This window comes from Phoenix dactylifera, unplaced genomic scaffold (genome assembly GCF_009389715.1).
Source record: "Phoenix dactylifera cultivar Barhee BC4 unplaced genomic scaffold, palm_55x_up_171113_PBpolish2nd_filt_p 000139F, whole genome shotgun sequence".
NCBI lineage: Eukaryota > Viridiplantae > Streptophyta > Magnoliopsida > Arecales > Arecaceae > Phoenix > Phoenix dactylifera.
In genome coordinates this window covers 894,499-1,033,082 of record NW_024067695.1, presented here as the reverse complement: position 1 = coordinate 1,033,082, position 138,584 = coordinate 894,499, and the positions used below count along the sequence as shown (strand labels likewise).

The 138,584-nt window shown below is 41.0% G+C and overlaps 4 protein-coding genes, 1 non-coding gene and 1 pseudogene across 5 annotated transcripts; 1 reads left to right on the top strand and 5 right to left on the bottom strand.

Annotated features, from left to right (window-relative positions):
- Positions 1–31,222: 31,222 nt before the first annotated feature.
- On the bottom strand, positions 31,223–34,894 carry LOC113460999 (annotated as a pseudogene).
- Positions 34,895–58,446: 23,552 nt separating this feature from the next.
- On the top strand, positions 58,447–58,556 carry LOC120104892. The gene has a single exon (XR_005507251.1). It is a non-coding gene; the product is annotated as a small nucleolar RNA R71 (small nucleolar RNA).
- Positions 58,557–91,471: 32,915 nt separating this feature from the next.
- Positions 91,472–100,936, bottom strand: LOC103697605 (GDSL esterase/lipase At1g28570-like). The gene is made up of 6 exons (XM_039116780.1): positions 100,641–100,936; positions 100,454–100,500; positions 93,483–93,798; positions 92,990–93,138; positions 92,544–92,820; positions 91,472–91,820 (listed from the first exon to the last, which is right to left on the bottom strand). The coding sequence occupies exons 1-6, from the start codon at positions 100,891–100,893 to the stop codon at positions 91,528–91,530; spliced, it is 1,335 nt and encodes a 444-aa protein (XP_038972708.1). The 5' UTR covers positions 100,894–100,936; the 3' UTR covers positions 91,472–91,527.
- A 5,128-nt stretch (positions 100,937–106,064) lies between these two features.
- On the bottom strand, positions 106,065–109,690 carry LOC103697606 (GDSL esterase/lipase At1g28600-like). The gene is made up of 5 exons (XM_008779511.4): positions 109,370–109,690; positions 108,939–109,157; positions 107,605–107,753; positions 107,199–107,475; positions 106,065–106,500 (listed from the first exon to the last, which is right to left on the bottom strand). The coding sequence occupies exons 1-5, from the start codon at positions 109,626–109,628 to the stop codon at positions 106,274–106,276; spliced, it is 1,131 nt and encodes a 376-aa protein (XP_008777733.2). The 5' UTR covers positions 109,629–109,690; the 3' UTR covers positions 106,065–106,273.
- A 6,976-nt stretch (positions 109,691–116,666) lies between these two features.
- LOC103697604 (GDSL esterase/lipase At1g31550-like) lies at positions 116,667–120,667 on the bottom strand. The gene is made up of 5 exons (XM_008779509.4): positions 120,272–120,667; positions 119,968–120,186; positions 118,463–118,611; positions 118,067–118,343; positions 116,667–117,194 (listed from the first exon to the last, which is right to left on the bottom strand). The coding sequence occupies exons 1-5, from the start codon at positions 120,555–120,557 to the stop codon at positions 116,935–116,937; spliced, it is 1,191 nt and encodes a 396-aa protein (XP_008777731.2). The 5' UTR covers positions 120,558–120,667; the 3' UTR covers positions 116,667–116,934.
- Positions 120,668–124,167: 3,500 nt separating this feature from the next.
- On the bottom strand, positions 124,168–126,256 carry LOC103697607 (GDSL esterase/lipase At1g28570-like). Its single transcript, XM_008779512.4, has 5 exons — positions 125,935–126,256; positions 125,598–125,816; positions 125,266–125,414; positions 124,877–125,153; positions 124,168–124,673 (listed from the first exon to the last, which is right to left on the bottom strand). Exons 1-5 carry the CDS (start codon positions 126,230–126,232, stop codon positions 124,453–124,455), a joined length of 1,164 nt encoding a protein of 387 aa, XP_008777734.2. The 5' UTR covers positions 126,233–126,256; the 3' UTR covers positions 124,168–124,452.
- Between the last annotated feature and the right edge of the window lie 12,328 nt (positions 126,257–138,584).

The window sequence follows — 138,584 nt, the reverse complement described above, 5'->3', positions numbered from 1 at the left end:
GAGACGTCCCCCCAGGGGAGACGTCTCGCCTTAGTCGCGGAGACGTCTCGGGGACCGAATGAGGGCTTTTTAAATAGGTCGAAATCGCTCGAGCCGACTCGAGCTTTCTCCTTCATTCCCGACCAAAACGAAAAACCCTAGCCTCCATTTGCTCTCCACCTCAAATCCTAGCCTCCATTTGCTCTACATCACAAACCCTAGCATCCATGGCACCAAAGAAGGCTAGGACGACCCGTGGAAGGCGACCTAGGGTAGCGGCCGACGGTGAGGAACGACGGGAAGAACCCTCCGCGCCGTCTCCTCCGGTTGCTCCGCCAACCACGATTATTTCCTGTGCAAATCGCACAGTCACGACAGGAAGGTACATAGATTTCTCCTTTTTAGATCATGAGGGGTTCTCTATTGGAGAGAGACTCCGAGCCCAAGGGTGGGAGCACCTTTGTACCCTAAATACCTTGACCTACCCCGGCCTAGTTAGAGAACTTTTTAGCAATATGGCCTTAGGGGACCTAGGGTACACTGGATATGTCCAAGGGACATTAGTAGAAGTCAATGAAGATGTCCTATCCACTGTCCTACAAATTCCTAGGGACGGTGAGGCTCCAACCTCACATCCCCAAAGGGAGTCAGCCCTAAATTTACTTTTAGGAAGAGAGGACTGCGGCCCTCTTGATGTTGTCAATTCCCAGGACCTAAATGCAGAGATGAGACTTCTCTTAAGTATTGTCAACCGGGTCCTATTTCCTAAAACCGGTCGCTTCGATTTTGTTTCGGAGCGAGACTTAGTTATAATGCACCACATCCTACTAGGGATCCCTCTAAACCTCCCTAGACTCATGCTAAATTACATTGCCCTATGTCATAGGTATTCTAGGTTTAGTATACCCTATGGCATGATCTTTACCTTAATCTTTAAACACTTCAAGGTTCCCATTCCAACAAATGAACCTGCAAAGCCCTTGAGAAACACCGACTATTACAATGAGGGCACAATGAGAAGAATGGAATTTCATAAGATAGATGGATCGTGGGTCAAGGTACCAAAGAGAAAAACCCAAATCCTAGAGCCTGAGATCCCACATCATGAGTCTGACCATCACTCTCCTCCACCTAGCCACATGGATATCCCTGATATTCCCTCCAGCTCAGCTGGACCTTCCACATCCATGCCACCACCTCCTCCAGTTAGTGGGCCCTCCTTTCTGTCAGAGGATCAGATGCGCACCTTAGCATCTGCCATTTGCCAGCAGATGAGGGAGGAGATGAGATCCATGATCTCCACAGAGTTGGCCCCCATCAGAGCTTCACATGAAGGGCTTCTACAAGAGATGAAGGATATTAGAAGTCAAATTGAAGCTACAACACAAGAAATAATTGGTGTGGGTGCCACCCAAACCATGAGATCATTAGAGCTCAAGGACAGCTTGAAGAGCATTTCCAACAGTCTTAAAGAGCTAACAAAACCAGATGGCAATGTGAGCACCTTAGTTGCCCAACTCAGAGGAAGAATTGAAATGGCAACTATAGAGTTTGAGGCACTTGTGGCAGGTTTCCACAAGTCACAGGAAGATCAATTTAAGACCCTCATGGATTCCATCAACACATTCATAGATGCAGCTTGTAAAGTTTATGAACAAAATACAGCTGGTAGGGGCCATGAGCAACGTCGCCGATGATGGATATCTTGTAGGATCTTCTTTTTGTAAATCCTAGGCTATTTTGAAACACTTTTGTATTAGAAATCAATACTTGTAATGATTTCTTCTTTTTGACTATGTACTGACTTCAAAGGTTCACAATGATACATGAATACAATCCCTTTTGAAAACTGTGTACATTGCCAACTCTATGTATGTGTTTCTATGAATGTGAATGTGCCTCTTGATGTGTCATAAGAATCTCATAACATACATTAAGTATTCAGATTTGGCACAACGTATCAAAGCATCTGAAACAGGGGGAGCACAACCTGAATATCAAAGGGGGAGTAAAATGAACACTGAATATATTGAATATAGAGATAATTTGTCCCCTTCATTGTTGATGACAAAAAGGGGGAGTAGATATTGAATGTAGAGATATTGAAAGGGGGGAGCAGTTATATATATGGATATTGAATATGGAATGCAAAATTTATAATCATACTCCAAAGTTGATTTAGAAAAGATAAAATTGAAGAATATTGACCTTAAGATAATTGCCCTTCTGGAAAAGAAAGGGAGAGTCAAAAAGAATCTAGCTTTCAATTACCCTCAGCATCAATACTTCATTTTAACTTGATTCAAATTCAGTTGATATGCTAAAATCATTTAAGAACTATAAAGATCAATCTTATGCACAAGGAAAGAACTGAAAATTGAATACCTTGAGTGATGCACATTGTATCTAGTTCTAATCAAAACATTATACTTGTACATCTGATCAAATACTGTGTATATGTTTAAATCTCAAATTTTGCATATACTCAGTATTTTGTCATCATCAAAAAGGGGGAGATTGTTGACCCCCTAATAGATTTTGATGAATACAAAACACTAGAGTAAAATTCCATTATATCTTAACAATTTAATTGAGGAATTCATGTGTTTTATTAAGAATATTGTTATGAAATGTCTAGGCAAGTTCCCATAATTTTTATGAATTTATTGAAGAATATTTTGAGTTAAAGAAAACAGATCAGGGACAGCCGAGACGTCTCCGGATAGTTTCAGAGACGTCTCTGGCACAAACAGGAAGAACCAGCACACTTGGAGACGTCCCCGACACCTGCCGAGTCGTCCCCGCGTTAGCGGAGTCGACTCTCTCAGTAGCGGAGTCGACTCTCTCAGTGGCGGCAGAAAGGCAGTTTTCAAGAGATATGCGCGAGACGTCCCCACAGTAAGCCGAGTCGTCCCCGCAAGTAAAAAGGAGACTTCCCGAGTCGTCCCCAAGATAGCGGAGACGGCTCTCTCAGGGTTTTCCAGAGAATAGTTTGTTGCCCAGATAGACAACCCAAGAGGGGGGGGTGAATTGGGTTTTTAAATTAACTTAGCTAATTAAAACTTTGTGGATGATTAACTAAATACTATAGCCAGTTATTTAATTAAAGCTAAGTGCTGTGAGTAATGTGTGGGGAAGAAGATGAGAGACAATGCACTACAAACACAAAGTTTTATAGTGGTTCGGAGCTAACCCTTGCTCCTACGTCCACTCCCCAAGTCTCACTTGGGAATTTCACTATAACCCCCTTGGATTACAGCCGGTTGTTTTGCAAGCTTACAACCGAACTTGTTGTTTTACGAGCTCACAACGAACTCGGTCGGTTTTCCCAGGCTCACCGACTAGAACCAACCCCGATTGTTTTCCCGGGCTCACAATCAAACCCTTACACTCGTTGGTTTTAAACCGGCTCACCAACCAACCTTAATCCCCTTGATTCAATCCCCCGATTGAATCAAGTAAATACACGAGATAGAAGAAAATAGAAAATAGCTTCTCAAAAAGCAGATTTAAAACAATATAATCGTAAAGGAGTTAGAAGCCCTCAAACGCTTTTAAGATGGTGAAGAGGTGTGGCTTCTGGAACTCCGGTCTCCTCTTGAAAGAGTGATCGACTTGAAAGCAGGAGGAGGAAGCTTTGAATGCTGGGAAGATGTTGGTGGAGCAGTAAATGCAGATCTTCCCTTTTTCTCGTTGAAGAGCACTTAGAGAGCTTGAAGACTTGAATGCTAGGAGTGGAATGTGTGTTCTCTACCTTGCTACAGTCTTCTGTGGCTATTTAAGCCAACCCCCACGAAAACTAGCCGTTACTCTGTTTTTTCTGGCCGTTCTGCACACTCTGCGCAGCCTGACAATGTGACCGTTGGTGGGTTGGAGTCGACTCGCGCGATCAGGAGTCGACTCGGCTGTAGCAGGAGTCGACTCGAGCTTTTCCGGAGTCGACTCGGCAACTGTTCCCAGTTTGAATTAAAGTTGCCGTCTTGACTGGGAGTCGACTCGTCTTGACCCGGAGTCGACTCGCCAACTTCTGGCGCTGACCTGGCAATTTTGGAGTCGGCTCATCCTCTGTAGTCCGTGGATCCAAATTTGAATTTTGTCCACTCGAGTCGACTCGACTGTCCTGGGAGTCGACTCGAATCTCAGAGCCCGAACTCCCGATTCTCTGTCTTTTGGCTCATCCAGTCTTGGAGTCGACTCGAACTTCCTTGGAGTCGACTCGGCTCTCAGTTTCCGAAAGTTGGTCTTCTGCCTTTTGACGTGAAGCTTGTCTTGGAGTCGACTCGAGCTGTCTGGGAGTCGACTCGAATCTCAGAGGCAGTAACATGGTCTTCTGTCTGTCGATGGTCGCACAGTCTCGGAGTCGACTCGCGTACTGCGGGAGTCGACTCGAATCTCAGAGTCCATAAAACGCTCTCTGACTTTTTCTTTGTGTACCGCTGGGAGTCGACTCGCGTTCCACTGGAGTCGACTCGAATCTCAGAGTCCATAAAACGCTCTCTGACTTTTTCTGTGTGTACCGCTGGGAGTCGACTCGCATTCCACTGGAGTCGACTCGAATCTCAGACCTGAAAAACTGCTCTTCTGTCCTTCTGTCTGTTTTCAGTCGGAGTCGACTCGTACTGATCAGGAGTCGACTCGAGCTCGTGCCAGTGACCTTGATACGCTTGGAGTCGACTCGTGAAACTCGGGAGTCGACTCGTATCTCAGACATTGGTTCATGCAGACTTCTTAACTTATCCAAAATGCTATGAACCAAGTCTAGAGACACTTGGACAGGATTTTCACTGAAACACTCAATTGAATTCATTAGTAATCACAAGATATACTCAAATGCTTTGAGCTCATCAAAATCAAACGGGGTTTTAATCGATCACTCCACAATCTCCCTCTTTTTGATGATGACAAAACTTTGAGTATATGTAAAATGAGTTGCTCAGTAAATAATGAAATAAACTCTATAAATGAATTCAAATGTCTGATAATTTAATTTATCCAAGTTGAAAGGAGTGAAACATTAAATTTCAGAGTTAAAGTTCCCCCTTTCATTTGGAATTATATAAGCCTTCATATTCTGCAATCAATTGTTTGGCTTATATGACATTAATGATTTAGCTTGATTAAAATTCAGATTCTCCCCCTCAACATATGCATTCAACTATGTTTTGATTTTCTGAATTTCCTTTTAATGCTTTGAAATTTTTGAACTAAAATTTTTGTTTTTAGAGGGAAAATCTGTCAATTTGTTCTTGAGTAGGATTCAGCTAATCTCCGAATATCCCTTGAATAGATTCTGGAGATTACTCCATTAGGAGCCCCAAAAGAGAGATAATGAGCCTCGAGGTACCGAATCCACTTAGAACAAATTTATGTGTGTTTTTAAGAGTTTATCGTTTTATTTATTTCCATTGATTTCTTTTACATATTTTTTAATATTTCTCCCCTTTTACATATTTTATACTTACACATTTCTCCCCCTTTTTGTCATCATACCAAAAAGGAGGTAATCACACACAATCAATGGCACAAATGGCACAGTCAATCATCAAATGGCACAGAAATGAAGATAAGATGTCTACTCATTGTATTGATATGAAGGTGAATACATTTGAGCATACAATAGGTAAAGCAAGAACAATACAAAAGAAGACAAAACACAACTCAAAATCATCTATGACCTCCTCGAGGATGTGGCTCCCCCTCTCGAGGATACATCTCCTCCTCTGGAGGATGTGGCTCCCCCTCTCGAGGATACATCTCCTCCTCTGGAGGATGTAGCTCCCCCTCTCGAGGATACATCTCCTCTGCTGGAGGATGTAGCTCCTCCTCTCAATCGGCTCTGCTCCATGAGGAGGGCGACTGCCTCTGTAACATGGCCCAGCTGCGTGATAATAGACGTGGTGGCTCTGCTATGTGTAGTGGAGAGCTCAGTCACCGACGTCTGAAGCCCAGTCACCGAGGTCTGAAGTGCGTCCAGCTTGTCGATGAGCACATTCGACAAGCGCTCGGCCCCCTCGGTGGTGGTGTGCATGTCACGGCGGATGTCATCCCGCATCCTCCTCGTGGTGCTCGTGACCTCGCTCATGCTGTGGAACTGGGCCTGCACCAGGGTCCTAATGTTGTAGATCTCCTGCCGCACCTCAGCCGTCATGTCTGTCACGGCTATCAAGGATGGGACCAATGCTGAGGATGGAGTGGGTGCAGGAGTGGGAGCTGGCACGGAACCTCGGAGCTCCCGGAGCAGCTCGTCCCTCAAATCTCGGACGATCTCCTGCCGCAGCTCCCGGAGCTGCTCTGGATCAATACGGACCTCCATAGATGGTGGAGCTGAGGAGGAAGGTCCGGCAGAGGTGGTAGGAGCAGGAGGAGTGGATGGAAGGTCTGGATGGTCTGGAAACTCTGGGTAGTCAGAATCTGGCTCAGGACTGGGTGATGGTCTGGTGGTCTGAGCGGTGAGAGTGGACTTCCTAACCCAGATCCCTTCTCTCTTCCGAAATCCCATCCTGTGCATGGTCCCCGTACCCAAGCGATCAGTCCATCGCAAGGCACGAGAGGGTTCCTTCTCAGGAATGGAAATTTCGTACTGCCTAAAGAGAAGAGTGAATATCATTCCGTATGGGAGGGAGAGCCTAGGTCTATCCAGGGGCTCACACATATACCTATAAATGAGCTTGGGGAAGTTGACCGGGGTGTCCTGAAGAATGTAAGACATAATAGCTAGGTCCCTCTCATTCACAAAATCAAATCTCCCTGTCTTAGGGAAGATGGACCTGGACAAAATGCTCAAAAGGATTCTCACTTCAATAGGAAGTGAGCTAGCAGATACCTCATCTAGGGGAGACTGAGGTGGATGCCCTAAGACAATCGTAAGAGCCTCAAATCTATCCTCAGGATGTGCAGGAGCCACCCCTACTAATGGAAGGTGGAGGATATGGGCAATGAGGTCCTCTGTGACACGCAATGGGACACCTAATACCGTGCCCTCAATTACTCCATCTCCCCGATGGACGGTACTGTAGAACTCTTGAACTAGGCCAGGATAGGTGGGAAGGTCCAGGGTGAGGAAGTACTCTAGACCCTGGGCTCTAAGCCTATCGCCTATGGTGAATCCTTTCCGGGAGAGATAGTCGAAAGTGACATACCTCCCGGAGGTGACGGCCTTCCCGGCCAACGGCCTAACATGAACCACCCTAGGCGGGGAACGATCCGGAGGAGGTTGCCTCGCGGGATCGTGCCGCGCCTTGGAGCGCCGCTCGGGACCGGCCACGGGACGGGACCTCTTTCTAACAACTCCCTTGCGAGGCATCTTGACCTAAACGAGATGAAAACCTAGAGAACGAAGAAGGATCGATAGAGGAAGCTCGGGACTGACCTGAAAAGACCTAGGAACGGACGGAAACTCAATGTCCGGCGAAGAATCGACGGGAAAAGGGCTTGGAGACGATCGAGGATGACCTAGGAGTCGGCTCTAGGGCTTTGTGAACAGTGGCGGCTTGAGAAAAAGTGTTTGCGAAACGACAAACCTAGGGTTAAAAAGTCGGATCCCGACTGCGAGTCGACTCCCCTGAGTCGCGAGTTGACTCGACCTCGAGTCGACTCCAGAAAATGCGCGAGTCGACTCTCCTTATGCGCCTGTAGACTTCGAGTCGACTCCCGACAATGTGCGAGTCGACTCCCCCTCAGCTGCCAATTTTGCGAGTCGACTCCCCCAAATGCGCGAGTCGACTCCCCCTTAGGAGCCGGCTCTGAAACTTACTCGAGTCGTCTCTAACCTTGGCACGCACTTAAAAATCATGCTATAACCGTGCCAAATGAGGGAAAATCACCTAGTTGGGATCTGATTTGATGATAATTGAATAGAAACTCTATTTTAACCTCATTTTAATCATCAAAATCAATTAATCTAGTGGAAACTCCCACTAGGATGGGTCAATCACTCCTAATCCCCTCCTAAGTACACTGAACCTCTCTTCACTTAGGAGTTTTGTGAAAATATCTGCTAATTGATTATCAGTACAAACAAATTGGAGAGTCACATCACCATTCAATACATGATCTCTTATGAAGTGATGTCTTATCTCAATGTGTTTAGTTCTTGAGTGTTGAATTGGATTTTTAGTTAGGTTTATGGCACTTGTATTATCACAATTAATGGGGATTTTATCTTGTTTAATGCCATAATCTTCTAATTGTTGTTTAATCCACAAGATTTGAGCACAACAACTCCCGGCTGCAACATATTCAGCGTCTGCAGTGGATAATGCAACCGAGTTTTGTTTCTTGCTAAACCATGAGATTAGGTTTTCTCCTAGAAATTGACAAGACCCGCTGGTACTTTTTCTATCAAGCTTACATCCAGCGAAGTCTGAATCTGTGTACCCTATTAAGTTTAGGCTAGATTCTTTAGAGTACCACAGCCCTATGTTCTTAGTTCCTATTAAGTATTTAAAGATTCTCTTAACTGCAGCTAGGTGTGATTCTTTAGGATTAGCCTGATATCTAGCACACATGCACACACTAAACATAATATCAGGCCTACTTGCAGTAAGATACAGTAAAGAACCTATCATACCTCTATAAAGTTTTTGATCTACAGATTTACCTGATTCATCTTGGTCTAACTTACATGATGAGCTCATGGGGGTGCTGATTGACTTGTTTCCCTCCATATCAAACTTCTTGAGCATCTCCTTGATATATTTGGCTTGATTGATGAAGATGCCTCCTTCAGATTGTTTGATTTGAAGCCCGAGGAAGTAGTTCAGCTCTCCCATCATGCTCATCTCAAACTCACTCTGCATCAAATCAGCAAATTCCTCGCAGAGGCGATTGTTAGTAGCACCGAAAATGATATCATCAACATAAATCTGTACTAATAACATATCCTTATTTTTCTTTTTCAGAAATAATGTTGTATCTACATTTCCCCTAGAGAATTCATGTTCTAATAGAAATTTACTAAGTCTCTCATACCATGCTCTAGGTGCTTGTTTTAGTCCATAAAGTGCTTTGTTCAGTTTATACACATGATTGGGGTATTGATGATTTTCAAAACCAGGAGGTTGTTCCACATATACCTCCTCATTAATAAACCCATTTAGAAAAGCACTTTTTACATCCATTTGATATAGCTTGAAGTTCTTAGAGCATGCATATGCTAATAATAGTCTAATAGCCTCAAGTCTAGCTACGGGAGCAAAGGTTTCATCAAAGTCTATACCTTCTTCTTGATTATAACCCTTTGCTACTAGTCTAGCCTTATTCCTTATAACAATTCTATTTTCATCTAGCTTATTTTTATATATCCATTTTGTACCTATAATTGGATATTCAGAAGGTCTCTCTACTAGATCCCACACTTTGTTTCTAGTAAATTGGTTTAGTTCTTCTTGCATTGCATTTATCCAATTTACATCATTTTCGGCTTCTTCTATATGTTTGGGCTCAAGGTGTGAAACAAAAGCTAGATGGTTATTCAAATTTCTAAGGGATGCTCTAGTCCTAACGGGTTGGGATGGATCATCTAGAATTAGTTCCTTAGGATGCCCATGAGCATACCTCCAAGCTTTAGTTAGCCCATGATCCACTATAGGCTCTTGGTTTGATGATTCTCCTTCAATCAACTTTTGATTATCATCTTGTAATCCCATCTCATCTATCTTTTCTTCAAGTATTTCAATATCATCATCAAAATTAACCTTCTTACTAGATGAGATGTCACTAGAGTCATCAAAAACAACATGTATAGATTCTTCTATAACTAGGGTTCTTTTATTAAAGATTCTATAGGCTTTACTAGTTGTAGAATAACCTAGGAATATTCCTTCATCAGATTTTGGATCAAATTTTCCTAGATTATCTTTCCCATTATTATGTACAAAACACCTACATCCGAAAACATGAAAATAGTTAACCTTTGGTTTTCTGTTTTTCCACAGTTCATATGGTGTTTTCTTTATGATGGGTCTTAATAGAACTCTATTTAATACATGGCAAGAAGTATTAATGGCTTCTCCCCAAAAGTACTTAGGGAGGTTACTTTCACATAACATCGTTCTAGCCATTTCCTCTAGGGTTCTATTTTTCCTTTCCACAACTCCATTTTGTTGTGGTGTCCTAGGTGCTGAGAAATTATGGGTTATCCCCTTTTTACTACAAAATTCATCAAATAATTGATTTTCGAATTCGGTACCATGGTCACTTCTAATAGCTATAACTGAGGACTCTCTAGCATTTGTTACTTCCTTATGGAACTTCTTAAACATAGAAAATGCTTGATCCTTATGCGCTAGAAACATGACCCATGTGTACCTAGAGTAATCATCTACTATAACTAGACCATATTTATTTCCACCTAGGCTTGTTGTTCTAGTTGGACCAAATAGGTCCATGTGTAGTAATTCTAGAGGCCTAGAAGTAGAGACACATTTTATGGATTTAAAAGAGTTTCTAGATTGTTTGCCAAATTGACATGCTTCACATATTTTGTTCTTTTCAAATTTTAATTTTGGCAAACCTATCACGGAGTCTCTTTTAACTAGTTTAGTTATTGTGTCCATGCTTGCATGACCTAACTTACGGTGCCATAACCAACTAGCATCATTTTCTTTAGTTTCATTAACAACTAAACATTGGTTATGTTTTGTAAGGTCTTCTAGATCTACCACATATACATTTCCACGTCTCATCCCTTTAAAAACTAAACTATTATCATTAGGATTTGTTATAATACATAGTGATGGTTTAAACATAACATCATATCCTTTATCACATAATTGACTAATGCTTAACAAGTTATGCTTAAGACCATCAACATATCTAACGTTATCTATAAAGGTAGAAGGGGTGATTTGAACTTTACCAATACCAATGATGTGACCTTGGTTGTTGTCTCCAAAAGTCACAGCACCTCCCTTCTTAGCTTCAAGGGTGAAAAATTGATCTTTATCACCCGTCATGTGCCTTGAACAGCCACTATCCAAATACCAGCAGTTTTTGTTGACCTTGGCTGCAAGACACTCCTACACAAGCAAATCATGTCATCTTAGGTACCCAAGTTTTCTTGGGTCCTTCATGGTTAGTCAAGTTGGTTCCTTTTGGAACCCATACCCTTTTATTTTTTCTTTTAGTTTTACTTTTCCTAAAATTACATGCATTTGCTTTATGTCCTACTATTCCACAACAAAAGCAGGTTATTTTCTTAATTTTAGTTTCTCCAGCTTTAACAAAGAAGTTACTAAGAAGTTTTTGCTTATTCCTTGGTTTATACCCTAAACCCGCTTTATTAAATACGGCTCGTTGATTATTACGTATCATGTTTAACTTTTCAGAACTATATGTGAATTTTTCAACTAAGGGTTTGTATTTGTTTAGTTCTTTAGTTAATGTCTGATTTTCGGTTTTTAGATCATTTAGCTCTTTAGTTAGATCCTTGTTTAAGACTTGTTTATGGTTTTTGAGATCTGAAAATTCCTTTGTTAGTTTCTCAATATCTTTCGTTAAGGTGTTAGTCTTCTTAATTAGGAGTTGGTTGCTTGTCTTAAGTTCTAGATTTTCTTTGGTGAGATTATCTTTATCCTTAATTAATGAATCATGCTTATGAATATAACTTTGGTTAGTTACTTTTAGTTCTCTGTTTTTAACATTTATATTCTTATACTCAATCATTAATTCATTGAACGCATCATAAAGTTCATCAAATGTAAAATCAAAATGCGTATCGAAAATTACCTCATTTTCGTTGGCCATGAAACAGAAATTGGCCTTCTCTTCTTGTTCTTCATCCGATGATGAAGATGATGCGTCGGAGTCCGATAGGGTGGTGACAAGTGCCTTCTTCTTCTTGTACTTACTCCCCTTCTTCAGTAAGGGGCACTCTGCTCTTATGTGTCCCGGCTTCTTGCACTCGTAACACCCAATCCCCTCATTTTCCCTTTCCTTACCTTTGTCTCTGCGGTAGGAATTTGAGGGACCTCTCCTTTGATGATACGTCTTCTTGTGGTTGATAAACTTCTTGAACTTGCGCACAAGAAGTGCCTCACCACCATCTTCCTCATCTTCTTCCTCTTCACTGCTGCTGCTGCAAGACAGGTCCTTGTTAGAAGAAGTAGATTTTAAAGCTATTACCTTTTTCTTATGGGAGGACTCTTCCTCGTTGTGTTGTTTCATGGTAAGCTCATGCGTCATCAGGGATCCAAGGAGCTCTTCAAGTTGAAGCTTGTTCAAGTCTTTAGCTTCTTGGATCGCCGTCACCTTGGCTTCCCACGACCTTGGTAGACACCGAAGGATTTTCCTGACAAGTTCACTGTTAGTATAGTTCTTGCCAAGGCTTTTTAGGCCATTGACAATATCAGTAAACCTAGTGAACATGCTTGTGATTGTTTCATTTGAATCCATTTTAAATAGTTCGTATTTATGAACCAAGATGTTTATTTTGGATTCCTTGACTTGATTCGTGCCCTCATGGGTCACTTCAAGTCTGTCCCAAATTTCTTTTGCAGAATTACAAGTTGAAACTCTATTGAATTCATTACGGTCTAAGGCACAATAAAACACATTCATTGCTTTAGAGTTTAGTTGTGCCTTCCTCATGTCATGTTCATCCCAATCCGTTTCTAGTTTGGGTACCTTAACACCCTCTACATATGTGGATGGGATGTATGGGCCATTCACTACAATGGTCCACATCTCATAGTCTTGGGCTTGGATGAATATTCTCATCCTAGCCTTCCAGTATGAGTAGTCGGATCCATTGAAGAAAGGAGGTCTTTGGGTGGACTGACCCTCAATGTGAGAAGATCCAAATGGGGTTGTCATTTTGATCTTTTAACTCTTGAGTGGAAGAGTTTTTGGCTCTGATACCACTTGTTGCCCAGATAGACAACCCAAGAGGGGGGGGTGAATTGGGTTTTTAAATTAACTTAGCTAATTAAAACTTTGTGGATGATTAACTAAATACTATAGCCAGTTATTTAATTAAAGCTAAGTGCTGTGAGTAATGTGTGGGGAAGAAGATGAGAGACAATGCACTACAAACACAAAGTTTTATAGTGGTTCGGAGCTAACCCTTGCTCCTACGTCCACTCCCCAAGTCTCACTTGGGAATTTCACTATAACCCCCTTGGATTACAGCCGGTTGTTTTGCAAGCTCACAACCGAACTTGTTGTTTTACGAGCTCACAACGAACTCGGTCGGTTTTCCCAGGCTCACCGACTAGAACCAACCCCGATTGTTTTCCCGGGCTCACAATCAAACCCTTACACTCGTTGGTTTTAAACCGGCTCACCAACCAACCTTAATCCCCTTGATTCAATCTCCCGATTGAATCAAGTAAATACACGAGATAGAAGAAAACAGAAAATAGCTTCTCAAAAAGCAGATTTAAAACAATATAATCGTAAAGGAGTTAGAAGCCCTCAAACGCTTTTAAGATGGTGAAGAGGTGTGGCTTCTGGAACTCCGGTCTCCTCTTGAAAGAGTGATCGACTTGAAAGCAGGAGGAGGAAGCTTTGAATGCTGGGAAGATGTTGGTGGAGCAGTAAATGCAGATCTTCCCTTTTTCTCGTTGAAGAGCACTTAGAGAGCTTGAAGACTTGAATGCTAGGAGTGGAATGTGTGTTCTCTACCTTGCTACAGTCTTCTGTGGCTATTTAAGCCAACCCCCACGGAAACTAGCCGTTACTCTATTTTTTCTGGCCGTTCTGCACACTCTGCGCAGCCTGACAATGTGACCGTTGGTGGGTTGGAGTCGACTCGCGCGATCAGGAGTCGACTCGGCTGTAGCAGGAGTCGACTCGAGCTTTTCCGGAGTCGACTCGGCAACTGTTCCCAGTTTGAATTAAAGTTGCCGTCTTGACTGGGAGTCGACTCGTCTTGACCCGGAGTCGACTCGCCAACTTCTGGCGCTGACCTGGCAATTTTGGAGTCGGCTCATCCTCTGTAGTCCGTGGATCCAAATTTGAATTTTGTCCACTCGAGTCGACTCGACTGTCCTGGGAGTCGACTCGAATCTCAGAGCCCGAACTCCCGATTCTCTGTCTTTTGGCTCATCCAGTCTTGGAGTCGACTCGAACTTCCTTGGAGTCGACTCGGCTCTCAGTTTTCGAAAGTTGGTCTTCTGCCTTTTGACGTGAAGCTTGTCTTGGAGTCGACTCGAGCTGTCTGGGAGTCGACTCGAATCTCAGAGGCAGTAACATGGTCTTCTGTCTGTCGATGGTCGCACAGTCTCGGAGTCGACTCGCGTACTGCGGGAGTCGACTCGAATCTCAGAGTCCATAAAACGCTCTCTGACTTTTTCTTTGTGTACCGCTGGGAGTCGACTCGCGTTCCACTGGAGTCGACTCGAATCTCAGAGTCCATAAAACGCTCTCTGACTTTTTCTGTGTGTACCGCTGGGAGTCGACTCGCATTCCACTGGAGTCGACTCGAATCTCAGACCTGAAAAACTGCTCTTCTGTCCTTCTGTCTGTTTTCAGTCGGAGTCGACTCGTACTGATCAGGAGTCGACTCGAGCTCGTGCCAGTGACCTTGATACGCTTGGAGTCGACTCGTGAAACTCGGGAGTCGACTCGTATCTCAGACATTGGTTCATGCAGACTTCTTAACTTATCCAAAATGCTATGAACCAAGTCTAGAGACACTTGGACAGGATTTTCACTGAAACACTCAATTGAATTCATTAGTAATCACAAGATATACTCAAATGCTTTGAGCTCATCAAAATCAAACGGGGTTTTAATCGATCACTCCACATAGTTTTTTGGTAATAAGGAAGCGGAGTCGACCCTGAGACAGCGGAGTCGTCCCCATGCATAAAGTGCAGACAACCCGAGACGTCCCCTGAAGGAGCGGAGTCGACTCTCTCAGAAAATTCCAGAGGACATGTTCTTCGGAGATAAAGAAGCGGAGTCGTCCCCAGATCAGCGGAGTCGTCCCCATTCAAAAAGTGCAAACAAGCCGAGACGTCCCCTGAAAGTGCCGAGTCGACCCCAGACAATGGAAAAAGTAAAATCTTGTAGCCGAGACGTCTCCCGTTGAAGCGGAGACGTCCCCGGAGCGACTGGAACGCGACTGACAGCTTTTCAGGTTTGGTTTGAATTTCAAATCCTTCTTTCTTTGTCTCTAACGGCTATATTTGCTTTTTGGGCTATAAAAGGGACCTCTTAAGTGCTTCTCAACAACTCTTCACCAACCCAAAGCTAGATCATTCAAGAGAGAAGTAAGAAAGAAAAATTCAAGGGAGTGAGTGCATTCAAGTGAAGAAATCAAGTGTTTTCAAGCTTCCCAAGTGATTTCAAGCTCAACCACTCTCGTGCACTTGGGATTCAAAGCTCACACTCAATCCTACGCGCTCCACATCGGAAGAATCAATATCTCCCACGCTTCCAACGGCAAAACGATTCTTCCGGGTTCAATTGTTCATAATTGTTATATTTGCTTTTTAGAGCTTTTATTTTCTTTTGTAAACTCTTTCATTGTGGTGCTTGTTCCAGTCAAGGAACTTGGAACAAGGGAAAGGCGTCCCAAGCCTAAGTGAAATTGGGGGTTTTGGGTTTGTTGTGAGCCCGGTGTAAAACAACGAGTTGGGTAGTGAACTCGCAAAACTACCGTACTGTAATCGTGGATTATAGTGGAAATTCCCAAAGGTGATTTGGAGAGTGGATGTAGGAGCAGTGGAAGCTCCGAACCACTATAAAACCTTGTGTTTGCGATTGACCCTTCTCATTCTTCCTTCTTTACGTTAGTGCATATATTCGTGTGTTTTATTTTTTAATTAGTCAAAAGTTTTTAAAACACCCAATTCACCCCCCCTCTTGGGTGACCATCTCTGGGCAACAGCTGGGTTGCCACCTCATACTGCTAGGTGTCATAGTGGATTGTGGGACTCAAAGGTATTCACTTAGTGATCAGTGAACCCTAAGAGTAGAATTGAAATTATTTCAGTCCACTGAAAGGAGTTTCAGTGATATTGAGATGGAGATCTCAATATGTCTCACTATCAAAGAGAATAGAACCTATGAGGTCACACACATAGGGGATGTAATTAGTCAGACTATCATAATTGTAATTTAGTATCACAATAGATGTCAATTATCAATATGATTGATGATTGAATTAACCCACTAAGTGTTAGTGAGTTAATGGAAGAAGAATTAAGTGAAATTGATTGCAATTGGGCTGATTTGATGAGCTAAATCAAATTGGGTTCAATCCAAATTAAGTTGGGTTCATAATTGGGTCAAACCTAATTAGATCAGGGTATATGTCTTAAGTCGTGTTCACACTATGCGGATTTTAAATTCCACATGTCATCGTAGGATGAAAATGCATTAAGTCGTGTTCATACCATGCAGACTCTAAAGTCCCCATGGCGTCGTAGGATGCATGGCGCCCTATCTTATTCTCCTAATGTGATTAGGAGTTAGCCTAATTAAGGGACAGGTCCTAATGTGATTAGGACCCAACCTAGACGTTATGAAAGAGGTCCAAGCCCAATATGATTAGGCTCCAATCTCTAGATCTAAGGACACATGTCATGCATTGATTTGAGGCGCCACCTAAGAGGATTTTAATTCTCTCATCATGGCGCCATGGACACTTGGCATTGATCCAAGGGTGGGCGGTTATGAAAAGTTAATCTCCTGACATGATAAGCCTTGGAAAAACCCTAGGCCAACCATTATAAAAGGGGCACTGGAGGCATGTAAGAGGATGAATTGGAGAATTCTTCTCCATGCCTCCTCTCTCCCTCTCCTTCTCTTCTCTCACAGCAGCAAGATGAAGACCTTCTTCCTCTTTTTCCAAGGCATTGGAAAGGGAGAAGAACCAAAGGGAGAGAGCCCACATGCCAAGGAAAGGAGAGTCCTTTCCTCCCATGCTATAAGCCCATCTTCTTCCTCCTCCATGGCAGCAAGAGGGGCTTCTCCATCCTCTTCTTCCACGGTTGCAAGGAAAGGAAGATCCACGGTGAAAGCTTCAACCTTTCTCTTCCTCCATTGCGAGCAAGGTTGAAGAAGAAAGAGTTCTTCTTCAAGAAAGTATGTTGCCGATCTTCTTCTATTATCTTTGATAGTCATGAGAGGTCTCTGGAAGGAGCTAACACTCCGGTGAGATCTGATCTCAGATAGTCAAGTCCTCATGTGGATACCTACAGAGGCCGGACAGGTATGCGGCTCAAACAGGAACCTACAAAGATCATCAGGCTGTAGTGTCTTTCCATCCGCACAAAGTTTGAAGATGGGATCTTCAAATCTTTGTTTCTGATTTTTATTTCAGTTTATATGATATTTAATCAACTTTCTTCAGATCTTAATCTCCCTTCTCTAATGAGTTCAAAGGTCTTCTGGATTTGGATCCAGAAAATTTTTTAAACTATACAATTCGTGGCATGTTCATACAATGAACGACATTCCGTGCGAGATTCTGATGCGATCGTTGCATCGCACGAGGCCTAACTCAACACATATTTTATAAATTTATCCATGAAAAGATGTATTCTCCTTTACCATTGAATTTCAATAAATTATCAAAAGTGATTCGAGTTTGATTGATTTTTTTGTCATATTGATCGAGTCTAATGTATTGAGGTCGAGTCGAACCCATTCCATCTTAGGCTATGACCAAGTACAAGGTGAAAGGAGGACCAAGTCTAATACTCCCTTGTCATCATGGGCTCTTGGAGGCATGCATGATCAAATTAAGAAAGGGTGGAGGTGAGATCCCATCTCTAAAAATGTAACAGCCAGATTTGGAAATTATCAGCCTATACAAGTATTAGTATTCTTCCTGTAACTTTTGACATACATCTCTGATTAAGCAGAAATTAGATCCATTGGAAAGTTAACTTAAAAATGAACAAAAGTAAATCCATGAGGATTTCAAAATTTGGATGTTTACTAGGTCAAAAGTAGATCACAATCAGAGACATGAATTCAAGGGTGGATTCTGGGGTGATTCTATACCAAATTAAACTTTGCTTCGTGGATACATTGTATTAATTATTCTCTTTTTGTGGAGGACGAGGGAGCCACCCCCCGCAGCTTTCCTCAAAGCCCTAGCAACCAAATTAGGCGTGGACTCTTCTAATTTTTGTTCAAATCAAGCCATGATCTCCAAAAGATGCTGTACTGATTTTTCTCTTGAGAAATCAATTAATTTCTTTCCACACTGGGCCAACCCCCTCCTTATAAATTGAGGGGCGCAGAAGCAAGAAGGGGACGTTAGAGAGAGGAGAAAGAAAGGAGGAGAAGCCAGTCTTGATGGAAGAATCCCTCTACGTTGCTGTTGTCCACATCTATATGGAGGGCTGATCTCTTCACTAGAGCAGGATGAAGCCCTAACAAAGACAACAACGGTTTTGTATTTTTAATTTCTATTCTTGGAGTTGTATGAACTTCTTTGGTCTTAATGAATATTTTTTATCTCATATTTAAATTCTGTGATTTCAAGTATGATGTTTATACAACTGTTCTTCATGATCATTAAGTAAATATAAGATAGTCTATGCTTAAGAAAGATGCGTGTGTTGCCATGTTAGATTAGCATAGACATCTCATGCCAACTGAAGATGGATTATTTCTAAATTACTTTTGTGAATTTCTATTTGAATGCTTATTAATCCAAAAACGAAGTAAAATACAATTAATCATTATTGCTATATCAGTGGTGAATTCCTTACCCTAGGTCCTTCTATTCATATCATCTTCAATTGCACTTCTTATTAGATTATCGTAGTTTAATCTTTTTCACAAGCTCTTTTTTACATATTTTTAAGAAAATAATTGTACCCCAATCCTGTGGATCGGTACCCGTAATCACTATTCTACAAGATACGTGCTATTGCGTGGTCTTTAAAGTTGTCTATCACCAGACAGCTTTCCTCCGGTGTTCTTCTGGAGGTATTGGACGATTATGAGATAGGATGTGACGACGGTCATACAACAATTTTTCAGTATAGCTATGATGTCTACTGACTGGCAGAGAACCTTCATCACACTGATACCAAAGCAGCAGGATGCTACTGAGCTGGGCCATTTCCATCCGATTAGCCTGTGCACAACGTTGTATAAGGCTAGGACGAAGATACAGATAATGTACTTATTGCCCAGAAGTTTATGTTTGACCTTCATAGGGCCCTGATGAAGAGGAGCTTGATGGAGATAAAGCTTGATATGGAGAAGGCCTACGACAAGATGAGATAAAATTTTGTGCAGCAATCCTTGCAGGGGTTTGGCTTTCTTGGGATATGGATCAGTTGGATTATGGGTTGTGTTCGGGGTTCCTTTTTTGCCATTTTGGTGAATGGTACTTTATCCCGATTCTTTGAGTCTACTAGAGGGCTGCACCAGGGATGTCCCCTCTCCTCTTTGCTCTTCATTATCTATGCGAACGTGCTTTCTAGAGCTCTTAGACATGCTGTGTCTATGCAAGATTTAGAGGTTTATAGGCTAGTGGAGGGGGCTGCCGATTTTCCACATGTTTTTTGCTGATGATTGTTTATTGCTAGCCCGATCGACTCGGCAGGCCGCGCGGGTTATTTGCAGGATCCTCCGAGACTACTGTGCAATGTCGGGTCAGTGTGTCAATTTGTCTAAATCAGCATTATGTTTCAACTTGAAGACTAGGTTGGCAGCGAAGAATTCTATTTTAGAGATTTTGGGGGTGAGCGAGCAGGAAGGCACATTGAGATACCTGGGGATCCCGATCTCTGGTCAGCGGCTGCGCAGTAGGGACTGCTCCTATCTGGAACTTAGTATCATGCATAGACTGGAGGGATGGCAGATGCACACACTATCGATGATGAAGAGGATCACCCTGATTTGGTTAGTTCTTACGTCGATCCCTACTTATTTTCTCTCCAACTCTCTCATTACAGTGGCATTTCTGAGGATCATTGAGCAGCTTTGTAGGAACTTTATCTGGGAGAGGAGTAGTGGTAGAGGCGGTATCTACTTATTAGCATAGAAGATTATGTGTTAGCCGACCAGGTACGAAGGTTTGGGGGTGCAGTCTTTGGTGGTGAGACAGGAGGCTCTAGCGGCGCGTCATGTAGCTAGATTCATACTAGAGCCTGACAGTATGTGGTCCTCACTAATGAGGGCCAAGTATGGTGCTTTGTTGCCGGGGACACGGGCTGGCCGTCACCACTCATCGGTCTGGAGGGAGATGTGTGTCAGAGCCATGTTAGTGCTTCCAGAGATTAGATAGGCCATTGGGGACGGTCGATCGTTCGATGTTCTGGAGGATAGTTGGGTGATTGAGCAGCCGATCAACCGTCTGCCGACCATGGTGAACTCGGCGAGGTTGGCTGGATACAGAGTTTGTGATTTGCTGGACCCTGCTGGGGGTCAATGGAGGGATGGGCTGATTCGGGAGGTTTTTGGAGAGTAGTTGGCAGAATTGGTCCTGGCTCTACTAACACCAGACCGGAAGGAGTCCGACAGGCTAGTGTGGATGCCATCAGGCCGGACACAGGTACGAGCTAGGGATCTTCTCACTCTGATCAGTAGGGAGCCAGCTCGGTAGATTGAGAAAGGATGGATTTGGAGGATGCGAGTTCACCCGCGTGTGGCGCTTTTCATCTGGAAGGTGGCATCGACCAGAAGTTTGCTAGCTCGGCGAGGAGTGCGGGTTACCCAGTGTTGTGAGGTATGTGTGGAGATTGAGGAGACCATCGATCATGTCCTTTTGCAGTGCCCTAGGGTGAGGGAGATATGGAGTAGATCACCAGCACCCTTGCCCCAGTCGGTGGAGTCGGTAAGGACCTGATCCATCTGTTGAGAGTTTTTATGCGGAGTTCCAGATTCTGAGAGGAGGGGATTTTTAGAGCATACTTAGCTTATCATATTTAGTTGGATAGAAATGCTGGCCTATTTGAGGGTAGGAAGTCATCTCCGAGGATGGTAGTGGATAGAGCTACATTGCAGGCGGAGGATGTTACCGCAGCTACTATGTTGTTTTCTACTGAGATGGTCAGGGACATCTGGGGCACTCTCTCCGCTGTCATAGCGCCCAAGTTCGCCCTTGTGTCTTGGATGCCCCCACCCCTTGGTCATCTCAAAGTAAACTTGGACGATAATATTGATGAGAATACAAAAGTACGATCTACATACTACTTAAATTAGTATTATTGCCAACAGATAATGATATTATCACTAATTTAATATTATATTTTTGTTGGGTGCAGGTGATCGTAAATCAAAGTTACAATGCGCATTTAGTATAAATTGGGCCTAGACAAATGCATAACTTAGACCACATACGCCCAACCTCGTCATGGTCTGATCGAACCCACCATTCATCAAGCATTCTTGCACTCGAGGGATATATGGCAGCCATCCTAAGGCAACGCGCAATGGGACATCCGAGGGCTTAGATTTATCAAGCCGAGAAGATCCAAAAGGAAGAAAGTGGCCACATCAGCGATCATCCCGTGAACCATTCCGCATCCCGCTTCCATCCATCAGTGCGTCCACCTCTCCCGTGATCAACGTCCGCTCCTCCCGTAGGTCCCGCTTCCATCCTTCCGTTACCATCTTCAGCCTTCCCCAGCCGTCCACAATCCTCTCGCAACAATCTCCCAGCTTCCTCCATCTCCGTTCTTCAGTGTGCGACCCCGTATCCCATGCGTCCGCCCACCTCATCCGCCCGCGTCCGTGATTCACTTCCCGGATTTCAGCCGTCCACAAGCAATCTTCTGTGTTCACAGCAGTTTTCCAGCATCCCACGCATCCCGTTCTTCCTTTCAGAGGATTAGTGCATAGAAAGGATCTTGATCCCTCTCAATCGGGCCATATTCTCAGCACTCTTCCGCGTTCACAGCAGCACCCGCGTCCGAGAATCACGGAACCCGCGTCCGGGCATCCTGCGGCCAACCGGGATGCGCATCCCGGACGACCTCCTCCTCCCAGCAAAATTCCAGCATCCTTAGTTTGGAAATTTTGGTTTTGATTTGTGAGAAAATCTTGTTTTTGGGAGAGGTTTTCATTGTATAAAAAAAGGAGGGAGTCAGCGAGCCGGGAGGAGAGCGGGGAGGGGTCGGCTCTCACATTGTTCTTGTTCCCACACAAAAATAGGGGAGGCTCTGCTTCCAAAAAGAAAAAAAAAAGTGAACAGGGGAGATATTCATGTCAATGGCTAGTATATTCATGTCAATGGCTAGCTAACTCCATTGGTCAAGGGAGATGGAAGAACCCTTGACTTTTTGCTCTCATAAAGTAAACTCTAAACTCTGGTTTTAATTGATTTACATCTTCTTATATGTTCTGATTCTCTCATATTTATTTATTAGATAGATTTGTTATGGTTTATATTTATTGATGCACGAATTGCTCCGATATTTGATTTGTCATAGACATAACCGACACGATGAATGTTTAGAAGTTGAGTTCATGTATTCAATCGATATATTCCATGATCAGAACTATTTTATTTATTTGATCCTTAATCGAGAATCGTCGAGTTTATTTGTTGAAAGTAATATTGTCAAGGAAAATTCCGGATCCCTAGCCATCTCCATATTATTGAACTTAATTTATTAATTAGTTTTCTAAACTTCTAAAAACCATCTTAAATTATACTGATAATTTATAGACCGCTCTCTGAGGAATCGACCTCGGACTTTCGAGAATTTACTACTTGTACGATTCTTCTATACTTGGGAGATTAGTTTCGCGAAAGCATTTTTGCGAACACATCAAGTATGTCGGTGGACGGCATATATAGGGGTGTTGGATTTATGATCAGAGATTCTCTTAGCAGGCTGGTAGCAGCCTGGAGTCGGCGTACGCCTGGTCTTACTGTTGTAGGGGCAGAGCTTCGGGCTGCATGGGAGGGGCTATCATATGCGAGGAGGTTTCTCGGTGCCGAGCGGGTGCATCTCGAGGAAGATTCTTCTATGGTGATTGATTGGATTCGAGGTGTCACTACAAAAAAAATAGTTTTTTCCGGTATTTTTTATAGCCTTTATCGACGCTTATTAGCGTCGGTTAAAATTTAGCCGACGCTAAAGAAAGCGTCGCAAAAGCGTCGGCGATACCTGAGTGGGAAAAGTTTTTGCCGACACTAAGAGAAAACGTCGGAAAAACTCTAGATTTATCGATGCTTACTAAAGCGTCGGCGTATGTCGTTTTTCCAATGCAATAACGCGTCGACATAAACTAGAACTTGGGCATGGCGAATAGTGGTAGGATTTATTCTGATGCTTATAGGCGTCGGAATAAGGGATTTTACCGACGCTTTGTGGCATCGACTAAACATTTTTACCGATGCTTTCCAAGCGTCGGCGAAAGCGTGCCATACCATGCCAGAGGAGTTTTTAATGACGCTTTAAAGCATCGAAAGTGGATTTTTTTAATAAAAAAATTAGAAAAACAAATGTATATTAAGAAACATATTATAGCAATATGAACCTGCATTACATTTACATCAAAACAAACATTCAAATCATTCAAAACATTCATATTGTCATATATGATGAAATTTACATAATAAGTTTAGAATTACAATGTATTTTGAAAAATATAAGAAAGATACATATAAAACTCCTTAGATAACAGTCTCAAAAATATCAGGGACCGGATTCCGCACCATCATCATCTCTACGAGCTGTTGAAGTATCAGAAATCTACAAAAAAAAAGAGAAACTTTAGAAGTTAGGAATATGAAAATCATTAACTCATGAAAATAAGTGATAATTATGTAAAGTAATAAAATATATATAGTTATTTACCTGAGGAGGGAGAAATCGCTGTAACATAGATGAAATATGCTCAAGCTGAAACTGCAAAGTTTGTTGGTTCTGCTTCAGCTCCGCCAACTCTGCCTGATGGCGATCCTTCATATCTTCAATTATTGCCCGAAGTCTACTAACTTCTGTATTGCTACTATCTTCTCCAGCATTTTTTGTATATATGCCCGCTGTAGACAATTGAGTGGGGGTAACTCCAATGCCATAACCCCTCACTCGACCATAACACTCTGGGCCCAATAATTCAGCGAGTACCTGAGCTTCGACGTGACTGGTCGTGTTGGATGATGATGACTCCCCGACATTGTCTGAAATAAGAGTTGTTGCCCTATCCTATATCTCTCAAAAGAAAAAGTCATATTAATGTATGGCAATAATAGAACTAATAATAATATCGTTGAAAGATTCAAAGATGAATACATACAACTATATCTCTTGCCTTCTTCCGAACAAAACTGTCATTTCGGTGGGTGTGAGTCATCTTATAAAACTCCACCTTACTAGGCTCCCTCTCATTATCATCCATCTACAACAAAAAGTATATTAACAAGCTAGTTACCATGATATATGCTGTATGATAGAATAGTTTAAAATAGTTTCAAAGAGTTTCAAAAAAACTTACGAATTCAGCTCTATGCCTAGCATAACTCATCGAGCCTGAAGTATGAGGAATAATCTGAGAGGCTCGTACAGCTCTACCAATATTGAAATATGTCTTCCCAAAAAAAGAATAAACAATATAATATATTTAATGTATAAATTTGTAATCTATATTATTAGTAAATACAATCTAAGGTATTAAAAAAATATACACAACCTGAGCTTTCTCTGAAAACCAGTAGTGGACAAGCTCCCTCCATTGATGAGGAATTACATCAGGAGGACAAACATGGGCCACCTCCTCTTCAGTCATGCCCATGTGCTTCCAGTCCATCTTTAGCTTCGTCTTATATTCTTTCCATTTGCGGTTGATGGACTTCAGCACCCAATCATGGCTATTTGCAGGAAGGACAAACTTTTTCTACACCAAAGTCAAGAATGTTATAACAATGATAAATCAAAAAATAAAATTTTGATAGTAAGGAAATTGAATTCTTTACCTTAATAACTTTAAAAAGCTCAACCTTATATGAAGGAAGCATTTCATTCCATTTCGTATAGTTGAGCGGATACAACTGACCCTTCCGCGCAACCGATCCTAGAAAAGTCGATAAAATGCTTGCAGTCCTCTTGATAGGCTGCCCCTGTTGCCCAGATAGACAACCTAAGAGGGGGGGTGAATTGGGTTTTAAAATAATTTAGCTATTTAAAACGTTTGTGGATGACTAATTAATGCTTTAGCGTGATGATTAATTCGTTACTATGTGCTGTGAATGAAATGAGAGAAATAGAAAGAGACAACCAATCACAAACACAAAGTTTTATAGTGGTTCGGAGCTAACCCTTGCTCCTACGTCCACTCCCCAAGTCTTACTTGGAAATTCACTATAACCCCTTGGATTACAGCCGGTTGTTTTACAAGCTCACAACCTAACTTGTTGTTTTACGAGCTCACAACGAACTCGGTCGGTTTTCCCAGGCTCACCGACTAGAACCACCCCGATTGTTTTTCCGGGATCACAATCGAACCCTTACACGTTGGTTTTAACCTAGGCTCACCAACTAACCTCTACACCCTTGATTCAATCCCTCGATTGAACCAAGCAAAGATAAGATGTAAAGAAAAAGGACAAACAGAAAAACAAAGCTTCTCTAAAGCAGATAAATAACAATATAAACTGAAGAGAGGTTAGAAGCCCTCAAACACGTTTGAGTTGGAGTTGAGTAGGGCTTCTTGAACTTCGGGTCTCCTCTTGAATGTCTGGTCGACTTGAATGCAGGAGGAGTCTTCTTTAAATGCTGGAAAGAGGAAGTTGGATGGAGTTAATGCCGCTCTTCCCTCTTTTCGTTGAAAACCAACTTGCAGAGAATGAAAGCTTGATCTCTTTGAATGGAATGGTGCTTCTCTGCCTTGCTACAGTCCTCTGTGGCTATTTAAGCCATCCCCCACGGAAAGTAGCCATTAGAGACCTTTTTCTGCCCGTTCTGCACACTCTGCACAACCTGACAATATGTCCGTTGGGGGGTCGGAGTCGACTCGCGCGATCAGGAGTCGACTCGGCTGTAGCGGGAGTCGACTCATGCTTTTCTGGAGTCGACTCGGCAACTGTTCGGGATTTGAATTAAAGTCGCCTCTTCGACTGGAAGTCGACTCGACTCGACCCGAAGTCGACTCGCCAACTTCTGGAGCTGACTTGGCATTTTCGGAGTCGGCTCATCCTTTGAAGTCCATGGAGCCAATTTTCAACTTGGTCCACTCGAGTCGACTCGATAATCCTGGGAGTCGACTCGGCGCTCAGAGCCCGAACTCCCGATCTTCTGTCTTTTGGCTCGTCCAGTCTTGGAGTCGACTCGAACTTCTCTGGAGTCGACTCGGCTCTCAGTTTCCGAAACTTGGCCTTCTGTCTTTTTGGTGGAGCGCTGCCTTGGAGTCGACTCGAGCTGTCTGGGAGTCGACTCGCCTCTCAGTTTCCGAAATATGGCCTTCTGCCTTTTTGGTGTCGCGCTGTCTCGGAGTCGACTCGTGTATTGCGGAAGTCGACTCGAATCTCAGACTTCGAAAACTCCTCTCTGACTTTTTCTTTGTGTACCACTGAGAGTCGACTCTCGCTTTCTTTGGAGTCGACCTGCCAACCATTGGAGTCGACTCGCGTTCCACAGGAGTCGACTCGAATCTCAGGGTCGAAATAACGCTCTCTGACTTTTCTGTCTGTAACTCCTTGGAGTCGACTCATACTACTCCGGAGTCGACTCGGTAAACATCGGAGTCGACTCGCGCACTTCAGGAGTCGACTCGTTGACAGGTTTTGAGTTGATGCTTTCTGTTTGTCTGTCTGTTCTCAGTTGGAGTCGACTCGTAATGGTCAGGAGTCGACTCGAGCCCGTGCCAGTGATCCTGATACGCTTGGAGTCGACTCGTAATACTCTGGAGTCGACTCGAGTCTCAGACTTCGGTTCAAACTGACTTCTTAACTTATCCAAAATATTATGAACCAAGTCTAGAACCACTTAGACAAGATTTTCACTGAAACACTCAATTGAATTCATTAGTAAACAAAAGATATACTCAAATGCTTTGATCTCATCAAAATCAAATAGGGTTATGATCAATCACTCCACAGCCCCAGTTCATTGCATTGGACGACAATCTTCTCATCCTCATATAGGCTCCACACGTCCCGTGCTCGAGTGGGTCCTCGTGTCCTCCTCACTCTCCCCAGTCCATCTATAAAAATAAAATAAAATATCCATGGATTGTAAGAAAAATTAATATATAAAATGTAAATCAAATTACCCTGGATGTGCACGTCATCCATGTTTGGACAATCAGCAGGTGGCATGTGCTCAGACTGAGACTCGTGCTGCTGGGGCTCGTTTGGCTGCTGGGACTATAGAGACTGATCGGAAGAAGATACTACGGATGTATGCTGAAACTCAATATCTCTAAATCATTTTTCTCATGGCATGTTGTTACCTAGTATGCATAAAAAGAAGCAAAATTAGTTAAATAATAAATAAAATCTAAATGAATTGCTGATTAATTCAATGTATAGAAGTAATTTCTGTGCTTCTGAAATCCTTGGTGTAACTTTCCGTCTAATAATGATGAACTTCTTTGTGCAAAATAGGACATATATCCTTGCTTCTAAAATCCTTGTTTTTTACGTTTGTGTCGTGTCGCGGATGAAGTGTTGACAGAATAATAAACACTCAGCTTCTTTGTGCAATAAGATATGTCTGTTTCACCAGGTTGTTTCTTGTGTTTTAAACATTGTAAGACCACAAGATTCATTTCAAACATTTATGAATAGTTGAACCAAGTCAATGCTCTTTTCTTGCTTCTAATCATGATGTAAATCCACTTCAGGCATTTTTTTTCTGTTGCCTTATTAGTTTCGAAAACTTTTATTAACTTCCCCTCTCACTGAACTTTCTCAAGTAAATGCCATTAATCTTGTTTTGAAGTTATGCATATAAATGGCAGCATGGAGCATTTTTGTCACTAAAATGCTTGTAAATCACAATTTCAGATGTTTACTGTGGCATCCCCCCTAAAATATGCATTTAGATAATATGGCTTTTCTATCTGTCCTCAGATCCCATTCGATCTCTGGCCACATAATCCTCTGAACCGCTAACTGAGGACTCCATAAAAATTAGCAACATCTGCTATTTAGATAAAACATAGCAAAAAAGAAAAGCGCATATACAATGCCACTGGGCATGTTAGCATGGTAATAGAATCACAATTTGTCATTCAAAATATTCAGCAACTGATTTAGGAATTATATATCAGAAACACATATACCAAAGTCTTGCAAAACAGGTTCAACAGAGATACTCCTATATAGTTAGCATTCGAACTTCAAACCAAGTAATTAAAAACCTGGTAAGCTAACATGCAAAGAAAGCAAAAAATACGATCATCAAACAAGTGTAGCATTTTTCTTAAAGCATCACACATTTGCAATTCTGCATTTATACCCTTTTCCAACAGACGACATACTACCGGACATAAAAGAATAAAGCAGGCGAATAAGAACAAGAAAATTGGGAAGAACACTAAGGATGTTACTGTCACAGCTTCCATCATGTAATTTGATTATCAAAATATTGCTCAATGCTCCCAACCACGACCGAAAAATCTAATTTACTTGCTTCTACCAGGCAATAAAATATTTTTTTATCAATGTAAAGTACAAAGAATGTATAACTACAACACAAAAGTATTCGGATTACACACATCCACCAATAAATTATCAAGAAATTTTCTATTCGGTGGGGTTATCAAATGATACCTCTTTCTCGAGCGGAGGAGGATGGGATCTGCCGGTCGGCGTCGCAGAGGAGGGAGGAGGAGAAGAGGTTGTGGATGCGTGGTAGCTCAGCGCTGGAGAGGAGGGAGAAAGAGAGGAGCTTGGCGTCGGACGTTGCTCGAAGCCGGCCGGAGAGCATACGGGTCGGTCGCTGGTCGTCAGAGAGGAGGGAGGAGGAGAGGAACTAGGGCTTGATCGGGATGCAGAATGAAGAGGAGGGGTCGGCCACTGGTTTTGTTGGGAATTGGACTTAGGACGACGCTTATAAGCGTCATCGTAAGCACTCCCAGTACGACGACCCTAATAAGCATCGTCTATTACCAACCCTTTTTAAAAAGCGTCGGTTTTTTCTGTAGGATTACAACGACGCTTTTAAGCGTCATCTATTTCTGAGAATTACCGATGCTTAATTGAAGCGTTGTCAAAGTCAGAAAAAAAGAGTCGGAAAAGGCCTATTTTCCTGTAGTGTGTGAATAGGTATTGTGATGACCATTCTCTCATTAGAGAGTCCCATAGACTGGTTCAGGAGATGGGCGGTCTTCAGGCAGCATATGTTTTTTGGAAGGCGAACCAGGCAGCAGACTGGGTCACCTCCTTCGTCGCCTGGCATTTCAGGAAGTTCCTCTTGACATCTACAGGAGACATTCCCTATCCCTTGTACTTTTTACTTTCTATTGATTTGGCAGGATATACTCACGTTAGAGCTATATAAATTGCCGTTTTTATCCAAAAAAAAAAAAGGTCTAGTTAATCGGGCTGGGTTGAGTGTGTACGTAGAACATGAAAGATGAAACTGCACTATGCCCAGGATCAACTTATAGTATCATGGGCCAAATTTGGGCATGATCAATATGGGCACGGTTTGGGCTGTCATAAGATCACGTCAGTTTAGGACTCGTTGGATGAGGATTCGTTTTGACGACATGGACGTGGGTTGAGCACTGGACCACTTCTACGGTAGCCTAACGGGCCCAAGACGCAGCCCTGGACCCTTGTGAACAATTCACAGATCATGCAACTGTGAGGACCGAACACGAACAAAACATGACAAGCCCCAGTGGTTGTGGGATCTAACGATGCCGGTTTGACCGCTAAGATCGATGCAAGGTCACCAAATTGGCATGGGAAGAAGATCAAGCTTGCGGCAGCACTGCAACAAATGGCATAGATTATAGGGACGCAAAAAATCCATTTTTTGGACTCAGTTTAATTCGAACTGAACTCGACTTTTGCAGTACATGGAAGTCTTTAAAACAATCGATGCAGTCGATTCAGTGATAATTTTTGATTGTGCTAACGTAAAAAGGTTGGTAGATAGGAGGCATTAAATCGGGAAATTAAGCTAGGTCGAAATTAAGCTTGAAATGATGAGCAAATCTGGGTTTTCCAAAATAATTGCAAACCACCACTACACTCCTATCTACAACCTACTAGATATACAAAAATGCTCCAGTAACTCATTTATCATTCAAGCAGTCTCTTGACTAGTGTGGCGTATTCTCGTTACTCCCTTTGAAGTGGTACTGTGAAGCGTGCCATTTAGTGAAACAAAGTGATCCATGCAAGAAACCTAGGCACCTTTAAGCAAAAAAAAAAAAAAAGAAAAGAAACCTAGGCACCTAAATGGGTTTTCTAAGTGCTTTTCATGGAGTTAGCATAGCATTGCTCTAGGAAACTCCTGTATGTCTCTGAAGACATCGTACTTGCTTTATTAGGATGTTGCAAATCAGATCAACGAACATTTGTTTGGATAGCATCAACCATTGTTATGGGGCAAAAGGTTTGATGCCTAGGATTGTCATCCCTTCCTCTCGAGCTTGTGTTTCTCAGCACTTTTCTTTCATCAACATTAAAGCTTGATCTATCTGAAGACCTAAGTTTCAATCAATGTTTTAAAAATCGGACGAGAAGTTGAACAATTTTATTGGCTGGTTCCAAGTAAAATCAGTTCAACCAGTTCACAGAATATTGACATCAACTTGATATCATAATTTAAAATTTTATTATTTAAATTTTATAAAAGACAAAAAAATGAAAAAAATAAAAAAAATAACCATCGTCCCCACTAGTGATAAGCGTTTTCTTTGTTGCTGTTTTCAAGTTCTATTTGTTTATTAGCGTAGGGCTTTGGGCCTTTAGGCCTTTAGATTTAGGGCAGTAAATTAGTAATTCAAGCTTTTAGATTGAAGTATTTAAGCCTAAATTTCATCCCAGATACCAAATATTTATGATTTGTCCAATTCAAACAGGTCATTCAGTTCAACCGGTTCAGACAATTCACCTGATTTTGACCTGTTTTTTACTAAACTAGTTTAATTGGTAATACCCAACCGGTTAGCTAATCGGTTCTCGGTTCAACTGGTCAGTCTGATCCGATTCCGACAACATTGGTTGCAATCTAAATAGGGAAGAATAAGGTTGGATATCCCTCGCGGTCCTCCCCATTCTTAAAAATTCAAAAAAAAGCCTCTGCAAATAGCATTTATCTTTTTATGTACTTTCCTGCGCTAGAATTTCAGATCAAGGCATGTAGAAGATTGGGTGACGGCTAGACATCGCACCCAATTAACTTGCTGGCTTTTCTTTCCATCGTCTAAATTCTGAAATCTCGCATTAAGAGATTTAGCAGGCTGTCTAGTAGTATAATGCATTGCAGCTATAAACATCTCTCGGTATAAGATTTCTGTCATTGCGAGCGAGCAAAACATATCATTCATAAGCCATTGCCTTCTCCATGTTTGCTTTGAATTATTTAGATCATTTTCCCTTTTCTATCATCCCAAGCACGCTCGAGCTATGGGAGGAGTTGCATATGGTCCTTCTAATAAGCCACGAGCAATGTTTCCATAAGCCGCCTCCGTTAGGTGCACCCCATCCCACGAAATATACTTTGAAGGGTCGCTGCAGACCGTAGCCGCTGGATCTCCACAAAGAACAGGGGATGTGACATTAACGGGTCCACTAGGACCACAGCATGCGGCCTCAGTTACCTCAATTCCTGCAGATTTGTCGACTCCATTAAAGTAGCAATCAACAAGTTTGCAGCACACGTAAGTGATGCTATTATTGTAAGGGGAACATGGTCATGCAAAACATAAAGGCTTTCAACGTACTAAGCTCGAGGAAAAGCATATAATAAAAGGAAAAAGACTTCAAGTTAAAGATAATGGAAACAGCATGGAATTGAGTTGGGGCAATCATCTTCCAACTTGATTAGTTTTGGATCAGATAGTTTTGAACTTGAGTTGTATTTCTATTACCCAATAACCTAATTGGCACCTCTAGTAAACAAGATTCCATGTAGCCACCACATTTACCATATCTACCACTATTATCATTATCTCCACCATCATCATTCAAAAATATTTATATTTTAATTTTTTTTATAAAATGGAATATTTTTATGTTTGAAATGATGTCTAAATTACCTACTAACCTAATTGGCACCTCAGGTAAACAAGAATCTATTGTAGCCACTGCTTACTACCGCCTACGCCGCCGCCGCCACTTTTACCGTATCTACCATCATTATCATCATCTCCATCATCATAATTCGAATATATTTGTATTTTAATTTTTAAAAATAGAATTTTTTTTATGTTTGAAATGATGTCGAAATTGTGTGGTTACGAGCAACTAAAAGAAAATCATGTTCAAAAAGTTTTGGTAGGCATTAAAAGAAAGGCTCACCATATTGGCCAGGAGAACGGACGATGCTCAATAATGCTTCATAGTAATTGGCGTAGATAATAGTGGCGTCGGGGTGAAGTTGCCGAAGTTTATTTAGCTCATCCATAAGTAGGCGATTGTGGTATTCGGAAAACTTATTCAGCCAGTTGATACAGCCTGTTTGTGGATCATAGTTTCCTTTACTTGAGTTTTGGAAAAGAGCCAGATACAATGGAACACATCCAATCGGGAAGTTACCCGGTACTACCAATGTCTTCGCCCCAAGATCGATCAAGACCTAGCAATTAAATAGAGAGCATTGTAAAAAAGGGTTTAAGAAGCTCCCACACTCTGCAAATAGAATAATGCAATATTGAGAATGAAATGGGCTTTCGGCAGCGAATGGAGTGAGTGAAATGGCCTCACTTTGATTGACGAGCTAATGGCAGAGATGACGCTGGGAACATAGGTAGTAATCTCTTCCACGGTTCTTCCTTGGATGAACGGATGATTATAGTCGTTGCCTCCTATCTCTCCCATAAGGAAAAGCGTGTTGTTCAAAAAATCATGGCACCCTGCAAACGTGAACAAAAAAGAGTTAAGACTTGCAATGGTCCTTGTCAGATTTATCCAACTTTTTGTCCATGAAGGCGAGTACGTGGAACTAGAGAAAAAAAAAGGGCAAGAACAAGGACTGAATTTGCTAGCAACCAACTTTTATACTCCTAGAAGATGATTGACTTGCACCGAAAGTTGTGGGCAGATTTATCTTCACTTCTGCCCATGAGGCCGCTTTGATGTTTGTATTGATGTTTGTTGTTCTTCAGTCTCTGATCCCCTGCCTTATTTTGATGTTTATCTCTCTTTTACTTTCTTATACATAATACTCTTTTCTGAATAAAATTTGGAGGAAGTATCTTACTTCCTCCAATTCAGAGAGAGAGAGAGAGAGAGAGAGTTTGCTAGAGAGCATGAAAGGAGAAATACCCTACACCACTTGTATCATGCGGTTGTGCACTACGCCAATTATCTCGTCTCGCTCCTATAGACTATAGAAAGTCACAAGCACATGATAATTGAGATTTACAAGAACAAGACTAGGAGATCGGCGTGGTGCACCATCGTGTGGTGCACATAGTGTAGAGTACAATTTCTTCCATGAAAGTAATGGATCGTGTTGGTGGTTTTCATCCATTAGTCAGTTATTAAAATCTCCTAGTTTAAATCCCAAATAGGAAGTCTGAAACTGTTTCACTTCTTTCGAGACTCTATCTCAACTTAGCTCCTTTGTAACCTTGCTAGAGAGTCCTTCAGTCATGCGTTCATCATTATTTGACATTTCAAAAGGCCCTAGCACCACCTGCTACCTTGTACCACTATCTCTGTTTGGGTTGAAGCCCAGACCCTAACCAGACTAGGCCTAGCTTTTGAAAGTTCCAACTGAGGAAGGACACTACTGCCTATTATCCAAAGGGGCAAGGATCACACTACCTAGGGATGAAATTAGATTGAATACAGATTGGATACTAATACATTCATATCCATATTTATTTTTTTTTAAAAAAATACAAATACATATATGAATATTAGTTAGACACAAAAATAAAATTTATATCCACATTTGTTTTAAACAAATGTGGATACAAATCAGATACTTAAAGAATAGATACATGCCTGCATGCACGTATAAAACAAGTTGATTTCATCCTGTTTATGAATTTGATCCAATAAAACTAGAAAGGCTTTACCTGAATCCGAGGAACAAAGCGAAGGCAGCAGTTGCTTGAACTGCTCGATCTGAATGCCTAACGAATACTTGGTCCACGTAACGTTGAGCCCCTTGGCACTGAAGAAGTCATTGGCCAGCGCCGTCGCTCCTCCCACGGCGAAGTTTGCCCCTTGCCCGAAACCGTGCTCTCCGGGCCCCGCTTGATACGGCGGCAGGAGAGGCAGTCCCAGGCGTTGTGCTGCACCCACCACCGTCACCCAGAATCACCCGATAAACTCATCATAAGAACATTTAAAGTTTTCTTCCTTTAATTTGGAAAAAAAGGAAAAGAAAAGTTATATTATTTTACTTGTTTAGTACAAAATTAATCTTAAAATTTATTTTATTTTATATATATATATATATATATATATATATATATATATATATATATATATATATATATATATATATATATATATATACATATATTCATTTCTCAACTTTCCAGATTCCGAACAACTTTGGAATTTCAATTTTCCTGATAACATTAATTGGTTCTCTAGAGCGTTATTCCATTAATAGCAACGGGGAGAAGAGATGAGGACTGCACACCAATGAAGTCAAGGATGATTCGCCCATCGGAGAACCGGCCAGTGGGACGGTGGAAGTAGGTCTCGCCGTAAGGAAGGCGGCCGACGTTGCTTGCATTGGCGCCGGCGTAGCTGAGAAAGTTTCCGGGTGTCGGCGAGGGAGTCACCAAAGCTAAAGATAGAGTTGAAGCAGCTGACGGCTGGGTTGGCGTAGAGAATGAGGAGGAGAGCGAGGAGGTGGGGAGGTGGAAGCAAGAGAGAGAAGGTGGAGGAGGACGAGGCCATGGGAGAGTTAGCGTGGATCACTAGGGAAGAGAGGATACAATCAATGACGCATGCCCGCGGGATCTTATAACGGGTATAGGATCGAACGCCTCTCTATTCTATGGTAACGAAAGGGGTGCGCGAATCGCGATGCCAATCTGGACATGAATGACCTTTACATTTTAACCACTATGATACCCTATATATCCAAACTTTAGGGAATGTCAATTAACTCTTCCTATATATATAATGATATGCTTGTATTTGGAATCACAGACAAGGATTCGGGCACAATATTGTAGCGAAAAAAAAGAGTCCAAGAGGTAATTAACAGTGATTCAACCTGACATTTGTTTGGGTTGGGTATGGATAAGGGGCAAGATTTTCATCTTGCTAAGATCTCAAGTAAGGTATGGGTTTATATCATTGTCCAGGCTATCCAAAAAGGATACATGAAAAAAAAATCTTGACACCAGTATTTGGCCAATAAAAAATAATTCCAAGATATCAACTGCCAGTAAATCTAGATAACATTTTACTTAAATAGATTTTTATAAATTAATCTTCAAATCAGTGCCTAAATTTAGTTGGTAATTTGGATTCACGGCATTGGTATAGATTTTGGTATTTGGTCCAATGAGACCCAGAAAAATTTTGATTCTTTTCCAAACTTAGCGGCCTACCGTGTAGGTCAAGATAAACCCAAGATCTAGGTTCATTGTCCATCACCACCTAGATTACTTATATCTCATCGTTTAAAAATAATATGTTCGAGGTTTGTCTATCTGCACTAATTTTGAGTGAGTAGAATATGTATTAGAGCTTTAACCCAAATCAATCTGTGGTTTGGAATTTTTTTAATGTGCCATCCTCAATCCTAACTTTGATCCAATTGGGAAAGAAATAACTTTTTTCAATCTGCTCAATTTGGATCTCTTGAGAAAAAAAAATAGCAAAAAATAAAAAATAGCAACACTAGGGCTTTTGGAAGTTAGCGAAGAAGGGCAACCTTCGGACATCAATACCAGCAAGTTATGGCTTCCAAAATTTGACATGTACCGGTTTTTCCCATAAGATGCATCTGTTTTTAGATCCTGTTCAATCCTCTATGTAGCGGCAAAAATGATCTAAATCTTGTTGGCTTCAGTCTGTACCGCCGGTTTGTTAATTTGGTATCAGTTGCTAAGTTCAATCGGAGCTGGAAAAGGATCTAAAAGTTACATTCATTAGCCTAATTTTATCCCATCAAGGTATTCCATGTCATCTATTTTCATAGCATGTGTTAGTTTCAGATGATTGGTTTCTATTCTCTTCCTTTTAACTTTCTGAAATTTAACTTTGACCAGTTAAAGGTAGGTCTAATGAGCCCTGGTTGGATTAAGATGGGTTAAGTCAGGATGGTTTGGTTTGGGATGCGTGAAGCAAACAGCAGGTTAGTTCAGTCATGTTTGCGAATCCCACACTTGTGGGGCAGGGAGTGTCTTTTTTGTTTTGTTTTTGGGAGAAATCCTGAATAGTGACAAGTCAAGGTTTGGTGCGTTCTTAGCGATATAATCCGATCCATAGCTGCCCTGGTAAATAAATGTTAAGGACCTCTTAGCACATATAGAATGTGGAATCACATATGCTATCACTTATGCTTTCTTTTTTGGTCTGCTTTTTTGAGCTATCTTTTCCTTAATTGAATAGATTCTTAACTTAACGTATACATCATGTATGGCTGTATTTAGTCAAAAAACATTTCACATATATAAATATATGCTGTGCTACAAATTCGAAGCAGATAATTTCCATAGTGGGTTAGACTGGTCTAACAATTATTTGTTCCACGCCCGGTCTAGTTATTTCATGCTCTCATGGAATGGAGCGCAAGATAGAAAAGGAGAAAAGAAATGAATTATTATATGATTGTAGACATCTCTCTTCTTCTATGGTTGATATATGAGATTATAGTATCTTCATTTTATAATTGATATATATGATTGTGGATATTTATATCTTATGAATAATATTATTATGCTCAGTGGATGATGATATTTTCTCATTAATTGTGGATTTTTACATTGTATGGATATTGATTTGATATGATAATATTGAGGTGAATGATGCTTTTTTAAAATTTTTTTTGGAATATATGCAGAATCATTTATTTTTTGATACTAGATAAAGAAAGATATCCATATATTTGATTAAACCTATTTCGGAGCATAGAGGCCACACCCCTCAAGAAAGAGTATTGTTTGGCACACTGGATTCGTTTGTAGTTTCTTTTGTTTAGGAATCCTCTCAAGATTTCACGGGCGCTTCTTCATCATAAGAGAATGATGCCTTCCATTACTGTTTGGTATGGTCCCTCCATATATGGAACTATATCATTTGAAATTTAAAAAAAAATTAAGAAGACAGTTTCAAACCACTAGCTTGGGGTGAGGTAACTGTGGAAAACCAAGAGTTTATGGGTATGTAAAAAAAACGACAAAAAAATAGTGAAAAAAAGATGCTACTCTGTCGCACTACAGGAATAGTACTTTTACCGGCATTTTCTATAGTCTTACTGATGTTATTAGTGTCAGTAAAATTCCAACCAACGCTAGAGAAAGCATCGCAAAAGCATCGGCGATACCTAAGTGGAAAAAGTTTTGCCGACGCTAAAAGAAAGCGTCGGCAAAACCAAGGATTTACCGATGCTCATTAAAGCGTCGCGTACGTCGTTTTGCCGATGGAAAAATGCATCGGCATAAACTACTACTTGGCATGCCGGCATAGTGCATGGTTTTTTTCGACGCTTATAAGCATCGCAGGACGGTTCCAACTGAGGGTTTTACCGACGCTTTAGAGCGTCGGCAAAAAGTTCCAGCTGAGGGTTTTACCGACGCTTTTAGAGCGTCGGCAAAAAAGTTCCAGCTGAGGCTTTTACTGATGCATGAAAGCATCGGCGAAAGCATGTCAGCCCATGCCAAAGTTATTTTTAACGACGCTTTAAAGCATCGGAAGTGGATTTTTTTTAAAAAAAAATATTAGAAAAACAAATGCATATCATAAATCACATTATAGCAATATGAACATGCATTACATTTACATCAATACAAACATTTAGATCATTCGAAACATTCATATTGTCATATATGATTAAATTTATATAATAAGTTTAGAATTACAATATACTCTGAAAAATATAAAAAGATACATATAAAACTCCTTAAATAACAGTCTAAACAGTATCAGGGATTGGATTCAGCACCATCATCATCTCTACGAGCTGTTGAAGTATCAGGAATCTACAAAAAAAAAAGAAGAAAAACTTAGAAGTTAGGAATATAAATATTACTAACTCATGCAAAATAAGTGATAATTATGTAAAGTCATCAAATATATATAGTTATTTACCTGAGGAGGAAGAAATCGCTGTAACATAGATAAAATATGCTCAAGTTGAGACTACAAAGTTTGTTGGTTCTGCTTCAGCTCTGCTAACTCTACCTGATGGCGATCCTTCATATCTTTAATTTTATCCGAAGTCTACTAACTTCTGCATTGCTACTACCTTCTCCAGCATTTCTTGTATACATGCCCACTGCAGACAATTAAGTAGGAGTAACTCTAAAGCTATAACCCCTCACTCGACCATAACGTTCTGGGCCCAATAATTCAGCAAGCACCTGAGCTTCGATATGACTGGTCGTGTCGGATGATGATGACTCCCCAATGCGCTCTAAAATAAGAGTTGTTGCCCTGTCCTATATCTCTCAAAAGAAAAAAAATCATATAATGTATGCCAATAATAGAACTAATAAAAATATTGTTGAAAGATTCCAAAGATGAATACATACAACTATATTTTTGACTACTTCTGATCAAAACTGCCATCTCAGTAGGTGTGAGTCATCTTATAAAACTCCATCTACCAGGCTTCCTTTCATTATCATCTATCTGCAACAAAAAGTATATAAGCAACTGTTATCATATACATGCTATATGATAGAACAGTTTAAAATAGTTTCAAAAAGTTTCAAAAAACTTACGAATTCAGCTCTCTGCGAGCATAACTCATCGAGCCTGTAATATGAGGAACAGTCTGAGAGGCTCGTGCAGCTCTACCAATGTGGAATATGCATTCTCAAAAAAAGAGTAAACAATATAATATATTTAATGTATAAATTTGTAATCTGTATATTAGTAAATACAATCTAAGGTATTGAAAAAATATATACATCTAAGTTTTCTCGAAAAATCAGTAGTTTACAAGCTCCTCCACTGATGAGGATTACATCAGGAGGACAAACACAGACAACCTCCTCTTTTATCATACCATCATGCTTCCAGTCCGCCTTTAACTTGCCCTATATTCTTTCCACTTGTGGTTGATGGACTTCAACACCCAATTATGGCTTCTTTAGGGAGCAAAAACTTACGCTACACCAAGTAATTAAAAAATGTTATAACAATTGTTAAATCAAAAAAATGAAATTGTGATAGTAAGCAAATTCAATTCTTTACCTCAATAACTCTAAGAAGCTCAACCTTATACGATGAAGCATTTCATTCCCATTTCGTATAGTTGAGCAGACACAACTGATCCTCCGCGCAACCAATCTTAGAAAAGTCGATAAAATGCTTGCAACCCTCTTAATGGGCTGCCCTAGTTCATTGCAATGGACCACGATCTCTCATCCTCACATAGGCGTGCTAAAGTGGGTCCTCGTGTCCTCCTCACTCTCCCCAGTCCATCTATAAAATAAAATAAAATATCTATTAATTAAAACATTAAAGGCAAATGATTTAATATAATTAGATTGTAAGAAAAAAATATATATAAAATGTAAATCAAAAATTTTCTAGATATGCCACATCATCCATGTTTGGACAATCAACAGGTTGCACGTGCTCAAACTGAGGCTGTGCTGCGAGTATGGAACTCGTGCTGACGAATGGAACACGTGCCTGCTGGAGCCGTCGGGCTTGTGGGACCACAGGACTGATCGGAAGAAGATCCACGGATGTATGCTGAAACTCAATATCTCTGAATTGTTTTCCTCGCAGCATGTGTTATCTAGTATGCACAAAAAGAAGCAATATTAGTTAAATAATAAATAAATCTAATGAATTGCTAATTAATTTAATGTATAGAAGTATTTTTTTTTACCATTAAGAAACTTAAGTGGCTCATTCAACATCCTTCCTAACTAAACTCGTAGTATTCAGTTCATCAATTGGCAGAACATTAAAAGGCATACACTAAGTATAAGTGTCATCATCCATCTCTTCTAATCCTTTTCCATATCATACAAGTCCTAGGTTAGTCTATAAACAGACCAATATATCTTTGAAGTCTTGCACGAAAAACACTTGTTGAGCTTGGATGAAAAAACGAATGGATATCTTTTAATAGAACACCAGTATGTACCAATCTTGAAAAATTACTAGTGTAAAGCCATTTATATCTTGTCTCAAACCTCTAGATGAGTTTATATCCATCCAATCACAATCGAAATAATACTATTTAAAAATTTCTATAATAATCAGCTCATAAATATTGTTAGGGCACCATAATAGTTTTTCCGTCCGCCTCAACCATAACCCGACTGTTTTGGATTTTTAAATATCTCAATTTTAGTATAAATTAATCATTATAACGAACCCATTAACTATTGACAATATGTTCGGACTCGAGCAAAGACTATTAATTCATTGAACAATTCCTCTCCATCATCATTGGTACCTAAAAAAATTATACTAGTATAATTATTTGTCAAAGTCTGATTATAGAGTATAATAAAAGACCTAACATATTCAACGTCTAACCTGTTTAAATAGCCATTCAGGAAAAAACTCAACCAACCATCTTTGCTCAATCCTTGGGGTATGATATTATTGTTGATGCTTCGTTGAGCTACTAAAAATTCTCTGCACGAGCAGAATTCATCTGTTTAGAATATTATATATGATGTGACAATAAAATATGATTTCTTATAACCATACTGACCTGTGATACTCGGATATTAAGTCACTGTGAAGTAAGACAAAGCGATGTGCCTATGCCAATGATTTGTGATGAACAACAATACTTTCAACTTTTCTCAAAAATCTCCACCAGATAAGAACTTGTACACTTCTGCATTCTGTACAATATCATAATTTCTTTGTGGTTGATTAAAAAAATTTCAACATCTTTAAGATATCTCGAGCAAAATATCAAACACTCATCAGCAATATATTCTTCAGCAATCGATCCCTCGGGATAGGCTCGATTGCGTACATATTCCTTTAAACGTATAAGATACCTTCAAGATTTAATTTTAATGCTCAATATTAACATCAAAAAGATAATAGAATACATCCATATTAATAATAAATATGGACTTTCGAGTTTAGAAAAAATACCTCTTAATAGAATACATTCATTGTAGTAAACCAGTCCACCAAGTTTAGCTTCCGCAACCAAGTGAATGAGTAGATTAACCATAATAGTAAAAAACCCAGGAGGAAAGATCTTCTCCATATGGCATAGTATAAGTGCAACATTAGACTCCAATTGATCAAGCTCCTTAGGATCAAGAACTTTGGAACATAATGCCTTAAAAAAGAATAATAATTGAGACACAATTGGAAGAACTTGTTTCTGAGATGACGATCTTAAAGCCAATGGAAAGATGTCTTGCATCAAAATGTGACCATCGTGACTTTTAAGATTTGAAAGTTTTTGCTCTTTAAGTTTAACGCATCTTGAAATATTCGATGCATACCTATCAGGAACCTTCATATTTTTCAAAACCGTTAGGAAAAGATCTTTTTCTTGAGTAGACATTGTGTAACACGCAGGAGGTATAAAATATTTATCATTGGAAGGTTCTTTCGGATAAAGCTTTGTCTTATGCCCATGTCTTTCAAATCAAGATGTTTTCAAGTTGTCTTTGATTTTCCTTCAAGACTAACAATGTTCCAACAAGTAACATAAACATCTTTTTATATGCAATAACATCAAGATTAATGTCGAAGAAGATTATACTCTCAATAAGGTAAAACAAAAAAAATGCTCCTTTTTTTCCCATTAATCAGCTTCTGTGTGGATACCGGGTTTTTGCCATCGTCATTTTTCCTGTCCCATAAACGTCTGTCATCATTCTCGAGTTGTTAGCGTCCTCAAAAACCTGTGCTATCTTTCTATCGCCAACATGGCATATAGCAAATGAACAAAGAGAGATTGGCACAATTCATAGTGTTAACTAAGAATTCAGCGCTACTTGATCATTTTATTATATTTTTTTTCTTTTCTGATATTACTGGCAATGAATGATTAATTTGCTAGGTGTTGTTTGATGGCATGGATATGAGTTTAGTCTATTAGTTTATTTACTGGTTTCTATTCTTTGTGGGGAATTTGCAGTCTGAAGTGAATTGTCTTGGGAGGGCTTTCACATCCCACCTCGTCAGACTCTTGGGTTATTGCTGGGAGGATACGGAACTTCTCTTGTCTTTTTTGTAGGCATAAACATGGACAAAATGATCAGCAAGGATTGTCATCCTTGCACGTAATTTTATAAGCAAGCTCGCACAGGATAAGGAAAGGGAAGTGAGCGCTGCACCCATCCAATGAGAGAAACATTAATGTCCAGCAACCTTGGTTTCAGAAGAAGACTAGAGGAGACAAAAAGGAGGGGGAAGAGAAGAGTTAGTAAGGACCCTTTTGCTTAGTTATGTAACAGAAATGGGTAAAATAAATGGCTGCTCCCAAAGAATGACTAGATGGAATGATGATTATGATGAACCAAAGAACCTTAATTCAGTTAGTTCCTTTTCTCCTTGCATTCTCCACCATGACAGAGCATAACTCCACCAGATGGCTTGCACCAAAAAAAATCAAACTGGCATCATCTAGGACAGGATAAAAAGCTCAACTGCATGAATAAAACTTCCAAATGACCTACAAACACTTCTCACACTAAATTGTAGTGCACAATAAAGTTCATCTCGAGACAAAATGCAATCAGTAAGCACATTAACTTGGTCCCAGCAAAGAATCAACTACTACTGACAGATACTTTCCAAATGAACTTTACCTATCCAACCAATAAAAGAGAAACAAAAGCAATGCTGGGGATAGATTAGCTATCCAAATGGATACCCCGTCAGAGCATCCCCCAAAAAAGCAAGCACAATACCCTTTTGTGAGATTTGATTGTCTTTGCAAGTATACTTCCATTAGCATTACTCAAATTCAAGAATGCAGTAATACCGGTAGAAACAAATAGAAAACTGTCGCCAAAATCATTAATTTCATAAGCACACTACAAATTTCTTCTAAAATAAGCATTCAACATATGAATCATTAAGATGTAAGGCTTCATTGTTGTAACTATCTTTGCCTCAAAAATCTTTCGAATTACCTCTTTCTCAGGCGGAGGGAGATGGTGTTGGCTGGTCGGCAACCGCAGAGGAGGGAGAGGAGAGGAGGATGCGGACGGTCACTCGCGCCAAAAGAGGAGGGAGGAGGAGAGGAGCTTGGCGTCAGAACGTCGCTCGGCGCGGAGAAGGACAAGGGTCGTTGCTCGTCATCGGAGAGAAGGGTGGAGGAGAGGAGCTAGGGCTTGATTGATTGAGATGCAAAATGAGGAGGAGAGGGGCGGCACTGGTTTTTGTTGTGAATTTGACTTTTGACGACATTTATATACGCGTCGTCTTAGGCTAGTGAGTACAATGCTTATACGCGTGTATTACCGATGCTTTTAAAAGCGTTGGTTTTTTCTGTAGGGAATACGACAATGCTATTACGCGGCGTCTATTCTTGCAAATTACTGATGCTTAATTGAAGCGTCGGCAAATTTGGCGCGGTACCCTTTTTTCCCAACGCTTCTTCCATAGCATCCGAAAAAAAAGCATCGGAAAAGGCCGATTTTTCTATATGTCAGATGATCGAATGGTTGATTTTGTTTAGATTTGGCTGAAATTTCAGTATATTGCTCCCAACATTAACAATTACAGATCGAACGGTTTGGATTTTGAAATTTCAACACTTGGTGACATCTAACCTCTATTTTACTGTTCATTGTTGAAATTCACCTGGTGATGAATGTTTTTGTTGTGGAAGTCAAAGATTAAATATTGTTGATATTTGTGCAAGCCTCTTTGTTGAAATAGAGACAATTTATTGAAATTTCAATTATTCTAAATAGTAGAAATTTTTTGGCTGGACTAGGTTTCCGTGGGTTTTTCCCTTCACATCGAAAATTTTCCACATTAAAAACTTTGCTGTTGCACTTATGTGTGGAATGCTTGATTATTTTGCTTTTTATTACTTGAGTAGATTATAGAGATTATTGTTGTTTGGTAAGTGATATCTCATTTAATTACACAAAAAAGAAAAAAATTATGGCGTCATTATTTTTTTGATTGCATTTTTTTCCAACAGTCACCCTAAAGCAAGCTCCACTCCCTCAACTCACAGGTCCTGAAAGTGGGGACAATAGAGTTTATATACATCGCTCGACCCTATCTATCAGCTCTAGTATGGTCTGAAACCTAACGATGGTTTGCACGGCCCTAGCTTCACCTTTGGTGTTAATGTTGTAGCATGTTGAATTGCTCGAATTATGATAGCTTGTAACTCTGGTAGGGTTTCTTCACTAAACGTTATTAATAAATAATTAATATCATTTTACTAGAGAAATATCATTTTAATTGATGATCAACAACTGTTTTGCATTTCTCTAATTCAACATGGTAGAGGTGCACTTTCAATTTAGATGCTGAAAGATCATGTTGAATCCTTATGACTTGAAGCTAGTTTAATGAATCCAATAAAAACTACAGATTTTGGAAAAGATGGGTGCTCTCGTATTTCAGAAATGATGGATAGCTTGATGAGAAAATGATAAATATCTGATGCTAAGACTTATTAAGTAGTTGGCAATGTGTCAACCCTGAAGGATGAATTTTGATGATTACAAACACTTAAGATTATGTTATGTACTAATGATATTGGATTAATTGTGAAGTTTTATAAGTCAAGAAAAATCAGAAGAATTGAAGCACTGCAAAATCTTAAGTTCTTCACAAATATCTCATTGGACATGTTCTAAAGGAATTGATCTTAATCTAGTCCATGGAGATCAGAGAAGAAGTCTAAAGTTTTCTGTTTGAAAGACTTGAGTCAATTTTTAAGCAAAAAGGACAAGTTTAAGCTGATTCTAATAAGTTTTATTCAAGGAACACAGTCAAAGAGTCGACCTCCGCAAAACATGAGTCGACCCTTGTGTAGTTTAAAGTAAACAGAAAGTTTTTATCGCCTGAGAAAAGCTTGAAGAGTCGATCCTTGTTCAAAATGAGTTGACCCTGAAATTGAAGAGTCGACCCTTGCGTTTGAAGAGTCGACTCTTGCTTAAACAGCGCCGGCCGAAAAACTACAGCATGAGCCGACCCTTGTGTTTAAAGAAACGACTCCTGATGAAGATAAGTTGACCCTTGTGTTTAAAGAAGCGACTTCTGATGAAGATGAGTCGACCCTTGTGTTTAAAGAGGCGACTCCTGATGAAGATGAGCCAACCCTTAAGAATTAAGAGTCGACCCTTTGAGGATGACACAATAAAAACTCTCTCCACGATTTGAAGTGCTGATCCAGAAAGAACATGAGTCGACCCCTGAGATACATGAGTCGATCCTTGTACTGCTGGGACCACACGGGAAGCTGTGAATGATTTTGTCTTCTTCTGTAACGAAAAAAGATTCTCATCAGAACGGAAAGAAAGGAATTCAAATCCCGCCGAAGAATTTGTCTATAAATACGAGGAAACCTCAGAATGGAAACAACAAGAAAAGAAAAAAGATTCCATTGAAAACAAAAAGTTTCCACTGAGAAAAAAGAAGAAGGAAAGCTTAACAATTCATCTTCCTCACCAGCACTGTAATCAGAACTTTCTCTTGTGAAGAAATCAGTCGAAGTTTCTCACTGCATCATGAAGAGCTGCTGTTGCAGACATTGGAACATCTTCCACAGCAAACTACTTCAATCGGCTTCAGCTTTTGCTTTCATTGATTTATTTTTTATATGCTCTGAGCTTTAAGTTTTCAGTTACAGTATTCTTTTAGTGGGATTAATTGCTGCTGTAATAGTTTCATTGGTTTGAAACTTGTAAAGGCTCTTCCAAGTCTTAATTGGAAGTTGCCGAATCAGGTGTATTCAGCAAGGGTGATAGTTTTGGTTGGTTCATCTGAAAACCAATTGGATTGTTTGTGAGCCCGGAAAAACAACGGTGTAAAACTTTTGGTTGGTTTGTCTGAAAACCAACTGGGTGTTTATGATCCCCGAAAAAAAAAAGATTTTTGGTTGGTTGCCTGAAAAAACTAACTGGGGTTTTTGATTGTGAGCCCGGAAAACAATCAGGCTATAATCTGCTGGGTTATAGTGAAAATCTCAAGCTAGGCTTGAGGAGTGGACGTAGGTGCTGGGAGTGCACCGAACCACTATAAACCTTGGTGTTTGTGATTGTAGTTCTTGTTCTTCCTTTCCTCTGCATGTTCCTTACTGCATTCCTAACTTTTACTTACTATCATATTGTGCAATCTCATTTCCGCTACTCTGAATCTATAAGATATTAGTAACTCATACTCTCCATACATTTTAAACGTTAATAATTTTTAAAGAGACCCATTCACCCCCCCTCTTGGGCCTGCACCTCTGGCAACAAGTGTATCAGAGCCTGGTTTTCCAAAAACGTTTTGAACTAATAATCAAGAATTAAAGGTCATGGCAGCCACTATGGGATCCTTTGTTGCCGAAGGGCAATCTACCAATAGACCACCTCTTTTCAAATAGCACAAATTTTACTTATTGAAAAGCTCATATGAGAATTTTTATTCAAGCACTTGACTATGACTTAATGGACTGTTATTATTAATGGACCGTCACACACCAACTAAAATTGTTGATGGCATCATCTTATTCAAACCCGAAATTGAATGGGATGATCATGATAAAAGAATGGCTCAGTTGAATGCAAAAACCATGAATGTTCTTTACTGTTTTTTAGATGCAAATGAGTTTAATCGTATAATCTATTTGCATGACTGCTAAAGAAATCTGGGATAGGCTGGAAGTTACACATGTAGGTACTAACCAGGTCAAAGAATCTAAAATCAGTATGCTAGTGCATAAGTATGAATTATTTAGAATGGAAAACAGTGAATCTATAACTGAAATGTTTACTAGATTCACTGATATCAATAAACGGCCTGAAAAGTCTTGGTAAATCTTACTCTAACAGTGATCTTGTTCGGAAATTCTTAGGTCTCTTCCTAGAGCATGGAAAGCAAAGGTCACTGCCATTCAAGAAGCCAAAAGATCTCAACTCACTCCCACTGGAAGAACTGCTGGGTTTCTTAATGACTCATGAGCTCTCAATGAAACAGAATCATGAGGAGGATGAACCTAAGAAGTGCAGAACCGTCGCTCTTAAATCTACTCTGCATGAGGATGAAAGTAAGGATTCTGAACCTGATAACGGTGAGGAAATGGCCCTGATTACAAGAAAGTTCAGAAAATTCTTTAGAAGAAATAGAGAAAACTTTAAGAAAGGCCTGTGATCAAGGGGGAGCAAAGCAAAGAAAATAAGAAGCAATATGTTTGTTATGAATGCAAAAAGCCTGAACACTTCTGAACAGAGTGTCCTCTATTGAAGAAGGCTCCGAAGAGGTTAAGAAAGAAAAGCTATGATGGCTACTTGGAGTGACAGTGATGAATCCAGCTCTGGAGAAGAAGAACAGCAACAAGAAGCTGCAAATCTGTGTATAATGGGACACGAAAAATAAGGTATATCTGAATACTGATTACGATTTCACTTTCGATGAGCTTCAAGATACTTTTTCTAAGCTTATGATTGAATATAAAAAGCTTAGCTTAAAGAAATAAGAAACTGAAGACTGAGAACCAATCATTAGAAAAAGAAAATACACTGCTTCTGGATAACAAGAAGAAACTGCATGAAGAAAATCAAAAGTTAGCTAATAAAGTTGAAAAACTAAAACCTATAGTTGATAAATTCACCCTAAGCTATGAGAAATTGAATTTAATTCTAGAAAGTTAGAAAGCTGTTTATGATAAAACTGATTTAGGATATAATCCTTGGAAGAAATAGAAATCATTGAAAAATATTTTTGTGAAACCCGCTTATGTTAAACCGAAATCTGTACCATTCAAATTAGACAAACTGAAACAGAGATATGCCACTTACAATCCTAAGTCAGAATCATATGAACCATGTTTCAATTAAAAAGATATGGGTTTTCAAAGGGAACCATCATTGCTAACATTCAAGGACCCAAGAAAGCTTGGGTACCAAAGATAAAGAATTGAATTTCTATTTGCAGGTGTGTCTAGCATCCAAGCATCAAACAGAAAATGGTACTTGGATAGTGGGTGCTCTAGACACATGATAGGGGATGAATCCCAATTCATATTGGTGCAAGTATACAAACTGTTCTTCCAAGTGGCAGGAGAATCGCACAAGTAGTATAACTCGGAAGTCCGAGGTCGATTCCTCAAGGAACGATCTATGGATTATTAGCGTAATTTTTCGATGTAATTTTTTTAGTTGATCTTTAGAAATTAAAAGCAGAGAATAATATGTGATAAACAACATTCAAGAATATAGAGAAGGCTAGGGATCCGGAATCCTCCTTGACAATGTTACTTTCAACAAATAAACTCGGCGATTCTTGATTTAGGATTAATATGATAGGGTAGTTCTAATCATGGAGTATACAATCGGAAAACATGAATTAAACATCCAAGTATTTATCGTGCCAGTTACGTCTATGACAAATCAAGCATCGAAAATAATCCATGCATCAATATATATAAACCATGCAAGATCTATCTAATAATAAATATGCAAGAACCCAAAACATACCAATGGATATAAAACAATTAGAATTAAAGTTTAGAGTGTACTTGATGAAAGCAACATGACAAGGGTTCATCCATCACCCTTTGCCAAAGGAATTAGCAAGCCATTACAAACATCAGCATTTCTCCCTTTTTCACTCTCTTTTTTTATTTCTTTTTTCTTTCAGAAACAGGGGATGCCCTATTTCTTCTTTTCAATGACAGGGCTCGGCTCCCCTCTTCCTCCTTTCGATGTCCTTCCCTCCCCCCTTTCTCCTCCTCTTATAGATCCCACCAGAGATCAACCAGCGATGGATCTGATTTTGCGTGGAGAGGAGGAAGAACGCCTGCGTGATGGTTGGGGTGGAATGCACGGGATCGGCTGGATCGATGGAGCTGGCCGCGGGATTGCTTTGAAGAAGATGTGAATCCGGCGTGGAGGATGGCTTGAATCATGGGCTAGAGTGGATCCTTGATTGCAGACGCTGGTGAATGCGGATGGAAGAGGATGCTTGCAGTCGGAAGGAGTGGATCACGGATGGTGGGGATCGTTGCCCTCCCTGTTTTCGCACGGGATGGATGCGGATTCGACTTGGGAAGGAAGCTAGGATCCGCTGCTTGGATCATGGCTGGAGCTGGGGCCACGGACTTGGGACGACGCCGGTGATGAAGTGGAAGAAGAATACGGATGGGATCTTGGGGATGCGCTGGAAGTCCGTGCAAATGGCTGGATCTTGGGCGCGTGAGGCTGTGGATGAAATCGCGGATGCTGGAAGTCCGCTGCTGAGGGATCCCGGCTGGCCGTGGGATGCTCGGACGCGAGTTCCGGGTGTGAATCGGCTGGGAGATGAAGCGGGATCGGAGGAGGCTCAGATACAGGTGCTCCGCGGACGCTTGGGAGGTGATCGCGGTCAAGACGGGAAGGGAGAAGAGGACCGGACGCCGTGGATGAAGCGGACGCTGGGAAGCTGATAAGTGCTCAATAATTTATAATTTAGTTACCTTTCCATGGCACTTATCAATATTTTTAAACTGATAAATACATATTTTACCATGAAATTGAACAAACATTGAAGTAAGTTTAAAATATGGTAATTATTTTCTTAAAACTAGATTCTGAACTTTTCTTTCTCTTGGTTGCAATCTTTCATGAAAACTACAGAAAAACATATAAGAAGATTGTGTTGACCCGACTAAGATTATAATTAAATGGGCTTTGGTCCTGGTTAGATTGAAAGTTATAATTGTATGGAAAAATATTTGATTAACCCTTTTATTAAGTCACGGTTTTATTTATCTGGTCGAGTTCAGTCTGAAGCGGTTTAGTAAGAATTAAATAACATTGGACTCGAGGATAAATCAACAACCATCCAAAGCCAACTCCCCTATCCTTCTCAGATCAACAGCCATCCAACATATATATATATATATATATATATATATATATATATATTCACAATGCTGAAACAGGAAAGTCACGCCGATTTTTCCCCCATCAAAGCAACCGTCCTCCATCCTCAACGGGACCTCGTATCAGCCGCGTGCCAAATCCATCTAAGAGGGAAATCAACCGCGTGACCACCGCATCCAGCTCCTCTGTCTTCATCCCCGGGTGTTTCCGCCAGCGACCAATTTCCTCCACAATCCCAGTCCGCGGCAATCAATGAGCCGTTCCAACCGTCGAGACTCATTTCCTCCGATCAGCTCGTTCCAGCCACGAGACCCACGGAATCCTCCACGCAGCCATCAACCGAGTAAAAGACCAATCTCCTCCGTGATCCATGCAGTGCACCAGCGCCATCAGCCGGTAACCCAGCTCGCATCCATCTCCAGCTCCATTCCCGTCTTCTCCGAGATCCCAAGACTTCCGTGATCAGCATCCTAGCCGCATCGAAATCCAAGGATTCCAGCTTCCGTCCGCGTCGCTCCCAGCATCCGTTTCTCCTTCCTCCCATGATTCAGCCACCCAACCAGCTCGTTTCCGGATCAGCGCCTCCATCCCCGCGGTCAGCTCCATCAATCAGCCGATTCCATGGATTTCGCCCCAACGATCATGCATGCGTTCTTCCTCCTCTCCACGCGAAATCATGGATCCTCCGCTGGCTAATCTTTGGTGGGATCTATAAAAGGGAGGGTGGCCATCGGAAGGGGGGGAGCTCGGTTCGAAAGAAAACAGGGGGGCTCGGTTGAGAAGAAAGAAAATAGGGGAGAACCCCTGTTTCGGTGAAGAAGAAGAAGCCACCAGCCGAGAGAAAGAAATAAAAAAAAAAAAAGAAGAGAGAGAGGAGGAAAGAGAAGAGTTTGTGTTATTCTGGGAAGAATGAGAGGTGAAGGCTTTCATTTGAAGATGGAAGGACATCCGGCCACCATGCGCGGCTGAACACCTAGTCTAGGGCTGGATGAAGCCCTAGCAATGTAACAGGGCATTGTAGTTCTTACTCTTTTAATCTTTTTGGAGTTTGTTTAAATTCTCATTCTCAATGAAAAATTATTTTATGATGTTTAAACCTTGAGCATGCCATTTACTATTCATGTTGCTAAAGTAGTCTAAGATGATCCATGCCTAGGAAGATGAGATGTGCTACACCCTAGATTAGCATACTTAGGTAGACACTTCATGCTATACCGAAGATGGATCTTCCTAAAACTCTTTATGCTTTTATTTTATAAGGCTTGTAGCCAAAATTGCATGCCTCTCCAAAAGATAAGATTAAGAACACAATCCTTGATGCAATGCTATGTGGTGGATTCCAAACCCTAGATCTATTTACTTTGATAAAATTTCAATCCGTACTCATAGTTTGATTTAGTTAAATCAAGTTAGCAAATCCTTCTTGTTGATTTATTTTTAAAAGAAAAATAACTTATTCTTCAATCCCTGTGGACCGACACCCGTAATCACTATCCTACAGGATACGTGCTATTGCGTGGTTTATTTTTGAAATTGAAATAACCGATCAGAAGCGCATGAGACGGGTGGAAGAAGAGGAAGCACAAAAACATCACGGACGGCTGGGAAAGGGGTTGCCCAATTTGGGAAGTTTCTGATTTGGAATCAAAAAATTGCCTATGGATGGCTGGATTGGGGGCTTGTACAACTGAAGATGAAGCGTGGGATAGCCAGCCAATACTTGGAATACTTCCCCAACTACACGTGATCTTTCTTTATTTTAATCCCCAATGTGCTCTAGAAGCTGTGGCATGTAGACATGTGTAGCTCTGGTGTAAGTGTGCTTGACCAGGTCAATTATGCTCCTAACATCATCAGGCTTGGAGCCATACTTTATCCCAAACTATACAAAATGCGCATTTAAACTCTTGATTTACAATAACCTGTGCACCATAAAAGATAATATTAATGCAACACTTTTATCATTATTTATTAGCAATAATATTAATTTAAGTGATGTGTAAATCGCACTTTTTTGCTCTCGTCACACCCCCCAACTAGCTTATTGCTAGTCTCTTAGCAATTAACGGACAAATGAAAAAAATGAGAGTGCAAAAGGTGTGGTTTAAACTATGACTTTTTATTGAAGCTAAAGATACAAAACTAAGATACGTACCTACTTTCGTAGGACATCACGATTGCACTTAGCACGTGCAACAAGCCGTTAAACCCCTAGGTTACCCTAGTGGACGAGTGTTGTCTCGTGAGGGTTTGTAGAGATGTTACCCACAAACATCATTCATAAAATAATATACAATAAAATCTAAGTCAATACACATGTGATATATATTTTTCTCAAGCTTGGCAACTATCAAAGCAAAGGGAATACTAAAGTGTAGTATGCATAAACAGAATGACTTTCTTAGAGCACTAATACCTCCACCACAACATGGTACCGCTTGAATTTTAGGTGCACTATTCAAGTTCGCAAGTGTTTACTACAGTTTATTAGAACCTGATCTATCAAATTTTCAGAATATCACATGTTGTCTACATTCGTCAAGAATGGTTCGTATGTAAAGAAAGAGCTATCAATCCCAACTAAACAACCCGGGTACACAGAGGTCCAATACAATGGAGTCAAATCAGCCATTATCACATGTCACTGGGTTCAGCCTGACCAACTCATTCTTGCTTATTTTTATTTCATCATTATTCATTATATATATATATATATATATATGACGACTACAGTTGTCCAACCCCATTAGGCTCTAGTAAGGTCCATGTAACGAGTTTTCGGCCAATGACTCCTGATCCAGTTGGCTCAAGGCATTAGGTGAAACACCCCTCGGGCTTAATTACTCGAACCATACTACGCCACGAGGTCAGACTTGTCATCTCTTTTTTTTTGTTCAATAAAAAGAGGAGGTAAACTGAACCATATAACGTGACTGCATCGTGACTATAGGTCAACCAAGATCGGAACCTAAGGCACTTAGGTGATCTAGCCAGGGTATTCAACTTTTATCTTTATGTGAAAACCAAATCATGAACCTTATAGTACGGACAATGATACTCGTACTTCTTTTACAGATATGGCTTAATAAAAATGCATTAAACAAATGTGAACTCCTGAGGCCTTCCTATAATCATTAAGTACATGTGCGGGGATCTAATAATAGATCTCTGATCAGTCATAGTATGCATGTGTTCCTTGCCTTAATAGTTGCACAAACTCAATATGAAAATACATGTGCATTTGCTTAGAAAAGAATGCAAAAACATTTTTGTTTTTTTTTTTTTTGCAAATTACTTCCCTCCCCCCAACTTAAACATTGCATTGTCCTCAATGGAATAGATACAAGAAAACTATAATGAAAGACAATAGAGAAAATAATATTGGAGAGAAGAGAAATACCTTGAGCTGTTGATATTCAGAAAAATAAAACCTACAAAACTAGAAAAATAATCCTAACTAATTGACACATACCTTTGCCTTCATATTCAGTCATAAGAAGGCTCCCCCAAGGAAAAGGAGTCCTCTTCATCTGCAAAATTCTCAAGAAAAGGTTTTAACTTGTGTCCATTTACCTTAAAAATTTTACCATCTCGTGGATTCTCAATCTCAACCGCTCCATGTGGAAAAATAGTTTTTATAATATAAGGACCTGTCCATCTCGATCGCAACTTGCCAGAAAACAGATGTAAGCGAGAGTCATAACAAAGAACTTTTTGTGAAGGTTTAAAAGATTTTCTTAAAATTGATCTATCGTGCCTAATTTTCATTCGTTCTTTATAAAGTCTAGCATTGTCATAAGCATCTCTGCGAATCTCATTAAGCTTGTTCAATTGTAATTTTCTAGCTAGACCGGCATCTTGTAAATCAAAATTTAATTTTCTAATTGCCCAATACGATTTATGTTCTATTTCTACAGGCAGATGACACGCTTTTCCGTAGACTAGCCGGTAGGGAGACATGCCAAGAATGGTTTTGTATGCAGTATGATAGGCCCATAATGCATCTGATAGTTTCAAGGACCAATCTTTTCGTGATGGATTTACCATTTTTTTTAAAATACGCTTGATCTCTCTATTAGCTAGCTCTACCTGGCCACTAGTTTGCGGATGATATGGAGTAGCAACTCTATGGGTGACACCATACTTTTTCAATAAGGTCTCGAAAGGCTTATTACAAAAGTGTTTTCCACCGTCACTAATTATAACCTTAGGCATCCCAAATCGTGAAAAAATATTTTCTTTTAAAAACTTCAGGACAGGTTTGTGATAATTGGTCCTACAAGCGACAGCTTCTACCCATTTGGACACATACTCGACACCAACTAAAATATATTCATATCCAAAAGATGGTGGGAATGGGCCCATAAAATTGATGCCCCAACAATCGAAAATTTCGATAATAGTAATGGGTTGAAGAGGCATCATCTGCTTACGAGTTAGACTTCCAATACGTTGATATGGATCACATGTCCTGCAGAACGCGTGGGCGTCTTTGAACATAGTAGGCCAGTAGAAACCACATTGCAAGATCTTTGCAGTGGTTTTCTTAGAAGCAAAGTGTCCACCACAAGCATCAGTATGGCAGAAAGAGAGTACGCTTTGTATATCATGATCCGGTATGCATCGTCTAAAGATTTGATCGTTACAATATTTAAATAAATAGGGTTCGTCATAGTAATAATTCTTTACTTCGCGCAAGAAAATTTTTCTATCTGTCGACCCCCAATGTTCTGGCATCCGGTTTGTAACAAGAAATTTACAATGTCAGCGTACCATGGCACAATAGAGAGTGCAAACAACTGCTCTTCAGGGAATGAGTCCTTGATGGAAAACTGTGGCACCGAATCATTAAAAACTAATCGTGATAAATGGTCAGCAACCACATTCTCTACTCCTTTTTTATCTTTGATAGTGATGTCAAATTCTTGGAGTAGAAGTATCCATCGTATTAAGCGTGGTTTGGCCTCTTTCTTATCCAACAAATATTTTAGTGCCGCATGGTCCGTGAAGATAACAATAGGAGCTCCAAGGATATAAGAGCGAAATTTATCTAAGGCAAATACTACTGCAAGCAATTCCTTCTTGGTGGTAGTGTAATTCATTTGAGCATCGTTTAAGGTTTTGCTTGCATAGTAAATGACATATGGCTTATTATCCTTGCGTTGTCCTAGGACAGCTCCTATAGCATAGTCGCTAACGTCGCACATAATCTCAAAAGGTAATGACCAATCAGGTGGTCGCACGATGGGTGCAGTGCTAAGCATAGACTTCAACTTTTCGAATGCCTCCTGACAGGTTTCAGTCCAATTGAACGGTGTATCAAGGGATAGGAGGTTACATAATGGTCGAGCTATGACACTAAAGTCCTTGATAAACCTCCTATAAAATCTGGCGTGACCCAAAAATGATCTAACATCTTTAACCGTCTTGGGTGCAGGTAGCTTAGCAATTAAATCAATCTTAGCTCTATCTACTTCCATGCCCTTCGATGAAATAATATGTCCTAAGACAATTCCTTTTGGTACCATGAAGTGGCATTTCTCCCAATTCAGTATGAAATTCTTCTCCATACATCGAGCTAAGACTGCTTGTAAATGTGAAAGGCAATTATCAAATGAGTCGCCAAAAACGGAGAAGTCGTCCATGAACACTTCTAAAAATTTTTCGTTCATGTCTTCAAAAATGCTGAGCATGCATCTTTGGAATGTTGCAGGTGCATTACACAACCCAAATGGCATTCGTCGGAAAGCAAATATGCCAAAAGGATAAGTGAAGGTAGTATTCTCTTGATCTTCTGGTGAAATTTCAATTTGATAATATCCCGAATAGCCATTGAGAAAACAATAGAAATCATGGCCTGCAACTCTCTCCAACACTTGGTCTAGGAAGGGTAGAGGAAAGTGATCCTTTCGTGTGACCAAATTTAACTTTCGGTAGTCAACACACATACGCCAACTCATCGGGACACGAGTTGGAACTAGTTCACCTCGTTCATTTTCTACTACCGTCAAACCCGACTTCTTAGGAACGACTTGAGTAAGGCTTACCCACTTGCTGTCGGAAATTGGATAAATAATACCCACGTCAAGCAACTTGAGGACTTCTGCCTTAACCACATCTCTCATCGTAGGATTTAACCTTCGTTGCATTTGCCTTGTGGTTTTGGCATTGTCCTCCAAATATATCCGATGCGTACAGATTAAGGGGCTAATTCCTTTCAAGTCCGCAATAGACCACCCTAAGGCTCCCTTATGATTTTTTAGAACACCAAGTAATTTTCTTTCTTGGATATGATCAAGTCCAGACGAGATGATTACAGAAAAAGTATCTTCGGGTCCAAGAAAAGCATACTTAAGTTCCTTTGGCAAGGATTTCAATTCGAGCTTGGGTGCTTGCTCACGGGATGGTACTATTTTCACCTCTCGAGGCGACAACTTCTCAAATTCCCCTACTTTCGGTCTCCACCCATTGATCATCTTGATATCCAAACTATCCACAATAGGTGTGACTGACAAATCATCATCATTGGTGTCATTAGGACACCAATCAATTAAGCTATCACCAGATGGGTCGTTAATTGCTTTAGCTAACAAATATTCCTCCGCGATGGTTTCAACCCAGTCAACCTCCTTATTCTCTTCGTGATCATTGGGTTGCTTGCAAACATTAAAAATGTTAAGTTGCAGGGTCATGTTACCAAAAGAAAGCTTCATGACGCCATTCCTACAATTAATCAATGCATTAGAAGTTACAAAGAATGGACGTCCTAAAATAACTGAAATCTGAGATTGTGAGTTCGAAGCCGGATGTGTGTCCAGTACGATAAAATCGACAGAAAAATAGAACTAGTCTACTTGGACCAATACATCCTCGATAATCCCCCTTGGAATTTTAACTGACCTGTCAGCTAATTGCAAAGTGACGGAGGTTGGCTTCAACTCACCTAAACCAAGTTGCTCATATACAGAATATGGCAACATATTCACACTCGCCCCTAAATCTAACAATGCTCGCTCTATCCTAAAGTTGCCTATGATGCATGAGATGGTTGGGCAACCTGGATCTTTATATTTAGGAAGAACATTGTGCTGTAAAATAGCACTCACATTTTCAGTTAAAAATGCCTTCTTCTTAACATTTAATTGGTGCTCGACAGTACACAAGTCCTTCAAAAATTTGGCATATGAGGGTACTTGTTTGATTGCATCAACAAGAGGTATGTTGATCTTTACTTGCTTAAAAAGCTCAAAAATTTCAGAATTAGGTTCGAGCTTTTGCAACGGCTTTAACCGTTGTGGAAAAGATGGAGGAAAAGGACATTCAACTTTCTCAGTAGAAGTTGGGACCTCAACTTTTTTTTTGTTCTTTTCATCGGTTTTGGGAGCATCAGAATTAGAAGTGACTTGCGGTCTCAATGGGACGGTCTGATCAATGACTTTTCCATTACGCAAAGTCATGATGCTCTTTGCATGTTCTGTATGCGAACTAGAAGGAGCCGTATTATTACTACCGTGCACTTGTGGGTTAGGTTGGGATTGAGCTGGAAGCTTACCCTTCTCTTGGGTACTTAGGACGGTAGTCAACATTGACAATTGGTTCCTTATGTCTTCAAAATTTCAAGTATTTTGAGCATTGATATTAGCTTGACCTTATAGAAAAGTTTGTATGGATTGCAAGGTATCCTCGATATTTGGCTTTTGAGAGGGTGGTGATGCAAAAGTAGGATGTGCAGGTGGAGGAGCTGAATGGTGTGACTGTTGAGAATGATCATTTCTCCACCTAAAATTTGGATGATTCTTCCAACCAGGGTTATAGGTATTCGAGTATGGATCGTTATAAGGCTTTTGGTAGGAGTTCATAGCATTTGCTTGATCGTGCAAGACTTCTTTGAATGCCGGTATGGTGGGGCAATCTGTAGTGGTATGACCCGACATATCGCAGATACCACAACACTCGTTTCTAAGCTCTATAGTTTTGACAGGCTCAACCTTCCTAAGCTTAATTTCTTCTACCTTCCTAGTGAGGGCTGCCATTTTAGCATGAAGATCATCCTCAGTTCTGAGGTTGTAAAGGCCTCCCTGTACAGAGCTAGTAGGCTTAGGCAAAGACTTGTTATTTCTATCCCCGTTATCCCAAAGTTGGGCAGTCTCCGCAAGGGAATCCAAATACTCCCACGCTTCATCAGGGTGTTTTTCTAAAAATCTACCATTGCACATGGTCTCTACAAACTGTTTCAACTGTGGAGATAAATCTTCATAAAAGAAGCTAATGGTTCTCCAGGTTTCGAACCCGTGATGAGGGCATGAGAGAAGAAGGTCTTTAAATCTTTCCCAACATTCATAAAATGTTTCATTATCTTTTTGTTGGAAATTGCTAATATGTCTTTTTAAAAAGTTGGTCCTTTGTGTGGGAAAGAACTTCTTCAAAAATTCTCTCTGCATATCTTGCCAAGTTCTTATTGATCTAGGTCGCAACGAGTTTAGCCATGTTTTGGCCTTATCTTTTAGAGAGAAAGGAAACAATGTCAGCTTGAGGACATCCTCGGTGACGTTCGGCACTCTAAATGTAATGCTCAATTCTTCAAAATTCTTTAAATGAAGATACGGACTCTCGGATTCTAACCCGTGAAACTTGGGCAGCAATTGAATTACTCCGGGTTTGATGTCAAAATGTCCTACATTATCAGGAAAAATTATGCATGAAGGCTGACTAGTCCTAGCCGGTTGTAGGTATTGTCTTAGGGTCATAACATGGGGTTCACGTTCTCGATCGTGGTGACTCCCCGCATCTTCATTTAAATCAGCCATCTCACAAGGTGTGAGATATTGCGAAGGAATTTCAGGGGTATGTCCTAAGGGATGATCTAAAGTTGTACGACTTAATCGACCGGTGTCGTCCCTATTCCACTTTAGCATGCAAAATATTTCCCTCTTTTTTTTTAAATATAAGTACCAACTAAAGATACCCTAAAACGACACCCTAAAACAAAAATCTATTCACAATCAAAAATGCAACAACACATTGCACCTCAATTTCTAATATTTTTCTTAAATTTCTAGACAGCTCCTAACTGGTTTGAAGAGGACACCTAAGCCTCCAATCCGGTCTAATGAACTGAGTTGACCAGGTAAGCTCCCAGGTAAGTGGAGGGGTCACGATGTATTTGCAAAGGTCCCACTTAAAACCCACTTGCCTCGAACAGATGAACTGTCTCCCTTATAGGGACAAAGCTTGCCTATACATCAACTAAGCCACAAAGCGAAATTGGTGCAACTTTCGGTGGTCTTCGTCCTATTGAGCTCGAATGTCCTTAGGGGCCAACGTCTAGTTGATTTTAGTTAAGCTTAGGATATTTATACACTGGGGTGATTTTTGGGCTAAGGACGAGTGATAAAATCCCAACCTTATCTTTTTAAATAAGTTTAGCCCTTAGAATATTTTATGCTGATGCCTTATACTATAGGCAACAATCAAGAGATTTTTTTTTTAATGTTTTATGACATGACATTAAATTTCATTGAATAGGTGATCAAGCAAATTATTTTTTTTTTAAAATTATATGAGTTGAAGTTTGAAATTTGAATTCTAAAATTTGAAATTTGAAATTTGAATTTTTTTTTAATTTTTGAATAATCACCCTTGATCTTTTCTTAAAGTTTTTTTTTTTAATTTTCAATTAGCAACAAGGGTTAATGAGATATAATAACAATAAAATTCTGATTCTAAAAAAAATTAAATACAGAAAATTCAAAACAGAAAGCAGCAAGATTTCGTATTAATCTAATGGTCTTAAAATTCTCAGAATGTCAATCAGACCATTTAGATTATTGAACAATGTGTCTTGCACTAAATAACCAAATTTGAGTCCAATCAGACGGCTAATTATTATGATATAAGAGTTTGATGCAAACTGTGTAGGGAATTAAAAATAGTAGTAAAGATTTAATTTTTTTTTCAAAAGAAAAATACTAACTACTAAGGTAAAAATGAAATCTAAAATTATACTAATAACTCAGCCATTCCCCGGCGACGGCGCCAAAAACTTGGTGCAAGTATAAAACTGTTCTCCCAAGTGCAGGAGAATCGCACAAGTAGTATAACTCGGAAGTCCGAGGTCGATTCCTCAGGGAACGATCTATGGATTATTAGCGTAATTTTTCGATGTAATTTTTTTAGTTGATCTTTAGAAATTAAAAGCAGAGAATAATATGTGATTAAACAACGTTCAAGAATATAGAGAAGGCTAGGGATCCGGAATCCTCCTTGACAATGTTACTTTCAACAAATAAACTCGGCGATTCTTGATTTAGGATTAATATAATAGGGTAGTTCTAATCATGGAGTATACAATCGGAAAACATGAATTAAACATCCAAGTATTTATCGTGCCGGTTACGTCTACGACAAATCAAGCATCGAAATAATCCATGCATCAATTTATATAAACCATGCAAGATCTATCTAATAAATAAATATACAAGAACCCAAAACATACCAATGGATATAAAACAATTAGAATTAATGTTTAGAGTGTACTTGATGAAAGCAACATGACAAGGGTTCATCCATCACCCTTTGCCAAAGGAATTAGCAAGCCATTACAAACATCAGCATCTCTCCCTTTTTCACTCTCTTTTATTTATTTATTTTTTTCTTTTCAGAAACAGGGGATGCCCTGTTTCTTCTTTTCAATGACAGGGCTCGGCTCCCCTCCTCCTCCTTCCGATGTCCTTCCCTCCCCCCTTTCTCCTCCTCTTATATATCCCACCAGAGATCAGCCAGCGATGGATCTGATTTTGCGTGGAGAGGAGGAAGAACGCCTGCGTGATGGTTGGGGCGGAATGCACGGGATCGGCTGGATCGATGGAGCTGGCTGCGGGATTGCTTTGAAGAAGATGTGAATCCGGCGCGCAGGATGGCTTGAATCATGGGCTAGAGTGGATCCTTGATTGCAGACGCTGGTGAATGCGGACGGAAGAGGATGCTTGCAGTCGGAAGGAGTGGATCACGGGATGGTGGGGATCGTTGCCCTCCCTGTTTTCGCACGGGATGGACGCGGATTCGACTTGGGAAGGAAGCTGGGATCCGCTGCTTGGATCATGGCTGGAGCTGGGGCCACGGACTTGGGACGACGCCGGTGATGAAGTGGAAGAAGAATACGGATGGGATCTTGGGGATGTGCTGGAAGTCCGTGCAAATGGTTGGATCTTGGGCACGTGAGGCTATGGATGAAATCGTGGATGCTGGAAGTCCGCTGCTGAGGATCCCGGCTGGGCGTGGGATGCTCGGACGCGAGTTCTGGGTGTGAATCGGCTGGGAGATGAAGCGGGATCGGAGGAGGCTCTGATACGGGTGCTCCGCGGATGCTTGGGAGGTGATCGCGGTCAAGACGGGAAGGGAGAAGAGGACCGGATGCCGTGGATGAAGCGGACGCTGGGAAGTGTATGAGACGGGTGGAAGAAGAGGAAGCACAAAAACTTCACGGACGGCTGGAAAAGGGGTTGCCCAATTTGGGAAGTTTCTAATTTGGAATCAGAAAATTGACTATGGATGGCTGGATTGGGGGCTTGTACAACTGAAGATGAAGCGTGGGATAGCCAGCCAATACTTGGAATACTTCCCCAACTACACGTGATCTTTCTTTATTTTAATCCCCAATGTGCTCTAGAAGCTGTGGCATGTAGACATGTGCAGCTCCGGTGTAAGTGTGCTTGACTAGGTCAATTATGCTCCTAACATCATCAGGCTTGGAGCCATGCCTTATCCCAAACTATACAAAATGCGCATTTAAACTCTTGATTTACAATAACCTGTGCACCACAAAAGATAATATTAATGCAACACTTTTATCATTATTTATTAGCAATAATATTAATTTAAGTGATGTGTAAATCGCACTTTTGTGCTCTCATCACATATCCCTCAAAAAGAATGATGGAGGAATGGTTACCTTTGGTGATAATGGAAAAGGCAAAATTATTGGTATTGATAACATTCGGATTTCACCAACTACTTTTATTGAAAATATTTTATTGGTAGATGGATTGAAACATAATTTGCTAAGCATTAGTTAATTCTGTGATAAAGGATATGTTGTAACTTTTGAATCATCATTATGCTTAGTTTCTAGTAGTAATGACAGTGGTATAATATTTACTGGACATAAATATGGAAATGTATATTTAGTTGATTTAGATCAAATATTTATGAAAAAATATGGACTGTTTAGTAGCAATGAAAACCAAAAACAGGGAAACCAGCTGGTTATGGCATCGAAAATTAGCTCATGCAAGCATGGACTTAATTTCAAAACTTATCCAAAAAGAACTTGTTTTCGGCTTGCCTAAATTGTCATTTGAAAAAGATAAAATCTGCTCTGCATGTCAACTAGGAAAACAGACCAGAACCTCCTTCAAGTCTAAAAATGATGTTTCCACTAATAGGCCTTTAGAGCTTCTGCATATGAACTTATTTGGACCAACTAGAACTGCAAGTCTAGAAGAAAAACTTTATGAATTTGTTATTGTGGATGATTTTTCTAGATATACATGGGTTTTATTCTTAGCACACAAAAGTGAAGCATTTTCAGCTTTCACTAAACTGTATAAAAAGATTTCAAATGAATATAGACTGAAAACTATTAAGATTAGAAGTAATCATGGAACTGGATTTGAAAATCATGATTTTGAAAATTTCTGCACTGAAAATGGTATTGAACATAATTTTTCTGTACCAAGAACACCGCAACAAAATGGTGTTGTAGAGAGAAAGAATAGAACACTTACTGAAATGGCTAGGACAATGTTATGTGAGAGTAACTTACCTAAGTATTTTTGGGCTGAAGCCATAAATACAGCTTGTCATGTTCTTAATAGAGTCACTATTAGGTCAATTTTAAAGAAAACTCCTTATGAACTTTTGAAAAATAAGAAACCGAATCTTTCATACTTTCATATTTTTGGTTGCATCTGTTTGTTCTAAATAATGGTAAGGACAACTTGGGAAAATTTAATTCAAAATCAGATAAAGCTATTTTTCTTGGGTATTCTTCATCAAGCAAAGCATATAGAATATTTAACAAGAGAACTCTAGTTGCAGAAGAGTCAATACATGTTATCTTTGATGAATCTAAAGATCCCTCATCAAGGAAGAATTTAGATCTCGATGATAATGCATAAGAACTCAATAAGAAAGCCAAAGAATTGACCCTAAAGGATGTGTCTGAATCTGAAAATTCAGAACATAATGAAAATCAGAAAGAAGAAGATCAAATGCTTAATGATAAAAATAGTCTACCAAATAGTCATCCTAGAGAACTAATAATAGGTGATCCTTCACAAGGAATTAGGACTAGATTCTCCATTAGAGATGTTTGTAATTATCTTACATTCGTTTCTCAAATAGAATCAAAATCTTTTGAAGAAGCCGAAAAAGATAACAATTGGTTAATGGCAATGCAAGAAGAATTGAATCAATTCGAAAGAAACAATGTTTGGAATTTAGTTAGAAGACCTGAAAATATTTCTGTAATTGAAACAAAATGGATTTTCAGAAATAAATTAAATGAGGATGGAATTGTAATTAGAAATATGGCTAGATTAGTTGCTAAAGGATATAATCAAGAAGAAGGAATTGATTTTGATGAAATTTTTGCACATGTAGCTAGACTTGAAGCTATCAGATCATTACTTGCATTTGCATGCTTCATGGATTTTAAATTATTTCAAATGGATGTCAAAAGTGCATTTCTAAATAGTTTCATAACTGAAAAAGTTTATGTAGAACAGACACCTGGATTTGAAAATCATAAACTTCCAGATCATATTTTTAAATTGAACAAAGCACTTTATGGCTTGAAGTAAGCTCCTAGAGCTTGGTATGATAGACTAAGCAACTTTTTAATAAAGAGCAATTTTTCAAGAGAAAATGTTGATAAAACTCTATTTATCAAAAAGAAAAATTCTAATATACTGATTATTCAAATATATGTTGATGATATTATATTTGGAGCTACTAATGAAAGTTTATGTAAAGAATTTGCTAAGCTCATGCAAGATGAGTTCGAGATGAGTTTGATGGGTGAACTCAACTTCTTTCTTGGACTCCAAATCAAGCAAACAAGAGATGGAATCTTTATCTACCAAAGTAAATACACAAAAAAAAATCTTAAAGAAGTTTGGTATGGAAGATTCAAAATCAATAGGTACTCCTATAAGCATCTCTTGTAAATTAGAAAAAGATGAGCATGGTAAATCCTTTGATTCAAAGCTGTATAGAGGAATGATTGGATCTTTACTTTATCTTACAGCAAGTAGACCTGATATAATGCATAGTGTTTGTATGTGTGCAAGATATCAAGTAAATCCTAAAGAATCACACTTAATTGCTGTTAAAAGTACATTAAGATACTTAAAAGGAACACAACACCTAGGTTTATGGTATTCTAAGACATCTACAATTGATTTGATTGGATACTCAGATGCTGATTTTGCTGGTTGTAGATTAGACAGAAAAAGTACAAGTGAAACTTGTCAATTTTTTTGGAACAAAATTAATTTCTTGGTTTAGTTAGAAACAAAATTCCGTAGCACTATCTACAGCTGAGGCTGAATATATTGCTGCAGGAAGTTGCTGTGCCCAAATCCTATAGATTAAGCAATAGCTTGAGGATTATGGCATAAAACAAAATAAAATTTCTATAAGGTGTGACAACACTAGTGTCATAAATTTGACTAAAAATCTCATACAACAATCAAGATCTAAACATATAGAAATCAGACATCATTTCATAAGAGATCATGCTCAAAATGGAGATATAAAAATAGAATTTATCAATACTGATAAACAAATTGCAGATATTTTTACTAAACTTCTTAATGAAGAAATATTTTGTAAATTTAGAGGTGAATTATGCATTTGTGATCCATTTTGACGACTGATTATGACTGATAATTTGTATATTTTGATTGACTATCAATGGTTGAATTTTAGTTGATTTGATCCGTGGTTTGCAATTAAGTTTTAAATGTTATTCAAAAAGATTTTGTCTCTTGAACAGTCTGATGAGATGACTCATGTAAATGAGGAGTCGACTCATGAAGTAAGGAACGACTCTTAAGTTAAAAGAGTCGACCCCTAACTCACAAGAGACGACTCTTAAGTTAAAAGAGACGACTCTTAGTTCATCGGAGATGACTCATGAGTTAGATGAGTCGACTAAAGAGGAAACTATTCGAAACGTATTCTAAAAGGCTTTCTCTCTCTCTCTAAAATGTTGAACCTGAAACGTTTCATAACCCTTAGAGCGTCTTTTTGTCTTCAAACTCTTCTTCAAACCAGAAACTCCCAAAAACCCTAGAAAATCTTTTCGAGGTTCTGATTGATATTCCAATGGTGAGAATCAAGCAAGTGACATTTGAGCTAAAGAGGAAGAATACCTCCCCACACACAAAGAGGAGAACGAAGGCAAGGGTAGAGAATCCACAGAAGGAAGTAACTCCACCGCCTCAACCCGTTACGACTCCTCTGTCACCTCCGTCCTCAGTATCCAGACAAGGACCTCTCTCTATAAGAAATGTATCGACAGGAAGGAGAGTGGATTTCGAATTTTTGGAGAAAGAAATTTTTTTCTTAGGGCAGAATCTTAAGGATATGGGTTGGGAATACCTATGCTCTCTGAATGTGCCAACCTATCCAGACCTGGTACGAGAATTCTACAACAATGGCAGATATGGAGAAGGACAGATCTCGTCCAAGGTAAAAGATGTACCTATTTTAATTTCTGAAGAGATTCTTAGAGATACCCTTCGGATTCCAAATGATGGAGAAAATAGAGATCATCTAGAAAATAGGAATGAAGGTATTAGTATCATTCTGAATAGAGAAGTCACAATAGATTGGACTGAGATCAGTGCCAATCAACTGAATGCAGAGATGCGCCTGCTACATCATATGATCAACAAGATATTCTTTCCGAAGACAGGAAAATTTGATCATGTTTCAGAAAGGGATGTACTAGTAATGCACCATATCATATAAGGACTCCCACTGAACCTACCATGCCTGATGCTTAGATACATAGAAGCTCAAGGTCAAAGAAAAGGAGCTTCACTTCCCTATGGTATGGTCTTAACTCAAGTCCTCTGTAACTTCAATGCAAATCTAGAAGGGGAAACCAAGAAAGACTTATCATCTTCTGATGTTTACAATGACAAATCACTGAAGAGGATGGGATTTATCCAATCTGAGGGAAAATGGACTCATAAAGGGAAAGGATCTCAAGATGAAAGTGGTCAAGACACTACTACACCACTAAAAGGCAAAAGAATCCCTACACAAGCACCTCCAACAGAACCATCAGTCAGTCAGCCTCCTCCAATCAAAGGCCATCAGATCCTCCACTCAGACTTGAGAAATGATAGTTGAAATTTATTGGAGACAATATTATAAAAGCAATGTTCAATTCTGGAGTCTGCTGGAATTCGGTTGTTGACCTCATTGACTTGGTTAAAGAAGTCAAATCTGAACTATAAGGATTGAGGCAATTAGCAGCTAACCAGCAAAGAAGAATTACTGAGATTGAAAAATAGCAGCAAGCACAAGAAAATTCTGTTCAAGGCACTGTACAAGAATTGAAAGAAGAATACAGTCAGCTCACTAGCTCCATCACTACACTAAACAGTAAAATTGACAAGCTGATGGAAGAGCCAAAGGAAGATCAGTCTGGACCTTCATCTTCAAAACCTTGAACCTAGATTGACCCTAGACTGAAACTACCCTTAGCTTAGACTGACACCCATGTTTTTCAAAACATAACCTTGTACTAAGCTAAGTTTCATGATTTTTTGTAGCACACTTGTATACTGTCTGATACAAATTGATCTCAATTGTAATCTTTTCGATTTATCAAGTGTACTTCATTTATCAAATGTAATGAATGCTTACCTTTCTTGAAATGCAGTGAATGTCTTTATTGGTTTGTATGCTGCTCTGATACATATTGAATCAACTCTTAATCCTTAATGTTAGTATCAAAAATTATGTTTAATTTCCTTCCTTTTGTTGATGACAAAAAGGGGGAGAAATATATATAAAAGAATTCTAAAGAGATAAGAAATGTGAAAAGAATTCAGAATACAGATCGGGAGAATTATATGACAAAAAATTCTAGTCTGAGCAATCTCTACATTAAAAATAATATATAGGGGAAGATTTAAATTATGATGGTAAACAAAACTTAAGAAAAGATGAAGAACAAGAGCTCTGCATAATTCAAATGGTTATAATTGATAGGGAAAGATTTTTCTCCTTAATTTGGTGAAATTATGCATATATCTCTGAATGTCATATTTGCTCTGAACTTCATTAAAAAATTCTGATAATTGCTGTGAAATTTATTGCAAAATTCTTTTTAACTCAATGGTTTTGTCATAATCAAAAAGGGGGAGATTATCAACCTTAAAGGATGAATTTTGATGATTACAAAATACTTGAGATTATGTTATGTACTAATGACATTGGCTTAATTGTGAAGTTTTATAAGTCAAGAAAAATCAGAAGAATTGAAGCACTGTAAAATCTTAAGTTCTTCGCAAATATCTCATTGGACATGTTCTAAAAGGAATTGATCTTAATCTAGTCCATGGAGATCAGAGAAGAAGTCTAAAGTTTTTTGTTTGAAAGACTTGAGTCAACTTCTAAGCAAAAAGGACAAGTTTAAGTTGATTCTGATAAATTTTATTTAAGGAACACAGTCAAAAAGTCGACCCCCGCAAAACATGAGTCGACCCTTGTGTAGTTTAAAGTAAACAGAAAGTTTTTATCGCCTGAGAAAAGCTTGAACAGTCGACCCTTGTTCAAAATGAGTCGACCTCCGAAATTGAAGAGTCGATCCTTGCATTTGAAGAGTCGATTCCTGCTCAATCTCAGCGCCGGCCGAAAAACTAAAACGTGAGCCGACCCTTGTGTTTAAAGAAGCGACTCCTGATGAAGATGACTCGACCCTTGTGTTCAAGAGGCCACTTCTGATGAAGATGAGCCGATCCTTAAGAATTAAGAGTTGACCCTTTGAGGATGACACAGCAAAAGCTCTCTCCACGATTTGAAGTGCCGATCCAGAAAGAACATGGGTCGACCCCTGAGATACATGAGTCGACCCTTGTACTGCTGGGACCATAACGGGAAGCTGTGAATGATTTTTATCTTCTTCTGTAATAGAAAAAAATTCTCATCAGAACAAATAGAAACGAATTCAAGTCCCGCCGAAGAATTTGTCTATAAATACGAGGAAACCTCAGAATGGAAACAACAAGCAAATGAAAAAGATTCCATTGAAAATAAAAAGTTTCCACTGAGAAAAAAAAAGAAGAAAAGCTTAACAGTTCATCTTCCTCCCCAGCACTGTAATCAGAAATTTTTTCTTGTGAGGAGATCAGTCGAAGTTTCTCACTGCATCGTGAAGAACTGCTGTTCAGATATTGGAACATCCTTCCACAGCAAACTACTTCATCGGCTTCAGCTTTTGCTTTCATCGATTTATTTTTTATATGTTTTGAAGCTTTAAGTTTTCAGTTACAGCATTCTTTTAGTTGGATTAATTGCTGCTGTAACAGTCTCATTGGTTTGAAACTTGTAAAGGCTCTTCCAAGCCTTGATTGGAAGTTGTTAAATCAGGTGTATTCAGCAAGAGTGATAGTTTTGGTTGGTTCATCTGAAAACCAACTAGGTTGTTTGTGAGCCCGAAAAAACAAACGGTATAAAGTTTTTGGTTGGTTTGTCTGAAAACCAACTGGGTTGTTTGTGATCCCGGAAAACAAAAAGTTTTCGGTTGGTTGCCTGAAAAAACCAACCGGATTTTTGATTGTGAGCCCGAAAAACAATCAGGCTATAATCTGCTGGGTTATAATGAAAATCTCAAGCTAGGCTTGAGGAGTGGACGTAGGTGCTGGGAGTGCACCGAACTACTATAAACCTTGGTGTTTGTGATTGTGGTTCTTTTCTTTCTTTCCTCTGCATGTTCTTTACTGCATTCCTAACTTTTACTTACTATCATATTTGTGCAATCTCATTTTTGCTGCTGAATCTATAAGATATTAGTAACTCATACTCTCCATACGTTTTAACGTTAATAATTTTTAAAGAGACTTAATTCACCCCCCCTCTTGGGTTGCACCTCTGGGCAACACAATGACCAAAGATTGTTCTACTATGATAATTTTGAAAGTGCGACCGATTTTTATATGCATGTAATTTTTTTTTACTTGCAGCGGAAAGATAGAATTAAACTATTTAATTCTAAGCATGCAAGAGATCATATCTCGAAATAAACAAGTTCAGGAACTTTAAACAACATTATGTAAAACAACTTGTGCATGATTAATTACATGATCCGAAAATTCTACCCTAGTCAAGTTTTAAACCTTACTAAGAATGAAGAAGAGATCGGATCTCTTACCTTTCAAATGTGAAAACTCTATAGATCTGTTTCTCGCAGCCGCACACATGTCCAGCCTCTATGAATCGTCCACGCGAAGCTCCGGGTTGATCTAATTCTGCGAAAGTGCTAGTTTGCGCAAAACTCTACTATGGCTGAAATTTTTCTTTCTTTCTTGGATTGATCAACCTTTGATCGGACCAAGACAAGAGGTGAATGGAGGATGAAGAGGAGGAGAAGAGGTTTCAGATTTTTCACAAAAATCTCAGATCTCTTTGGACGCCCTAAAGGAATAACTATTAAACCCTAAGCGTGAGAAATAAAAAGGAATGAAGAGAGGCGTGTGAGCTGATTTCAATCTCATTGAAATCTCATCAAGATACCCCTATTTATTCATGCCATATTCTGTTGTTCTTTTATGCTTGGGCGTATGAGAGGATGAAGCAAAGTGATGAGATCAAATCCCAAAAGATTGATCATATTCTTTGATCAAATCTCAATCTACCAAATTTTCTTCTTACCACCTGATTTGGTTAGTTCACAATTTAGTAAATTTTGCTCACAATAACTTTTGAATAATTCCTTCATATGGCGCCCCATCTTTGATGCTTGCCATGTGTCACCATGTGCCATCAGCATTTGAATTTTAAATCCTAACTAAATTAGGATCAAATCAATCCATGGCGCCATGCAAGGAGAAAATGACATGTGTCATCCAATTCTTGATTCAAGGGATCCACTCTAATCTGATTAGAACCCTTCTTATGGCGCATGAAAGGATGCATCACATGCTTCCTTTTTATCCTAATCACATCAGGAAACTTTCCAATTAATTTCGAATTAATCAGGGATTAATTTTGATCAAATCAGAATTAGTTATGGCGCCAAGACAAAGTGGTGACATGTGTTCTTTGTGATTCACATAATGTGATCACAACTTAAAGGAATATTCTCTAAGTTAATTCCTTAATCTAATCAAGGTATGAACCAATCATAAGCCCAAATTAACTTAGGTTGAACCTAATCTAATTAGGTCAAACCATGATTGAAGCCCAAATTGATTTAGGTTGAGCCTAATCCAATTAGGTCAATCCCTGATGAAATCTAAATTGAATCTCATTTAATTTGGCTCATCCCAAGCTCAATCACTCAATCATATTGAGTCAATTAGCAATCTAATTATCAATTAATCCTCCAATAATTCTTTAATTATTTTTTAGCAACCTTTACTTATGATAATTTGTCAATCAAATTGACCAAATTATTCTTGGATGATTCTTAATCGTCCATCAGCCTTTATGATCAACCTAGAAAACTTCTATGCATGTGATCCCATAGGTTCGAACCTAAACCGGTAGCCCAGGAATGACTTTCTGCACTAATCGATGTGACCATCTAGCAACGGTACCCGACGTCCGGATAGGCCGAATATATGCGAAGCAAATATTCTGAAATCCTGGATCATGGTTACTGTATAATTCATCTCTTTGACTCCAAATGCTAGGATGACCTCAGAGTTCTGTCAACTCTCTTAATCAGTACATCCACTATATGATCAATTTTAGAAATTCTGTGACTCATCACAAGGATTACCCTGGCCAAGGTTTTACTAAATTGAACACAAAGCATTATCTCCTATTTTCAGAAGGGGTCAATTTTATCTTGACTCACGCACCGATTTTGCAAGTACTTGACTGCACCCAGTAACCTTCCATCCCAGAATTAAAAATTCTGCTAGTTCAGTACTAAAGTACACTAAGTTGCTTGCTAATCACTATAGTGATCTCAGGTCTGAGGAATACTTATACCCATATCCACTCGAAACATCTCTCGACAGCAGAAAATTCCGGAATTAGTCACGTTCAGTGAAATGTACTCCTACACTTCACCTGTGTGACATATTAGTGTCTCCACACTCCTTGGTTAAGAATACAACCAACGTATATGTCACACAACGATCTAAACTCGATAATGCTATCGTCCTATTAACAGCATATTATTTGGTTGTGAACTGGTTTAAGGACACAGATAAATCCTCCTTTATCATAAAAGAATCCTATAGACTTCATCATATATAAGAGTTCATTTGAAGATGTAAAATGATGAATAATGCCAAATAACACTTTATTAATTTGTCCGTCTTGATTCACTCAAACGGCATCTTACTTATGAAGGCACCCATGAAAAAATTCCTAAAGAGGTTCCCTCTCACCTCTGCTGTCCAGGCCTCCTTAACAACCTCCAGGAACCTGGGATGTTCAGTCCACATATTGCTGAACCTGAAAGGCTTCATCCCGACTACCATTCAAGAATAAGAGCTTTTTCTCTTTGATTTCGCTGGATCCGACTCCATGGATCATTTGGGACCCATAAATAGTCAAGTGCCAGCCATCCGACGAGGAAAAATAAGCTTCGTCCAACAGTTAGTTCTAGCTATGGGGAATTTGAATGAAAAGTGGTGCACCCGGCCTTGAGCACTCCCGTTCGAAGCCAACAGGAGCTGAAAGATTTCATTGACAGTGTAGTGGTGATAGTCTCACCTTGGGCTATGCTTTCAACTGAACTGGCCATAAGGACGAATAGCCGCTGACTTCCACTTTCTTAGTTGGAATCCAATCCTTACTGCACTTTAGACTTAACGAGCCTACTACACTATTGCTTTCATTTACAAAATTCAATCATTAACATGCTGACGATTGACATTTAGGATACAATTTCCAACAACTCCCACTTAGCCTAAAGCCAATCGGCACAGTATTTAATACCCATCTTCGACTTGTGTCCGTGTGCCGTACCTGCACTCCTAACTCCAAAGAAAGATGGCACGTGGAGGATGTGTGTCGACAGTCGAGCCATCAACCGAATCACGGTCAAGTACCGTTTTTCCATCCCTCGGCTCGATGATTTGTTGGATATGATGGTAGGCGCCACGATCTTCTCCAAAATCGATTTAAAAAGTGGATACTATCAAATCCGGATCCGTTCAGGTGATGAATGGAAAACGGCTTTTAAAACAAAAGATGGCCCGTATGAGTAGTTGGTCATGCCTTTTGGCCTTTCGAATGCTCCTAGTACTTTTATACGAGTGATGACACAAATACTACAACTTTTCATGGGCAAATTTTTAGTCATATATTTTAATGACATCCTTATCTACAGCCAATCAAAGGAGCAACACTTCGATCATTTACGACTGGTATGCACAACCCTGCGGGATGCGAAACTGTATGCTAACCTTAAGAAGTGTTCGTTCTTTATTTTTCATGTCAGCTTCTTAGGTTACATTGTCTTCTCAGAGGATTTATCTGCTGACCCTGATAAGGTCATTGTGATAGTCGAGTGGCCCGAACCTAAAACCCTCACTGAGGTTCGCAGTTTTCATGTGCTCACTACTTTTTACCCTCGTTTCATTAAGGGGTTTAGCACACTTATGTCCCCAATCACTGATTGCTTAAAAAGGGATGACTTCCATTGGACTAGCGCTGCTGCTAACACGTTCCACATTGTCAACAAGATGATGATGGACGCACCAGTTATGCACTTATCCGACTTCAGTAAGGCATTTGAAATGGAGTGTGATGCATCAGGCCTTGGCATTAGTGGGGTGCTTAGTCAAGAATGTTATCTTATAGCATACTTTAGTGAAAAGTTAAACGAGGCTAAGCAAAAATACTCTACCTATGATAAGAAATTTTATGCTGTAGTCCTGGCTCCCCAGTATTGGCGCCATTATCTGCTACCCAATGAATTCATACTTTACTCCGATCATGAAGCTCTTTGCTACCTTAACTCCCAAAAGACATTGAATTCTAGGCATGCCAATTGGGTTGAGTTTCTTCAGGAATACACTTTTGTTCTTAAACACACATCGGGTGCCTCCAACACTACTGCTGATGCACTCAGCCATCGAGTGACCCTACTCTCGACCATGTCTGTACATGTTACGAGTTTCGACAAACTCAGAAATGACTATTTATTTTGCCCCGATTTCGGAGAACTCTACAAAATCCTTGTTGATGGACAAGGTGTTGGAAATTGTATCCTAAATGTCAATCGTCAGCATGTTGATGATTGAATTTTGTAAATGAATTGACAAATCAATAAAGTCTTTTTTTTGGCATTATTCATCATTTTACATCTTCAAATGAACTCTTATATGATAAAGTCCTTAGGACTTATTAATGATAAAGGAGGATTTATCTTCGAGTTCTTAAACTAGTTCGCGACCAAATGATATGTTGTTACAAGGACGACAGCATTATCGAGATTAGATTGTTGTGTGACATATACGTTGGTTGTCCTCTTAACCAAGGAGTGTGGAGACACTGGTATGCCACACAGATGAAGTGTAGGAGTACATTTCACTGAACGTGACAAATTCCGGAACGCTCTACTGTCAAAAGATGTTCCGAGTGGATATGGGTATAAGTTTGGCCCTCTGACCTGAGACCGCAACATGTGACTAGCAAGCAACTCATTGTACTTTGGTACCGGACTACCTAAATTTCTAATTCAGTGACGGAAGGTCACTGGGTGCAGTCAAGTACTTGCATAGTCAGTTGTGAGTCGAGATGGAATTGACCCCTTTTAAAAATAGGAGATAATGTCTTGTGATTAATTTAGCAAAATCTTGACCAGGGTAATCCCAGTGAGGAGTCACAGGATATCTAAAGTTAATCACATAATGGATGTACTAATTATAGGGTTGACAGTGAGCTCTAAGTCATCCTGGCATTAGGAGTCAAAGGGATTGAATTATACAGTAACCATAGTTCAGGGTTCCAGAATATTTGCTTCGCATATATTCGGCCTATCCGGACCTCGGGTACCATTGCTAGATGGTCACATCGATTAGTATAGGAAGTCGTTCCTATACTACCGGCTTAGGTTCGAACCTATGAGGTCACACGCATAGAAGATTCCTGATTGATCAAGAAGGTTGATGAATGATTAAGAATCATTCGGGGGTAATTTGGTTAATTCGATTGGCAAATTATCTTATAAAATAATTAAAGTAATTATCGAAGGATTAATTAGTAATTAGATTGCTAATGAACTCAATTAGATTGAGTAATTAGACTAAGGATGAGCCAAATTGAATTAGATTCAATTCTGGGCTCAATCAAGATTTTTGACCTGATTGGATTAGGTCTGAATCAAGAGGACTTAGGTTGTCCAAATTAAATTAGATTAAATTTGTGCTTAATTAGGGATTGACCTAATTGGATTAAGTTCGACCCATGGTAATTGGATCATTCTAATTGTTAGGATTTAATTAAATTAAATGGGTTTGATCTGAAGCTGTTCGGATCTTGAAATCCACTTGTCACATATCCATGCATGGCGCCATAAATTGATTTTTAATATGATTAAAAATTAATTTATTTATTTAATGGTGCCATGGGACACTTGGCAACATCAGAGACCTCTTTCATCATTAGATGGGTCGAAATGGAGAGATAAATTCATGAAAAGAATTGGATAAGATCAAATTCTCTCTCTTCATGGCATATGTCATCCTTATCTTTATCTCACTTCTAATTAAGGTTGAATTTTGAATTTAATCACCACAAAATCACCATGTGACCCTCTAATCTGATTGGGGGCATGGGAATTTCGAAATTGAAAGAGGGAAGTGGCAACATAATGAATGGTTTAGATTAGATCAAGCTTCATCATATAATGGCACATGAACTTAAATTTTGAATTTTAAATTCAAAATCCCACAAAATCCTCCACAAATATGGGATGGTTGGCATGAAGTTAGAGGGGATAGCAACATTAAAAGGACCTCCATCAACTGGTGGTCGAATTCAAGAAAAAAAGAGAGAAAAAGAAGAAAAAAAGGAAAAAGAAAAGAGAGGAACCCTAGTTCATGCATGGAAAAATTCTGCATTCAATCTAGCCGACTTCTTCCACCTCTAAGTCCATTGCACCATTAGTGTTAAGGGTCCCTGATAAGAGTCTTTAGATCAGATCTAAGTCCTCTTAAATCCCTCCAAACCTTTCCTCCAAGTTCTTCCAAGAAGGCGGTTCAAAAGTTGATAGCGTCGGAAAGATCAAATTTCAGCCTCAAGAAATTCTGCGCAAGCTAGCACTTCCGCAGGATTAGATCTCTTCAGGAACTTCGCGTGTACTTCTCGTAGAGGCCATTCGTGTCCGTGGCTGCGAAGTCACGGATCAGATCCACAACTTTCATCCATCATAAAAATTATTAATCTAGTATTAATCTTTTATTATGGTGTCAAGATCTAGGTCCGATTCTCTGAGGTTTTACCCTCTTTTGGGGCTCCTCACGGAGATATCTCCAGAATCCATTCGATGGATATTCAAAAATTAATTGGAATAGAGTTCTTAAGTTTCAGATCTGATAGTTAATCATGCATGAAAGTTTTAGCATAATTGTTTAAATGATTCCGGCATAATCCTATGTGTTCTTAAGGTGCTGATTTTTAGATTTGATCTTGTAAGCATGCATGAATTAAATTATTTGATTCGATTTTTCCGCTGCATTTTTGACCTTATGAAGGGGTATGTAGGCAACCCGATCAGGTTCAGCCATGGTTTTTTTTAAAAAAAATCAGCATGCTTAACACCGAAGAACCTAAGATTCACTTTCATAAGGACCCTCAATCAATGGGTTTTATCTTTAGGATGGTTATTTGTTTAAGGTAGCGAAGCTCTGTATCCCATGGACATCAGTAAGAGATTTTTTAGTGTGGAAAGTACATGCCGGTGGCCTTTTCGGGCACTTCGGACGAGATATGACCATCGAAGATGTGGAATGTCAATTCTTCTGGCCTAGCCTAAAATAGGACGTTGCTAAAATCACTGGCCAATGTCGAACATGCCAATTAGCCAAACACCAAAAATAGAACACTGGTCTCTATACCCCTTTACTAATATCTAATCATCCTTGGCATGATATTAGTTTGGACTTTGTGCTTGGACTTTTCCATACCATCCAAAACACGATTTCATTCTTGTCGTCGTGGACCGTTTTTCCAAAATGACCCTGTCAACCCTAAAGGATGAATTTTGATAATTATAAAATACTTGAGATGATGTTGTGTACTAATGATGTTGGCTAAATTGTGAAGTTTTATAAGTCAAAAAAAATCAGAAGAAATGAAGTACTGCAAAATCATAAGTTCTTCACAAACACTTCATTGGATATGTTCTAAAAGAAAAATGATTCTAATCTAATCCATGGAGATCAAAGATGAAGTCTAAAATTTTCTGTTTGAAAAATTTAAGTCAACCCCTAAGCAAAAAGGACAAGTTTGAGTTGACTCTGGCATGTTTTCTTCAAGTGGCATAGTCAATGAGTCGACCCCCGCAAAACATAAGCCGACCCTTGTGTAGTTCAAATTAAACAGAGAGCTTTTACCGTCAGAGACAAAGTTTGAAGAGTCGACCCTTGTTCCAAATGAGTCGACCCCCGAAATTGAATAGTCGGTCCTTGTTCCAAATGAGTCGACCCCCAAAATTGAAGAGTCGACCCTTGCGTTTGAAGAGTCGACCCTAGTTCAGTCTCAATGTCAGTCAAAAAAATTACTACATGAGTCAACCCTTTTATTTAAAGAGGCGACTCCTGAAGAAGATGAGTCGAACCTTAAGGCTAAAGAGTCGGCCCTTTGAAGTTATCACAGCAAGAGCCGTTTCAATATCTTGAAGTGCCGACCCAGGATAAACATGAGTCAACCCCTGAGTTACATCAGTCGACCCCTGTACTGTTGGGACCACAACGGAAAGCTTGCAACAACTTTTGTCTTCTTCTGTAACAGAAAAGATTTCCATCAGAACAAAAAAAAAGGAATTCAAATCCCTCTGAAGAACTCGTCTATAAATTCAAGGGAACCTTAGAAGGAAAACAACAAGAAAAGTGAAAAAGATTCTATTAAGAAAGCAAAGTTTCCACTAAGAAAAAGAGAAGAAAAAGCTAAACAGTTCATCATCCTCACCGGCATTCTTCTGAAACTTACTCCTGTGAGAAAATCAGTCGAAGCTTCTCATTGCATCGAGAAAAGCTGCTGTTCAAATATTCGGACATTCTTCCACAGCCAACTTCTTCATCGGCTTCAGCTTTTATTTTTATTGATTCATTCTATATACTCTGAAGCTTTAAGTTTTCTGGTTACAGCATTCATTTATTTGGATTAACTGTTGCTATAACAGTTTCATTCATTTGAAACTTGTAAAGGCTCTTCCAAGTCTTGATTGGAAGTTGCCAAATCAGAAATATTCAGCAAGGAAAAAAGTTTTTGGTTAGTTTGTCTGAAAACCAACTGGGTTGTTTGTAAGCTCGGAAAAAGAAACGGTGTAAAGTTTTTGGTTGGTTTGTCTACAAACCAACTGGATTGTTTGTGAGCCCGAAAAACAAACGGTGATAGATTTTCGGTTGGTTGCCAGAAAAAACCAACTAGGTTTTTGATTATGAGCCCGAAAAATAATCAGGCTATAATCTGCTGGGTTATAGTAAAATCTCAAGCTAGGCTTGGGGAGTGGATATAGGTGCTGGGAGTGCACTGAACTACTATAAATTCTAGTATTTGTGTGTATGGTTTATTTCTCTTCGTCTACTACTTTATTTGTGCAACTTTAATTCTGCTGCTAAATCTATAAGTTATTGAAAGATAACAGTAACTCACATTCTTCACACTATTAATATTAAAAGACCCAATTCACCCCCCTCTTGGGCTACACTTCTGGGCAACAAATGGTATCAGAGCCTAGTACTCACAGTAACTTATTGATCTAACAATCAAGAGTTAAAAGTCATGGCAGCCTATATGGAAACTTCTATTGCCGAAGGACAATCTACCAACAGACCACCTCTTTTCAATGGCACATACTTTACTTATTGGAAAGCACGTATGCGTATTTTTATTCAAGCACTTGACTATGATTTATGGACTGTTATTGTCAATGGACCTCACACACTAACTAAGATTATTGATGGCATCAACTTATTCAAACCTGAAATTGAATGGGATGATCATGATAAAAGAATGGCTCAGCTGAATGCAAAAGCCATGAATGTTCTTTACTGTCCTTTAGATACAAATGAGTTTATCTATTTGCATGACTGCTAAAAAAATCTGGGATAGGCTGGAAATTACACATAAAGGTACTAACCAGGTAAAAGAATCTAAAATCAGTATGCTAGTGCATAAATATGAACTATTTAAAAAGAAAAACAGTAAGTCTATAACTGAAATATTTACTAGATTCACTGATATTATAAACGACTTGAAAAGCCTTGGTAGATCTTACTCTAATAGTGATCTTCTTCGAAAAATACTTAGGTCTCTTCTTAGAATATGGAAAGCAAAGGTCACTGCCATCCAAGAAGCTAAAGATCTCAACTCTCTCCCATTGGAAGAACTGCTGGGTTCCTTAATGACTCATGAGCTTTCAATGAAATAGAACTTTGAGGAGGACGAACACAAGAAGCGCAGAACCATTGCTCTTTAATCCACTCTATATGAATATAAGAACGAGGATTCTGAATCTGATACCAGTAAGGAAATGGCCCTGATTACAAGAAGATTCAGAAAGTTTTTCAGAAGAAATAGAGAAAACTTCAAGAAAAGGCCTGTAATCAACTGGGAGCAAAGCAAGAAAAATAATCATAAGGAGCAATATGTTTGCTACGAGTGCAAAAAATCAGGACACTTCAGAACTGACTGTCCTATATTGAAAAAGGCTCCAAAAAGGTTAAGGAAGAAAGCTATGCTGGCTACTTGGAGTGACAGTGATGAATCCAGCTCTAGAGAAGAAGAACAGCAACAAGAAGCTGCAAATCTATGTCTAATGTCACACGAAAATGAGGTATATTTGAATACTGAATATGATTTTACTTTTGATGAACTTCAAGATGCTTTTTCTGAACTAATGACTGAATATAAAAAAACTTAGCTTAAAAAATAAGAAACTGAAAAATAAGAACCAATCATTGGGAAAAGAAAATGTTCTGCTTCTGAAAAATGAAAAGAAACTGCATGAAGAAAATTCGAAGTTAGCTAAAGAAGTTGGAAAACTGAAACCTATAGTATCTTGAAATTAAATCTAATTCTTGAAAGTCAGAAAGCTGTCTATGATAAAGCTGGTTTAGGATATAATTCTTGGAGAAAACAGAAATCGTTGAAAAACATATTTGTGAAGCCACCTTATGTTCAACCAAAATATGCACTATTCAAATTAGACAAACTGAAATAGAAATACACTACATGCAATCCTATAAGCCAAAATCTTATGAGCAATGTTTCAATTAAGAAGATATGGGTTCCAAAGGGAACCATTATTGCTAACATTCAAGGACCCAAGAAAGCTTGGGTACCAAATATAAAAAATTAAATTTCTATTTTGCAAGAGTATCTAGCATTCCAAGCATCAAACAGAAAATGGTATTTGCACAGTGGGTGCTCTAGACATATGATAGGGGATGAATCTCAATTCATGTCCCTCAATAAGAAAGATGGAGAAATGGTTACCTTTGGTGATAGTGGAAAAGGCAAAATCATTGGCATTGGTAACATTCGGATTACTCCAACAACTTTTATTGAAAATATTTTATTGGTAGATGGATTAAAACATAATTTACTAAGCATTAATCAATTCTTTGATAAAGGATATGTTGTGAATTTTGAATCATCTATGTACTTAGTTTCTAATACTAATGACAGTGGTGTAATATTTACTGGACATAGACATGGAAATGTGTATTTGGTTGATTTAGATCAAATACTCATGAAAAACAGGGATTGTTTGGTAGCTATGAAAACCAAAAATAGTGAAGCTAGCTGGTTATGGCATCGAAAATTAGCTCATGCAAGCGTGATTTAATTTCAAAACTTATCCGAAAAGAACTTGTTTTCGGCTTGCCTAAATTATCATTTGAAAAAGATAAAATTTGCTCTGCATGCCAACTAGAAAAACAAACCAGAGCTTCTTTCAAATCTAAAAATGTTGTCTCCAGAACTAGACCCTTAGAGCTTCTGCACATGGACTTATTTGGACCAACTAGGACTGCAAGCCTAGGTGGAAAACTTTATGGCTTTATTATTGTGGATGATTTTTCTAAATATATATGGATTTTATTTTTAGCACACAAAAGTGAAGCATTTTCAGCTTTCACTAAACTGTATAAAAAGATTTCAAATTATCATGGACTGCAAACTATCAAAATTAGAAGTGATCATGGAATTGAATTTGAAAATCATGACTTTGAAAATTTCTGCACTGAAAATGGTATTGATCATAACTTTTCTGCACCAAGAACACCACAACAAAATGGTGTTGTAGAGAGAAAGAATAGAACTCTTACTGAAATGGCTAAAACTATGTTATGTGAAAGTAACTTACCTAAGTATCTTTGGGTTGAAGCTATAAACACAGCCTGTCATGTTCTTAGCAGAGTTACTATTAGGTCAATTCTAAAAAAAACTCCTTATGAACTTTTGAAAAATAAGAAACCAAATCTTTCATACTTTCATGTTTTTGGTTGCAATTATTTTGTTCTAAATAATGACAAAGACAACTTGGAAAAGTTTGATTCTAAATCAGATGAAGCCATTTTTCTTGGATATTCTTCATCAAGCAAAGCATATAGAATATTCAATTAGAGAACTCTAGTCGTAAAAGAGTCAATACATGTTATTTTTGATGAATCTGATGATCCTTCTTCAAGAAAAAATGTAGATCTCGATGATGATGCAGAAGAACTCAACAAGCAAATCAAAGAGTTAACCCTAAAAGATGTTTCTGCATCTAAAAATTCAGAACATGATGAAAATCAAGGAGAAGAAGATCAAATGCTTAAAGGTAAAACTAGTCTACCAAAAGAACGGAGGTATGCACATAGTCATCCTAGAGACTTAATAATTGGTGATCCTTCACAAGGCATTAGGACTAGATCTTCTATTAGAGATGTTTGTAATCACCTTACATTTGTTTCTCAAATAGAACCAAAATCTTTTGAATAAGCTGAAAAAGATAACAATTGGTTAATAGCTATGTAAGAAGAACTAAATCAATTTGAAAGAAACAATATTTGGAATTTGATTAGAAGGCCTGAAAATATTTTTGTAATTGGGACAAAATAGTTTTTAGAAATAAATTAAATGAAGATGGAATTGTAATTAGAAATAAGGCTAGATTAGTTGCTAAGAATATAATCAAGAAGAATGAATTGATTTTGATGAAACTTTTGCACCTGTAGCTATACTTGAAGCTATTAGGCTATTACTTGCATTTGCATGCTTTATGGACTTTAAATTATTTCAGATGGATGTCAAAAGTGCATTTCTAAATGGTTTCATAACTGAAAAAGTTTATGTAGAACAACCATCCGGATTTGAAAATCATAAACTTTCATATCATGTTTTTAAATTGAACAAAGCACTTTATGGCTTGAAGCAAGCTCCTAGAGCTTGGTATGATAAATTAAGCAACTTTTTAATAAAGAATAATTTTTCAAGAGAAAATGCTGATAAAACTCTGTTTATTAAAAAAAAAATATTGATATTCTGATTGTTCAAATATATATTGATGATATTATATTTGGTGCTACTAATGAAAGTTTATGTGAAGAATTTGCTAAGCTCATGCAAAGTGAGTTCGAGATGAGTTTGATGGGCAAACTCAACTTCTTCCTTGGACTCCAAATCAAGCAAACAAGAGATGAAATCTTCATCTGCCAAAGCAAATACACAAAGAAAATCTTAAAGAAGTTTGGTATGGAAGATTCAAAATCATTAGGTACTCCCATGAGCCTCTCTTATAAATTAGAAAAAGATGAGCATGATAAATCCTTTAATTCAAAGCTGTATAGAGGAATGATTAGATCTTTACTTTATCTTACAGTTAGTAAACCTGATATAATGCATAGTGTTTGTATGTATGCAAGATATCAAGTAAATCCTAAAGAATCACACTTAATTGCTGTTAAAAGGATATTAAAATACTTAAAAGAAATACAACATTTAGGTTTATAGTATTCTAAGACATCTACAATTGACTTAATTGGATATTCAGATGCTGATTTTGCTGGTTGTAGATTAGACAGAAAAAGTAGAAGTGAAACTTGTCAATTCTTTGGAACAAACTTAATCTCTTGGTTTAGCAAGAAGCAAAATTTCATAGCACTATTTACAACTGAGGTTAAATATATTGCTGCAGGAAGTTGCTGTGCCCAAATCCTATGGATTAAGCAACAACTCAAGGACTATGGTATAAAACAAAATAAAATTCCTATAAGGTGTGACAATACTAGTGCCATAAATCTGACTAAAAATTTCATACAATACTCAAGATCTAAATATATAGAAATTAGACATCATTTCATAAGAGATCATACTCAAAATGGGGATATAAAAATAGAATTTATAAATACTGATAAATAAATTGCAGATATTTTCACTAAACCTCTTAATGAAGAAGTCTTTTGTAAATTTAAAGGTGAATTAGGCATTGGTGATCCTTTTTGATGACTGATTATGAATGATAAATTATATATTTTGATTGACTATTATTGGTTGAATTTTAGTTAATTTGATATGTGGTTTACAATCGATTTTTAAATCTTATTTAAAAAGATTTTATCTCTTGAACTGTCTGAGGAGACAACTCATGTAAATGAGGAGTCGACTCATATAGTAAGGGACGACTCTTAAGTTAAAAGAGTCAACCCCTAACCTACAGGAGACGACTCTTAAGTTAAAAGAGTCGACCCCTAATCTACAGGAGATGACTCATAAGTTGAATGAGTCGACTAAAGTGGAACTATTTGAAACGGATTTTAAGGACTCTCTCTCTCTCTGAAACGTTGAACCTGAAACATTTCATACCCCTTAGAGCATTTTTCAGTCTTCAAACACTCCTTCAAACAAAAAAAAATCCTAGAAAACCTTTCTGAAGTCCCGATTGATCTTCCAATGGTGAGAAGAAAGCAACTTACATCTGGACCAAAGAGGAAGAATACCGCTCCACAAATAGAGAGGAGAACAAAGGCTAGGGCAGAGAAAGACATGAATCCACAAAGACAAGAAATGCCGCCACCTCAACCCATTTTGGCCCCTCTGTCACCTCCATCCTCGGTTTCAAAGTAAGGTTCCCTCTCCATAAGAAATGTCTCCACCGGAAGAAGAGTGGATTTCGAGTTTTTGGAGAAGAACTTCCCATTAGAGCAAAATTTAAAGAAGATGGGTTGGGAATATCTCTGTTCACTGAATGTGCCAACCTATCTAGACTTGGTATGAGAGTTCTACAACAATGCCAGATTTGGACAGGGTCAGATCTCATCTAAGATAAAAGAAATTCCTATCTTGATTACAGAAGAGATTCTCAAAGATGCTCTTCGGATTTCAAATGATGGAGAGATTGGAGATCACTTAAAGAATAGGAACGAAGGAATAAGCACTATTCTAAATAGAGAAATCACAGAAGATTGAACTGAAATCAGTGCCAATCAACTAAATGCTGAGTTGCGTCTGCTGCATCAGATGATCAACAAGATGTTCTTCCCGAAGATAGGAAAATGGTATCATGTCTCAGAGAGAGACATATTAGTTATGCATCATGTGATTCAAGGATTGCCACTGAATCTATCCTGCTTAATGCTCAAATATATGGAAGCTCAAGGACAGAGAAAAGGAGCTTCACTTTCCTATGGTATGGTTCTGACATTAGTCTTCACTTATTTCAATTTGAATCTAGAAGGGAAGATCAATAAAGAATTACTATCTTCAGATGTCTACAATGACAAATCACTGAAGAGAATGGGATTTGTCAAAACTGAGGGCAACTGGATTCATAAAGGGAAAGGAATTCAAGATGAAAGTGGTCAAAACACTCCAACACCACTTAAAGGCAAAAGAATCCCTACTCAAACACCTCCAAAAGAGCCTTCAGTCAGTCAACCTCCACCAATTCAAAGACCATCAGATCCTCCACTACGACTTGAGAAGTGGCAATTAAAAGCTTTTGGGGACAACATCATTATAGCACTGATTAATTCTGAAGTCTGTTTTAGCAAAGTCCATCATCTCACTAACTTGACCCAAGAAGTAAAAGCTGAACTCTAAGGATTGAGGCAACTAGCAGCTAATCAGCAAAGAAGAATTGCTACAATTGAAGAGCAATTGAAGTCTCAGAAAAATTCTGTTCAAGGCTCTATCCAAGAACTGAAGAAAGCACACACTCAGCTCACTGGCTCTATCTCTGTACTAAACAGCAAGATTGACAAGCTGATGGAAGAGCAAAAGGAAGATCAGTCTGGACCTTCATCCTCAAAACCTTGAACCTAGACTGAACTTAGAATGAATCCCATGTTTTCAAAATACAACTTTGTTTCATGTCTATTTAGCACACTTGTATACTGAATGATACTAATTGATACCAATTGTATCTTTTTGATTTATCAAGTGCAATGAATACTTACCCATCTTGAAAAATATGTTTTCTTGGATTGTATGTTGCTCTGATACATATATTGAGTTTGATATCCTCTCTCCTTAACACAACTGTTAACTAATCCTTTCTTTTGTTGATGACAAAAAGGGGGAGAAATGTGAAAAGAATTCTAATCTGAGAAATGAAAAATAAGAAATGTGAAAAGAGTTCCAATCTAAAAAATGAGAAATAAGAAATATGAAAAGAATTCAGAATTTCAATCTCTATACTAAAGATAATATATAGGGAGATATTTAAATTATAATATACAGATATGGAATGGTAATAGTAATGTGGTACTGCATTATTAAAAGAAAAACTTCATAAGAAAAAAAATTCTGCATAATTTAAATGTTTGTAACTGATAAGGGAAGATTTTTCTCCTTAACTTGTTGAAATTATGCATATATCGCTGCATGTCATATTTGCTCTAAATTTCATTATAAAATTCTTATAATTGCTATGAAATTTATTGCAAAATTCTTTTAAACTCAATGGTTTTGTCATCATCAAAAAGGAGAAGATTGTCAACTCTAAAGGATAAATTTTGATGGTTACAAAACACTTGAGATGATGTTGTGTACTAATGATGTTGGCTTAATTGTGAAGTTTTATAAGTCAAGAAAAATCAGAAAAAATGAAGCACTGCAAAATCATAAGTTCTTCACAAACACTTCATTGGATATGTTCTAAAAGAAAAATGATTCAATCTAATCCATGGAGATCTGAAAAACTTGAGTCGACTCCTAAGCAAAAAAGACAAGTTTGAGTTGACTCTGACATGTTTTCTTCAAGTGGCATAGTCAATGAGTCAACCTCCGCAAAACATGAGTCGACCCTTGTGTAGTTCAAATTAAATAGAGAGCTTTTACTGCCTGAGACAAAGTTTGAAGAGTCGTCCCTTGTTCCAAATGAGTCGAACCTCCAAAATTGAAGAGTCGTCCCTTGTTCCAAATGAGTCGACCCCCGAAATTGAAGAGTCGTCCCTTATTCCAAATGAGTCGACCCCCGAAATTGAAGAGTCGACCCTTGCATTTGAAGAGTCGACCTCTGTTCAGTCTCAGCGTCAGTCAGAAAAATTACTGCATGGTCGACCCTTGTGTTTAAAGAGGCGACTCCTAAAGAAGATGAGTCGACCCTTAAGGTTAAAGAGTTGACCCTTTGAAGTTATCACAGCAAGAACCGTCTCAATATCTTGAAGTGCCGATCCAGGATAAACATGAGTCGACCCCTGTACTGCTGGGACCACAATGGAAAACTTGCAACAACTTTTGTCTTCTTCTATAACAGAAAAGATTTCCATCAGAACGGAAAGAAAAGAATTCAAATCCCTCTGAAGAACTCGTCTATAAATTCAAGGAAATCTTAGAAGGGAAAGAACAAGAAAAGTGAAAAAGATTCTATTAAGAAAGAAAAGTTTCCACTAAAAAAAAGAAAAGAAAAAGCTAAACAGTTCATCATCCTCACCGGCATTCTTCTGAAACTTACTCCTGTGAGGAAATCAGTCGAAGTTTCTCATTGCATCGAGAAGAGCTGCTACTCAAACATTGGGACATTCTTCCACAACCAACTTCTTCATCGACTTCAGCTTTTATTTTTATTGATTCATTCTATATACTCTGAAACTTTAAGTTTTCTAGTTACAATATTCATTTATTTCGATTAACTGTTGATGTAACAGTTTTATTCATTTGAAACTTGTAAAGGCTCTTCCAAGCCTTGATTAGAAGTTGCTGAATCGAGAGTATGCAGCAAGAAAAAAAAATTGGTTGGTTTGTCTGAAAACTAACTGGGTTGTTTATGAGCCCGAAAAAATAAATGGTGTAAAGTTTTTGGTTGATTTTTCTAAAGACTAACTGGGTTGTTTGTGAGTCCGGAAAACAAATGGTGATAGATTTTCGGTTGGTTACCTGGAAAAACCAACTGGATTTTTTATTGTAAGCCCAAAAAACAATCAGGCTGTCTGCTGGATTATAGTGAAATCTCAAGCTAGGCTTGGGGAGTGGATGTAGGTGCCAGGAGTGTAGTGAACCACTATAAATTCTGGTGTTTGTGTGTATAGTTTATTTCTCTTCATCCATTGTTTTATTTGTGCAACTTTAATTCCACTGCTAAATCTACAAGTTATTGAAAGATAATAGTAACTCACATTCTTCACACTATTAATATTAAAAGATCCAATTCACCCCCCCCCCCCCCCCCCCTCTTGGGCTGCACCTCTAGGCAACAGACCCACTTCATTCCGTGTTCCAAAACCTCGGATTCTTCCAAAGTGGCCAAACTCTTCTTTGATGAGATTGTTAAACTCTATGGCCTTCCAAACACCATCGTGTCCGACCGGGATGCACGCTCATGAGTTACTTTTGGAAAACTTTGTAGCACTCGGTTGGTACGAAACTTAAATTTCTCACTACTTATCATTCACAAACTGATGGCCAAACAGAAGTGGTAAACCGAAGTCTGGGTAATCTTTTACGGTGCCTTGTGGGCGAGCATACTCGTAACTAGGATTCAGTTCTTCCTATCGCACAGTTTGCATACAATAATTCAGTCAATAGGTCCATAGGCATGAGTCCATTTGAGATCGTGCATGGTTGCAAAACTAGAAAACCTTTAGATCTTTTACCCATGTCACCCCATGTTAGAATTTCTGAGTCTGCACACGCATTTGTACAACACATTCATGAGTTACATCAGAAAATTCGAAAGTGCATCCATGTCAATAATGCTCAATATAAAGTACAAGCTGATTCTCATAAACGAGAAAAAAAATCCAACCTGGGGATTATGTTCTGATACGTATTCAGCCAGAGCGGTTCCCACATAGGATTGTTAAGAAATTACAGGCTTGTAGTGTTGGGCTATTTCCGGTATTGCACCAGGTAGGCACGAACGCCTATATTATTAACCTTCCCTCTAATTTTGGTATCAGCTCTACTTTTAATATTGAAGATCTTGTTGCTTACAATGGTCCACCATCCATCCCTGATGACCCTTTCATTGAGGCCTCTCTTGAGCCCGCTACTTTCCATATCTCTGATTCTATACCATCTCCACTTCCTTTGCCTCTCCCATAAGCACAGAAAGAACTCATTGATGTCATTTTAGATGAGCAAACCATTTTATCTAGTGCTAGGAGCATTCAGCGTTTTTTAGTTCGTTGGCGTAAATGCCTAGAGTCCGATTCGACTTGGATTACACGGGAGGAGCTTCAGCATATTGATCTGGATCTTTTGGACTGTTACCAAAGCTGCACTGAGCCGCATTCGTCAAGATCGACTTCTTCCGACCCGGAAGGAGTTGGTGCGAATACCAGTACCGGACCACCTCTTACGAGGGGCTACGGTCGTCGCAAGAGGAGGGTCCAGCCACTTTCGTTATGGCTGGATTGATTTGATTTTGCCTGGATTGATTTGATTTTATATTATTTTATTTTATGTTGATTGGGTTTATTTGCATATTATTATTTTGGGGCTTTTATGGAATTATTTTATTTGTAGGGACCTTTTTGTTGTTTTGTAACCCTATGTATGGGTCCATACACTTAATTAGGATTAATGATGATGAATGATTAAATTGCCTCCCTTCTATTTTCTTCCTCTTCCTCTCTTCTCTTTTCTTCTTTTCTTCTTTTCTTCTTCCTCTTCCTTCCTCCTCTTCCTCTCTTCTCCTCCTTTCTCTCCTCTCCTTTCCCGTAGCCGTTCTACATCAAGTTCCAAACCCAACCGAAGTGCAGACTAGCCAAAACCAGGACATCTGAAGTCGGTCATCTTCAACCAACAAGAAAACCAGATAGATTCAAATCGAAATCAGCAAAGCAGAAGCTCAAAACCGGGACATGAATCCTTCAAATTCGATAGGTTTTCATCCAAAGAACAAGCAAAACCAAAAAAAGGTTCAATGGAACCATCATTCCACATAACTGATCTAAAGAAAAAGATTTTCATCCTCTTAGTCTTCAGCACCTCTAGCAGAACAATCTATAAAAGAGCTGCCAATGATTTTATCCAAGATAAGCCAGAATAACTCTCCTGATGAACACTAATTTCAAAAAACAATCTAGTAATTGAATTTGATGGCAACAAACATTTGTGCTGGATGTATGTTGTTGGTGTATAATACTGGGATGGAACTCTGACCATGATGGCTCCAGAAGTCTGAATTTGGTTGATTTGTTTTTCTTGAGTTAGACCCGGGGTAAACCATACGACGTGGTGTAAATGATAAAATTTGTTCTCTCTCTATATAAGACAAAAGGAGAACAAGCTAGTCAATTTTTTACTATTCTCTAAGAATCGGCTACTATTTCCACTATGTAAAAATTTTAAATTTCCGACTTTTATTTGCCGACGCTAGGAAAAAGCGTCGGTAAAAAATGCTAGATCGCAAAAAACTGCCGACGGTTGTTTTTAGCGTCGGAAGTTGACGACGCTTATAAGCGTCGGAAGTTGACGATGCTTATAAGCGTCGAAAGTCCACCCAAAAGGTTGAGGACGCTTATAAGCATCGTTGGAACCGTTTCCGAGCTTCTCCACGATATAAAGCGGGAGGCGAGGTTCTCGAGGATGATGCTGTCGGAGGCGGCGAAGAAGGCAAGGATGGGAGAGGTGAAGTGGCACTTGTCGGGGGTGAGGGTGTGGAGCCAGTGGGGGAGGTCAGCGGAGAGGTCGACCTCCTCGGCGGTCCAGAAGGAGGCGACGGCCTTCTTGTACATCTCCCACACCTAGGAGTACCGAATTGGGAACATCGAGAGGCGGTCGGGGGTCAGGCCGAGGAGCGACTCCTCCAGCTCCTCAAGGGCGCGGGCAGGCATCGACGGCATAGATGGAAATGAGATTTTGGGAAGAAGAAGAAAACCGGGGGTGTTTTCGTAATTCGAGAAACGGTATATGGAGGGGACCTTTGGTGAATTTGGCTTCCGACGATGCTTATACTTTTCTGCACCATCGGATTCCGACGAGGGAAGGAGAGAGATGTCAAGAAGGAGGCCGCGGATAGACGGCCATCGAGTTAGTCCCACATCGGCGGATCGATCGGAATAAAAGGAGAAAGAAAGGAAGCTACTCATGAGCGAAAGTTATGAGAATAGCTCCTCTGTCGTCGACTCCGGCGTCTGCTCCGCGCTCTTCAAAGATGAGGCCCCATGTGCACCCAAACAGCCGCTGCCTAGCTCGTTGCCGAGCTCACCACCAATTACCTCGCCTGCCTCAGCAGAAGATGGCCTACTACCCTTCGTAGACCGTGATATCGCGGTCTACACTCCTCCCCGTAGACCGTGATATTGCTGTAACAGGCTGCTCCCCCATCGCCCAGGCCGCCGCCATACGCGACGCTTTAAAGCATCATCTAATGCTGACACAAAACTACACGTCGCAAAAATTCATTTCCATGCTCGCATAGCCAACAAGGTTGCCACGCTTGAGGGTGCGTCGGGAAGAATTTTAGAGACGCTTTTTAGCATCGGTAAAAGCCTAAAAAAGCGTCGGAACATATTATTTTTGCTGTAGTGTTTCCAGTGTCATCATCCACCTGTTCATTATTTTTGTTTTTTCTGTTGAATCTGATGTGATTTTTTCTGAAATATAATAAAGACAGGATGGCCGTCTGCCTCTCTTTTCATCAAAAAAAAAAAAAATCTAAGAAAATTAGAACAAGTAATTGAATTGGGTGCTCCATAGCAGTGCACTGAAAACATGTGATTCATGACAATAGGGAATGGGTGTTTCCTACAGTAGCTTCCTTTTGACCTCCAGATTTGGATGGAGTTAGGAGAGGAGCAGCGCCGCGCAATTAGATGACCCACTAAGTGGACTCTTACCTACATTTCTATGGAGAACCGTGTATAGCAATCAGAATTTTCATAATTTATGTTTCCAAGTTATCTGTATATATATATATATATATATATATATATATATATATATATATATATATATATATATATATATATATATATTTTGTGTGCGTAAGAACGCATCTAAAATTTTCACTAACAAGATGATAATTTATTTGTTTAAGTCGCGAGTTCTTTAGCTATTCATTAGCTAGTCAATAAGTCATCAAATATCTTATAGTTGGATGTAATATTTATTATTGATATAGCTCTTTCACTGTTTTGGTGAAAAAGAATTATAATGCAGAATAATTTTGATTTTGTCACTTTCAGTTCCCTATTTTTTATTCTCCACTCTATAAACATTTTAAAAAGTGGACGGACAATTTCTTTTTAATGATGAAACTCAAAAATCTTAAAATTTTATTAAATGCGCATTTATCAATCCAACTAACTATCAAACAGCCGAATTACCAAGTTGTGTGATATGCACTGTAGATAAATATATATTTGAGGTGTAAGATTTCATACCTCTATCACCTATTGGGCATCAGCTTTTTTACATTTTCAGGAAAATGGTGCTGCATTTTTTCAATGCAATTACTTCTATTTATTATCATTACTTCAGTGATTGCTATTATTATTCTAACTAAACAGAAGCACTGTAAGCTTGCGCAGGTGGTCGGATAGAAGCGTTTCGGAGAAGAGCAGCATGCTGCTCTGCGTGCGGGCATGCTTGGATCATGGGAGGAGCAGTGTATGGTCCTTCTAATAAACCACGAGCAATTGCCTTGTAAGCCGCCTCCGTTAGGTGCACTCCGTCCCAGCTAATGTGCTTTGATGGATCGCTGCAGACTGCAGCACCTTCATCTCCACAGGGTATGGAACAACAACCATGGACACTGCCACCCCCACAGCATGCATCAAAAGGTTTCTCGAATCCTGCAATCACCCTCCTCAATCACTTCTAAGCAAACAACGGTAATGAACTATGAGCTTCAAATACGACCTACTAGATCTTGGAATTAACGTGCGTTTGATGCTATTTAATATCAAACAAAACCACAGCCTCAAGCACAAATGAGGCTACACAGCACATGAAGGCTTTATCGTCTGGCATTTTGGAGAGTTTCTCTGGACATTCACAGTTGACATACCCTCTTCCTTGTACTATTTACTTTCTCGTGATTTGGAAGAATGTACCCGTGTTAAAGTTATAAGAATTGCCGTTTTCATCAAAAAAAAAGAAAAAAAGAAAAAAAAAGGCTGCCACCCCCATAACAATAGAAAAAAAGGTTTAGTCTAAGGGAAGTGATAATAGGTGTCCCCTTCAGTGCCAACCATTGATTTAAGCTTATTATTCAAACTACATTAAGTATTTGAAATTTTGAAGATTAAGCCAAGCATGGTTTACACAATGCTATGAATATTAAGATTTAGGGTCTGTTTGGTGTTGTACCTCTTCTAGAAAAAGAAAAAAGGATTTTATTTTTTGACTTCTCTTAATTTTTTTTTGTAAAACTACTTTTAAATTATATTACCAAATATTTGATTCTGAAAAATGTTTAATATTGTTAAAAAAATAATTTATTTTAAATTATGAAAAGTACTTTTTTCTAGACAGTACCGAATATGCACTTCGCAGGCAATAAAAAAAATGCTCACCAAATTCATGTGGAGATCGGAAGATGCTCAATAGTGCTTCGTAATAGTCGGCATAGACGATGGCGACATGTGGGTAAAGTCGACGAAGCTTGCCGAGTTCATCCAGGAGTAGGCGATTGTGGTACTCTGAGAACTCGTTTAACCATTTGATACAACCCGTTTCTGGATCGTAATCTTCTGCTGTTGGGCTTTGGAAGTGCATCAAATATAGTGGGACACATCCAATCGGAAAGTTACCTGGAACCACCAATGTCTTCGCCCCAAGTTCGATCAACACCTAGCAATCAAAAGGAAGTACCTTGGTAAACAGAGCTTGGCAAGCAGCCCTAAAAGAACAGAGATCAGCTTCAGAGAACTTAGCAAGCACCACTACGGCACTACGAAATTCCATAGATATGGAGTTGAGTAGGAAAAAGTTTAAGATTTAAGAGAGAAACAAAGCCCACTTTCAGTGTCGAGGTAATGGTAGAGATGACATCGGGAACAAAGGTCCGAATCTCGTCCACACTTATTCCTTGAATAAACGGCTCGTTGTAATCATTGCCTCCAATCTCTCCCATGAAGAAAAGGGAGCTGCTGAAGATACCTTCGCATTCTACCATGTGAACAAGAGATAGGAGTGAATAATTTACTTTTTTAAGCAGCATAATTTGAACCCACAAAGCGTATAAAAATCCCTAATTTGGTAACCTAATCGAACAGTTATAAATAAAATAAATTCTCTTATTTAACCCCTTTTTAAATGGACAATGGAGACGTCAAGAAGTTGCGGCAAGCAAAAGAATTAAAGAGGCGGAAGCAAATCCGTTGACCTGCCGCTAAAACTTCGAACGAAACGGTAAGACGCGAAACTGTTGACCTCAACATGTTCTTCACCCACCCCCAATCCATCGATCTACTCCGGGTCGAGCATTAGTACTCAGGATTTAGAAGGCCTACCTGAGTCGGAGGAGCAGAGCGAAGGCAGCAGTTTCTTGAACCAGTCGATCTGAGTGGCCAACGAGTAGTCGGTCCAATAAACATCGAGACCCCTAGCCCTGAAGAAGTCGTTGTCCAGCGCCGTCGCCCCTCCCACCGCAAAGTTCGCCCCACGCCGAAAACCATGATCGCCGGGTCCTGCTAGATACGGTTGTTGGGTTTTGACCCACATGACCACAACGTGGTCAGTTACAGAATGAATCCCGTAACTGACTCTTAGAGAAGTGGAAACTCCCTTAATCCTTGATGGAAGGATAAGGCTTATGGGTCTCACCCTCTGCCCATTTTGATCGACACAGAACCAGCCATCGGGAGGTGTCATTACCGCAGGGTCAAGAGGGAGAAACGAGGACTGTAGTTGTGCAGATTACTCATGGATCCAGGTACGCTTTCTTGGTTCTACATATGATCCTATTTACAGATGTGATTAACATGTGGTATCAGAGCAAGGTTCATCCTAGAACCAGATCACAGTAAAGGGGAGAACCAGAACATGGTAAAAGACCTATTTTGACAGTCCCATGGACAGTCCTCCACGGCCGCAGGGATGGATCATCCCAATGTTGGATCTAGCCGGCCATGGCACCGAGAGCCGACACGGGATCCAGCGTCGACTCTCGGCCATGGCTTCCATCCCATCCAAATGCCGGATCGGGTCGGATTCATGGATTTGAGAAACAACCCCACTCGGGGTGACCCTGCTGACGCCGGATCTGGTCTGCCTCCCACCCTTTTAAAAAAAAAAAAAAAAAAAAAGGGAAAACTTACCGGATGATCGTCTTCCTCTGTATTCCTGCGGGTGACGCCGTCGGGCGGCGTTTCGTCCGGCGTCGGGCCCATCCCGGTGGCGCCGTCGGGCGGCACTTCGTCCGGCGGCATGATCGCCGCCCGCTGCTCCTAAGAGCCGACGGGTTGGGTTCGGCGGAACCCCAACCCGCCGGCGTTGCCCTGCTGGCGTGCGACCGCCGGTGGGCTCGCCATCGGGCGGCGAGTCCACCGGAAGGAGGCGGCGCGCTCGCCGCCCCGGAGATCAGAGGCAGGCGGGCTGGGTTCGGCGGAACCCTAGCCCGCCGCTAAAAGAGGAGGAAGACGGGTCGATCCCGACCCGTCTTCAGTTCTTTTAAAAAAAAAAAAAATATTAATTTATTTCTAACGGGTCCGGGTTTTGAGTTTCGACCCGAACCCGTAATCGTTAACCCGCTGCATTTAAAAGGGCATAACAGGCAAAACGGGTTCGGGTTTTTGGGTTTCGATCCGAAACCCGAGTTCGTTTAGCCAATAGAAGGGAAATTTTCAGTTAAGCCCTTATGAAACATTTTATTTTTTCATACAGCCCTCCCGGGGATGTTAAAAGAATGAAATGTTTCTGTTTAAGTCCCTGTGAAACATTCTATTTATACTGAAGTCTTAGAGGGCTGTTACAAGATGAGAATGTTTCTATTAAGTCCCTATCAAATATTTTATTTACAGTGAAGTCCTTAGAGGGCTGTTAAAAGATGAAATTGTTTCTGTTACGCCCCTGTGAAACATTTTATTTATGCAGAGGTCCTCAAAATATGTTAATTTAGTCCCTATAAAACATATTATTTATGCGGAGGTCCTTGTAGGGTAATGTGATAAAAAAAAAATTTTTGTCATTTATTTTACATTTTAGTATACTTGATAGCATGATATGACACATGTACTGATTGTGTAGATTAGTAAAATATTAAATACATGTTTTATTTTAATCTGTCATATTATGAATTGTCAATTATGTGCAATGTCATTATTTTAATTTGATGTCTATATTATGATATAGTTTGGTAGTTGCCAAAGTAACCCAACTAGAATGTTTAATAGACATCAAGTCATCAAATACTCTAATCCCAGGTATTAAGATAATGACTTTGCAAATTATGACTTACAGTTTTTCAATCATGAGATATTATGGATTGGCCCAAAGGTGCACCACTTTCAAATGATTGATTTGCTGAGTTAGGATAATTAATGAGTATCCTTGATTTAATAGGTATTGGATGCTCAAAGGCAACAGACCTATTTGAATTTTGGACCTATATCATTAATTATTCCTAGGTGAATTGGGAATCACCATAATAGTAATTTAGTGTTTCATAATTACTACCCAAAGGTGTATTATGGTAATACTGTTTATGTTATTCATCATTATTGCTAACTCAAAGTGTTAATGTTGTAAGCATTTTCTTATTGTTAATTTTCTTATTGCAGTATCTATTCCTGTTTCGCTTCATTCGCAAGCTTCATCTGTTACGATCTTTAATGGAACTAATTTCTCAGAGTGGAATGAACAAGTCCAGTTTCACCTAGGTGTTCTGGATCTTGATTTAGCACTCCGATCTGAGAAACCGGCTGACATTACTGATTTGAGCAGCTCGGAAGAAAGATCTTTTTATAAGACTTGGGAAAGATCGAACAGATTGAGCATTATGTTTATGCGGATGAGTATAGCGAACAATATCAAGTCAACGCTTCCTGAATGTGACAGTGCTCAAGCATTATTGAGAACTGTGGAAGAACGTTTCCGATCTGCTGATAAGTCTCTGGCTGGCACATTAATGGCTAAACTTACCACCATGAAATTTGATGGTACTTGTGGGATGCATGAGCATATCCTTGAAATGACAAATATAGCTGCTAAGCTGAAGGCTCTTGGGATGGATGTGAATGAATCCTTTTTAGTTCAATTTATTTTGAACTCCTTGCCTCCTCAATTTGGATCATTTCAAATTCACTATAACACTATTAAGGATAAGTGGAATGTGAATGAATTGACCAGTATGCTTGTTCAAGAGGAGACAAGACTTAAGCAACAAGGATATCATTCTGTCAATCTTGTAAGTCATGGAGCCAAGAAGAAATGGAAGAAGCCAAGAAAGGGCATGAAGAGTGGACCATCCAAGGGCAAAGAGCCTCATCATGATACCGAGGTTCATAAGAAGAAACAAAACAAAGATAGATGCCATTTTTGCAAGAAATTGGGACACTATCAGAAGGACTGCCATAAATGCAAGGCATGGTTTGAAAAGAAAGGTAAGCCTTTGGCTTATGTATGTTTTGAATCAAACCTTACTGAAGTTCCTTCTAATACTTGGTGGTTTGACTCAGGTTCTAATGTTCATGTTTCAAATACGATGCAGGGATTCCTTACAACCCAGATGCAAGATCCAAATGAGAGTTTTATCGTTTTGGGGAATGGGGTTAGAGTTCCAGTAACAGCTGTTGGAACCTATCGTTTGCTTTTAAATACTGGTTGTCATTTAGATTTGCTTCAGACTCTTTATGTTCCTTCTATTTCTAGAAATTTAATTTCTGTTTCTAAACTTGATATTGAAGGATATTTCTTTAAAATTGGGAATGGTAGTTTGCGTCTTTTCAAAGACAATCTCTTCATTGGTTCTGGTGTCTTGTGTGATGGTTTATATAAAGTAAATCTTGATAATCATTTTGCTGAAACTCTTATGACCTTGCATCGTAATATTGGAATTAAACGAAACATGATAAATGAAAGATCTTCTAACTTGTGGCATAAAAGATTGGGTCATATATCCAAAGAAAGATTAGAGAGATTAGTAAAGGATGGAATTTTGTTAAACTTAGACTTTACTGATCTCGGTATGTGTGTAGACTGCATTAAGGGAAAGCAAACCAAACACACAAAGAAAGTTGCCACAAGAAGTGAAGAACTTCTTGAAATTATCCATACAGACATTTGTGGGCCTTTTGACTCCCCATCATTTGGTGGAGAGAAGTATTTTATCACCTTTATTGATGATTTTTCACGTTATGGTTATGTCTATTTGTTGCATGAAAAATCTCAGGCAGTGGATGTCCTAGAGATATACATTACTGAGGTTGAAAGACAATTAGATAGAAAGGTAAAAATTGTCAGGTCTGATAGAGGTGGTGAATATTATGGTAGGTATGATGAAACAGGACAACACCCTGGCCCATTTGCTAAACTCTTAGAAAAGCATGGCATACGTGCTCAATACACTATGCCGGGAACGCCACAGCAGAATGGAGTAGCTGAAAGGCGTAATCGTACTCTTATGGATATGGTTAGGAGTATGTTAAGTAATTTTCCGTTACCCATATCGTTGTGGATGGAAGCCCTTAAGACCGCTGTATACATATTAAACCGGGTTCCTAGTAAGGCAGTTCCAAAAACTCCTTTTGAGTTATGGACAGGAAGGAAACCGAGTTTAAGACACCTGCATGTTTGGGGTTGTCCGGCGGAGGCCAGAATTTATAATCCACATGAAAAGAAATTGAATTTTAGAACGATTAGTGGATACTTTATAGGTTATCCCGAAAAATCCAAAGGGTATAGGATTTACTGTCCTAACCATAGTACAAGAATTATAGAGACCGGTAATGTCAAATTCATTGAGAATGGTGAAACCAGTGGGAGTGATAAACTACAAAATGTGAAAATTCAAGAAGTTAGGGTGCAAGTCCCTTTACCCATGACTTCTAAGAAAATTATTGTTCCTATAGTTGTCACACAGTTTAATAACAATGAACAACAAATTAATGATCAAACACTCCATAATGAAGTTATCACCACTGAACAAGTTGTAGAAGAACCACAAGGGATGACATTAAGGAGATCTCAAAGAGAAAGAAGATCTGCCATTCCAAATGATTATATGGTTTATCTACAAGAATTTGATTTTGATATAGGGACAAGAAAAGATCCGGTTTCTTTTAAACAAGCCATAGAAAGTATTGATTCTATTAAATGGATTGATGCCATGAAAGATGAGTTGAAATCAATGGATCAGAATGAAGTCTGGGATGTTGTTGATTTGCCCGAAGGTTGTAAAACAGTTGGGTGTAAGTGGATCTTTAAGACCAAGCTCGACTCAAAGGGTAATGTTGAACGACATAAAGCCAGACTGGTGGCCAAAGGTTTCACTCAGAAAGGAGGCATTGATTATAAAGAGACCTTTTCTCCTGTATCTAAAAAGGACTCATTTAGAATCATTATGGCTTTGGTTGCACATTATGATTTAGAGTTGCACCAAATGGATGTAAAAACTGCTTTTCTGAATGGGAGTTTAGATGAAGAAGTCTATATGGACCAGCCCGAAGGTTTCCCATTAAAGGGAAAAGAACACATGGTTTGCAAATTAAAGAAGTCAATATATGGTCTTAAACAAGCTTCCCGACAATGGTATCGCAAGTTCAATGATACCATCACTTCCTTCGGTTTTAAGGAAAACACTGTTGATCGGTGTATATACCTGAAGGTCAGTGGGAGCAAGTTTATCTTTTTGGTCCTATATGTTGATGATATATTGCTTGCCAGTAGTGATCTTGGCTTATTGTATGAAACTAAGGTTTTTCTCTCAAAGAACTTTGAAATGAAAGATATGAATGAGGCAACCTACGTGATAGGCATTGAAATATTTCGTGATCGATCACGTGGATTGTTAGGGTTGTCTCAAAAGGCATATATAGACAGAGTTCTAGAGAGATTTGGTATGGAGAATTGTTCAGCCAGTGTTGTTCCAATTCAGAAAGGGGATAAATTTAGTCTCATGCAATGCCCACAGAATGAATTGGAACGTAAGCAGATGGAAAATATACCTTATGCTTCTGCAGTTGGTAGCTTGATGTACGCTCAGACCTGTACCAGACCGGACATCAGTTTTGCAGTTGGAATGCTAGGAAGATACCAAAGTAATCCAGGGATGGATCACTGGAAAGCTGCAAAGAAGGTGATGAGATACTTGCAAGGAACAAAGAATTACATGCTTACATATAGAAAGTCAGATAGCCTTGAGGTGATTGGCTATTCGGATTCAGACTTTGCTGGATGTGTGGATAGTAGAAAGTCAACGTTTGGCTATTTGTTCCTATTAGCTGGAGGAGCAATCTCATGGAAAAGTGCCAAACAGACAAGCACTGCTTCGTCCACCATGGAAGCAGAATTTGTGGCATGCTTTGAGGCCACGGTTCATAGTTTGTGGCTGCGTAACTTTATCTCGGGACTTGGGATTGTCGACTCTATTGCCAGGTCGCTAAGAATCTTTTGTGACAATACTGCAGCCGTCCATTTCTCCAGAAACGACAAATATTCTAATGGTGCTAAGCACATTGAGCTTAAATATTTTGTTGTCAAGGAGGAAGTTCAGAAACAAAATGTGTCTATAGAAAATATGAGGACAGAGCTCATGATTGCAGATCCTTTGACAAAAGATTTACAACCGAAGACTTTTAAAGAGCATGTTGAAAGAATGGGTCTTAGTTGTAATCCATGATATTAGTTGAGGATTGTATTATGTTTATTTCTTTGACACTTAGATATAATTGATTATGTTTCTGATTTTCCTGTTCTTCAAATATATGTACATGTATGGTTTTGAATGTATGATTACAGGAATTGTCTCTGACAAAGACATAATGTTTGACCATTAAAGATACTTCTCATTTATGGACTGTGGTTAAATAATTTGCTAGTGTTGTAGTACTTGGAAGGAACTATGTCATTATGTTGATGTGGAACCGCCTTGACTCGCATTAATAAGTTGTTTAATTATGGTATTATGATGACCCAACTGACTGTGGATTAGAATGATGCGCGCCTAATGTTTATATCATTCTAACTAAAGTATGGTCATATGGGCCAAGTGGGAGAATGTTGGGTTTTGACCCACATGACCACAACGTGGTCAGTTACAGAATGAATCCCGTAACTGACTCCTAGAGAAGTGGAAACTCCCTTAATCCTTGATGGAAGGATAAGGCTTATGGGTCTCACCCTCTGCCCATTTTGATCGACACAGAACCAGCCATCGGGGGGTGTCATTACCGCAGGGTCAAGAGGGAGAAACGAGGACTGTAGTTGTGCAGATTACTCATGGATCCAGGTACGCTTTCTTGGTTCTACATATGATCCTATTTACAGATGTGATTAACAACGGTGGCACGAGCGGCACTCCGATGGCTTGTGCTGCACCCACAACCATCACCCATCACTCGTCGCCTCATCGATGAGATCATCATAACAAACACTTGGTAACCAAAGAGTAGTGCTATGGACTGCAGGCTATCGGAATGGAGGAAACAGAGAAAAGGACGAGAATTAGACACCAATAAAGTCAATGATGAGTCGCCCGTCGGAGAACCGGCCGGTGGGGTGTTGGAAGTAAGTCTCGCCATATGGAAGCCGGGCTTCCGGGCCCTGGTTGGCGTAGTGGAGAAAGTTTCCGGTGTCGGCGAGGGAGTCTCCGAAGCTAAAGATGGAGGTGTAGCATGAGGTGGCGGCCGGGTGGACGTTTTGGAGAAAGAGGAGGGCGAGGAGGAGAGAAAGTTGAAGCAAGAGATGGAAGGTGGAGGAGGCCATCAAGAAAGGCAGACGGGTTTGAGTGGTCAAGAAGGGTAGAGGAGGTGGGTGATATAAGAGGGCGGATGCCGAATATTGTGACGACAACGACGCCAGCTTTCGGCAAAAATTTATCCACGCCTGCTCCGCAGAGCATCTTTCAGATAGTTTACTGGCTGCCACGGCCGGTCCTACCTACACAAGAGCTTCATAAGAAAGTCGTCAGAAAAGAAACTTTAAAAAAAAGATTCACCATATCCACACATGCTACCTCTGTAGTGTAATACCTGGGCCCAAAAATCAACTGGGCCCAATATATCTTTAGGGGCTCATATTCAAACATTGGGCCATGATATCTAATAGGCTAACTGGGCCCATGGTTGGCAGCCCGTTTGATGGCTGCCACCTCATGCTTTATGTATGGATTTGACTAGGGCCAGGTGGGGATCAGGGAAAGACCCAGCTATTAAGCCGAAGCTGGGGGTGACAGCTCACCCCAGCTAAAGACCTGATATTTTATTTCTAGAGCCCTCTCCCTCTCGCTGCACCCCTTCCTCCTTCTTCCTTCCTCTTCTCTCTGAGAGAGGGGTTGCCAAACCCACATCCGTCGCCGGAGAAGATGCTCGTGGTACCCCCCCCCCCCCCGGAAGCTAGGTAAGCCCCATGCCTTCTCTCCCCCTGATTCATTCAGGACAACAAAGAAAGAAACAAAGAAAGAAGGGAGGAAGGGGACTGCTGGTAGGCCGAGGGCCATCGGCGACGGCTACCGGCTTCGGCCGCGATCACCGTCGGCGCGGGCGTTGGCTGCTGGCAGGCCAAGGGCGCGGCCGTGGGCTCAGCCGCAGGCATGGCTGAGGACGCCGCGAGCCCGGCCACGGCACCGCCGGCTGTGGCCCGACCCTCCCAAACTCCCCTTCTTCCTTCACAGGAGAAGAATAGAGAGAGGAAGAGAGAGGGTTTGGGAACGAGAGAGAGAATATGGAAGGTTGGTGAAGGGAGATTGAAGAAAAGAAGAAGAATGAAAGAAAGGAAGGAAGAAGAAAAAGAAGAGAGGAAGAGGGGACTCATTAGCTCGTCGTCGTGTGCGGCGGTCGCCGGCTTCGGCCGCAAGCACCGTCGCTGCAGGCGCGGCCGAGAGCGCTGCAGCCTCGGTCGGGGACGCCGCCGGTCGTGGCCCAGCCCCCTTCCGCTCGCCGTCCCCCCCCCCCCCTCCTCTCGCCATTCCCCCCTTTCGCTCGCCGTCCTCCCTTCGTCGGAGAAGAGAGGAAGGAGAGATCGGGATGAAAGAGAAAAAGGGAGGAGAGGAAGCTTCGGGAAGGAGAAGAAAAGAAAAAGGAGAAGAGAAGAAAAGGAAAGAAAAAGGGAAAGAAAAAGAAAAAGAAAAGAAAAAGAAGGAAAAAGGAAAGGAAAAAAAATGGGTTTAGCCAAATTTGACTAACCCAAGCCCAATTAGATTGGGCTAAGTCTAAATCTGAGCTCAATCAGATTGGGTTAAGTCTGGACGAGCCCAAACTATAAATTGGGTTAAATCCGAGCTAATTTAAGTTAAATTGAAATGGGTCCGAACCCAATTAAGCTGAGTTGGTCTCAGCAGACCTAATTGATTGTGAATCAGGCCCAATTCAAGCCCAATTCAACTGACAGAAGGTCGAATTGACCTTGGGCTAACCCTGACTCAGGCCCAAATGAGCCACATCGACCAAATCAGAGAACCCAATTGGCTAGAAAAGGTTGGACCCAATTATTAACGAGGCCCAATCCTTTAATTAAAAACCCAATCAACCCATGTGGACCCAATCTGATTTTAAATCGAACCCCAAAGGCTTCAAATTGGACTTAGGCTAAATCCTTGGATGGGATCCAAGCAAGTGAGTTCATAGTATGATGAACTAGGTGATTAAGGATTCGTCACCTGGACTTGAGAAATTTGGAAAGCGAATTGAGATAAGTAATCCTGTTCTAATCCTACTTTGGATCATGTCATGTTATTAATATTTTCCTAAGTGTTAACCAAGTATATGCTTCATGAATGATATGTTATGATGGATAAGTAACTTGCCTGATCTCATAAACTATGGCCATGTATGCACCATGATTATACTGATATTTTAATCATGCATGCAAGTTAGTATAACGGAATAATATCTAGCCAAGAGGCACTATAATGGGCTCAAAGATGCTACTGATCGAATGCAACTGAGCTGACCTTGCTCGTGGCCGAGAATGACTGAGCCTGCCCCGCCAGTGGCTGAATAATAACTGAGCTGGCCCTGCTAGTGACCGAGACTGACTTTGCAGTAGCATCCGAGAGAATGGACTATGGCATGCCGGGGGCACGGTTTCATATGCATATTTTATGAAAATTCTGTTTGACTGAAAATTCTGCTTTGTTTTCCCAGCATAAATATTTTGTCATGATAAATTGTGAGATAATATGCATGTCAGCTTCTCAAACCCTGCATAAACATGGTTACCATTATGTTCGATCCGGTAAGATTATGTATGATTACTTACTGAGCTGTGTAGTTCATACCCGTTATTTACATTTTTTTCCAGATCCTCACCACTGATAGCTGTCAGAGACACTTACTTTTGTATCAGGGCTTCTTTCGGATAAATCAAGTATACTTTTGTGTACATAAACTACATAAAAAAGCTCTGTATTTGGGTACTGACCAGCATGTTGTACTAAGAATGCTTTCATATGAAAAAAATTGGTTGGTTTGACTACCCTGTTACCCATGTATGAGGCTTCGTGCTATTGTAAGCGGTAGTCGGCAATAGCACGGCCGTGTCATGGATTCGGATCCGGGGCGTGACATCTAGTTTCTAGAGACGGCTAAATCCTGGGCCATGAGTTTCAGCATTTAGAAACTGAGATGATCTGACATTCCAAGAATTCGACATCAAGTGCAGTAGCTTGCTGCCACGTGTATTTTTGTTTTCTGCTATTTGTTTGGTAGTTAGCTAAATTTATTTATTTAATTTTTTTGGAGTACTACCGGTGTCCTTAAATTCTTGAGGATAGTTTCTATTTTTTTTGTTGCCTTCGTCGATTTTACTGCCTCTTTTACTTTTAGGTACTTTTTCTTATTATATCTCTAGTATGCCCCCCAATTTTTGGATATATAAGACAAAAAAAGTATTAGGACATAGGAAATTAATAGATTCAAGATGGCAAGAAATCCGCAGATTGCAGCAATTTCAGCTTACCGATTTGGTTGGACTCGTGATTTACCTTATAGCTAAATTTTAGGGAAATGAAATCCATCACCCACCCTCTTAAATTGGAATGAGTCCTCTCTCCCGCTGTCTTCCCTGCGAACTTCTTCCCAGGCCCAAAGATATACGCCATGATTCATGGAGCGGCAACCAAATAGGCCCTTGGAAAAAGCACCGCCGGTAGATGAAGCTTAGAACATACCTAGCAAGAATGCTAAGAGAAAAAACATTTTATAATGAGCTGTTTTACCCTGAAATCTAGTTAATCGGGCTGGGTTGAGTGTGTACGTAGAACATGAAATATGAAACTGCACTAAGCCCAGGATCAACTTATAGTATCATGGTCCAAATTTGGGCATGATAAATGGGGGCACGGGCTGGGCTGTCATAAGATCACGTCAGTGTAGGACTCGTTAGATGAGGATTCGTTTGACGACATGGACGTGGGTTGAGCACTGGACCACTTCTGTGGTAGCCTAACGGGCCGAAGACGCTGCGCTGGACCCTTGTGAACAATTCACAGATCATGCAACTTTGAGGCCCGAACACATGACAGGCCCAAGTGGTTGCGGGATCTAACGATGCCGGTTTGACGGCTAAGATCGATGGAAGGTCACCAAATTGGCATGGGAAGAAGACCGAGCTTGTGGCAGCACTGCAACAAATGGCATAGATTATAGGGACACAAGAAATCCAGTTTCTGGACTCAGTCCAATTCGAAATGAACTCGACTTTTGCAGTACATGGAAGTCTTTCAAACACTTGATGCAGTCGATTTAGTGATAATTTTTGATTGTGCTAACGTAAAAAGGTTGGTACATAGGAAGCATTAATTCAATCGGGAAATTAAGCTAGGACGAAATTAAGCTTGAAATGATAAGCAAATCAAGGTTTTCCAAAATAATTGCAAACCATCACTACACTCCTATCTACACCTACTAGATATACAAAAATGCTCCAGTAACTCATTTATCATTCAAGCAGTCTCTTGGCTAGTGTGGCGTATTCTCGTTACTCCTCTTGAAGTGGTACTGTGAAGTGTGCCATTTAGTGAAGCAAAGTGATCTACGTAAGAAACCTAGGCACCTAAATGCGTTTTCTGAGTGCTTTTCATGGAGTTAGCATAGCGTTGCTCTAGGAAACTCCGGTATGCCTCTGAAGACATCGTACTTGCTCGATTAGGATGTTGCAAATCAGATCATCGAACATTCGTTCGGATAGCATCAACCATTGTCAAGGGGCAAAAGGTTTGATGCCTAGGATTGTCATCCCTTACTCTCGAGCTTGTGTTTCTCAGTACTTTTCTTTCATCAACATTAAAGCTTGATCTATCTGGAGACCTAAGTTTCAATCAATGTTTTAAAAATCAGACAAGAAGTTGAACATTTTTATTGGCTGGTTTCTAGTAAAATCGGTTCAACCAGTTCACAGAATATTGACATCAAGTTGATATCATAATTTAAAATTTTATTATTTAAGTTTTATAAAAGACAAAATAATTGAAAAAAAAAAAAAAAACTAACCATCGTCCCTGCTAGTGATGATAAGCGTTTTCTTTGTTGCTGTTTTCGAGTTCTATTTGTTTATAAGTGTAGGGCTTTGGGCCTTTGCCTTTAGGTTTGGGACAGTATATTAGTAATTTAAGCTCATAGATTAAAATATTTAAGCCTAAAATTCCATCCCAGATATCAAATTTCTATGATTTGTCCAACTCAAACGGGTCATCCAATTCAACCAGTTCAGACAATTCACCCGATTTTAACCTCTTTTTTTACTAAACTAGTTTAATTGGTATATACCCAACCGGTTAGCTAATCGGTTCTCGGTTCAACTGGTCAGTCTGGTCCGATTCCGACAACATTGGTTTCAATCTAAATAGGGAAGAATAAGGTTATTGGATATCCCTTGCGGTCCTCGCCGTTCAGATCAAGGCATGTAGAAGATTGGGTGACGGCTAGACATCGCACCCAATTAACTTGCTGGCTTTTCTTTCCATCGTATAAATTCTGAAATATCGCATTAAGAGATTTAGCAGGCCGTCTAGTAGTATCATGCATTGCAGCTAAAAACATTTCTCGGTATAAGATTTCTTTGTCATTGCGAGCGAGCAAAACATATCATTCATAAGGCATTGCCTTCTCCATGTTTGCTTTGAATTATTTAGATCATTTTCCCTTTTCTATCGTCTCGAGCACGCTCGAGCTATGGGAGGAGTTGCATATGGTCCTTCTAATAAGCCACGAGCAATGTTTCCATAAGCCGCCTCCGTTAGGTGCACCCCATCCCACGAAATATACTTTGAAGGGTCGCTGCAGACCGTAGCCGCTGGATCTCCACAAAGAACAGGGGATGTGACATTAACGGGTCCACTAGGACCACAGCATGCGGCCTCAGTTACCTCAATTCCTGCAGCCACGTCGACTCCATTAAAGTGGCAATCAACAAGTTTGCAGCACACGCAAGTGATCCTATTATTGTAAGGTGTGCATGGTCATGCAAAACATGAAGGCTTTCAACGTACTAAGCTCGAGGAAAAGCATATAATAAAAGGAAAAAGACTTCAAGTTAAAGATAATGGAACCAGCATGCGCAATTGAGTTGGGGCAATCATCTTCCAACTTGATTAGTTTTGGATCAGATGGTTTTGAACTTGCATTGTATTTCTACTGCCCAATAACCTAATTGACACCTCTAGTAAACAAGATTCCATCGTAGCCACCACATTTACCGTATCTACCACTATTATCATCATCTCCACTATCATCATTCAAATATATTTATATTTTAATTTTTTATAAAATAGAATATTTTTTATGTTTGAAATGATATCTAAATTACCTACTAACCTAGCTAATAGGCACCTCAGGTAATTAAACAAGAATCTATTGTAGCCACTGCTTACCACCGCCTTCGCCGCCGCTGCAACTTTTACCGTATCTACCACCATTATCATCATCTCCATCATCAAATGCGAATATATTTGTATTTTAATTTTTAAAAATAGAATATTTTTTATGTTTGAAATGATGTCGAAATTGTGTGGTTACGGGCAACTAAAAGAAAATCATGTTCCAAAAGTTTTGGTAGGCATTAAAAAGGCTCACCATATTGGCCAGGAGAACGGACCATGCTCAATAATGCTTCATAGTAATTGGCGTAGATAATGGTGGCGTCGGGGTGAAGTTGCCGAAGTTTATTTAGCTCATCCATAAGTAGGTGATTGTGGTATTCGGAAAACTTATTCAGCCAGTTGATACAGCCTGTTTGTGGATCATAGTCTCCTTTACTTGAGTTTTGGAAAAGAGCCAGATACAATGGAACACATCCAATCGGGAAGTTACCCGGTACTACCAATGTCTTCGCCCCAAGATCGATCAAGACCTAGCAATTAAATAGAGAGCATTGCAAAAAAGGGTTTAAGAATCTCCCACACTCTGCAAATAGAATAAATGCAATATTGAGAATGAAATGGGCTTTCGGCAGCGAATGGAGTGAGTGAAATGGCCTCACTTTGATTGACGAGCTAATGGCAGAGATGACGATGGGAACATAGGTAGTAACCTCTTCCACGGTTCTTCCTTGGATGAATGGATCATTATAGTCGTTGCCTCCTATCTCTCCCATAAGGAAAAGCGTGTTGTTCAAAAAATCATGGCACCCTGCAAACGTGAACAAAAAAGAGTTAGACTCGCAATGGTCCTTGTCAGATTTATCCAACTTTTTGTCCATGAAGGCGAGTACGTGGAACTAGAGAGAAAAAAAAAGGGCAAGAAACAAAGACCGAATTTGCTAGCAACCAACTTTTATACTCCAAGAAGATGATACTGACTTGCACCAAAAGTTGTGGGCAGATTTATCTTCACTTCTGCCCATGAGGCCGCTTTGATGTTTGTTGTTCTTCCGTGCCTTGTTTTGATGTTTATCTCCCTTTTACTTTCTTGTCCGTAATACTCTTTTCCGAATAAACTTTGGAGGAAGTATCCTACTTCCTCCAATTCACATCACACACACACACACACACACACACACAGAGAGAGAGAGAGAGAGAGAGAGAGAGAGAGAGAGAGAGAGAGAGAGAGAGAGAGAGAGAGAAAAACTCTACACCACATGTATCATGTGGCTGTGCACTACGCCAATCATCTTGCTTTGCTCCTATGGGCTAGTCACAAGCACATAATTAATGAATGGGATCCACAAGAACGAGAGTAGATGATCGGTGCGGTGCACCATCGTGTGGTGCACATGGTATAGGGTATAATTTCTCCCATAAAAGTAATGAATCAGGTTGGTGGTTTTCATCCATTAGTCTGTTATCAAAATCTCCTAGTTTAAATCCCAAATAGGAAGTCTGGGACTGTTTAACTTCTTTCGAGACCCTATCTCAACTTAGCTCCTTTGTAACCTTGTTAGAGAGTCCTTCAGTCATGCGTTCAAAAGGCCCTAGCACCACCTGCTACCATGTACCACTATCTCTATTTGGGTTGAAGCCCAGAACCTAACCAGACTAGGCCTAGCTTTTGAAAGTTCCAACTGAGGGAATGACACTATTGCCCATTATCCAAAGGGGCAAGGATCACACTATCCATTCTCGGGCTGAAATTAGATTTAATACAGATTGGATACTAATACATGTATATCCATATTTATTTTTTTAAAAAAATACAAATATATATATATGAATATTAGTTAGACATAAAAATAAAATTTATATTCATATTTGTTTTAAACAAATGTGGATACAATTTGGATACTTAAAGAATAGATACATACATGCATGTATGTATAAAACAAGCTGATTTCATCCTGTTTATGAATTTGATCCAATAAAACTAGAAAAGCTTTACCTGAATCCAAGGAACAAAGCGAGGGCAGCAGTTGCTTGAACCACTCAATCTGAATGCCTAACGAATACTCGGTCCACGTAACGTTGAGCCCCTTGGCCCTGAAGAAGTCGTTAGCCAGCGCCGTCGCTCCTCCCACGGCAAAGTTTGCCCCTTGCCCGAAATCGTGCTCTCCGGGCCCCGCTAGATACGGCGGCAGGAGAGGCAGTCCCAGGCGTTGTGCTGCACCCACCACCGTCACCCAGAATCACCCGATAAACTCATCATAAGAAACACTTAAAGTTTTCTTCCTTTAATTTGGAGGAAAAAAAGCATTTTCTCAACTTTCCAGATTCCGAACAACTTTGGAATTTCAATTTTTCTGATAACATTAATTGGTTCTCTAGAGCGTTATTCCATTAATAGCAACGGGAGAAGAGATGAGGACTGCACACCAATGAAGTCAAGGGTGATTCGCCCATCGGAGAACCGGCCAGTGGGACGGTGGAAGTAGGTCTCGCCGTAAGGAAGGCGGCCGACGTTGCTTGCATTGGCGCCGGCGTAGCTGAGAAAGTTTCCGGTGTCGGCGAGGGAGTCACCAAAGCTAAAGATAGAGTTGAAGCAGCTGACGGCTGGGTTGGCGTAGAGAATGAGGAGGAGAGCGAGGAGGTGGGGAGGTGGAAACAAGAGAGAGGAGGTGGAGGAGGAGGCCATGGGAGAGTTAGCGTGGATCACAAGGGAAGAGAGGATACAAAGAATGGCGCATGTCAGCGGGGTCTTATAATGGGCATTGGATCTAACGCCTCTCTATTTTATGGTCACAAAGGGGTGCGCGATGCCTATCCAAACAAGTTACATGAAAAAAAAAAAAAATCTTGACACCAGTATATTGGCCAATAAAAAATAATTCCAAGATATCAACAGCCAGTAAATCTAGATAACTTTTTTACTTAAAAAGATTTTTAATATTTAGTTGGTAATTTTGGATTCAACGCATTGGTATAGATTTGATATTTTGGTCAATGAGACCCAGGAAAATTTTGATTCTTTTCAAACTTAGCAGCCTATCGTGTAGGTCAAGATAAACCCAAGATTTTTTAGGTTCATTGTCCATCACTCACCTAGATTACTTATATCTCAGCGTTTAAAAATGATATGTTCGGAGTTTGTCTATCTGCACTAATTTTGAGTGAGTAGAATATGTATTAGAGCTTCAATCCAAATCAATCCGTGGTTTGGAATTTTTTATGTGCCATCTCGTCCTAACTTTGATCCAATTGGAAAAGAAATAATTTTTTCAATCTACACAATTTGGATCTCTTGAGAAAAAAAAATAGCAAAAAAAAAAAAGTAAGCAACACTAGAGCTTCTGGAAGTTAGCGAAGAGGGGCATCTTCGGACATCATATTAGCTTCCGAAAATTTGACATGTAACTCGGTTTTCTAATAAGACACATCTTGCTTTTAGATCATGTTCAATCCTCCTCGTAGTAGCTAAAATGATCCAGATCTTGTTGGCTTCAGTCTTGCACCGCCGGTTTGTTACTTTGGTATCAGTTGCTATGTTTCAATCGGAGTGCTATATTAGAGCCGGAAAAGGATCTAAAAGTTACATTCATTAGCTTAATTTGATCACATCAAGGTATTCCATGTCATCTATTTTCATAGCATGCGTTAGTTCAGATGATTGGTTTCTATTCTCTTCCTTTTAAGCTTTATGAAATTTAACTTTGACCAGTTCAAGGTAGGTCTAAATGAGCTTCGATGGATTAAGATGGGTTAAGTCAGGATGGTTGGTTTGGGATGCGTGAAGCAAACAGCAGGTTAGTTCAGTCATGTTAGGTCCTGCGAATCCACACTTGTGGGGCAGGGAGTGTCTTTTTTTGTTTTGTTTTTGGGAGAAATCCTGAATAGTGACAAGTCAAGGTTTGGTGCGTTCTTAGCATATAATCCGATCCATAGCTGCCCTGGTAAAATAAATGTTAAGGACCTCTTAGCACATATAGAATGTGGAATCACATATGCTATCACTTATGCTTTCTTTTTTGGTTGCCTTTTTGAGCTTTCTTTTCCTTAATTGAATAGATTCTTAGCTTAACGTTATACATCATGTATGCTGTATTTTTAGTCAAAAAACATTCATATATATAAATAAATACTGTGCTACAAATTCGAAGCAGATAATTTTCCATAGTGGGTTAGACCAGTCTAATAATTAGTTTGTTCCATGCCGGTCTAATTATTTCATGCTCTCATGGAATGGAGCTTAAAATAGAAAAGAAGAAAAAGAAATGAATTATATTATATGATTGTAGACATCTCTCTTCTTCTACAGTTGATATATGAGATTATAGTTATCTTTATTTTATAATTGATGTTATATGATTGTGGATATTTATATCTTATGAATAATATTATTATGCTTAGTGGATGATGATATTTCTCATTAAATTGTGGATTTTTACATTGTATGGATATTGATTTGATATGATGATATTAGGTGAATGATGCTTTTTTTAAAAAAAATTTGGAATATATGCAGAGTATTTATTTTTTGATACTAGATAAAGAAATATATCCATATATTTTGATAACCTATTTTCGGAGCATAGAGGCCACACCCCTCAAGCCCCACTCTCTTCTCTCTTTGGCACACTGGATTCGTTTGTAAGTTTCTTTTTGTTTAGGAATCCGCTCAAGATTCCACGGCGCTTCTTCATCAGAAGAGAATGACGCTTTCCAGTACTGTTTGGTATGGCCCCTCCACATATGGAACCATAAAGATGGGTACTCTTCTATTTCAGAAACGATGGATAGCTTGACGAGAAAATGATAAATATCTGAAGCTAGGTCTTATTAAGTAGTTGGCAACGACCAAAGATTGTTCTGCCGTGATAATTTCTATGTTACTCGTGTCCTAAAATAATGATTTAAGTCAAATGTTTTGACTATATTGTCAATATTGTAATTGGCCATGATGAGAGAGGTGAGCAAGTTTTGGAATCATGATACAAATCATATATCGAACAGAACAGTACGAAACGTACCGTATTGTACTAGTTCAATATCGATAAATGGTACAAAGGGCACATCGACCTTCGGTATACCAAACTGGCCTCCATACCAAATATGCCAACATAATGACAGAATGGCACCAGTTCGGAGCTCGGTACCAAAACGCCATACCTTGCCCGGCATGCTATATATATTATTTGAGTCAGCTATATATTTACGCTAAATTGGATGGTCTAGATTGATGCCTCCGTGATTGTGATGGATTGATGAACACTATCTTTTTTTTTTTTTTTCTTCATGGAAAGGGAGGCTAAGAAAGTAGGCAAAGGAGATGCGATCAGTTCAGCAGTTACAAGTATGAGGGGGAGAGAACATAAACAACATGGAGGCAATTTGACAGAGGAATTCCAAACCCAACCGAAGTGCAGACTCGCCAAAACCAAGACATCTGAAGTCGGTCATCTTCAACTAACAAGAAAACCAGATAGATTCAAATCGAAATCAGCAAAGCAGAAGCTCAAAACCGGGACATGAATCATTCAAATTCGATAGCTTTTCATCCAAAGAACAAGCAAAACAAAAAAAAAGGTTCAATGGAACCATCATTCCACATTACTGATCAAAAGAAAAAGATTTCCATCCTCTCAGTCTTCAGCACCTCTAGCAGAACAATCTATAAAAGAGCTGCCAACGATTTTATCCAAGATGAGCCAGAATAACTCTCCTGATGGACACTAATTTCAAAAAACAATCTGGTAATTGAATTTGATGGCAACAAACATTTGTGCTGGATGTATGTTGTTGGCGTATAATACTGGGATGGAACTCTGACCATGATGGCTTCAGAAGTCTGAAACTTTGATGATTTGTTTTTCTTAGAGTTAGACCGGAGAAAACTATGACGTGGTGTCCACTCATATTTGAGGCACTTTTGAGGGACAAGATGAAGTAGAGTGTGTTTGCTTGCTGAGCTTTGTGGTGTGCTCCATTTTCTGTTTTATAGATACTTGATGTAATCTTTATTTTATTTTGTCAGAGATTTGTGATATCTCCCAATTTAATGTCTATCTTGGCATGACGGCAAGGGTGACTCCATAGGGATCTGGATGTCATGGGATTGAAATATAAAAACAACCTTTTTGCATACCGAGAGTAAGACTGCATACAATCAATCCTTCTCAAACCTTGCAGTGGTAAGAACCTCATGAACTGGATTGCACCTTCTTTGCAATTACTTAGCCGATATGCGGCATGAAGGGATTGATATTGTTGTGGGAATTAGGCCAAGAACTGGATATCAAATAATAACTAAGCAAGTAATATATGGTTTAACATGAATAATATATGATTAGTATAATCCAAAATGATTGAGACAGATCCAATGATCCTCTTTGATTATTAATCAACCAATATTAATTGTTGTTTGTAAGCAACAAGAATCATACCTCCGAAATCCATGCTCATCATGGATAAAAGAGATCTCCTGTGGGTATCCAACTTGATGGCCTACAATTTTTTTTCCCTTTTCGTAAAAGAAAATTAGAATTATTTCAGAAGTCAGTTTGGATCCTCTCTAACTCAACATCCTCAATTAAATTGCCAGCCCCCGACTTACATGGTTTGCTTTCCATTTTCGAGTGATGCCGGTCTTGGTCACTGATGGGTTATTGAAATTTGACATGAAGAAGCTAGAGAGATTCCAAACCACAGATCTACAAGATGAGGTATATCTTTCATGAGAGTAAAGTTATTGGTAAAATAACAAATTTTGATTCCGATTGTACAATAAAATGGAATGCTATAAACAATTGATATGATTTAACTGCTGGCTATGCTTGGTGTCAGGTCCATTTCATTTGATTATAACAGCCTCCAATGTGGCCCACCCTCTCTTTAATTTTTCTTAAGGGGAATAGAGGTGGAAGAAGCCCCTCTTTAACATGAGTTGTTATGCTCATATGCATAATTTTCTTACGACGTGGCATAAAGCAATTGATGTACAATATTTCAATATGAAATTATCTACGTGTTGAATAATATTTTTTTATGTTTATAACTGATGCCTAGGAGCATTTTTCTCTTAAAAATAGCCATTTGTGACAGTATTTTCAAGTGAGAGTGATATGTCAAAACTGGTTACTTGCCCTTCGTTCCTTCACATTTATGCGTCCATAATAGGATCCATGGATGGCAAACAAGATAGATACTATTTTAACTTTCTTGTCCCGGTGCATTTGGCTATTACCATCAAAGTGGGATCTTCTGTGATGCCTTGTAGGCATTTTTTATGGTACAGAAGACAGTGCGCTATAGGATTGCCGCCGCCGGAAAAATATAGGCCTTTTAAACAAAATCCAACATGTTCGGCATCCCGCAAAGGTCTCAGTCATCCATTTGAAAGATGAAGGATCTGCGCTGCGAATAAGCACAGGATTTGGGGCATCTGTGATCAGAGACCATAGCTCCAGCTTGATTGCGGTGGGAGGACATCGTCTTTTCGAGGCATCAGCATTTGGAGCGGAGCTCAGGGCTGTATGGGAAGGGCTCTCTTATGCGAAACATGTTCTGGAAGCAGGCTACATCATTCTAGAGGGGGACTCAGCCTCGTTGATTGAGCGCCTACAAGAGGGAGGGCCGGAGGAGGCAGAGCACCCGCACCTAGGCGACACACGACAGATGCTGCGAAAGTATCGTGCGTTCCAGGTCAAGCATGTCCTTCGATAGACGAATCAGGTTGCTGACTGAGTCATCTCATTTGCTACTAATCATTCGGACGAATTTCTCTCGACCCAGCTATCTTCTATTCCCTTTGCTTTGTATATCCTTATTGCTAGTGACGCAGCTGGCTGTGCTCACACAAGAGCAGTAGGAGCAGCCGATGTACCAACAAAAAAAAAAAGAAGCAGCATAGGATAGGATCCGTTATCACCACTTCATTGCTGGCCACACGAACTGGAACGGGCTACATCGTGGTGGTCACAGGGATCTGGTCTCCAAAAATCGTAAATTGTCACATCAATCAAATCACATAGAGATTCCAACGTGAAGTGCCGCTTATCTCTTCCTTCACCGCCGGTCCAAGATGGTTGAATGGCATCCGGATCCTTAACTGCAATTGATCGCTTGCTGCGCTGATTATTGACCAACATATATCAGAATCATGCATAATATCGTTCATTATAATATACATGATTGTAGATATCATGATTACTATATATTGCATGCATAATATTAATATATCAATTTAAAATGATCTTCAAAATTTATGAAATCTGGTTATTACGTTCAAATTTAGTACCTATGTCAAAGCATAAAATTTTACTATTTGATGGGGGCTCATGGTCTCAAGCCCCGAACCAAGCTCCTTTGCCTTGCTCCTTGGCGTGCGCCCTTGAAGAAGCCACTGATTATGGACCGACTATAAGTAACGTTAGTGGAACAACTCAATACAAAGATCAACAATAAAACTAAACTGAATTTTATTCCACTCCAATTGAAGAACAAACAAAAAAGAACAATCAAAAGAAAACTAAAAAAAATCTAGCAAAAGATCAAAAGAATCTCTTTCTAGCCCAATCTAGTGAAGATTGATATATCAACTACTAGTCCAAGTCCTTGAACACAAGATTTAAGGACCGAAATCAGCACAATGCCGCCCAAGCTTTTCGGCCGACTCTCTCACAAGAGAACTAAACTCAACTCAACTTTGAGATGCCTCACAATGGCTTCCTACAGCCCCTTTTATGGACTCAAAACCCTAGGACTCCTAGTTACAATAAAAGACCAAGATAAACTTGAATTCCTAAACAAAAGGCTAAGATAAACATGGAAAAGAGTCTTCCCACGGATCCTTGCTGATGTGGCAGCGTGCAAGACTTCTCCACCCTTGATTTGCATGTGATCAATGGCTTGAAGGAGTCCTAGAAATCCTCCAAGAAGTGCTTCCTATATTTGGTCTCTAATGTTTTTTTTGTAATTAAAAATTCATGTTGTTATATTCTACCATATCTAATCTTATGAATCAAAAAGTTCAACTTGTATATAAAGCATGCTAATACCATGAATAGAATAAAAAAATTATCTTATTTATAACACAAATTTTTCAGCTTCTAATATAGAGAGCATGTGTTGTAGCTGGAGCTCGATCAGGTTCTCCACTTGAAAAACTATAACAATTTTTTGCATGCATGACTGTAGCTGTTAATTGTACATGGCCGAAAGAACCACAAAATTCATGCCCTCAACCTGAAAGAGCAAAGGAAAAAGAGGATGGGCCCGGTTGAGACTTCTCATATGTTTTCCTTAGAATTTCTCTCTGATAGGAAAGAGATATATAACCACATTGTACAGCCTATTCTCAACATGGCATAAGAACGCTTGAGTTTTCTTTTCTTTATAGATTCTGAGAATTTATGATTGTTTAACAATTTGTGGTTACATTTTCAGTAGATCATCTGCATTCATCCGAGAGAACAGAAAGCAAGGTGCAAGCCATAAGACATGACTTCGTAATTGCCACTGAACTAAATCTTTTATAAACCCAACGTTCTCACATGCAGCTTACGTTCAATGATCTCAAATGAAAAACGAACCTCTCAATAACCAAAAACCGAAACCTTCTTCCAAATGGGTGATGCAGCAGTCAATTGCCGAGGCATATTTTGCTCATAAAGAAGAAGTTTGGCTGCCATCACAGTAAGTTTGGAGCCATGGACCTAACATTTCAAGAAACAGAATCTTGTCCAACCTCCAATGGAAGCAGCGCGCATCAGCACTAAATTGCACGACATGGACTGCGAGGAGCACATCTACAACAAAAATTGAGTTCCTCACAAGCAAATATCAGGATATCAGCATAGTATTTTGGAAGCTAGCTAGAGATTAGAAAATGAAAAGAATACAGAAAGAAGCTAGTTTCTTGATAAGGAACAGCATATTCGGCAACCATCCATGCCGGGCAAGGAACGGATTGCTGTCCATGTTCAAACACAATGATCTTCTTTTGGCTAAAATACACGCTGGAGTTGAGGGACGTCTGGCTCCAGCAGAAGGCAAGCTTGAGTTATAGGAGCAGAGGCATATGATCCTTGTAACAAGCCACGGGCAATAATCTCATAAGCCGCATCGGTTAGGTGCATTCCATCCCAACATACATGCTTCGAGGGATCACTGCAGACCGTATCCTCTCGAGCTCCACACATTGCAGTGAGGTTGAAATTATACGGACCACCACCTCCACAGCATGCAGCTAGAGGTGCATCAAATCCTGCAACCACATCAATGCCATTCACTCAGCTTCAAAACCATCACATATAATCCACTAATATTAGTTGTTCCATCTATTTAATAAGGATATGTTTAATTCATCCTGCTGTTTAGCAATTCGCCACATGATTAATTACCAATCACAAGTAATCACCTGTGCTCTCAAAATTCCAAACCAATATGACAACTGCACCGACTGTTGGATGCGATCTACTAATATAACCATCATCAATTGTTGAACAAGTGCAGCAGAAATTGTTTTTTTTATTAGCTATTAGATAACATATAACACATACCTATAAACACAAGTACTTGAAATCACACAAAGTACGAAGTAGTTATTGCTGCTTGCAAGAGATATCTCGCTTATCCATTATTTTCTAATCCCTAGCCCTTTTCGTGAAACTCTATGGTCTTGAAGGACTGAAGTTATGCTAGATTTACTTTTATTGCATATCTTACTTTAGTTTTCTGCTAGGTAACTCTAAAGTTTGTGCTAAACACTTCAGCATGCATCATTAAATTTATCACAAGAGGGGTACCAGAGATATCTACTCAAATCGCCCCATTAATCAAGAGTTATTTGGGGAAGGCTACCTCACATTAATATAATCCATGGCCTGCCAACCTCCTTTTAAATTAAAGAACAAAATTTCCAGTGCATAGATGCCCAAAATCAGAGGTGGCTGGGGTCTATGGGCAGCTCCCACGTCCAATAAGGCTGCAGAACTCTTAACACTAGCCCAGAAGAACGTATTTAAGCTGCACTTAGGCGTGATATGTGGTAATCTAATCACAATCTGTCATACTATAAGCTAAAGCATGATAATGGAGATGTGCAAAGAGAAGAAAAACAAAAAAAAGAATGCCCACCGTATTTGAGCGGATGACGGTAGATATCCATGGCAGCATCGTAGTAGTTGGCATAGATGATGGTGATACGGGGGTGAAGTCTTCGGAGCCGATCCAACTCAGTCTGGAGGAGGCTGTTGTGGTACTCAGAGAACTCGTTCAACCACTTGATACAGCCTGTCTGCGGGTCGTAGTCTTCTCTTCTTCCGCTCTGGTGCACCGTAAGATACGCGGAGACGCATCCAAGTGGGAAAATTCCTGGTACTACCAACGTTTTGGCCCCGAGCTCGATCAAGCTCTAGCAAATCAAATTGAGAGCCTCAGTACAAATTTAAGTAGAGGTTGCGCTGCCACCAAATCTCAGATGGATATGGGATCTAGCAACAGAAAGAAAGAGCGAGAGAGAAATGGGCTCACATTGATAGCCCAGCTAGTGATGTTGACGACGCTAGGAACATAGGTTCGTATCTCATCTATGGCCTTTAACTGGGCGAATGGGTGGTTGTAGTCGTTTCCTCCGATCTCTCCCATGAGGACGAGGGACTTGCTGAAGAAGCTTTCACAGTCTGCCGATGTGTGCAAGGAGCAAGACTCAATTGATCAATCTCCTTTTGCTCAAATGGTTTTGGATAGACTCTCTCCAAAAAGAGCACCAATTTAAGAAATTTTAATTCATAAGATACAGTTTGGAATGAAGAAGTACCAATCACCCCACCTGCTAGATCACTACTCTGTTCGCCGGGGATGTGGAAGCTGATGATTGGCTAAGGGGAAATGAGATTTTTTTTTTTTTTTTGATGATGAAGAGGGAGGCAAAGCTGCCCGGCTTAGACAAGGAGAGTTTACAGAAACTATTTATAAAGGATGGAGTGAGAGAGTTATCAAACTTACGTTTTCTCTCGTTCTAGAATTCTCTGCACTCAAGGATCAAGAGAAATCTTGATTTTTGATATTTTTCATTAATTTATTTTTTAATATCTTTCTCTCTCCTCTTGCATTAGTAATATAGAATGATATTCTTAAGTAAAGAAACATATTAGCGGTTTATGTTTTTTTTTTTTTGAGATTATAGCTACTGAGAGACATGACTAGTGGGGCATATTTTAGCTCCGAATCTTCTGGTGCCAACCCAACTTGAACATTTGGTGGACCAGTTGGTTTCCGAATTGGTTTTAAATAAAGAGGTCAAGTTAATATTACTTTTTAATTCAATACACATCATCTCAATACCTAATGCAGGAGACTTAACTTCAGAAAAAAATCAGAAATATGTTCATATGTTAAATGTAAAAGTCATGGTACACGTTTTTTTTCTCATTTCAATTTTAGAAATTGTCATTGTAAAACAACTAAATATATAAATGAACATAATAATCATTTTTATTGATTTTGAGACCACGGGGCAGAATATATTATAATAGGCATTATATGAATTTTAATTGACTTTACATGAGAAAATGATGGATCTTATTTCGCAACATCAACTGTTAGATCATATCTCTCACAGATTTTAAAGAATTTTGATTTTTTTTCTAGATCCCGTAGCGGCTATTGTTGCTGTGGAAGGCAACAAGCATGTGTCGGATATAAAAGAATAGACTGGATTAAGTTAGCCTTTCTTTCAGCTATTATATCATTCAGCTAGCTGTATCTATCATTATATTCAGGATATCCCTCGGATACCATAACCGGATGTCGAGACACACCGGAAATTGCCTGCAGTATCCCAATCCCCTATATTGGTGGGATCAAGGAAGGGAGACATAACCCTCCAATAAATCATTAAACCGCGTCACCTAGTTGTATGATTGGGATATCCATTGATCTCATATCCTTAGGCTGGTTCTCTATGGATGCCCAATAGGATCAAAATTTTCGGGAATGAAGCCAAGAAAATTGAGCATGGAGAAGAGATGACTTGCCTGATTTAGAGGAGCAGAGAGAAGGCAGCAATTTTTTAAACCACTGGATCTGCGTAGCCAACGAGTACTGGGGCCACGTGAGAACCATCCCTTTGTCCCTAAAGAATTTGCCGTCGAGCGCGGTAACCCCGGCGACCGCGAAATTTACGCCATACCGGAGATCCTGCTTGCTGGTTCTCACAAGATACGGCGGCACGAGCGGCAGCCCCATGGCCTGAGCTGCATCCACCATCACAATTTGGAAATTCTAACCAAGATTGATTAATTACTCTGCGGAGGGAGAGGAGAGGAGAGGAGTGCATACCAATGAAGTCAATGATGACTCGCCCATCGGAGAACCGGCCAGTGGGGCGGCGGAAGTAGGTCTTGCCATATGGGGGATGGCCAACTGGGCCGGCCTTCTCGCCGAAGTCGACGAGGTAGTTCCCGGTGTCGGCGATCGAATCCCCGAAGCTGATGATGGAATTGTAGCAGGTGGTGGCCGGTCTGGATTTTAGAAAGATGAAGACAGTGGCAAAGAGGGGGAGTTGAAGCAAGATCATCGCTTTACAGAAGACGGTGGCGGTGGATTTGTTGGTGGAGGAGGCCATTGGAGAGGTGGAGTGGATCGGAAGGGAAAGGGGGCGGGGTGGTGTTTTCTAAGGCAGCTCGTTGAGGGCTTAAAGGCTTTTGTCGTTATTTTTTCTCCCCAACGACTGTAGGAGACGGCAACTCTTGTGGTTCGGCTCTGCTGTAAAATAGTTAAATATGAGCCAGGGAACAAACGGGTTCCGATTCGAGCGCAATGCACGGAGGACTTTTTTATTCATGTTAATGTGCGATTGACTTCATGGTCCCAGCACAACTAGTATCTGTCGTTTTCTACCGGTATTGTGCAAGGGAAAATGCATACCACAAATAGGTACGCAAAACGTGTTCAAATTTTCCTTTATTTTTGGGCCGTCAAGGATAGAGATGGTATTTTTTGTCCTCAATCGTCAACTCACCTCGTGTATAGTAAATATTTTATATATTATGTATATGAATGCATTTAATAAAATCAAAAAATAACAAGTTCCAAAATGCTGCCAATAACCCCTAACTCCAAATCCATAGAATGCTTACGGAGTGATAGATCACATAAGAAGCCACCCATCTATAATGTTTAAAAATAGAATTTATACTTTCCACCTCGTGCAGATGGATCTTTTTGTTGCAAAAATATTGCTCAACGTACTCAGCGTTTATTTAGCTAAGTACTAAAACTAATTTTACACGCTTTTTATAGGAATATAGGGTTTTAAAGCTTGATTAAGTGGCAGATTGGCTAGTCCACTCCATGGCATTACCTAGGATAGCTTATTTTTAATTTCTTTCCAACTTCAGAATATTTTGTATTCGAGCCTCTCTAAGATGATTTAATCCATCTCTCTCATTACCTCTCTAGGATGATTTAATCCATTCATCTCATTGAAAAAATATGAAGGGCGTGCGGGTCCGGCAAACATATGATCTAGCTATACATTTTATGTTTTTTATAAGATAAAGGTGAAAAATAATGGTTTATTTTGTATCACTTTCATTTTCTTATTTTTAGAAATATAAATAATATTTTTTATCTTTATTATTTAAAATATAATAATGAATTATTTATTATAATTAATTATTTTAAAAAAATATAACTACAGTGGAGGCGTGGACGTAGCAGCGCACTCCAAGACTTCTCGGATGAAGCAACTCTAGATCCAAAATTGATTGAATCTTGGATAGTAAATGCTCCATTCGCATGATTTCAGCAGCTGACTTTCTTTATTACAATTAATTATCTCCCTGAAACAAGTTATTCCACATGACCAGAAGCTAAAAGCAGTGCTCTTCCATGATTCGCGAATGACATGTCGAGATCCAAATCATGGCATTTTCCTTGGTAAAGATACCTAAACTTGAATAATATAATAATTAAGCTATGAGCTGGATGTTAAGCAGTCATTGTCAACTAACTTTTCAAATAAATATCATGTGATTTTAAGAAAAATGTAAATTTTGTTATGGAAATAGAAACAAAAAGAAGAAAAAAAATATCAAAAACTTGTCATTAGACTCGTCGCTTGCCCTCCTGAGAGCAATGTTTTAGCTGGTGACCACCCTCCTGGCCATCTTGAATAGGTGGCCACCTGCAATATCGAGATATGCTAGTATCTTGATTTAATTCCACTGGTAGAGTAACTTGTGGTACTTTAAAAGCAAATGAGAAAGCTTTGCAAAGAAACTTAGAGATAGTAGAGCAAAAAGAAAGAGAAATATATTGATTTACGTGGTTAGCTTGATGGTCAATGTCCACGGATGGACGTGATTGAGAAATCTTAGCTTATAAAAGAGAAAGTACAAAGAGGAGAGGCAAGTACTATACAAAAGCTCTCAAATGTCGTAAGCACTCGTAAAGATCCCATTCCGGAGCGATTAAAAAAACTCTTCTTACAATTACAACTAATCGTAAGCTGGTCTTGAGCTTAAACTGTATTCATTTTTAATTGCATTTCGTGCCGGGTCTATATAAAATTTAACTTTTTTTATGTCCAAATCTGGCCCATGATCTAGCAATCTATCATTTAATAGAAAACACCATAACTGTATTCATTTTTAATTGCATTTCGTGCCGGGTCTGTATTCAATATGGTAATGTCAGATAACATTGATGAGTGCATGTATCTCATAGATTTAAGACTAATTACTATTAATTAATTTTCTAATTTTGAATGAACACATATTAACAATTGGAGCCAACAAATGACTAAAGATAAAGTAAATGTATTATAATTTTGATTCTATGCACTATATTGTATATTATGATGAAGAATAGCATATTTTATCAACAAACTCTCAAAAAATAAAATATTTCAACATAGTCATTGACTTCCCACTTTGTAGAATAATTGTCAACTGGTTATATGAATCAAAAATAACAATCCTAACCCAAGTTAAACATATGAAAATGTCATAGAACCAAAATAAGCCTTCAAGAATCAACCACAGGCATGAACGGCCATGAGTCTGGCTGTCGGGATAGGATCTCGATGTCGAGCATTTTCCAGATCAATTTTTTTGAGAATTAGATTCAGCATCCTTGTGTGTAATTCTCAACTAGCTCGTTCGCTTTGTTCTGTTGAATTCAAGCATTGCCATTCTTGTCTCCAAGAAACGAGATGCCATCTCCCTAAAGAGTGTAAAATTGAGGAATAACAACGTTCACTATAGTGCTTCAATTGTTTGTCCTGGTGTATTACTCACTCTTACCCAATAGTTGCTCCTATACAATAGAATCGTCTTTATTAATAAAGAGATGGAATGTACGAACTACATACAATTTGGGGTGGTGGTGCAGTTGGCTAACAAAGATGTTCCCATTGGTGAAAAAATTGAAGAGTCCGTTCGAGAACAAAGAAGATGGAACTATTCCTCTGAAAAATTCTTGCATTCTGTTGACACCAAATGTTTGCAACTTATCGCAATCATTAACTGGCCCCAAGCTCTTCCTACTAATGGCCGAAATTTTCTGCACTTCTAGGAAGTCCAGAGCGTGCGGTGGTTGGGTTGGCTGTCCTCTTAGATGGAGTTGGGTTTTAATTCGCAGCAGATCAAATGCTTCCTGCCAATGGGCAGCATTTAATGAGCAAATGAGCAGTATATCAGAAAAAAATGAGCAACCATCGATCTCATTCGTTTGCATAACCACTCAACACTGATTCATAGTACTAGTGCAATCACATCCATTCATTTGCATAACCAAAACAATGAATTACAAGACTGAAAAGATTGAGTACGATCAACAAGAAATGGCCCCTAATGTGGCAAGTTCACTGTTGCCGCTACATTCTAAATACTGAGGCCAGATGGAACCAAACTAAGTAAGGCGGCAAAAATGAAGAAGAACTGGTATGTCTTTGAAGATGATCTATAAGAAGTCTGCTTATCAGAAAATTTCCAGCAGAAAATCCTCGATCTTATGCCTAAATCGGAATGGTATGACAATAGTGTAGAAAAAAAATCTTACAGTATAGAGTCTCCAAATGAGCTAACTTGAGGAACTCCGAGTCACCCCTTTATATAGAGCAGTAATCGATCCGTTACTTGATTGGATGCGACGTATATTAATTAGAAGATAATGGTCAGCCGCATGTTTACAATGCGGTAACTGTCCGCATGAGCAATACACGGTGGTAATTACTCTGATCGTGCATTGACTGCAATGTTGTCATAACTACCAATCTTTATTAGCATGAGCAGAGTGATTTCTCGATTCTCACCAAAGTTGTTCACCTCAGTTAATACCCAAGCCAAGGAGGTCAATCTAATCTGAGATTGAAATATCCAATATTTTTTCCATTAGCCATAAAATCATATAAATTCTTGAAAATAAGAACCAACATCCTAGCAGGCCATTCTTAACTCCTCTACTTAGTTGGGTAGAATACATGTTGGAGCTGACTGGCATTTCACTCTATTTTTTTAGCATGTTTGGATTATGGGAGGATCGGCATATGGTCCTTCTAATAAACCACGGGCAACGATTTCAGAAGCCGCGTCGGTTAGGTGCGTTCCATCCCAAAAAACAAACATCGATGGGTCGCTGCAAACCGTAGTCATTGGAGCCCCGCACAGTAAAGAGAAGTTGACGTTATAGGGGCCACCACCTCCACAGCATGCATCCAAAGGTGCCTTCTTAAATCCTGCAATTCCACAAATTTCATTCTCTCAAAAAGATGACTGAATGTAGTATAGAGAAAATTCAAAACAAAAAATAGAAGGAAACAAGACATTAAGCTGTTGCGATAGATTGGAAGTTATCCAAGCGAATCGCAGTCTTGGACATTATAGAACAACTCACAGCAACTATTAATTAAGATTTGGAAGACAAAAAGGAAACACCGACCAAATTTCTGTGGAGAATGGAAGATGCTCATTAGGGCTTCGTAATAGTCAGCATAGATGATGGTAACATGAGGATGAAGTCGTCGGAGCCGGTCCAACTCATTCTGGAGTAGATGATTGTGGTACGCCGAGAATTCATTAACCCACCGGATACAGCCTGTGTCTGGATCATAGTCTTCTGCATCTTCACTTTGAAACGCAGTAAGGTACGTCGAGACACATCCAGATGGGAAGATTCCCGGTACTACGAATGTTTTTGCACCAAGTTTGATCAAGTCCTAGCAATCAAGCAAACAGATCTTTAATTAAGAAGCTGGTGTTGCCCGAGCTGGGGCTAAATTCCACTAAAACTAGGCACAGTTAGATGATTGAGGGAGAAATTAAACTGACATCGATCACTGAGCTAATGACTTCAACGATATTAGGAATGAAGGTTCTTATCTCATCGGTGGTTCTTCCTTGTTCAAACGAGTGACTATGGTCATTCCATCCAATCTCCCCCACGAGGAAAAGCGAGTTGCTCATGATGCCTTTGCAGTCTGTCAACATGTGGAAGCAATAAAAATTGTTCTTGGTAAATTCAAACCAACAAAATCATATAGCAAAAAAGAAGTTTGTGCATCGTATCATCAAACTTTTATTAGACATAAAACTAAATGGGGAGGAGAGTGTGAGACATAAAAAAACAAGAAGAAAAACTGGGAGGAAGAAATTGGTGTCACCCGAATCCGTGGAGCATAACGAAGGCAGCAGTTGCTTGAACCAATTGAACTGAACACCCAACGAGTACTCCGTCCATGTAACGTTTAGCCCTTTGGCCCTAAAGAAGTCGTTGTCGAGAGCGGTGGCCCCGGCGACCGCAAAATTCGCTCCATACCGGAAATCCTGGGCACTAGTTCCGGCCAGATACGGAGGCACGAGCGGCAGTCCCGAGGCTTGTGCTAACACCAGCCATCACCAAAACTCGATTAATAATTAGCTCGTTACATTTTGGGAACCAAATGTAATTCACAACAATGGCTTTTAGAAGGAGAAGGAGACATAAGGAGGATTAAACACCAATGAAGTCAATGATGAGTCGCCCATCGGAGAGCCGGCCAGTGGCATGATGGAAGTAAGTCTCGCCATATGGGAGCTGGGCAAGTGCGCCGGCATCGTCGCCAAGGTAGTGGAGAAGGTTTCCGGTGTCGGCAAGCGAGTCCCCGAAGCTAAAGATGGAGGCAAAGCAGCTGGCGGTGGTGGCCGCGAAGGTGCTCCTCAAGATGGAGGTGTCATATAGGGTGACAAGGTGGGTGCCGAGAAGAACGAGGAGGGCGGTAAAGAGAGGAAGGTGAAGCGAGTCATGGAAGGAGGCCATTGGAGAGGTAAGAGTGGACAAGGGACCAAGGAGTGCCGGTACGCTTTAATCTCCAGGAAATGAATGGCCCTCGATAATTCTTTTTTCTTCATAAATTTTTTATGTATATGAATACGAATTTGTATTAAATTTTTTTGGTAAACAACCTTTTTATTTACGAGTAACATCTTCTGAATAGACCATCATATAGTAGTGCGCCAAAATTTGAAAGCCATGATGTTTCGGGATGCCTACTAACCAATGAATTGCTAGACATCTCCTTCCATCGCACAAGTTGACACCCCACCACCAGAGAAATTATTAGTAGATTAAGTCTACCACGTTAGTGCTGGAAACATCAGAGTCATTGCTTTAGATGATGGAGCCATCACAACTATTCACTCACACCGCACCAGAGTTTGACATCACGGTCCCCAGATTGGGTCCATTTGAGTCTGAGCCACTTTTATTTTATTGCATTATTTGTGTTTATTTTAGTCAAGTCAATTTGATTAGTTGTTTTGTTATTAACCAAATCAATTGAGTCATATAATTGGGTCGAGTGATTGGATCGATTTTGGTATGTAATCAATTGATTGACTTAGTCAATTATTGAAGAATTCAAGTTTGGTTAGTTATCAATTGATTGACTTGGTCAATTCATAATATAAGGCCTATATAAAAGCCACCCCGCTCATGAATTAGGAGATTGAATGGTGTAGAACCAAATTCCGGAAGGAATCTTCAGTGGGAATTTAAATTAGAACAGAAGAAGAGGGAGAAGAGAAGGAGGGAGAAGAGAAGAAGAAAGGAGGAAAAGACGTGGGAGAAAAATTTCTTAAACTTTCATTAACCCTAATCAATATAAAAGTTTCCTATAAATAGGGCCCAATAAGAACAATTAAAATAAAACCCCTTACACAAAATAAAACCCACAAATAAGCCCTAAAATGCAAATGAGTCCAGAAATAAAATAAACCACAAATAAACCCCTAAATGCAAATAAACCCAGAAATAAAATAAACAAATATGCAAATAAGATGGGGACCTAGCTGATGTCCCCATCAACTCCTCCCGGGTGAGAAAAACTCGACCTCGTCGAGTGTAGATCGGGTCGGCTGTCGTACTGCTCCAGAAGATCCGGGTCAAGGCGCTGCAACTCAGCTCGCGAAATCCACGACACATCTGATTCGGGTCGACCTTTCCACCGAACAAGGTAACGTTGGTAGCTTCCTCTCCTGGTAGATATAACCTGCTCATCTAATATATGTTCTGTGTGTTCTCTGCATGCATGAAACTGTGGAGGTGGAGGCTCACTAGCAGGTGCTAGATCAGGGTGATCAACAATAGTGGATGTATCAACAAAAGGATCAGAAGGAATGAATGTTGATTTCTTGTATGGGACTAAATCTTCAATATTAAATATCGCACTAATCCCATAGTCTTCAGGAAGATCTACAACATACGCATTCGAACTGATTTTCTTTAGTACTTTGAACGGTCCCGCACTACGGGATTGCAACTTTTTGAACGTCCCCGAAGGGAGTCGTTCAGGTCTAATTCTTACCATGACAGAATCGCCTATATTCAATTCTTTATAACGTCTGTGCAAATCAGCAAGGGATTTATATTTTAAGTTATTAGAGTGAATATGTTTGCTGATCTCCTGATGCAATGAATGCAGGTGTGAAGCAAATGATTGTGCAGACTCAGAGACTCTATGTTGATGAGACATGGGAATCAAGTCTATGGGTTGCCTAGGTTTATATCCATGCACCACTTCAAAAGGACTCATGCCTAAGGTCCTATTGACCGAACTATTATATGCAAACTCGGCAGTTGGTAACACGAGATCCCAAGTCCTAGCATGCTCACCTACCAGACATCTTAAAAGATTCCCTAGACTTCGGTTGACAACTTCGGTCTGGCCATCAGTTTGGGGATGATAGGCAGAGGAAAATTTTAATTTGGTACCTGTTGCTGGTGGTCCAAACCGAGAACGATTGGCACAGCGGTGTGAACGGAATTCCGTCTGAGCTGCCTTGGTTGATGTTGATTGTGCTCCACCTTCCACCGGGAAACCTGCAAGCAAGCCTCGCACCACCACTGGGGTAGTGGGGGCCCTCCGACGATCAAGTCAGAGGAGATTGGAGGAGGAGGAGAGATAATTGCAGGTAGTAGGAGAATGCTCTGGAAGTTCTTGCCTACCCCCCCTTCTCCCTCCAGCCGCATATATACCTGGCTGGGGGGTCTCTCAGGGGGGTTTGTCATCGTGGGGCGCGATGGAGTGGCCACTGACATGGCCGTTACAGGGCGTCGTGGAGCAGCGCTGGGTACGGCCATGACAGGGCGTAGTGGAGTTCCGCTTTGTACGGCTGATACAGGAGATCGTGGAACAGCATCGGATACAGCCGTTGCAGGGAGTAGTGGAGCAGGAGGCCTCGGCGTGCCTCTGGGAAGCAGCCTGTCGTTATCAAGAGATCTCCGACTCGGGGTCGGAGTGCTGGATCAGGGGGCAGCCGACTCGGGGTCGGGCTGCGGTGCTGAGGATATCCGACTTGGGGTCGGATTGCTAGATTAAGGGGAAGCCGACTCGGGGTCGGGCTGCGAAGCCGAAGATGTCCGACTCAGGGCCGGACTGCTGGATCGAAGGGCAGCCGACTCGAGGTCAGGCTGTGGAGCCGAAGATGTCCGACTCGGGGTCGGATTGCTGGATCAAAGGACAGCCGTAGTCTTCATGGGCGCGCGTGCCGGTCACGTGGAGCATGGCGGCTTAGTTCCCCCGTAACAGTAGCCCCCCACTTCCGAGCCTGGAACCAGAAGGGGAACGGGTGAAGGGAGTGATGCTTCGAGATTGCCGCCATCCCTCGGAGAGGCGCGCGCGCTTCGAGCTCCCCGCCTTCTTTATGGCGTATGGCGGTTGTTGCTGACCTGGCAGTCTGAGGATTTCGGCGGACATCCTTCCTTAATGGTGTCGATTCGCCTTTCGGGCGCGAGCGACCCTTCTCGACTCCTCTCCGGCGCCATCGCCTGCTGATTCTCCTACTGCCTCCCTACCCCCTGCGGACGAGCCCGACGCTCCCGACCCGGGGGTTCCTCCAAGCTGACCTCTTGTACCTTTCGTTGTCCTCTTTTTTTTGTATGTCGGCGTTTTGCCAAATTGTATGGGCCTTGGTCCTGAAACAATGAAAATTAATACAAGTCGAATGTTTCTTCATCTCGCTTTCGTCCTCCTCTTTTTTTTCTTTTTAACTCTTGGCAGCGTCTTGCCGACTCCTGACTCTCGAAGTTCTTCCGGTCCTAAGCCGGGCATCCGAGGGTTAGGCCTCAGGAAATTCTTCCGGCGCTAAGCCAGGCATCCGAGGGTTAGGCCTCAGGAAATTCTTCCGGCACTAAGCCAGGCATCCGAGGGTTAGGCCTCAGGAAATTCTTCCGGCGCTAAGCCAGGCATCCGAGGGTTAGGCCTCAGGAAATTCTTCCGGCACTAAGCCAGGCATCCGAGGATTAGGCCTCAGAAAATTCTTCCGGCACTAAGCCAGGCATCCGAGGGTTAGGCCTCAGGAAATTCTTCCGGCACTAAGCCAGGCATCCGAGGGTTAGGCCTCAGGAAATTCTTCCGCTCGTTGGTCGGCCAAGGCTGGCGCAAGCCGAGGCGACCGGTCGGTGCTTCAGGCTAGTCTGGTCCCGGGATGGTCATCGGGTTAGCCTGGCATCCGAGGGCCGAGCCTCGGGAGATTCCGCTCGTTGGTCGGCCAAGGCTGGCGCAAGCCAAGGCGACCGGTCGGGGCTTCAGGCTAGTCTGCTCCCGGGATGATCATCGGGTTAGCCTGGCATCCGAGGGCCGGGCCTCGGGAGATTCCGCTCGTTGGTCGGCCAAGGCTGGCGCAAGCCAAGGCGACCGGTCGGGGCTTCAGGCTAGTCTGCTCCCGGGATGATCATCGGGTTAGCCTGGCATCCGAGGGCCGGGCCTCGGGAGATTCCGCTCGTTGGTCGGCCAAGGCTGGCGGAAGCCAAGGCGACCGGTCGGGGCTTCAGGCTAGTCTGCTCCCGGGATGATCATCGGGTTAGCCTGGCATCCGAGGGCCGAGCCTCGGGAGATTCCGCTCGTTGGTCGGCCAAGGCTGGCGCAAGCCAAGGCGACCGGTCGGGGCTTCAGGCTAGTCTGCTCCCGGGATGACCATCGGGTTAGCCTGGCATCCGAGGGCCGGGCCTCGGGAGATTCCGCTCGTTGGTCGGCCAAGGCTGGCGCAAGCCGAGGCGACCGGTCGGGGCTTCAGGCTAGTCTGCTCCCGGGATGATCATCGGGTTAGCCTGGCATCCGAGGGCCGAGCCTCGGGAGATTCCGCTCGTTGGTCGGCCAAGGCTGGCGCAAGCCAAGGCGACCGGTCGGGGCTTCAGGCTAGTCTGCTCCCGGGATGACCATCGGGTTAGCCTGGCATCCGAGGGCCGAGCCTCGGGAGATTCCGCTCGTTGGTCGGCCAAGGCTGGCGCAAGCCAAGGCGACCGGTCGGGGCTTCAGGCTAGTCTGCTCCCGGGATGATCATCGGGTTAGCCTGGCATCCGAGGGCCGGGCCTCGGGAGATTCCGCTCGTTGGTCGGCCAAGGCTGGCGCAAGCCAAGGCGACCGGTCGGGGCTTCAGGCTAGTCTGCTCTCGGGATGATCATCAGGTTAGCCTGGCATCCGAGGGCCGGGCCTCGGGAGATTCCGCTCGTTGGTCGGCCAAGGCTGGCGCAAGCCAAGGCGACCGGTCGGGGCTTCAGGCTAGTCTACTCCCGGGATGATCATCGGGTTAGCCTGGCATCCGAGGGCCGAGCCTCGGGAGATTCCGCTCGTTGGTCGGCCAAGGCTGGCGCAAGCCAAGGCGACCGGTCGGGGCTTCAGGCTAGTCTGCTCCCGGGATGACCATCGGATTAGCCTGGCATCCGAGGGCCGGGCCTCGGGAGATTCCGCTCGTTGGTCGGCCAAGGCTGGCGCAAGCCGAGGCGACCGGTCGGGGCTTCAGGCTAGTCTGCTCCCGGGATGATCATCGGGTTAGCCTGGCATCCGAGGGCCGAGCCTCGGGAGATTCCGCTCGTTGGTCGGCCAAGGCTGGCGCAAGCCAAGGCGACCGGTCGGGGCTTCAGGCTAGTCTGCTCCCGGGATGACCATCGGGTTAGCCTGACATCCGAGGGCCGAGCCTCGGGAGATTCCGCTCGTTGGTCGGCCAAGGCTGGCGCAAGCCGAGGCGACCGGTCGGGGCTTCAGGCTAGTCTGCTCCCGGGATGATCATCGGGTTAGCCTGGCATCCGAGGGTCGAGCCTCGGGAGATTCCGCTCGTTGGTCGGCCAAGGCTGGCGCAAGCCAAGGCGACCGGTCGGGGCTTCAGGCTAGTCTGCTCCCGGGATGACCATCGGGTTAGCCTGGCATCCGAGGGCCGGGCCTCGGGAGATTCTGCTCGTTGGTCGGCCAAGGCTGGCGCAAGCCGAGGCGACCGGTCGGGGCTTCAGGCTAGTCTGCTCCCGGGATGACCATCGGGTTAGCCTGGCATCCGAGGGCCGTGCCTCGGAAAATTCCGCTCGTTGGCCATGCGCCTGTCGCTTGCAGCCCGACGGGGTTTCTCCGTGGCCAGCTGCGATCGTGTTTCTCCTCTTCTCCAAGCGTTGCCTGGGGAACACCAGAAGGGCATTAAACGCTAATTGATGCGTTACCTGGAAAATCGGATCGCCAGTTGCTGCTTGCTAGGAGTGTCAGTTAAGCGGCCGCGATGCGCGCGTTCTTCGAGGCGGATGCGGCCTGGGCGCGAGCGGAGATATGTGGACCTAGGGGTACGTGCCACCCGGAGTGTCCTGCACAAAGAATGCGATTAAGGAGAATGACGCTTAGGAAATCGCGGGAAGATACGCCTCGAGAGCCAGAACGGCTCCGGATTCAATGCGTCCGCATTTATGGGAGCCACCCGCATCGGAACGACCGGGGGGCTGCAGTTTGGCTATAAATACAGGTGCAGGTGCGATGGAGTTTGCCAAGCCGGAGCTGTTCAAGTTGCCATGGATCGTGGACCTTCTCTCTGGCGCATGGCTGAGAGACCCCTGCCGAAGGAACGGGAGGCGCGCCCTTCGCGACTTCCGCCAACTAGCCGTTTCATCTGGGATCAACAAGGAGGTTCTCCCCGGCGGAACTCCGCTCTAGGCGTTTCATCCGGGATCACGTCTCCCCTCCTTGAAGTTCGGCCTCCCGATTGAGCTCCGCACCAGGTGCTTGATCTGGGACCGCGCCTCCATATGCTCTTCCCCCTTGTATTCCTTCTCTCCCCTAACACTGGGGAGGACCGGAATATCCCTTGGAGGTGGCGTTCCCCTGGAGGCAGCGGGAGCTTCGTCTGCGGCGGCTCCTCATCCTCTTCGTGGGGCGTGGATGGCGCCTCCGGTTGGAAGCACCCACTTCCGACGGGATTGCAACCGCTTCAGATGGAGGTTTCGGGATCCCAGATCTTCAGCTCCTCGGAGTCTCCACCTCTTCTTTACTTTCTTTACACCCTAATTCCCCTCTGGGAATTCCTTGTAATCACACGAGCACGCCGTTGTAACCAGAAATTATTGAAATGCAAAGTGTTATACATTTTTGAACTGTCTTTTTGGCATCGTCGTTCTACTGGTAATACATCCGCAGGTTAGCGGAATTCCAGCTCCTTAGAATTTCTCGACCATCTAGGGCCTCCAACTGGTAGGAGCCAGGTCGGTTTACCCAGCGAACCTTATATGGGCCTTCCCAATTTGGCGCTAGCTTCCCACCTTCCGCAGGTCGAGATGCTTTAGCTCGCCTTAGCACCAGATCTCCGATTCTGAAAAGCTTCGGTCGGACCTTGGAGTTGTAATATCGGGCCACCCTCCGCTGATACATCGCCATCCGAACCTGCGCCATTTCCCTCGCTTCTTCCAAGAGATCCAGGTTCCCTCGGAGTTGTTCCGAATTGGCCTCGGGTCGGTGTAGTCGACGCACATCCTCCACTTTCCGCTCGCCTTCCGGACAAGTACGACATTTGCCAGCCATTCGGGGTAGCTGACTCCCTTATGAATCCTGCCTCCAAGAGCTTGTCTACCTCCTGGTCGACCACTCGGATCCGATCCGGGGCACAGTGTCTCTTCTTCTGCTTTACTGGTCGGTGGGTTGGGTCGACGTTGAGGGCGTGAGAAATGACCTCCGGGTCGATCCCAGGTACATCGGCCGCCGACCAGGCAAATACATCGGCGTTGGCTCGGAGGAATTCCACCAACCGAGCCCGAGCTCCCGGGTCGAGATTGGTGCCGACCCGGACCGTCCGGTCCGGGCGACCTTCCTCAAGGGGAACTTCGATCACACCTTCGGCCGGCTCCCCGTGCCGCAAGGCTACCTCGTCTCTGGCGTCGAGGGACTCGACGCTTAAGGCTTCTACGGGCTTCTTCCCTTTGAGAGTTGCTAAGAAACATTGCCTTGCGGTCGGTTGGTCACCTCGGACCTCTCCAATCCCGGCCGCCGTGGGGAACCGCATGAGCAAGTGGTACGTTGAGACCACCGCGCGAAGGGCGTTCAGTCCGGGTCGTCCGAGGATTGCGTTGTAGGCCGAGGGAACACGGACGACCAAGAACCCGAGCCGCACCGTGGCCTCTGCGGGTGCAACGCCCGCAGTCACAGGCAGCTCAACGACACCTTCGGCCGAGACAGCGTCTCCAGTGAATCATCATAGTTTGCCATAGTGAGGGAGATCACCATGGCGTCGTCGTGGGGGGTCTGAACCTCCTTTACATCTTCATCACAAAAAGTGATTACATTACCGACCCTCTGCCTCTTTGCGACGGCTGCCCTTGATGCTTCAGTCGAGCCCCCCGCGTTCCTCTCGGGCCGGGGGCAGCCCCCAGTGATAGTATGGATCACGCCCGCGACGGGTCGATTCTGCTCCCGAGGCTCCGGAGGGGCCGGGTCGGCCGGACGCGAGTCTGCGGGGGGACGTCGGTCGTTCACGTATCGACCGAGACGCCCTCGGCGGATGAGAGCCTCGATCTCGTCCCAAAGCTGGAAGCAGTCTTCGGTGTCGTGGCCGTGGTCCCGGTGGTACTCACAGTACGCCCGAGAGGGCCTCCTCCCAGGGATCTTCTTCATCTGTCTCGGGACCGGGAGGTCCTCTCGCCCCTTGATTTCCATGAGGATCTGGGCCCGGGGAGTCAGGAGAGGAGTGTACCGGTTGAAACGTCGGGGCGGAGAACGAGGGCGTAGGGCGCCGTGGTTCCTCGCCGGCGACGGGCTTCTGCGCCGACGTTGAGGCGTCGGGCTCCTCCCCTGGCGTGCCTCTTTTCGCCTTTTCTTCCCGAGCTTTGGAGGGATCTCGGCGGCCTCCTTGCTCCGGTGGGCGGCCGCCTCCTCGGCGTCCGCATACTGGTTTGCCCGGGACAACAGCTCCGGGAAGCTCCGCGGCAGGCGTTTGTCCAGGGAGAAGGTGAGTCTGCCCTTTCGGAAGCCACGCTTCAGGGCTGAAAGAGCCACCTCCTGGCTCAGGTTCCGGACCTCCAATGTAGCCTTGTTGAAGCGGGTAAGGTAATCCCGCAGGCTTTCTCCCTCGTTTTGCCGGATATCAAAGAGGGAGTCGGAAACCAATCGCCGCCGGCTACTGACGGCGAAATGGCTGATGAAGAGGCGAGTGAACTGGTCAAAGGACTGGATAGAGTCAGCCTCCAGGCCGGCGAACCACGCCCTGGCTGGGCCACGGAGGGTCGCCGGGAAGGCCTTGCAGAGGAGAGGATCTGATGCTCCATGGAGGAGCATAAGAGTCCTGAAACTCTCCACGTGATCCCGCGGGTCCGCCGCCCCGTCACAGGGCTCGATCGCCGGCATTTTGAGTTCCGGCGGATTTGGGGTCCGCAGGATCCTCGAGGCAAGCGCCGGTTGGGAGGAGATCTCCAAGTCGGCGAAGAGATCTTTGAAGTGGCCCTTCAGGACCTGGAGTTGTCTGTGGAGATCGTCCACCCGCCGGTCCAGGGAGCGCGACCGGTGGGTGGGAGACAAGGAGCGGCGCGAGGGGGACCGACTGGAGTGCGGGCCCCTCGAGGACTGGGGGGTCTGAGAACGCGCCCGGGTTCGCCTCTCGTACCCCGCGCAGCTTCGATGAGAAGGTCCTGGCAGAATGGACCGTGCTCGAGAACCTTCCTCGCGCCGGCGCTCCTCCCCATGGGAGAGGAAGGAGCGCGGGTTGAGGAAGACAGGTGAGCGCTCGGGGGGCAGCGGCTCCTGGGCCCGCTGTGGCGCTCGAGACATCACACCCTGCAGGTTCTGCACTGCCTCCGCGAGGGTGCGAACCTGCTGGGCTAACTGGTCGAACTGAGCGGCTTCGACCATCTGAATGGGGGGTGGAATGGTGGAGTGTTGCTGAGAATGTGTTGGAGACGCAGCGGCCTCCCGGCCGGAGGCGCGAGAGGCCCCGCGACCGGAGGCATTGGAAGCTCCACGACCACCTCGCCGTGCCATTACGATCGCTCTGAGATCAGGCCCTTCCTCTAGCGCCAACTGTTGCTGGTGGTCCAAACCGAGAACGATTGGCACAGCGGTGTGAACGGAATTCCGTCTGAGCTGCCTTGGTTGATGTTGATTGTGCTCCACCTTCCACCGAGAAACCTGCAAGCAAGCCTCGCACCACCACTGGGGTAGTGGGGGCCCTCCGACGATCAAGTCAGAGGAGATTGGAGGAGGAGGAGAGATAATTGCAGGTAGTAGGAGAATGCTCTGGAAGTTCTTGCCTACCCCCCCTTCTCCCCCCAGCCGCATATATACCTGGCTGGGGGGTCTCTCAGGGGGGTTTGTCATCGTGGGGCGCGATGGAGTGGCCACTGACATGGCCGTTACAGGGCGTCGTGGAGCAGCGCTGGGTACGGCCATGACAGGGCGTAGTGGAGTTCCGCTTTGTACGGCTGATACAGGAGATCGTGGAACAGCATCGGATACAGCCGTTGCAGGGAGTAGTGGAGCAGGAGGCCTCGGCGTGCCTCTGGGAAGCAGCCTGTCGTTATCAAGAGATCTCCGACTCGGGGTCGGAGTGCTGGATCAGGGGGCAGCCGACTCGGGGTCGGGCTGCGGTGCTGAGGATATCCGACTTGGGGTCGGATTGCTAGATTAAGGGGCAGCCGACTCGGGGTCGGGCTGCGAAGCCGAAGATGTCCGACTCGGGGCCGGACTGCTGGATCGAAGGGCAGCCGACTCGAGGTCAGGCTGTGGAGCCGAAGATGTCCGACTCGGGGTCGGATTGCTGGATCAAAGGACAGCCGTAGTCTTCATGGGCGCGCGTGCCGGTCACGTGGAGCATGGCGGCTTAGTTCCCCCGTAACAGTACCCATCATGTGCCAAAGGGTTTTTCAAAAATAGCTTATAAATTTAACATCCCTATCGGACACAATAGATTTTGGAAGGCCATGTAGTCGAACAACGTCGTCAAAATAGAGTTTCGCAATCCTAGAAGCATCAGAAGTCTTAGAACACGGGAGAAAATGAGCCATTTTAGAGAATCGGTCTACCACTACAAAAATGGAATCGTGTTTGGTCGAGGTATGTGGAAGCCCCAACACAAAATCCATGCTAACATCTTGCCACGGACAATCAGGAACAGATAGTGGAGTGTAAAGCCCAGTGTTCTGTTTACGTTGTTTGGCTAGTTGACATGTGCGACACTGAGCGACAATTTTGGCCACGTCTCTCTTGAGACTCGGCCAGAAGAAACGTCTTTCCACCATCTCAATAGTTTTATCTCTCCCGAAATGCCCAGACAGTCCTCCAGCATGTACTTCCCATACTAGAAAATTTCTCAATGAGGTTCGAGGAATACACAACCGGTCGGAGCGAAAGAGATAATCATCTTGTAAAAAGAAATCATCTTGCTCTCTCTCTACTCCATCTCGTAAGGTCAAGTATACATCACTAAAATCGAGACAGGTGGTATATTGTTCCCTGATCCTTTCAAAACCAATTACTTCAGTGCTCATCACGGATAGGAGGAAGATCCGTCGACTGAGCGCATCAGCAGCCTTGTTCTCAACTCCAGCTTTATGTTTCAGCACAAAAGTATAGGCTTGCAGAAACTCAATCCATCGGCCGTGTCGAAGGTTTAGTTTCTTTTGAGAACTGAGATACTTTAAAGCCTCATGGTCTGAATACAGGACAAATTCTTGCGGTAGCAAATAGTGTCGCCAATGTCGCAAAGTTTGCACTACCGCATAGAATTCCTTATCATAGGTGGAATAACGCAACCTGCCGTCACTTAACTTTTCGCTAAAGAACGCGACAGGGTGACCTTCTTGGCTTAACACACCACCTATGCCAACGCCAGAGAAATCACATGCGACCTCGAATACCTTAGTGAAATCGGGGAGGCGCAAGACAGGTGCTTCGGTCATCCTATGCTTAATATCTTTAAATGCTTGGGATGCCGACTTAGTCCAGATAAAGTCTCCTTTCTTCATGCAATCTGTAATGGGAGACATTATTGAACTAAAATTTCTAATGAAGCAACGATAGAAAGTAGCCAGACCATGAAAACTACGTACTTCTGCTAGGGTCTTGGGCTCAGGCCAATCGACTATCGCACTTACTTTTTCTGGATTAGCGGAGACACCCTTGGAAGACACTATGAATCCTAAGAAAGTGACGTGATCAGTCAGGAAGGCACACTTCTTAGGGTTTGCAAAGAAGCTTTCTTTCCGCAGGACATCACAAACCTGCCTTAAGTGTGAGAGATGGAGCTCTTGAGTTTGACTATAGATGAGGATATCATCAAAATATACAACGACAAATTTGTTCAAGAAAGGTCGAAAGATCTGTGTCATCACCCTCATAAAAGTACTTGGAGCATTTGTTAATCCGAAAGGCATTACTAACCATTCGTAGAGTCCATCTTTAGTTTTGAATGCAGTTTTCCATTCATCCCCAGGACGAATCCGAATCTGGTGGTACCCACTCTTTAGGTCGATCTTGGAAAAAACTGTAGTACCAGACATATAGTCTAAAAGGTCGTCCAGCCTAGGAATGAGAAAACGATACTTAACCGTGATTTTATTGATAGCACGGCTATCGACGCACATCCTCCAAGAGCCATCTTTCTTGGGAGTGAGGAGTGCAGGTACAGCACAGGGACTCAGACTCTCACGAATATACCCTCGAGTGAAGAGTTCGTCAACTTGACGTTTCAGTTCAGTGTGCTCGTTTGGGTTGAGTCTATGGTGGGGAAGATTTGGCAATGACGTTCCAGGAATGAGATCAATTACGTGCTGGATATCACGCATTGGAGGGAGTGCCTCTGGAAGATCAGTTGGGAAAACATAGTGAAACTCCTCCAACAGAGGAATTACGGCGGCCGGATGCTCGGCATCTGACTCCACA

Coding starts and splice junctions, on each gene's coding strand:
- LOC103697606 (XM_008779511.4), bottom strand. CDS start 109,628: ATGGCCTCCTCCTCCACCTCCTCTCTCTTGTTTCCACCTCCCCACCTC. Junction 109,158..109,369: donor AATCACCCTTGACTTCATTG/GTGTGCAGTCCT, acceptor TGGTGGGTGCAG/CACAACGCCTGGGACTGCCT. Junction 106,501..107,198: donor CCGTTCTCCTGGCCAATATG/GTGAGCCTTTTT, acceptor ACGTGGCTGCAG/GAATTGAGGTAACTGAGGCC.
- LOC103697605 (XM_039116780.1), bottom strand. CDS start 100,893: ATGGCCTCCTCCACCTTCCATCTCTTGCTTCAACTTTCTCTCCTCCTC. Junction 93,139..93,482: donor GCTCTGCTCCTCCGACTCAG/GTAGGCCTTCTA, acceptor TTCACATGGTAG/AATGCGAAGGTATCTTCAGC. Junction 91,821..92,543: donor CCGATCTCCACATGAATTTG/GTGAGCATTTTT, acceptor GGGTGATTGCAG/GATTCGAGAAACCTTTTGAT.
- LOC103697604 (XM_008779509.4), bottom strand. CDS start 120,557: ATGGCCTCCTCCACCAACAAATCCACCGCCACCGTCTTCTGTAAAGCG. Junction 118,612..119,967: donor TCTCTGCTCCTCTAAATCAG/GCAAGTCATCTC, acceptor ACACATCGGCAG/ACTGTGAAAGCTTCTTCAGC. Junction 118,344..118,462: donor TCACTAGCTGGGCTATCAAT/GTGAGCCCATTT, acceptor TTGATTTGCTAG/AGCTTGATCGAGCTCGGGGC.
- LOC103697607 (XM_008779512.4), bottom strand. CDS start 126,232: ATGGCCTCCTTCCATGACTCGCTTCACCTTCCTCTCTTTACCGCCCTC. Junction 125,817..125,934: donor ACTCATCATTGACTTCATTG/GTGTTTAATCCT, acceptor GGCTGGTGTTAG/CACAAGCCTCGGGACTGCCG. Junction 124,674..124,876: donor CCATTCTCCACAGAAATTTG/GTCGGTGTTTCC, acceptor GTGGAATTGCAG/GATTTAAGAAGGCACCTTTG.